This window comes from Amphiura filiformis, chromosome 3, assembly GCF_039555335.1.
Source record: "Amphiura filiformis chromosome 3, Afil_fr2py, whole genome shotgun sequence".
Taxonomy (NCBI): domain Eukaryota; kingdom Metazoa; phylum Echinodermata; class Ophiuroidea; order Amphilepidida; family Amphiuridae; genus Amphiura; species Amphiura filiformis.
Window position 1 is genome coordinate 48,347,405 of NC_092630.1, and position 121,896 is coordinate 48,469,300.

At 34.1% G+C, this 121,896-nt stretch overlaps 1 protein-coding gene across 4 annotated transcripts; it reads right to left on the reverse strand.

Annotated features, from left to right (window-relative positions):
- Positions 1-21,629: 21,629 nt before the first annotated feature.
- LOC140148646 (ninjurin-2-like) lies at positions 21,630-116,738 on the reverse strand. 4 transcript variants are annotated; one of them, XM_072170676.1, is made up of 2 exons: positions 116,607-116,738; positions 21,630-23,119 (listed from the first exon to the last, which is right to left on the reverse strand). In XM_072170676.1, exons 1-2 carry the CDS (start codon positions 116,727-116,729, stop codon positions 22,763-22,765), a joined length of 480 nt encoding a protein of 159 aa, XP_072026777.1. In that variant the 5' UTR covers positions 116,730-116,738; the 3' UTR covers positions 21,630-22,762. The 4 variants fall into 4 exon arrangements, with proteins under 4 accessions (XP_072026777.1, XP_072026779.1, XP_072026780.1 ...); XM_072170678.1 differs by lacking the exon at positions 116,607-116,738 and adding an exon at positions 97,588-97,952; XM_072170679.1 differs by lacking the exon at positions 116,607-116,738 and adding an exon at positions 43,068-43,178.
- Positions 116,739-121,896: the final 5,158 nt, after the last annotated feature.

Consider the following 121,896-nt stretch of genomic DNA (forward strand, 5'->3'; position numbering starts at 1 on the left):
ATACCTAATTGAAATCAGCCAAATTTGTTATGTTTGTAAGAAAACAGCAAATATTTATTATTATCATAATTGCAATAAATAATTCTCTTATCCTGTTAAATGATCAAGATCTAGTAAGTGTTATTTCTTTTATTTACCTCATAATTTTGGCTGTTTATTACTAATATTACTTTATTGTTATTGTGAAAAAGTAACAAAATTGAAATTACAGAAATCATATATTATGACTTTAAAGGTGTTATTGTCTGACTAAGTTGACGAATGTTGAGGGTATGTACTTTCCAGTGGCATAGCGTCATAGGGGCACAGATGACCTACGCTATGCCACTGGTGCTTTCCTAAAACAACAATCTTGATTCTTATCTTACACATTAGAATTTGTATCGAAATACATAATCTTTAAACAAACACGTTTTTGGTAAATGTGCATCACATCAATCCAACCATCACAAAAGGAATATTATTTTATAATCTTTTACATGTAGTTAAAAATCTATCGTTATTCTAAAAAGAAAATTGTCAGTAAAAGATCTTGTATTTCTTTTAGATGATGTGTCCTGTACAAAGCAAAATTCAAGGCATTAGTTCCATCCTGTCATTTCATTTTTACTAATCTGACAGGTTTGACCATCGTAGTCAATTTTGATCTTTGAGTGATAGTGTAAAGGCTCATCAGAAGATGGCTATCTTTGTTTTTGACAAGATAAATCTACGGTATTATCACTTTTGTCATAACTAATGGATCTCTTAATATTGAATTTCCTGTAAAGTGTGAGGTTTGCTAAAATGAAAAATACAACAAAAATCAGAAACTGAACATGTACGAAGAGTTCATATCCATTTTTATCGATTTGAGATATAGGAAATAAAACTCTTTGAATATATAGAACATAATAAGACACTTATGTGCTGTTTCTGATCATAGTTTCAAAAATATACAGTTTTTTTTAAAGGAGACAGATGTTGGTGGCTTTTACGCAAAAATTTAAAAATGGCGTATATTGCCTTTTACATTGGAACTCTTCATATCTTTGTTAAAGATTTATGTTTAGAACCGGCAATTGTGAACAGGATAATAAATCAGCTCTTTTCAGCTGTTGAATATGTATTAGGATCATACTTGGTGATCTGTAACTGTTACGTAAATTCCTGTATCTAGGAATCAAAGTATAGGCGTAGATCTCAGATAGATGGTCCATACATTCACTCGGTTGGACATCCGGGAACATTGTCCCCTTCGTCCCATTTGCACAAGCATAGCAACTAGCTCGAGAAAGGAGAACTGCACATGCGCACACTGGTTTTACAAGGCTATTTCCCCTTTGTGACGTCAGCCCGACCAAGAGAATCACCCCCCATGTTGATGCCTGTATATGGGTTTCTGACCAAATTAACCTCATACTTGGCCATTTTGACCTAAAAAGTGTAATTTTTGCACGTTTTGCATAAATTTATTCCTCTTTTATACTATATTTCGCCAGTTTAGCTTCAATATGTCAAAATCTTCGCATTTGTACCATCAACTTATTTTGTCCCCAAAACTTGCTGGATTCACTATATTTCAAGAAACATTTTCCAACGCCATCCCCCCATGTCAAAAAGAAATCTACCGACACCACTGAATCAAAGTAATTCAAAGAAGTTTGAAATAAGCAGGGAAATATGAGGAGTCTTATACTGCATGTTTGTTTGTTTTTTTGGCTGGGTTTGGTTTGAGTAGGGGGTTGTAATAATGCAGGAACCAATGATTTGTTGAAGAAATATTGGGTTTTAAAGAGTATTTATGGATACTGAACATAATGAACATTGTGATATGATGAAGTCATTGAGTCCTTGATTATCATACAGCCAAATAAAATGTTTGATATCTTTTGTATTCTTTTGTTGCAGCAAGAATTAGCGTATAGAATACCAAGTTAATTTTGACAAGAATTTAAGTCACTGGGTAAGACATAAGGGTCAGTCCATGTCGAAACAGATTGAGTGTACACCCACCCTCTTGGATTTTGCTCTCCATTGGCTCAGGGGTACCTTTCATGGATCCCTAGGAAAAAAAAAAAAAAAAAAATTCAAATTCCATTTCGCTTATGAATGGCGGGCAATCAAAGTTTAGCGACCTCGACCAAAAATGTGAATTTAAGGGGTCCAAATGACAAAGTGCTCTCTTTGAGGAGCACTTTCTTCTTAATTGAATCAGTTGTGATCCTCTTTTTGAATGTGGTCACTCACTGGCTGTGTCTGAAATACCTAATGCCAAAAAGATAGATTTCGAATTTCGTTGGGATTTCAGAGGGGGTCAAAATCAGCACTTTGTACTGTTCAATCAAATTATCTTGATTTTGAAGGACCCATGATAATGTCACAGTGCACTTATAGGTCCTAATTATGTTCAGAATGGATTAACCATATGCCAATGTCTATGAGCAATTCAAAAAAAAGAGAAATTTCTAGACCCCTACAGAATTTTAGGCCACCCCTAAAGTGGTTCAGCCACAAATGGCACTTAAAGTCGGCAAATTTTGACCCCTAATAACTTTAGGTGTACACCAGATATGAATTTCTAGTCTTTTGCATCTGAAAGAATGTAGTTTAATGTTACTAGGAACATAAGATTTGTTTTGTATTTTTGTGTTTTAGTATTAAGTTGACGCTTTCAAAAATAGTCATTTTTGCCTAACATACCATGCATACAGGATACGGTACAAAATGCCAATTTTAGTATGATATTTTTTTATATTTTTGATCACTTTATAGCTATTTGTATTATTTATCCTGATATTTCAAGTTGCTCTTGAGTCAAGTAATAAGAAAAAACTACTTTCTAATCCTCTGTATGGATTTTTAAGGGGGTCAAAATTGCACTTCCCGGCAACGATGCACATGCAAAGTACAGGTTATGGGGGTCAAATTTTCAGAATGCTCCCAATTATGTCAAGTAATATATCAAATTACTCAGTATGGTCATGAGGATTCCAAAATGTATAGTTTGTTATGTGTCAGACCTTTCAGGAGGGCGCTATGACTAAAAAATGTTCATAGGTCAACGACCTTTTGAAAGTATCAAAACACAAAAAATACAAAACAAATCTTATGTTCCTAGTAACATTAGACTACATTCTTTCAGATGCAAAAGACTAGAAATTCATATCTGGTGTACACCTAAAGTTATTAGGTGTCAAAATTGCAGATTTTAAGCGCCATTTGTGGCTGAACCACTTTAGGGGGGCCTAAAATTCTGTAGGGGTCTAGAAATTTCTCTTTTTTTAATTGCTCATAGACATTGGCACATGGTTAATCCATTCTGAACATAATTAGGACCTATAAGTGCACTGTGGCATTATCATGGGTCCTTCAAAATCAAAGATAATTTGATTGAACAGTATGAAGTGCTGATTTTGACCCCTCTGAAATCCCAACGAAATTCGAAATCAATCTTTTTTGGCATTAGGCATTTCAGACACAGCCAGTGAGTGACCACATTCAAAAAGAGGGTCACAACTGATTTAATTAAGAAGAAAATGCCTCTCAAAGAGAGCGCTTTGTCATTTGGACACCTTAAATTCCCAATTTTGGTCAAGGTCGCCAAACTTAGATGGCCCGCCATTCGAAACGAAATTGAATTTGAATTTTTTCTTGTGACCTCACCTAGGGGTCCATGAAAGGTACCCCTGAGCCAAAGGAGAGCATAATCCAAGAGGGTGGGTGTACACTCAGTCTGTTTCGACATGGACTGACCCATAAGATAACATTTATTTTGCTTTGTATTATACATTTCCTATTTTCTAATTATGTCAAATTTGTGCTTGACTCATTTTAATGAACCAAATCTCAGTTGATAACAGCACATAGAACACATGATATGCATGAATGTTTATCCCAATCAATCAAACAATACATTTGTTGCAGTCTATTCAATGATGATGTCATGTTAGTAGAATCAAAATGGACTTTCCCTTTTCGCCAGCCCATTCGGGCTGGTACCTGTTTCAGGTTTGGGGCAGTTTACTCAAGAGATTATATTTTAGTGGTATTGGAATGATTTTTTTTAATACTTTTTGTGGTTAAATTTTTTTAAAATATTTTAATTCGATTTGTTAGGAAAAGTATGTTTTGCCGCTTCAACGAACAAAAACGAGTGAGTATTACCAAAGTTATGTTTGAACTAATTAATTATGACTTTAAAAGTTTAAAGGCCTAAATGTAACAATAATAGTTAATATATATAGCATCATATGGTCAGCAGAAGAAAATCTGACATCACCTATGATGTCATATCAGTGTCCTTGACCGGGGTCCTTACTCCTTGACCACTGAACAGCGTGATATCATGTTGATAACAGATCTATAGAATCAAAATCTTCATCATATCCTCGGATCATATCACAGATTCTCAACAATCTGTGATCATATGGACCATATTGATGTGAAAGTAGTTATCTATCATATCCTGTGTCGCTTTTATGGATAAAAATGACTCAAAATGTTATTGATGAAATGGTTGCTATCATAAACATCAGTTTTGTCTTTTCAACGGGAAAAATCCGATGCAAAATAAAGTTTTTAGGGCCTAGCTATAATATGGGCATAATTTATGCATATAGTATTGAACAATGTACCCCATTTGACATGCACTTATAGATAAATAAATTGTCTTACTTTATTAATTTAATAACTTCTTTATTATAAATAAAATGACACATAACTATTTGATTCATAAAATTACATTCAACAAAATGATTGAAGAGAAAACACACAAGGCACTAGGCAGACTGTTATAGAATGGAGTATGTAAGATGCCATGTCCATAGCTTCGCAGGAGTTTCCGACTAGCAATCAACATGATCAGCACATTCAGAAAAACACAGTTTAAGAGTGAAGATTGTAGTGAGTAACCAGTCCTTTATAAATGTGCTGGCCACTATCTATTATAATATAGTAGGCTTAAACTATACATTGCTAATTAATTAAGTTATTTTAAAATAAAATGTACATGTTAGTTAACTCAAACCGCAGTGTATATATCGAAAGCAGTGAAATCGGACATTCCTAAGCGAAGATATTGAGTTCGTAAGTTCTGGTATTACAAAATTGGAAATTGAGATATCGTGGGTAAAAAGCTGAAAAGACAAAAAAAACAACGACAACAACAACAACAACAACAACAAAACAAACAGACCAGAACAATTTGGAGTACATGTAATGAATTAAAAGAGTTGACATGAGATTAGGAATTAATGTTTTCTGCTGTTTCAGTGTGCATGTTCTCATCGTTGATGGTTTGGTGGACTGTCATGTAGATGTAAGCGTGATCCTCATGCCTTTCACATTGACCAAAACTAATTACAAGACCTCTTCTACATTGAGGCTGGCTTTCCCTTTTAAAGGGGATTTTTATTAGATTCCATTTTTTTTACTCTACTACATGTATGTTCAACTTGTCAAGTTGGTGTCATTTTGTAACATTCAAGGCATAAAAAGTGGGTAATGGTGAATACAACGGACAAGGACACAAAACACATCAAGGATCAATAAATGATACAAGAGGATACCTTGAATATGAACAACAGGAAAGATAAAAGCAAGGTACACAAACTTGATGTGGGGAAACAAGTAAAAAATGCAGACTAGACAGTATGCAGGGGGACAAAAACAGCCAATGTAGGCATAAGAATTAAGAAGTAGGCAAAGTTCGATAGCCAAAAATTGCCAGTTCCAAGGCCCACAGAAGTGTTAAACCTGCAAACACAACAAGGATCAATGAAATACAAAAGTTCACTAGAACGAGTGCAATATAAACAGACACGCTAAACCAAACAACCAGTGTAGGCACAAAAACAGGCAAAGTTTGATGGCCAAAAATTGCCGATTCCAGAGCCCACAAAAGTGTCCGGAAAACACAAAAGTACACTGGAAGTGATGAAAATCACTGTGCACATAGCAGTCAAACAAAACCAAACAGACAAAAAAACAACCGACGTTTCGAGCAGATAAACTGCTCTTCTTCAGGGACAGACAACAAAATATAAAATCAAACAGCGAAAACTACATGCTGTAGTTTAAAAACAAATTCAAGTCAAAAATTGAAGGCAAGTTCAAATAGAACTCGGTAGCAAACACGACAACAAAGCTCAGAGCAAAATAAGCTGTGTCTTTACTCTATGAAGGCAAGTTTATTTTGGGCATACATTATTTTGCAACAAATATTGCTTGCCATGTTGTACCACTCCATCATATATTCCATCAACACAAGTGCAATAATGCACCAAACTTCATTAACATAATCAACCTTAAAATTTGCATCATTTGTTTTACTTCAGTGACATCAATATTTCACATTTTATACCCAAAACCTGGAATTTCATTTGACATCATTCCATGTGTTGGCAACCATTAGGTATTTTATGTGCCTCCTTCCTATATACCACCTACAGCATGAGAGGAGTTTTACACTGATCTCATCATCATCTTGTGTCTCATCCTAAGCTTACCCATGAATACAAAGTGCTTGCAATCCAACTATCACATTACATGGTGATGATTGACGCTACATGATCTTGCATATTATATCAAAAGTATTGGACTGTTCCATTTTAAATCCATACACCCTATATGGAAGACATGACATTAATCTCCCATATAGGGGATGTAAATTGCAAATGGAGCTACCCATTCAGGTAACCCCATTTGAAATTCACATTCCCTTTGTGGAAGATTAAGGTAATGTAGGGGTGTATGGATTTTAAATAGAATACTGCAGACTGCATATGTAATGGAATTCTATATATGTAGAAATTCAATTTTCATGCCCAATTTGAAATTCTTGGTTGTATGGTTTGAACAATATTCTGTTGTATGTTTGATTACATTACAAGTCTATATTGGTACATTGTTTTATATTATGGAAATAAGCTTTCATCCTGTCTTCCTTTATACATAGGCTTAGGAACCGTGGGGGGGTGGGGGGGCTCAACCCCTCAATAATTTTGGTGCAGGGGCTGGAATACCTTTCAGCCCCCCAATAATCCTAGGTGAACCTAAAAAATTGTGATAAAATAGAGGGAAAATGGGTCTTTGTGACCCCTCCCCCCCAGTGTCGCCAAAAATGTTTTCAAGTTTCAGCCCCCCCCCCCAATGTTGAAAATCTTCCTAAGCCTAATATACGTGCTCGGAATGTATTGGGTGTGTTGGGTACGACCTTGGGTGTGTTGGGTAAGTATTATGGCACAGTCTTTACATGCACAGTTAATTTTGCACAATCCTGAAACCTGCAATCAACGAAATTAATAGTTGGCACACTGTGACAATATGTTGGAATTCTTCATTGCCACTCTGAGAGTTCAGTGAAATTAGTATTAAAAACTTCGGTCGAAGTTTTGCCACAAGTTTAAAAAAATAACGGTTAGTTCATGAAAAAGAAGAAGTGAAATTTAGCAAAACGCGACGAGGTTTATTTGCCCGTAAGAGAGCTCTATTGTTCCGCTATTGTATCCGCTATTCGCTACTTGCACGTTTCCGCCATTATGCACTATGTGCGGGAGAGCCTCGAACTGGCAGCATACATGAATGGGAATTGAACTAGTCATAACGCTCTGTGTAAGGTTACATAATTCTTCCTTTCATGTATGCTGCCAGTTCGAGGCTCTCCCCGCATATAGTGCATAATGGCGGAACTGCAAGTAGCTTAATTGTATCCACTATTGTATTCTATTCATAAAAGCTACTGCAAGAATCGCGGCAATCCCTGATATTGCAGGTGTCTACCGCCACGCCAGATTTATTAACATTCAAAATGATCCCATACTCTTACATTTATAGTCTTATTAGTGCTTTTTATATAATATTCAGAAATTGCAATTCTGAAAACTACTCACTTTTCAAGTGAAAATATATATTCCATCGAAAATATATCATACTTAAATTCTATAGAATCTATAGATAGGCCTACTCAACCCAGAAGTGCCCATTTATTTTCTAAATTTTTGAGTGAACACGATAATGCGATTGATCTTCTTACACGTAAAAATACGGCCAAAAGAATATCTTGTTTCTCGTATAGGGCCTACTATAGACAATTACTTTTTGTTGGCTGGCCGCTGAGCTACATCTTTTTACTAATTATAGATACGTCAAAACGTGTTCCCATGTTGAAAGTGTACAAGCTATTTCTACTTGCTTTATATAGAGAGCACAATTGAATGAAGACGATTTATTTGTGTCAGGATTTCATTTAATATAACTATTTTTTTAAAATTTTAATAATACCCCATACCTAACAAGAACATAAGGAAATATTGTAAAGGCCATAAATATACGCACTCATGCATAGGGAGACAAACATGATAAAGTTAATCTGTTATTTTCATTCTCGTTCATTAACCTTTGGAACATTTCACATGCATGGTGTTTGCATCAATGCCTTCTCGGCAATCTAGGGCCATAGGCCTATGGCAGAGAAGATGTAGTAAGAAAGAAAGAAAGAAATGAGGAAAGAAAGAAAGGAAGGAAAAAGAAATGAGAAGAAAGAAACAAAGAAAGGAAAAAGAAAAGGAAAGGAAAGAATGAAAGTAGGCCTATGAAAGAAACAACAAAAATAAGAAAGAAAGAAAAAAGAAAGAAAGAAAGAAAGAAAGAGAGGAAGAAAGAAAGAAAGTAGGAGAGAAATAAAGGAAGGAAGAATGAAAGAAAGGAAAAAAGAAAGGAAGGAAAAGAGAAGAAAGAAATAAAGAAAAGAAAAAGAACTAAAAAGGAAAGGAATAATGAATGTAGGCCTATGAAAGAAAAAACGAAAGAAAGGAGGAAAGAAAGAGAGAAAGAAAGAAAGAAGGAGAGAAAGAAAGAGAGAGAGAAAGAAAGAAAGAAGGAAAAAAGAAAATTAGAAAACACAGGAAATTAATACAAAAAACTGCTATAATGGAGAGAATGAAGATCTACCAAATGGGCAGGGCGTGACCAAAAGGAAATTAAAGTTTGAATGCAGAAAATTGGACATTAAGTCCGATGCTATCAGGGCCAGCAAGGGTGCCGTAATGGTATATAGTATGTTGTTCCTTCAACCAACGCTATTAATTTTTGTAATAATTCTTTTACCCCATGCAGCTGATTGGGGTGGTTACGGGTCGTTAAAACAACTAACCGCGAAATGAGGATATCGAACTAGTTTACCCCGCAGGGCTTAAAAGAACCACAAACCGCAAAATATGGATATCCAACTAGTTTGCCCCTCGAAGCTTCAAAAAATCACTCATCGCGAAATAGTTGGGTTTATTGAATACACTCTATATATATCGTTTCCAGTCCCTGTCTGAACTATTGGGTTCAGCTATTAATTTTTGTAATAATTCTTTTACCCCATGCAGCTGATTGGGGTGGTTACGGGTCGTTAAAACAACTAACCGCGAAATGAGGATATCGAACTAGTTTGCCCCGCAGGGCTTAAAAGAACCACAAACTGCAAAATATGGATATCCAACTTCAAAAAAATCACTCATCGCGAAATAGTTTACCCCGCAGGGCTACAAAGAACCATTAACCGCGAAATATGGATATCCAACTAGTTCGCCTCGCATGGCTACAAAAGAACCACTTACTGCGCAATATTTTTTAAAAAAAAAAAAAAAGAATTAATATCTACCAAAAAACGTTTCAAAAGCGTAAAAGGGGCCACAGTTTAAAAAAATCTTTCCTGTGTGGCTTTTCACCCTTTTTAAACTTGGTCCCATTCAGTAAAGTAGTAATAACATGAAGAACGAGTCCTAATTTCTACATGCAACAATTAGGTTTAAGACTGTTCGAAAGCGGTACAATATGACGAAGGCTATGTATTATCAAAACATTTGAAGGTTTATATTTTATTATCTTGCATGTTCATAAAGAGTAGTAGAGTATTATATATACTTAGCAAATTGACTGTCTGTCAACCTGCTATATATAGGCCCTACATCTGTACATAGGCGCAGAATCGCACAAGACAATGAAGAATTTAACAAAGTGAGTATTTGCTACTTTTGCTTAAATCAAAATACATTATAACGGCTTTACGGACGAACATTAATTCATTTACTCTAGAAAATGAACACTGACAACTAAGAAAAGAAACAAGTAGCCTAAAGATGACATCGTATGGGTCTTTAGAAACTTTCATAAATGGGACCAAGTTTAAAAAAGGGTGAAAAGCCACACAGGAAAGATTTTTTAAACTGTGGCCCCTTTTTACGTTTTGAAACGTTTTTTGGTAGATAACAATGTTTGATGAGAAGTTCAAACCTTACCCTTTCCATTCCCCAACCAATGTTGGGGAGACTGGAGAGCCCAATGGGAAAAGTACTTTCATCACTAGGGGAGGGGTGGCGATTTACATTTACTATTTCATAGTGTGCCAACAATAATTTCCATGATTGTAGGATTGATTGCACATATCGGAACCACAGATGATAGCTGATGATCCCCCTTCTCTTTTTGAATAGCTCTGACACTTTCGAACATGGGATATATCCTATGTTGAAATTACAGTTGGATGCATTCTTTTATCAATGAAGCCATGTTGCTTTATAATTGACTGCTGAAAGTCACATCAAATAAACTTTCATGCCAGTGGATTTTTTACATTCAAAATTTGACCAGCAAGTCACAGGACAAAGTAGGTGCATACTTTCAATGCATCTTCAGATGCATACTTTCAATGGGCACTTGATATGTTACAAATTTCAGAAATATCAGGGTGTGAAAATAACAGGGGAAAAAGCTTAGAATACATAAATATGTAAAATACCACAAAAGAAAAGTCAGACACACATTTGTATACATTTGTTCCTATTTAACTTTTAATTTCAAATCAAAATGAAGTGTACAAAATCAAACAAATAATAGACAAATTGTATGAAATTATAGGTTCATCTAAAAGACTAACAAGGAAGCTTCAGTATTCATTACCTATCAGAATATATAAGAGTTGCTATTTTCAAGATAAAATATGATCTGATGGGAATAAAACTAGCTACTCATTTTGGTATCAATTTCATCACATCTCAAGTAGGAAGTAAATACTTGCAACATGCTACAGAATATCTATGCTCATAATCGGTTTACTCTAACATACTGGAGTATCATGTTACCACTCTGCAGCACTATGCAATGTAGTTACTCCTAACTTAAAACAATATTGTAACATTTGCAGAGGAGGACACCCTATTTTTATTTTTCAAAAGTCTGATTTTTATTACATAGTTATAATGTACTTTAAAATAAACTAACATACCCTGCAAGAATCAAGGCATGATCAAGGCTTTAGGTGCTGTATTTATGACAAAATTGGAGATTTTAATAAAATGACTGAGCAAGTCATTTAATTCCTATGATCTAGATGTTAATTAAACATATATGCGATGTTCATAACACTGTCAGTACATGGCGTATGGGATGACCTCGGTCACAATTGACAGAGTGACACGTTTTGGTGACATAAGTGCGTACCCCACTAGGGGTGTTGAATTGTATCGAGGAGAAGAAGAATGAAATAGCAATTTTCTTTGTTTTACCCAATTGTTTTCAGCTAAGGGGACAGAATGATAGTGAAAATTAACATTTTATGCAAAAAAGATCTACTTTGATAGAAATGTTACAATATCGCTTTGAAGACAGAGATAAGTGTTGTTACATGATGTCACCATCTTTCAATAATTCAAGTTGTACCATGGATAATTTAAAGGAAGATACAGGTAATTCTAGGAAGTGTAAATTATAACATATCTGGCATTTGTGTTTTTGCAATTGTCTACCAATGTCTTACACACCTGTTGAAATATTACAGTTCTTAAATTTAATACAATTAGCCATTATTTATCTGTGCTTTACAAAATTAGAATATTATATAGTTGAGGTACTTTTTTTTCTACTTTTTTGGTGGGAACCAGACCGAGTTACTTCAACCCCTGATGTAGACTGTATGCATTATACTGTCTATATGCAATTTTAGGTCATGGGATCATGACCTGGGGTCAAGTTTTCATATTCTGATGGTAACCATGGTAATAGCATTGTGACCTCCACATCCACCATACCATTTACATCTTTGACCATTTACATAGTTTTCCCTTTTTACATCTGTATAAACTATACTGTTTTCATTCATTTTTTTGTTTCCAGTACATTTCATGCTTACACTATCACTGTACAATACTCTACCCATCAGAACCAGTCTTCTAATCCACAATATTTTTATACAAACATTGATATAAAAAACAAAAACAGTTGGCACAAACATTGATGTATATAAAAATGTTATATTCACAAAATTGCACATTTACTGAGCAGCAGGTTTGAAGCAAGCCACAAAGCTCAGCTGGTTTTAGGCCGAGACGAATATATTCGTCTCGGGTTATAGGCATCGGGACTGGTTTTATCAAAAAAATTGCACTCTGGGATTTAATTTAATCACATTTTGCCACAATGAGCTCCAATTCTGACTTTAAAATGTTGAGTAACCCAACCTTAGTGTAGAATTTGCAGTTCAGGAGGATTTCAAGTAATGTCTTCAAATGCATTTGTAAGGAGAGGCTCTGAAATTGAAACCATTGGGATTACAGCGCAGGAATTCAACATGGCACAGTCAGCGATGAAGCTGTGATAACCAGATTTGAGAAATAAATGCACACTTACAAGTGATGCATATCAAATCAACCTGGTAATGAAGCCGAGATTTAAGATACTCCAATCATCTGGATGCTACAGAAGAAAGCACAAGTTGATGTCAAACTTCTATAGGTTTTTAGTTCACAGAACCATTTTATTTGTTACATAGTGGAGTTATTTAGCAGTTTATAACATTTATAGAGATAAAAACAAAATTTAATTTTAAAACAAAATTGTAAATTTTAATTTTCAAATCTATCAATGTGAATTATGCCAGAAATTCATTTCAGGATAATATATTTAAATAAATATAGATGTAAATTACATTATAAAGAAGATAAGCGGAGCTTAAAAATTTGGGTATTGATAGATTGGCATATAATTAATAAACAGTGAGTGACTCATTTTATATAAATCCAACACTCTGTAATTTAAAACTTTATACTTTTTCATATTTTTTCATATGTCAATTTGTTTGTGTCTGTATAACAGGATTAAACTTCCAGTGGCATAGTCAGTTTTGAGAGGGGGAAAGGGGAGCAAGGCAACTTACAGGGGTGCAAAATTTAACGAAAATGGCCGAAACTGGGCTAAAAAGTACAAAAAAGGCCTAAAAATCTTAAATATCAGGGTACCTTGCATTCCACTGCAAAAGGGCAAGAGTTCTTACAGCTATGCCACTGCAAACTTCACTCCATCATGGAGTGCCCACCAATTAAGGAAGTTTGTTTTCTTTGAATGAATTTTACTTTATTTACCGTATGTTTTATTTCATTGTAATTTCATTCTGTTACCAAATTAGAATGAAATTTTAGGTATTTGACATAAAATTTGATGATGATGCAACTTTGGAACTGACAAAATGAAAATCAATTTAGAAACACTACTGATTGTGATTGGGGATTGTGAGGTTGCCTGTGATAAGCTTGATTATAGAAAAATTATCAAATTCGTGTACATCGTGGAACATACTCTTTGCGTGGCTGTGCGTAGTAAGCATTTGTACACAGATAGCCTCGCTAATATGGACGCGTAGAGTAGCGTTGTACGCGCGTGTAGTTCGCATGATTAGTAGCGGAGTAACAAGCGTAGTTAAATGTTCCACGATGTACACAAATTTAATATTTTTTCTATAGTAACTGAACACTTATCACCTCTCAATCCCAAGTGTGCAAAACTCAAAAACCTGGATTTGACATTAAATCACATAAAACATGATAAAAATAGCACATTAGTGGCACATATATGCATATTTATAACAGAAGGAATTCAGGAGAGAGCTAATTCCAGGTATTAAGGAAGTCATGTTCTTAAACACTTGCCCCGTAACCATGGTAATGCTATCCATCATTATCCTTCTATGAAATCTTACAACAATGTGCAATGTCATCTGCAAGTCAATATTTCACACTGTGATGCAGTTCTCCAAATAGGGTTGAAATACTTTTGGGAAATACTGCATTACAACTTGACAAACTTGTCTTGGATATGATATTTTGACGCCCACATTGATATCACTTTATTGCAAGACTGTAACTCAAGAAAGCTTTAGTTTGAGTACTGCTTGATATATTTGACATCTTTGGCAGACTATTGTGTGGTACTGTAAAAGGAAATTTTGCATGATTCATTTTTAGCACTTTGCTAATTTTGAGCTGTTTCACTTGATTTTAAATGTGAAATTCTGTGCTTTCTTACAATTTACATACCCGAAAGGGATGTACTTAAGCATTATTATTTCGCTTAAGCTGCTTGGAACATAAAAAAGTGTAAAATAAAAGTTGCAGAAACAATTCCACTTTTATAGTAACATATGTCAGTAAAGTAAATTTTTCAATTCTTCTGTGTCGAGGTACGTACGTGCTGGTGATTATTGATCACGCAGAAGACGAGAGGTCAACGTGCCAATGACCAATGGGTCAAAGGTCTTGTTGTCATGACCGCAGCGTTGACAGCGTAATGATTCACGCTTATGTACGCTCGATGCATAGCACACCACTGAAGAATTGACTTTACTTCAGGACACTCATATATAAATAGCACACAAGTTAGTAAGTATTCTTATGCAGAGAATTGGGGTTGCTGTCAATTTCCAAACTTGATTATTTTTTACTTAAAATTGGATTTAGACAATTTTTTTACTGAAGCATATAGGTTGGTCAAAATTACTTCTGAACCCATAGACATTTGACAAACATGTCACTGTTTAATTTCATAATCTTTATAAGAACATTCGAACATTTCAATTAAATAACGAGTTTTGAATTCATAATTAGAAATTAAAAAATGACCCAAACTTACCAATATCATAATATATTATACATAAATATTAAAGTTATAATATACAACTAATTAAAACTAAATACATAACATTAAAAGCATAATACAAAGCAAAATTAGTTTGAATTTCATTCAGTTTTATACAACACATAACACAGAAATCTACAATGATAATTTAAACATAGGTAGGATAGGAAATCCAGATTCAAAAGACTGAACTATGGTTATCAATGGAAGGAGAAAGTGCTTTTTAAAAGCTACTAAATTAACTTAAGATTACATTTCAGAATACGATGTGGTTGAGTTGTAAATTTATGTACAGAAACAGAATCATTAATGGGCTATTCCAGTTAAATTCCATAAACCCTGTATGGTTGACATAACCTTAATCTCCCACACAGGGGTGAAGATTTTAAATGGAGTCACCATTCAGGTAATCCCATTTGAAATTCACACTCCGTATGTAGACGATTAAGGTCATGTTTTCAATATGGGGTGTATGGATTTTAAGTGGAATAGCCATAGAATACTGGTATGTAAGCTTAAGCACTCAACATGAATTTGTCATGAGATGAAATAAGGGTTCTCACCTGAGCTTTATTGTGGACTATTATATAAATTAAAGGAATTGCCTGATTTAGGGGTTTATCAGAGGAGATGCAACACAATGAATCAACATTTTGAGAGGTTAGTGTGTGAAGATCCCATCTGCAATAGCTGCCCGGTGTCATATTTGTGGATTTGTACAATAGAAGAATGCAGAAATTGTCAAATGTCTATAGGGCAGCTATTGCAAATAGGGTTTTCTTGCACATAAATTTCTCAAGAGCATGATTAGACTTGCTAATGATGTGAGAGTATTCAGGTTGACATTGTACATTTAAAGTCACATTTGTGTAATGGAAAAGGAGCATTAACTTTAAAATACTGTACCTGCAATGAATTATATGAAACAGTATTGGTATCTGCCTACCTGTATCTACATCACTACCCGTTATAGAATAAAGCTGACAAACATTTCTGCCTTGTTTGTGTACGATGCGTTGATTCTAGGCTTATGTATGAAAGCAATTTCCATATTCCCAATGGCATTTCCTTTCTTATCAGAGTAACACCTTTACATGTATACTTTGTTCAGTATGAAATGATGGCAGAACAAAATATGAAAACAACAGCAAACTACATGTCCCAGCACAATTGCACTCTCTAAATGTACACCAAGTGGAAAGAGTGGAAAAAAGAGTGAAAGAAAGAAATGGAGGACAACCCCTCTTTGCGTGGAAAAATTTCACTCTAAAAGGATTGAAAAAAGTAGTCTGTATACTCTCAAAAGAGTGAATATTGCCTAAAGAAAATGTACTTTCTTTCAATTTAGAGTACTTTCCACTCAAAAACAGGTTGTCCTTCGTTCAACTCCTGGAAAGAGTGGAAATTACAGAGCATGTATTGATGTTTTAATTGTGCAAAAAGAGCCTAGTCTTGTGATACTCTTGTAATACATCTCTGCTTGTTCAGCCAATGAAATGCCTACATTATGATTCAATTAGCCAATCAGGAGTCCGCTTTGTATATTTGCCTCCAAAGTCACTGTGGCAGGGTATGTAGTCTGGGCGCGGCAGATTTGACTGTGCTATTTTTTTTTTAAAAGTTGCTCAAGATAAATTTCTTGTAGTTATATCATTATGTTTTGCCAATTTTGTACTGATCAAAGTATAGCATCATAACGGCATACCTGTAAGCTAAAGATGCACATTTGACATTGCAATCCCATAACTACCTGCTAATTTTGTATTGTAAAAGTGGAAATGTTTGTGCGATTAATTTTTCACGCTTTGCCAATTATTAACTGTTTCCTTGTTTTTAAAATCACGATTCTAAGTTTCCTTAACATTGACCTATACACAAAAGGAATATGTTCGCGCGTTGTTATTTTCACAGTAGAAACTTGTAACGCGAAAAGTGCAAAAATAAATGTAGTGCAAAAATGTCCATTTTTACAGTAGTCTACTTCAGGGCTTGTATTCTTAAAGCTTAGAAATCAATACTACAGCATTATCCTGACAACGGTCTTCACTTGGGTAATGTTAAAGTTCACAGGCTCAGTTGCAATAAACTTATAAGATGAACTTCAAGACTCCTTGTTTTGTCAGGACAGTGTCAGAGGAGATGGTGATGCATGTTTGGAATCTTATTTTGTGTTGAATCAGTAGAGCTCTCCCTCAGTATGGCAATTTGATCTATTTGCTATGATAGAATAACATTAACATTGCATTTTTTGTTAAGTATTAAAGCATCAAGCATTCATTAAAGCATTTCTGAAATCCATACATATTTTGAGTAAATTTGTAAAATAAACTGCTCTTGAAAGCTGGGATCAAAAGTAACTTCCTACAAAGTAGGTAAAACATCATCTGTTCATTGGAGGTACAATTTTATATGAATCTTAGCTTGAGTTAAAATAAATAATGCAGTGTGTCAATGCTTTCAGACCTCTTTTGTCAGCCACGACTGTCCCTCAATCAATGTGTTAGTGAAGTCATGCCATAAGCAATGGCTGCCTTGTGCCGTGTATTTCAAATTTCATTTTACAAATACAATGAATGTCAAAACTTACCAGGTGTTTACTTCAGGACTTTAGGAGATGTGGTAGTAATTCTTGAATTGACTCCTTAATTTAAGTAAATTAATCACCTGAAACCTATTTATGCAAGAAATAAGCACCAGTATTGGATGTAAACATTTTTGTGGGGAAGATCAATTGGAATGAATGACATCAAAATGTATCTTGGTGATGATGGATACAAAGGTCCGATTGATTGTTTAATCAATGATTTGTTGAGCATCTTGGATATTATTGGTATTGTAAGATATGGACTGAATCAGTGCCCTCAATTGAATTTCTTTTAGCACCCAAGTAAAAGCGAGGTAGTAAACCTGGGAAGATTTGCTTCCATATTGAGTATGCCAATTAAAACTTCTTGTCCACTGTAGACTGTCAAAGTTTCAATTTGACATAAAAGGGACAAGAGTGTTTATGAAGTGATAGGACCTCATTGTATTATAAATATGATAGCAGGCAGCTATTGCATAGATAATGGTCTTACACTTGTCCACAATCCTAATCAATGGGCTCTTAAATTTCACGCTACATAGAGGTGATTACAAGGCAACCTATGCTTGTACAACCCGAGATGATATCTATAATTCATGGGTATGAGACCGTGAGGGATATCCTGTTTGCAAGGGATGGCCAGCCACTTAGGGGATTGTATCTTTCAAGTTAAAATCTTCCTTGAATGTGCAATTGGTAAGGGATAAAGAAATGCTTTATGTGGTGTAAATTACAACAAAGTTGGATTTATTAGGATTTTTATTTTTAAACTTCACTCAATGTTGAATCATTTTCTGTTTCTGTACATTCCCTTTGACATGTCATTACATTTGAAACAAAAAATTGACATACATTTGAACCATTTTCAAGACACTTCTTCTATGTCTTCAATTATACATCAAAATGAAATCTGTACAAAACTGCATTTGAATACATTGTATTTGGTCCATAATTGCATTAGCCATAGACACAGAATATACATAATTATTCATAGGCTAGCAGCTAAGCTATCATGAAAAAACAAATTCTCTTATAGTTTGTTCCGCTTATAATTGGCAAAAATATAACATTGTGTATTGACATCGAATGGCATGCCTGCAAATAGCCACAGCACTTGCATGTTGCGTGACTGGCGTGCGCAGTAACAAAAACCAAATAATTTTTGCCAATTAGCCAAAGAACGCTATCAAATAATTTTTGCCAATTAGCCGAACAAACTATAGCTTTCAATAGAACCCATAGCTGACAAAAATACCAACATAGAGCTCTTTTTAAGTTTAAATTAAGAAACAGCTGCTTCTTGTCATACAATACCAGAAGCTTCCATATGTTAACCTCAATCCCAAATACATAGTTCACGAAACTGTAAACATTTGAACTGGCCCTAATCATTTTTATTATAAAATCTCATTCAAAACTGGTAAAGTCAACTGTGTTATGTATACTTAGTGAATGAGGCTTTTTGAACCCCACTATGGAAGATGAGGTTTTATCAGCCCATCAGTGTTAACATGAAAACAATTTTCAGCTTAGATTAGTACAACCTAACCAAACTACATTCTATGTACATTTTGTTCATAATTTACAGACATCTTTACCTTGCTTTGATCTATTTGGCAGTGTTTGATAACACATTCCTTACACATACAATTTACCTATTTCATCTGTTGTGAGACCTTTACATTATAATCGCCCAATTTCTATCACATTCAGCCTGAGACACATCAATAACCTTATCTTTAATCCAGCACACAATCTCCTGTGTTTTACTTTGTTAATTAATTATAGCAGCATTAATATTAACTGAAAGCACATACACCTGTCTGCCAACTTAACTATCAATCAAGTACAATAATACCAGTATACTTTCATTACATCATTTATTCTGTGAATTCTGTCAAATAGCACATCCAAATTTAGTGATTTGTTGTGTGTAATCTACTGATATATATACAACCAGGATAGTGAGATGTTTTATCTACTGAAGATAGTATAATCACATTAAATAATGTTATGTCTACTGATGATAGCCTAAAAATAGCACAGCCAGGTTTAGTGATGAGCTATCTACTGAAGATAGCACAACCAAGTTTAGTGAGATGGGCTATCTACTGAAGATAGCACAACCAAGTTTAGTGATGGGCTATCTACTGAAGATAGCATAACCATGTTTAGTGATGGGCTATCTACTGAAGATAGCACAACCAGGTTTAGTGAGATGGGTTATCTACTGAAGATAGCACAACCAGGTTTAGTGAGATGTGCTATCAACTGAAGATAGCACAACCAGGTTTAGTGAGATGTGCTACCTAGTGAAGATAGGAGGATCAAGTTCTGCTATCCAGTGAAGATAGCAGAATCATGTTTATTGAGATGTGCTATCTACTGAAGATAGCATATCTAGGTTTAGCTAGATCTGTTTGTGCTGTCTTCAGTAGATATCAGAACCACATCTTTACTTTAGTAACACGCATTGTGTATTGAAGATAGTACCACCACATATGAATTAAATATATTACATATGGTTGATGTACATTGTGAAGAATTATGCTATCTACTGGAGATAGCATGACTAGAATGCTACTAACATGTAGTATTTATCATTGTTTAATGTAAATAGCACAACTGGTTTATTTTATGTTTTAATGGTGTGAATATAAATGATAGCACAGCTACAGGTTTACTTGATTGTTGATCTACAGGAGATGGCATATCTATGACATTCATGTGCTGTCTACTGAAGATAGCACCACTTATTTCATCCATCACTACCTATTCATGGTATTTTCATTAATTTATAATGAGCCTATGAGGATGACAAAATAATATATAATTTTGCTTGAATGCCAATTTGCCAAAGTCAGCCTCTATATTGTACATGTATCTATATGATAAATGATGAACAAAAGTAGTGAAAGTACAGTAAAGTTTACCCGGTTTCAAAGTCCTAATAAATAGTGCAATCACTGTACTTTTCTTCTTCAAATAATCTTTTTATTCATTAATTTTGTAAGAATGATAAATGTAATATGAAAGAGCATGATTGTATTCCTGTGTTAATACAACAATATTAAATCTGCCCCAATCTAATCCAACCAGTCATATGTCAAAAAATTGGAATTTAAGTAAAATGATTATCAAAAATGTGACTAACTGCAGTCTATCCAGATGCAAATTATGGTGATTTTAGTGGTCTTATTTTACTATTGTTTCTGTAATGTTTTTGATACTTTATCACTGGTGACATTAAACTGGTGACATTACACAGATTGAATCAGGTTGGGTCATAATTTTTCTTCACATAGATGGTGCAGTTCGATAGTGAAAGTATCGAGAGATAAGCTTGAGAGAAAAACAACATGTTTTCAATAATTTATAAATAAGTTATAAGTACTTGATATAGTAGTATATATATTTCAGGCAAGAAAACTGGTCCTTATGTGAAGGATTATACCAAAAATGTTTGATGAATCCAGCCATACTAAGCTGTACCAAATGGTAATTCCATCATTTTGTAATTTGCCAGTGGCTGGATATTCTACAAACATTTCAACCATAACCCTACTAACTGGAATGTTTAAAATATTTGGTCATTTTAACAAAAGTCCTATAAAACAGTTAGTACTTACTACATGATCATCCATTTATTATTCCCATTCAAAATCAGCCTCTTATCTTTAAAGTCACACCTATATTAATGTTACAAAGTATTTACTGTAACTTGACCTTGAACTTATCAATCAGTGTACATATTCTCTAAAAGCTTCTAAATTCACATTGGGCAGTGGAGTATAGCACAATGCTTCAGATATATCTCTGAAAGCACATGAACAATGATATAAAGTGGAATCTACAAAGAAGAGTTACTTCTTCTGATGTTGTAAGTTGATGAATTGGTTGTCAAGTCAAGTTAAGGAAAGTTGAAATGAAATGATAGTGATGTTTTTAGCTCTTGTAGCATCTTGAGCTGCTCTACTTTCCTGCACGATTGTTGCAGCCTTCATTAAGAGTAGATACACTGATAGCATAGATGCTACTAGTACTACTCATATAAAATGTTTTCCAAAAACCTGCATTTCTGAAAAAAAATTTGCATTTGGTGAATTTTGTTTACCATGCATACTATTTTACTGTTGTACATGCTGCTGAGAAGAGATTATAGCATCACTGATAACAATGCTTATTTCCTTAGATCCACTTGACAACCAATTTTAGCACACATTTCTGCAAGTACTGTATGTTTTCAATAACACCCAGATGATCACGTCATCTAGATATTCTATGGAATAGCAGATATAAATATATAGCGATACAAAAATGCAGTTCACAGTAGGCCTACCTATGAATACCAATAGCGCTGAACAAAATGCTTATTGCAAAGCTTTTTTACACACTGCATTGAATTCACACAGATTTTGTTAAGTTTTGAATACTTGTAACTTCTGAATACTTAATAGTTTTGAATACTTGACTTGGGGCAACTTAATACTGGTTAAGAAAGTCACAAAGGCTTGGTTTTACTTATGGTACGCCACCAACGAGCTGTGCTTTATTCTGCGAGTATGCACCGTTCTCAAAATAATCGGGTAAGGGTGCATAACGGGGGCGGCGTACCAAATTCTTAAGTTGCACCATCACAAATTTACAGATTGAAAAAACAAATCCTGTGCTTAACTTTTTTAGGTTGTAACAATGCAAGGTGTAATAAATGTGACTACTAATTTAATATTTTGTTCACCAATAATACTGAGTAAAGAAATATATTATCTCTGGATTATATTTAATCTCTTGTTTCATGGACAGATACAGAAGGAGGTACTTGACTAACACATGGCTGACTAGCACAGCGCTTTCATCATTGCTTGCTTAAGATGTCTTTGGTAAAACACTACCGCTGTATATATCTCAAGACTTGCTGAGTAGAAACAAACGACAAACACACAGCCCCTAGATAGTTCACGTATGTAGAAAATAGTAGGCCTCTGTTGCTCGTGAGGATGGTCCCTTCAGGCACAGCTAGTGTATCGTAGGAAGTCATCGTGTGGCAAGTTGTGTCGTGATGTCAAAAGCTGGTATAATATAAGCAATGGTTGCACGGCAACCAATACAATGACGAGGGTCACATTGCAGTTCTACCCTTTGACCTGAGGTCAGATGGTTAATAAGGTATAAAAATGCAAAGGTGATATGCAATCATGACCCAAATTTGTTCATTGATTGACCTTTAATTGAGAATATCAAAGGTCAAAGGCTAAGAGTTGCTTCCAGCCCAAATGCTGCGATGAAGACATTAACGATAACAATTGAAAAGACTAGGGCTGTTGCCGCATTGTTCAGTTTATCCACCCTTCTTTGTCTGTATGGATCGTTAAAGTTATCTCGACCGATAAGTAACAAAACCACTCCGGTGATTAGTTCTAGAGTTATTGCAATAACCAGCATGGATGTAACAAACCTATAGAATTGGTAGTTTTTGCCTTGAATGATGATAGACCTGAGTTGTGAGGCATTAGCCATTAGAAGTGATACATTCAGTAAGACCTCTGCTACTGTCTTTTTTGTGGCATAGATGTTGAAGTCTATAGGCGGAGGTGGTGGGTTCTGTAATCAAAAGAAAAAGAAAAGACAAAGCAGGTTGTTAGTTATGTATGTATTATAGTAACCTAAACATTTTCAAACTTCCATATAGATGCACTTTTTTACACATATAACAGTCAGTAATCCAATGGGCTATTCCAGTTGAAACCCATACACCCTGTATGTAAGACATGATCTTAATCTCCCTCACAGGAGATGTAGATTTCAAATGGAATCACCCATGCAGGTAATCCCATTTGAAATTCACACTCCCTGTGTAAAAGGTCACATCTTCCATAGGAGGTATGGATTTAAACTGCAATAACCCATTCCTCTTTTACCTTCAAAGAAACAGGACACATTGTGTGTGTTTTTCCTTAAAAAGAGCACTCTAATGAACTGAGACGAAAATTTCGTCTCAGCTAATGAAGGAAGTCAAGTCAATGTTTGTATACACTTCTGGCTTGGTGTTGATGTAAAATGGCAACCAAAACACTATTCCCCTATTGCATTTAGCACAGGTAATCCTATCAATATCTAAATTAACAAACAGGTCTAGTATAGCCACTCTACCGTCTAGACAAGTCCCATGTTGCGACATCACTCCCACACCAACAACATAAATAAGCATATAGTATGCCTTATTATACACCAAACATGGTTAAATGTTATTATGTAAAGGTTAAGTAACTTGTTATTCCACTTAGATGGAATTGTCTGGATCTATAATGTTGTGTTAATGTCAACATACAAATAGAATAATAAACTGTATACTGTTTGTACTACCGGTACCATCAATATCTTTTGAACAAATGTGTAATTTCAAAGTTTAATTTGTATAATTTAAATTATTTGTACGTTAATAAATCTAAAATGATCTTTGATCGGTATTCCTGACAGATTATCATCAAATATGCCGTCTTTATTAAGCATGAATTATAAATGATATAAAAATGATGCGGTTTACGGCAGGAGACAACCAGTTAACCGCACTAAGCCTGGACGGGTCTTATAAAAGGTGAAAGTGAGAAAACTGACTAGCGATGCATGGCCAGTTCAAATGACATATTAAAGGAGTATTTCGTGATCCTAGCATCCTCTCTTTATGTCATATTTCAGTAGATATCCACGAAAAAAGCTTATTCCCAAAATTTCAATTGATTCCGATTTTATGCGTTTGCGAGTTATGCATGATTATGTGTATTACACTGCTCCATAGACAATGCGTTGTAATTTCGTTCTGGTGCACCAGAACGAAATTCAAATTTCACGATATCTTTGCTAAACGAATTAATCTGCAAGAAATTGTTTGTACATAAACATTATGTAGCCAGAGGTTTCCAGTGATATAAAAATCTCAACTTTTTTGAGAAAAGTGGGGGGGGGGGGATGAGGCTGTGGATCACGAAATGCCCTTTTAAAGGTATACAACATAACAGTCCACAACATAGACTGAACAAATAACTACATGGTTTCTATGTTTTACGTAAATGTCAAAAAAGCAAGGTCTCTTTATATATGATGATGAGGATGACATTTTAAAATGGTATTCAAGTCAACAGATATTGACTTGACAAACAGAGGCCACAAATGAATATAGACGCAAAGCTTTCTTACAAAAATAAGTTTTTGTCATGAAGCTAGAATACCCTTGGCGAGGCAAAACACTATGGCCTCACTATGCATTGGAAATGAAGATGAAAATAAAAGCTGGATATGGTAGTATCACCTAAAACAACCCCGTAGTCTCTATGGTCCTCCCTCCCACATGGATCCATGCATAATGGGTTATATTTCCCTTAGAAATTAAAAGCAGCAGACTCTTTTGTAAGTGGGTTTGTAAGCTACTTGCTGATGCAATCTACTATAATACAGGATGTATAAGACACTTGTAGATGTGAGGCACGTAAGCCATGTTTGTCTGTATTGTATAGGTATATACCGATTTGTCTCATTTCCGGGCCCTATCCACATGACACCCACTAATTGCCTATCAGAATTGGGGTAATGACAAATATTTAAGGCATGAAGATATATTATTTGAGGCATGCAATTTTTGCAAATCTATCAACTCCCTATACTTGTTATTATCATTAAATTAGTTTAACAGACAATTTTTTTAAAATCCTTACAGATTGTGAAAGAGACCATTTTATGCTCTAGAGTAAATTTGTAAGAAATGTATCCAAACCAAATTACTTCCACCCACAACTAATTTATGGAATATATCATTTTCTTCTATTTTGCTGTGGAATTACTTATTTATACCCTGGGCTTACCTCACTCCCACCACATTTTAATATTAACTGTATTATATAGAATCCTTAATGATGGGAATGGGTTTGGAGATGAGTTAAATGCAACTGCTATAATACCAACGTATGAACCCACGCCTTACATGGTGTTTAATTATGAGTGGTTCCAGAGTACATTGTACATGCTTTACATTGTCTCATTGCCTTCAGAACTTTCCCTATAGCCAAAAATTTTATACAGTAATGTAAAACTATTTTTGCACTACTTTTTGTATTTTTCATGCTCTAATAAAGTAACACAAATGAGAGACCTAAATTTATAGGAATGACAATTGCTTATGTAACAAAATAAAAACACAATTCTGGGTTTTCTTGTTTTTGTATGTATGTTGTGGATATATGTACATAAATACAACAATTTGTGGTTTCATGTTCAAGTTAATTTGCTTTATTACAAGTGCAAAAAAACCCAAAAAAAAACATTCCCGAAATATGGAAATAAACTGAAATGGGAACCTGATCAACAGGTGAAAGTAACACCAGAATGGTAACATATAGCCTATGGTTATCCAAGGTATCATTCAAACATGATATACACTACTGTTTGTTATATCATAACTCAACACACATTGTTAGAAACTCAGGAAATATGTGGGTATTCAGGCCTCAACTTGTCAACTATGCTTTATAGTTATCTATGACAAAACCTATATAGGAACCATATCTTATGCATATTTAAATATGCTAAAATTTCTTTTCAGGATTCAAAGTCTGTTATGGATATGTGATATGTCAGGAAGGTGGGTTTTGTAAAGCTTGTCACCTGTGAATTATGCTTGATTTCCAGGTTTTGTAAAAATGAGATTAAGCAACATTCTTGCATAATTTTCCACCAAATAATATGGACTGATTTCATTTCTGAAGATGCTTGCACCAAGAAAGCAAAATTTGAACATTTTATCAAAATGGAAAAATAATAATGATAAAACAAAGTGATCATTTGTTAATTTCTAACATGATTTCACTTTTCTGTGACATTTAAATGGATTGTTTATATGGATGCAATGCCATTACCAGTCACATGGTTTCAAATGATTTAAGTGCTAATTTAAACTTGAATTGATTCAATCATTCAAATAACCCATTTTTTATGACGGACTGCAGTAAATGTATCCCATGTGATGGAAAATTACTTCACTATGGTATTTTGACTGTCAAATCACAAAATTCACCATGCATTAATACCAGGAATCAGGTGCCAGTTAACATTAAATGATAAAGCATTTTAAAATGATTCTCACAACATATTACATTCGTCATCCAATCACTCAAGCATATTGAAATTATATTTGTTGTTCCTACATTTTCACAATTGTGAATGAAAGCTTATTTTTAGTTGCAGAAATGTTTGCAAAAACATAAAATCATGCTGTATCATCAATATTAAAAACAATGCAGCAAAATTATCTACCATTGGAGATTCTTGCAAATTCACCAAATCAAATTCCAAATGAATTTCAGTCAAATTAGCATAAATTCACAGCTTTACAATATAATAAACTGCAAGATGCTGAGGGATTTTGTGTGGTTTTTGAGGTGTGATTCATCAGAGCCAGTGATAATTGAGGAAAATGGAAAATTATTAAAATTATGGGTCAATGCACCAAAGTCTTATGTGTTTTTGCATAATTATAATTGCTAATGTATGATGACCATGCATGCATGCATTGCATACCCTCATATTGAACATCAGAGTTGCCAAGATGTTTGTTTTGTAGCCCAAATATGCTATAGCCTGAACATTGGAGTTGTCAAAACTGCTTTTTTTGTGGCCCAAATATGTTGTAGCCCGAATTTATCATGTTTTAGTTAATCAAAGTTGAAAGTTGGGGTGTACTCTGTTGTGTACTTAGGTCTAATTCAATATGCGTCAAATGTTTTGATTTCTCTCAAAATGGTTGCCATAATTTTGTGAGAAATAGATCACCTGTCAGCGACTTCTGACTTCTCAAAGTGATGATTTCACCCAATCTGTTGCAAGTGGAATTTATTTACTATCCAGCCCATTAAATAAATAAAACACAAACTGATGAGATAACATGACTTGATCACCATTTTAAGGACTATATTTGACAAGGTGTTGTTGCATCAACTTACAGGATTCAAATATTACAGCAATCTTGCTACCATTTTAGTATGCACATGGCACCGGTTCCCAGATTAGCAACTTAATCTGTGGATGGTGCCATCTTGAGTTCATTCACTTATGAATATTGTATGACTGGTGAGCAGACACATCATGTGCATGGTTAAATAATGAAACATTTGTGCATTTTAACAACCATCTGAGAGTAAAATATCAGGGGGAAAATGGATTTATTCAAAAGCAATTCTCTCCATATGTATAACTGTTTTCACGAGTCTCTGAGGTCATTTTTGTTCTATGAAACATTAATGTGCATTTTAACAACCAATAGACAGTTAAATATCATTATGTGCATGGTTAAATATTGAAATATTTGTGCATTTTAACAACCATCCAAGAGTAAAATATCAAGGAGAAATGGATTTATGCAAAAGTAATTCTCTCTATATGTATTTTTAGTGATTTTGAAATGTAAGGTCATTTATTTTTTCATTGAAATATGTGTGCATTTTAACAACCAACAGACAGTAAAATATCATACAAAAATGGATTTATGCATCAGCAATTATACTTTCCATATGTATATTTACTGGTTTAAAAGAAATTCACCATGCTAACATTGTACTCACTCATGTGCAATATGTTCTTGAAAATGAAAAGAAAACTAAACAGAAAACATGTTATTGTAGTTTGCAGATATTACCAGTGTGCAAAGGATAATAACTCATTCCCACGCAATACCAAACCCAAGAGATTGCAAAGATGAATTCCATGAGAAAAAAAGCACTGCAGCAGGCAGATGATGTTAATGTTATACCAAGGTAAATCTTTAGAAAATATTTTTTTCTTGGTATTTCAATGAATACATTAATGATAAAATTTGGCAATGAAATCTTGTGAATATTTTATGAATTCCCATGTGTAGTGTGTTTGCATTGGGCCATGTCCAGTTATCTTCAGTAGATAGCAAAGAGGGGGATATGCATCATAGCTGACCTAACATCATGTACTCTTCTTACTGATATGGTCTAATCTATATAGGAGTAAATTACACCTAAAGATAGATTTTAAGTATCTATGTTGCAATAGCAATTTGACAAGGCAGGAACTCTTTGCTATGATTTTATAGGGTACATTCTTTTGAGTTGTAAAGGATGAAGAAAATTGGTGCAACATTTGAGGCAAGGATTAGTAAGAAAGTTGGTATTTAGGCCTACACAGATTTACTATGATAGACTAAAATAAATTGCACTTAACATATAGCCTATAGAGCTATAGTCATGGATCATGGAATGGTGAATAAGCATGTTTGTTAATGTTAATAAAAATGTGCTGTTGTAGAGCATTCATCGTGCACTTTTGAGGTTTGTGTGCTTTATAGCATTATTTGCTTATTAATTTTCTGAATAGAATGTGATAGATATGAATTGCTCACACATGTCAGCTGTAAGTGACAGCACAATATGATTACATCATCTGGAGTATAAGTGACATTAATTAATTATTAAAGGAACATAAAAGGGAATATTATAAATGTTTTATAAATATCGAATATGTGGTGCTAGACTTTACACAATTTACAAAATAAACAGACCAGACTGTTTTAAGGTCAGACAACAAAATAATGCCTGCCCTTTACAAGTTAACTTGTAATAAAGTTGTTTGCCATAAAAAGCAATTACAATATATAAAACCCACTTCAATCCAACTTGTAGATGATGTTTACACTGAGTCTGTATGTCACAATTCTAGCAAGAAAATTGTCTTTTTAATGACACAAAATGGACATTTTGCCAAATTTGTCCTTTTCATTCATTTGCCGTTGTGTTCTCTAAATCTTTAACACTAACCCTGCAATCTAAACCCTAACACTTGCTTTTACCTTAACCTTCAATAAAAAAATAAAAATAAATGTAGATATTTATATAGCGCTTTATGCCGTAAACAGCCTCAAAGCGCTTTACATTTATTCTGCCGTTATTAGAATATGTCGGAACCACGTTTGCTGCCTACAAATGGCACAGGGTTCATCAGTACAATGACTGTGACTACCCCTAACAGCTTCCCATTGCACCTGGGTGGGGTGAAGCAAGCGAGACAAAGCGCCTTGCCCAAGGACGCAACACAGTGGTGGGACGGGGACTAGAACCCACGCACGTAAAGCAAGCTCTCAGATTATGAGTTCAAGGCCGTAACCACTGAGCCACCATTTTTAGGCCGTAACCACTGAGCCACCGTAACCCTTACTGTAATCTTTGAAAGGAGAAACAAACAGTACAAAATAACAGAATGAAATAACAAACTATAGTTAATGCAAATAAGAGAAAGAAGAAAAATGGACTGAGCACGTAATGCTAACTATAATATACATGTCAAGTTGCCGAGTACATTCCAAATTGCGTACATCCAAAAATACAAGGCGTGTGCATGTATGCAAACTACTGCAGTGCGACTTTATTCTGTTGAATCTGAATTTATATAAAAAAAATGCATTGCTGATAGACAGCTCATGACATTTTTGGAGCATATCAATTATTCATCATCTAGATAGATATATTCAGTACTGTAACTTAAAGAGAACCATTCGCAATATTCATTCCCTTTTAAAATAATGAAAAACAGGTTGTATTTTATAGCGGTCATTTTAATATTTTTAATGGACCCCTAATAATAACCAGTGTCACATTTTACTACATATATTGCAGATTTTTGTTATTTTATTAATTGCTATACGATAAGCCATGCAAGTTATGACACAGTAAAAGGGGTCCCCTAATGGATCATTTCATTATTTCAAAAATTTGACAGGAAAGAAATACTGAAGGTATCACCATATAATTTATTGTTGGATATTTTTTTTGCATACAGGCTGGTTATTATAAAGATTAACATGGAAAAACATTGTCATGATCGATGGGAATTAAATATAAATTATAATAAACATAATATTTCACCAGCTTATCAGAAGATGTATTAGACAAATTATGAAGATGTATTCGACAAGTACGTATCATATTGTTTATTCTAAGCGGTCATTTTAATATTTTTGTTTGTTCATTCATTCATCCATTCACCTGTTCATCCATCCATTCACTCACATATTTATATACCATTTATCTATTTATTCAGAATAGAATGAATAAGTAAATACACACAAAACCAAAGATAAACACTATATATTGCAAGAAAATACACAAGACATGATTTTTTGTGCATTTTCTCAAATGCACAATATATATTTCTTTCTGTTTGTTTCCATGCATATATTAGACTTGAGGCTACGGTTATCCCAAGTGTGCCAATCTACAAGATTGAAGCAATCGTATCGCTTCCAGCACTTCAATTGGAGCTGTTAAAACAAAATTGCATGAGTGAATGAATGACTGGATTGCATGCACGCTTGCATCAATATTTCCCAGTGCCGTCACATACCCTCTGGACATAATTAATAATCATTAGCAATCTGCATACATTAAACAATTCTCGGTACTTTTTTAAGAAAACATTCGTAAATGAGTATTTTACAAATCAATAAAATATATTTTCTTTTATTTAATAACAATTTCAGAGATATATTCTATTATTATTGACTGTTTCCTAAAGCATAAGCAAAAGTTATAGAAGTGGGACCAGTTTTACTGTTGGGGGTTGCAGAATTATTATTTGTTATCAATTTCAAGATTATTTACACTGTCTTTCAAACTCCTTACTCCTCAAGAATCAAATAAATTTGTGATATTATGCATCTTGAATCCAAAACTATTATTCCTAAGTTTATAATTGAATAAAACTTTTGCTGTTATTTACAACTTTATATAAATGATAATCCAACACTTTATAAATGATCATTGCTTTTGCAAACATTTAAAAAACAAAACAAAAAAACCCTTCAGATATGCCTTTAAATACATTGAATATTAAATAAATAAGATGTTCATCAGGAAAACAATATATAATCAAAGTAGGTTTTATAGTTGGCATTGTGGTATTCCCTTAGCATTACATTCTATACATTTTAATTGAATTGCTATTTTGCTCACAAAGCATGCATTTATTTTTCTCTTTTCATTACATCTTTCAAGCAGCAATTACATGGGAGTAGTAATCAATTGAATGAAATCCACATAGGATTCGTCTAATGTCACTATTTTGCTAAAGGAATGCAAGAAGGTTGTAAGTGCATAATAATAATAAAAAACTTACATTTTTATTAAATTCAACCATCAATTTGTTATTGTAAGTAAACATGAAATTAAAAAAAACCCAGAAGTTAAGATTTTTTAATGCTTATAGAATTTTTTCAAAAATTTTTTGAGTATGGTACTTTTCTAATAAAAATCAAAACAAGGTAATTTTTTGGTAAATCAAGTATACAATATCCATACTAAATGTTTAACATTTCAGCAGTTTCCTTTTTAATAAGAAAAACATAAAAGATAAGTTTTAACATGAACACTTTCCTCAACCATCAGCATCAATTTTCTATATCCAATTTGAATATCAAGAAATGTCTTTCATTCCCCTGTGTTTTGATTTTCATGCGAACCAAAGAGTGGAGTGGGGTGAATGTCTTCTCCGTAAATCAATGAACATCTTCATTATTTGGCCCACAGTATATTTTAGCCTATGGATTTTATTTTGCTTGGATTCTGACAAGATTTGTCCAGTCCTTACCAATTAAAAGCTGACAATATAAACAGAATCACTGTTTCTCCCCTCCAAGGCATCTTAGTCCAGCACTCACAACTAAAAACACCCTCAAATTTATGCTTATTTAGGCATTTTTGGACCCAAATGTCCATTTGCTTAATTTAATTTATGCATCGTCAATTTGATGAGTAAGTACATGTCTTGGCAACATTCCAAGTTCTTGAGATGATATTAAGCTACAAATGTAGTTTATTTAAGAATTTTTAGAGACTTTGAATGTCCAGTTGTATTATTTCAATCTATGGATGAGTACTTTTGTTGAGTGAGGTGGGTGAATGTTTAGCCACCTGAGTTCATCCTAAGGAGTCTATGTAAGGTTTATATAATTTATTCATAGTGTGAAAACTAGGTACACTACCTGCCTCAGGAAACAAGTCTCAGATGCTAAAATTACATACTGTAGAGCATACATTTTTTGCGACACAAAATGTTTGAGATTTGAAAAAAAAACCACATAATTTTTGTGGCATGTAATTTGGTGCAAAATTTATATATTTCCTTAAAGGCCTATTATGGAATAAGAAATTGGTAACTATAAGTTTTGATAATCTATGTCACTTGTGAAATTTTCAAGCACATGAACATTTTATGTTTTACAGTAGTAATATGGGAGGATGTAGGCTGAATAGTAAAATTGTGTTGTTCCATGTGCTCAGTCCTATATGTGTGAATATGAAATAGCAACTTATTTTTGTCCAGAATTATCAGAATGATGTTAGAGATTATTATGTATCAAGTCAGTAAATTAATTTATAGGGCTAAAGGACAATTTTTTCCTGATATCCTTCAATTGCCAAAAGTTATCTTTTTGTCAGGAATGTTCTTCAAAGACAATAAACTTAAAAAAATAAATTAAGTTACATAATTAAAGCCTTAATGTACGATCTTTTTTTAGAATATACCTTTATATTTTTCAAAACCGATTTTTTGGCATATTTGTAATACTTACACATGTTCCAACTTAAATCTATGAGCAAACTGTAAAATTCGTCCTATTTGTAGTAAAATGGGATGATTTTCTGTTGGTCCAACATATTATCATAATTTGTCAGATTATGACAATATGTTGGAACGATCGATAAATTGTAGTCTCCCTCATTAAAGTTTGAGTTACGCTCCTCCACACATGTGGAGGAGCGTAACCAAACTGGCTGCATAGGAGACTAACTCTGAGGCCGCACTCGCCGTCCTAATTAAAAAAGTGCGAAATATTTCGAGTGATAGAGGTGAAGTTTATGATGTTGTTTCTTTTCAAATTTCCAATGTTTTTTGCATCCAAATGTATTGGGAACTTTCATAATGATTGCATATTAACTATTTTATCATTTTGGAAGAAAAAAAGAACAATCTAAAAATTTAAAAAGATCGTACATTAAGGCTTTAATTAATTCTTGCACTAAATAGCGCAAGGCAATTGAATCAACTATATACTTGGGGAAAAAAAATGAAAAAACAAACAAACAAAAAACCTGGTTGTGCAATTGACAAACAAAGTAATATTTACATGAGCCGTAATTCACCTCGTCATTTTTTTCATCCCATGTCCACTTTAATCTATTGTTGCCATGGTGATATTTGACATCTTTTCAACTTCACACTAAGTGTGTCTAAAATTCAAGCTTCAAACCATTTGAACTTTGATGTACTATAACATCAATTGTATAATCCTCTGTTGTCATCTTGTGCACTTTTTTAATCAAAATTTAGAAATTGATTTCTCCTTTCATCTTGTGTACAGTGCTATCTCAAATATCATAACTGGGTCTTAGCATATATGATTCCCAATGCAAATTGTCGCCCTGTACCCTGACATGTGCCATCCAAACCACCCTTAAGGAGGAGAAAGTAAATCCCTCAAGTTTAATCAAGAAATGACTAATGAAAAATTGTGATTCTTAAAAAATTTCTTTAAAATTCTAATCGTTTTCTTCCACTTTTGGTCATTGATATGCAAATGATGTGGTTTTGTCAGATATTATATAGCTGTGTGCTTATCGCAGGCTAGCCTGCCCGAGGTGAATGCTCGACTTACAAAGATCAAAAAGCTGAACTGATGATGAACACGATGCTGCTATAGCAAGCAACAAGGACATTGACTTTTTTTTTGCTCATCGATATTGTCTTGATGGATTGGCAATGTTGGGTTTGATTGAATTTGTTGCATAGCTGGCCACAAAAGTGAAGATGCTGTACCATTAATGACTTCAATCAATGTGTGAATTATATGGGACACACCTGACACGGTGTACAATTTTAGTGTCATATCACTAAAAAATTTAAAAGATTCTGCTCAAAAATTAATAAAATGAGCATTATATCTCACAAAAAAAACCATTCCAACCCTCATATATCACTTGTTTCTTACTTTCCTCCTTGATTTTTTTTCCATTTGGTTTGGTTTAAAATGTTTAATTTTTAAATTTAAAATTCAGAATGAAATAAAATTCAGTCTGAATTTTAAATATAAAAACTATCCAACAGCCAAATATTTTTAAAAGACTATAATATTTACTCTTTCCTTTCACTCCAGAGGACAAATACCATTCTGTGGAATTGTTATCCCAAACAAAACAAACCTAATCCAATATATGTCCTAAATGAATTCATCTATAGGTCAGTGCTAATACTGATGAATTACATTAGGGTAAAAATGGATATACTAAGTAGGATTGCTACCAAAACACAAAAGATCCAGCAAAATCTTAGTGTAAAGGGTCAATCACCTCCAAATATAAGCTACCACAGGCATTGTTTCTACCAAAACACTCTTATTTAGTTTGCCGGAAGGCAAAAGAACCCAATGTCCATCACGTTTTAACCAAATTTACATAGATCATATTCTTATACAATATATTTCCAAAATATTAATTTATGTTTATTCAGAAACCCAAGACACGAAATATTACCAGTTAGAATATAGACATTTGCATTTCAAGTAATGATGATATATATTTCAGCCTATGTCATATTTTTGTGTCAAATTACATCTGTTAGTTTTTGGGTGATTTCATCATGTATCAATTCAATGTATGTATACACTAGAATCCACAACATCCTCATATATCAGGGCACAGTTCTTTAACCCCAATACATTTGTACATTCATTGAATGACCTTTGAAAATTTGGGTACAAAAACTCATACTCTGCAACTTGAGGTACAATTTTGCACTACCAGTGTTTAATTGAGGTTATTGAACTATGCCATTGGGATGAGGCCATTGTGGTCCATAGTGATATGTGTCGGTGTTAATGTCAGCCATTATCAACTGTATTTCATCATGGCTGCAATGGTGCTAGACTGTGCCTCGCTGACGTAACATCTGAATAACGTTGACTTCATTATATATCACGCACCTGTGTATTATGACGTGATGTCATAAGTTCCGCAATGAACCATTCAGATAGACACAGCAAACAAATAGGTCACGCTACTCAGAATTACTTGTCAAAATGCGACTGGTGTCATTCCCCGTACTCATGCTGAATCTGTACCCTAAATATAGTAAGTTGCGTACTCCCCTGCGGTACCGGGAAACTTGTATGATGTAAACAAATAGCTGTCAAATTTATGTGGAACTAGCATAATGTTACTATGACATAGTGGTGAGTGGGTAAGTGATGGTAGTCGAGATTCCCTGTAATGCAGTCATACATATCATGTGATGATTAAATGTTCTACTTGCTCATGTTTTCTGGACTAAAATGATGAAATCTTTTTAAAGATGTTATCATGCATAGATGATTGGGAACAAGCCTGTAGATCAGGTTGCTAGACGGGTGAGATTTAATTTGCGATCCATCACACCGCATGCTGTAGCAGACGTGGAGAGAATTTTGTACTTTCTAAAAAGGTCAATTTATTCGCAAAATTCAGCACTTGCTTTTGTGTATCGATGAAAACTGATAGCGTCTGTCAAAATGTCAGAGTCTATTTTCAAACCTTATGGCTCGAAGCGATCATTGTTTTTTCCAAAAATGCTGCAGAATGTTAGAGAAAGGCAAATTGTTTACTGCTTAAAAGATATAGTACCTATCCTACTAATTTAAAGCGCTGATAAAGTGCTGACTAAAAATGAAGGATAAAATCATTTATTTACACTAAAGTTTTACCTCCAAATTATAACAATATGAATTTAAGGTTGTCTAGAATAGTACATGAGTAAATTCTTTAATTTTCCATTTTTGGCAGTAATGTTTAAAGAGGAAAAAAATGAGGAAAAATGAGGAAAATTGAAATCACAGTTCCCACTGACATGTAACACTCACAGCTTGAAATACTTTCATATCAAACTGCTTATAAACAATGATGGATAAAGAAAAAAATAATAAATCCTAAAGTATCTTACTATTCCTGTCATTTATGCATCCATCTCATCTTAGCCATCTAAGAATAACAACAACCTAATTGTTACAGACTTCCTCAATTACTTCCTGTTTTGATTTTGATTTTCAATTATGAAAAAGGTTTTGTTACTTAAAAACATCAATTTGACTGAAACTGTCAACCATGTAGCTAATAATAATAAATTTCAGTGTTGATTACCCTGTAAGTAATATCTAAATAATATCTATCTATTTTCTTTAAAAAAAACATAACAACATACAGTTTTTCTACTTTCATACCAGTCTTTATATTGAAAATTATTATTTTTCTTAAAGCATATATGATTTCTTATAAAGGCCTTGTACATTTATATATTGTTGTATTTTAAAGGTAAAGTAGCTTTTCTTAGCTATGAAAGAAATACAATTTGAAACCAATTCTTTTAACACCATGGGTTCAACTCCTTTCTTACAGAGCCCCTGATTGGTTAATTACATAATATAATCATCTGAGTAACCAATCAAAAGAGAGCTTTTAGATAATTTAACAATTTTAAGCTTAATCCTCTTCAGCCCAAATTTAGCATTCGACCTTACCACATCTCTGATTGGCTCAATACATGATTTAGGTCTCTTTGTAACAAACCAAAATAGTTCTTAGAGGTACACCCATGGGCTAAGCAGTAAAAACAGTAACTGTCCATTTTCCAATCTATTATGATGAATTATCATTGTAATAGCTATTGTCAGAATTAGCAAGTCTCTTTATATTACACTGGTTCATTGCCATTGGCATAAGAACTATTATTGTGTTTAACCTGTTTGGATTTTTGTATTCAATTTAAAGGCTAATTTTATGTCAGAAATATTTAAGGTCAATTTAACCAGCAAACTTTGAAGACATTGGTCATCTGATATAGTTGTAGCCAATACTGAACATCTCTTGTTTATATTTTCGTAAAGGAGAGAGAAACTTACTTTGTACAGGTGTAGGAGATGGTGAGAAGGACAGGTGAGATGGGAGATATTGAGATGGGAAAGAGGGAGTAGGGAATGAGGGAGGGAGAGATTCATAAATAAGGGTGACAACTCTTGTAAATGTGAAATGGTAGCATAGTCGGTATAACACAAAAATGTGTGGAAATAAAAACCACCTGTCAAAAATGAAGACTGATAAAAAATAACAAATAAAATACTTTGAAACAAAAATAATCAAAATCAAGATGACATTGAAATCTAAGAGGGATACAGATATGTTCATAACTAACAAAACACAAAAACATACAAAGACAATATAACCAACTCACCGAACTGACAGGGTCCAATGATACTATAGTATCTTGTGAGGAGGTAGTTGAGGTACTTATCATATTATCACGTGTCATCTTATCTGATCAGTGATGAATGAAAATATAGTTTACCCTAAGCTTGACCAGAGAGACTCTATATGCCTCTGGTCTAATATAGAAGCCTGATTCTGCCAATAATTTAAAAATCAACCATTCAAATCCAGCTGAACTCTAAATTTTACAAAATACCTCCAAGACGTCTTGTGTACTACTGCCGAAAATTGGGATATACTACGTATTTAAGCGCTTCACTGGCACACACTTCTTAGTACCCATGCATATTGTTCTAAAAATAGAACACTGACAACACATATTCCAGTAGCTTCCATTGCGCTATACCGGGTAGTAGATGAGATCACAACCTGTTATTTGCGATGAAAAGCCACTGGGGATCAGCCAAATGGATTCCTAGTATCGTATACGTCAGTGGGTAATGATTATGTAGAAGTGATACGTACCGAGCGATCAACGACACAGGGTAATCTCAGTGCCACAGTGACACCTATAACCCACTGTAGATGGATGGAATGGTATTTGCTATATTATATTGGTTTGATCAACACCACTCCGAAAATTATTTGTGATTATTTATTTGGACTATTATGCCTTATTATGTGATATACAGGGATTTCTTGGATATGGACAAATCAGGCCTGAGCTGTGATAACATATCTTGTGATGATATATGAAGGACAAAGATTTATTTTGAAAGACTTAGAACTTGTTTGTTTGTTATTTTGATGTATTTATATAGAAACAAATACCGAATTATTTATGGTAACGAGCATGGTTTGTTGTATAGTCTGTGTATTCAAAGACAACAGAGAAAACTATGATTTATATAGATTCAAACATTTAACATACTGTTATTTCACTTTTATTAAGAACAGGTGTTCCCAGGAAGTGATCCAGTACGTAGTCTTGATGTTTGAATCCATCTAGGATTTATTGTGTGCATATTATACGTTGAGTAATTTACCTGCAATGGTACACACCACTTTTTTTTCAACAAGAATTTTGTTGTTGTTATCTATTTAATAATTTAGTTTGATCAGGACTTGCATCTTAGACATGATAGATGACTTTTTATATAAAATGGATGGACACACTAAAAACTATTCTTTTTACAAGTTCTGCTCATAATGCACATTGCATGGCCTTTGTTTATATGGATGACATCTAACAGCTTGCTTCAAGGAAATATTGATCAATATTGAATATCAATAGCAATGATATAAATAGCTTGCATTCTGGGTGACAGAACTACTTTTAGCAATCACAGGAAACAGGACAGTCTGACGCAATGCTCAAAAGTTTAACATATCAATAGAAAAGACATCCTCAAAATATGACTAAACTTTGTAAATTTGACAATGTCAGAAATCAAATTATAGAGTATTTGAGTTTTTTTAAAGTGATTTATGAACTATCTTTACTTTAATTCCAATATAATATTGGAAATTCAACCAACCTTGATAAAAAAAAAATGGTGCAGCCATCACAACATTGGGCACTATCTGATGAAGACAGGTGCCATACATAAAACATTCCAAAGTAATTTGAAATTTTGTAGTAGTTTTTGTAGTAAGAGTATGTGTAAATACAGAGAAGAAATCTTACCCTTCGCAGAATCCTTTGCAACATGATGCATCACCTCATTATATCAAATGACACTCCTAGTCCTATTACTTTGTACATGTTCCATTTGTTTTCATGTTGAGAAAAGACTGACTAAACCTGGGTCAATAGTCAAGAAATAAACATATTTGGCAAGATCTGGATGTGCTCTGTTCATTGAGATACTTTTTGTCACAATCGACCCATGTTGCACCAGATAGCAAATCAGTACAAAAATTGAAATGGATTCAATGTATTATGGGAAGTGTGAGATATCTTCTCTGGGTTATATAAGTACATGGTCGTGTAGGATTTTTTGTTACCAGCATATCAGTTTTGATGGCACTGTGAATTCAAAGACTCCTCTGAATTCACAGATCGTCTATGAATTAAAATGCTCTTGCTAACTTCTTATGCATTTTTAGCTAGTTTTGTTTCAAGGTGCTTACATGTTGTTGTTTATATTGTTTGGGTTCTTAAACATTTCATATGTTACAACAATATAATATCTTTAAAAACAGTGAACAAAGTTATTTGGCAATTGTTTTGGATATTTCTGCTTTATTGCACCATTTTGCTCTGCTTAAAAAAATTGTATGATAGAATTTTAACAGATGAATTTGAAGCAAAAAAGCTCATTAACTATCTAATGTACCAAACAGACTGCCTAAGTGTTTTATTTGCTGTCAAAATTGAAACAAGTGAAAAGTATTTCACAGGCCGGGTCTCTGAATTCAGAGGAGTCTGTGAATTCACAGCACCCCGAACTAAACTTTAAATATCAAGCTCTTCTCAATTACAGTAACATTTCAACCTGTCACCAAAGGTTAAAGACCACCAATAGGCCTGGGCGATACATTGAAATCTGACGAGGAACTATTTGTTTTCATGGCATTCAAAAGACTGCATTAAAATCGCTGAAATTGATCAAGTTATATAGCCAAAAAGTACTTTTTAGAGTTTGATGCTTCAAAATGGTACATTTTCTCTCATTATATGACATTTTTGATGTAATAGTACCAAAATTCATACGCACGGCTTCGGTTTTTAGTAAATAGTCGCCCTATCATATTGTAACTTTCAGCTTCGAGGCGCACTGTCATTTTAAGGTGTTTACGGTTCAGTGCGTTAAAACAAGAAAAGTCTCAGGTCAACCTATGTTGAATTTTTGATCATTTGGCATCTAAATCATATAGTTTCACCTGATATTGGTGACATTGAACTGTGAGAGTTCTGAATATGAGAAAATTCCACCCGAAATTAGGCATTTTCCCATTGAAACACGTGTAATACATAATTAGTGGTATTTAACCCAAAGTGACAACCATTCTTAATTTCAAGGTTTTATTCCTCAATATTTTTCTTTATAATTTTAGAAAAACTAGTGATGCATATCGCTTTCAAAAACAGCTCAATTTTCAATATTTGATGTACTCTTGACTACTACTTTTCCAATTACGAAAATGAAATACGCCACTTTTCCTTAAATTTCATTTCAAATGTCACATAAATTACTTTTCCATCAGATGAAGGGATTTACATGTTGTTAAAATTGGTATAAGACCCAATTACATTTATGGCACCAAATCCAAAAATAGCAGCAAAACATCTGCACATACACAAATGTTATTAGTACATTGTGATCAGAAAGATGGTACATGAATGTATATGGTAGAAAGCTGCAAGTGAAATATGGCTGTCTGTCTCTATGGTAGATTTGGTTTATCAAATGTCTGAAGTGCTATAGTTAGTAGGCTATATGTTTGTTATTTATGATATCATACCAATATAATCATTGCTTGTACTTATAACTGTAGAAGGAGTGCATATCATAGGGTGAGAAGAGTTCTTCATCTTTTTTTAAACTGTTTGCTATGCAGATATATATGCTCCCAAAATCTAGCTTATATTGTAATATTATAATAGACATTTAGTATGAAAGAGAAGCACCAACAATGAATATTGGTATGGTGTTCAAAATCACCACCATAAGCAGCTTTAAGCAGGTGGATTTGCTATCTTCAGAAGATAACACCGCTCTCTGATGAGGAGTTGACTATGATATCTACAGTACTAGCTAATACTGCTGTCCGATGAGAAGTTTACTATATGCTGTCTACAGTAGATAGCACTTTTGCGTGATATGCATTATGACTTTGCCATCTTCAGTAGATATTACTGATGAGTAGAATATTGTGTTATCTCTCATATCTTCAATATATAACACTTGTCATAACGAGCAGCTGCTGTTGCTATCTTCAGTAGATAGCAGTTTTATCAGATAAGCAGATGACTTTGTTGTTATTTTGTATGTAAATGATAGCAACTGTCTGATAAGGCCAAAAAAAAAAAGGTTTGTCTCAAAGCTCGCGCACGCATTTGTAAATTCATGAGATTTGGAAAAAAGAAATGAGGAATTTTTTTTTATTTCAAAATTTTTTTAGTTTTTCCGGAAAAATTTGGCGAAAATCAAGATTTTTTTCTCCAAATACCATGAAAAAAGTCGGGAATAAAAAAAAACAAACGCATTTCGCATTTGTTTTCAAACCACTCGTGAGCTTTGAGACAAACCATTATTTTTTTTGGCCTAAGCACATAATATTTGCTATCATCAGTAGATAGCAACTGTCTGATAGCAAATAGATTTGCTATCTTTAGTAGATAGCAATATTGTCTGATAAGCAAGAACTATGCTATATTCAGTAGATAGCACTTGTCTGATACTGCTAAGCATATGACATTGCTAGTACTTTGCACTACTCTCTGATAAGTATACAAAATGTTAACATGTGTGTAAACAGCACATTTCTCCAATGTGTAATGTATAAATATGCATTGGGTACATATACACTCTCAGAAAAAAAGGTGCTACTTAAACCTTTTTTTGTCCTCTATGTAGAACCCTAAGCAGTAATAAGGTTCTAAAAAGAACCTTAAAAGGTTCTATAAAGAACCTTAAAAGATTTAAAAGTAGCCTGGGGACATTCTAATTCATTCATTCATAGGACTCATCACAAAGTTAAGAAAAGTAAAAGCGTAGTATTAACCCATTTTGGTACTAAAAATCATTTTCTTGGATAAAAACCTTTTTTTGGCTGTTCTACTAAGAACCCTTTGAGGTTCTTTCTTTAAGAACCAAAAAGGTTCTTCAAGCTTAAAAGGTTCTACAAAGACCCTTTTTCTTGGCTAAGAACCTTTTTGGTTCTAAAGAAAGAACCCCATTGGGTTTCAAAGGGTTCTTTGTAGAACCAAAAAAGGTGTTTTTTTATCCAAGAAAATGATTTTTAGTACCAAAAGGGTTAACACTACGCTTTACCTTTCTTAACTTTGTGATGAGTCCCTGAATGAATGAATTAGAATGTTCCCAGGCCTATTTTAAATCTTTAAGGTTCTTTATAGAACCTTTTAAGGTTCTTTTTAGAACCTTATTACTGCTTAGGGTTCTAAATACAGGACAAAAAAAGGTTCTAAGTAGCACCTTTTTTTCTGAGAGTGTAGCATAAGACAGCTTATTGTACATGGTCAAGTAGATTTAAACTATCATTCAACACGAGTATATGGAGATATTTACCTCAATATTGTACATGATCTCTCAATGTACAGTTACCACTCTCCCACTCTCTCTCTCTCCTAATCATGATAGCCAGCACATCTATTCCATATGAATAACACAGCAATATCCGATGCTGAAGTGTCATTGAATCAACACTCAATGTACCAGTCACCAATTCCCGACACTTACTAATGTAATGCGTGAGTAGACATATGGTACAATGACTCTCTTTGTTTTGACTCATCCACCAAACACCTGACTTTTACATAATTAGTAGAAATTATGAAAAACTGTGTTTCTTAAAACGGAAGGAAGCAATTGGGTTTTGAGGGTAATGATTAATCTTTCCTGGATTATTTATTTGATTTGTCATTGCTCAAGTGCTGTTATTGCATTTCTTCAATTTCAATTTTCATGTTGATTTACTATCAGTGTAGCACTTATTGATATAGAATTCTCTGTCAATGACCGAGGAGAATAGATATTGTATCATACATTTTCTGAGATTCAATATTGTGTAAGAAACATCATATAATCAAGCATCCAGTTATTCGTTTTTAATATAAGAAGCAGTGAATGTGAATCATACTCTTTCTGGGGATACAAACTGTATTGCTTTCTATAATCATGGGGTTTGTTATATAAGAAACTTGTTTATTGAAATTAATTTGAATTAGAATTTGTCCATAACTTTTATTTCTTTCAAATCAAGAAGAGTGGTCCATGTTAAGAATTAGTGAATCACAGTGGTGTGCGCAAAGGGGAGAGCACAGCCTACTTTTGTCAGACAGGGGAAGTGACCTAGTCGGGAAAATAATGGGGCTACCAATTATGGGAAGTGAAACATGCTAAACACTTTGAGCAGTTGGGGGAATTGAGATCCATGGCCCCCACTTCTGATAGTACAGTTGTCTGGTGGGCAGACACTTTTGTTATCTTCAGTAGATAGCACTGTTAACTGGTGGGTAATGACATTGCTATCTTCAGTAGATAGCAATGTTGTCAGATGGGCAAATGACCAAATGATTTTGTTATCTTCAGTAGATAGCAGTTGTCTGATGGGTAGATGACATTGTTATCTTCAGTAGATAGGACTGTTGTCTGACAGGCAGATTATATTGTTATCCTCATAAGATAGTACTGTTGTCTAATAATAAAATGGTTGCTAGTTTCAGTAGATGTAGGTTAGATTAAAAATATCCAATGGCCTGGGGGAATCACCTTTACATACAACTTACATTGCACCCAAAATCAGGAGATATTAATGAGCAAGATAATCATTACATACAAGATAACATCAGAATACTACTGGCTGATAAGAAGTTGACTTAGAAGCTATCAAAAGGGAAACCAAAAGGGAAACCAAATGACTTCATTACAGGATAGAAGAAAAGAAAGAGAATTATTTTCTCATTTTATAGCACTGGGCTGCGGTTTTCAGTGAAGTAATTTTTGCATTCTAATTATGTTTGTTTTTCATTGAGAAGTAACCATTATATAAACCTCCCCTTCTTTACTCCTACACTTCTTCAAATCTTAAGAGTCTTAAGAAAGTGAAGTACTTAATAAATTATAGCAAAATAAGTCCCTGTATAAAGGATGGTATAATATATGTATATAGCTTAGAAGTGTGTTTTAGCATAGAAGCTAGAAGTGGCAGAATAGAAGTGGTGGAATTTTTAACCATGCTCTGAACACTACCAAAAGCATAAAATTGGAACAAACTTTTATAATTTTATATATTGTCATTAACTTGAAATTCTACTTCTACACCACACTCAAAATTCACTTCCGCCACTTGAAAGCATTTTATACTACAAATCAGGCCTTCCAAGTAGTTAAAACTCCGTACCGTAAAATTCTTGACCGTATATAATCCAAGAAACAAGGATCTTAAATCAAACATTCGTCCTCTTATGTTGCAATCCAAAACTACTTTTATACCAATGTTATTTTTCTATTCTCCAATTATCATTCATGCAGAGTGCACATTCAGTCGGGATAAACAATCCTCACTTCATCCATATTTTGACAGGCACCTGCACTTCCTGTCTCCCTTAAAAACTTTCCACTTTTCTTTCCTCCTTCTCTCTCATTGTAAAAATATTTGTATAACCATGAGAGCAAAATGCACTTTCAATTCAAAACATTATGTGCTAAATGTTACTGATTTTATGTTATAGAGTATCACAGTGAAGTATAGGCAGCTAGACATCACATAGCGCCTAAGGGGATATATATATACCACTAAATGACAAAAGACTGCCCCGTTGCACGTTTTTCCCTTTAACAACACAATATGCCGCAACACGCCCTGCGCCCACTCATGGGAGCCCCACATTACCCCTTGATGTTCGGATTAGAGAGCGCAATCAGATTGTCATTAACCAGGGGGCAGGATTTGGGAATAGAAATCACCCAAATACTAAATAATACAATGCTATGACTCATCTATCCATTCAGGCACATTTAATTGACACATTTTTGTTCATTTTATTAGTAGAACTAATATTAAATATTTTTGCAGGCTTTTGGGGTATTGTTTGTATTTTGTTGGGGTTATATTATTATGGAGAACCAGGGTCAGCTGAGTTGGGATATGGGTGTGGTTTTAATTAAACGGTTCCTTGGTATACAAGTACCGCATGAGCAAAGTTTGATCTGACTATAGATATCTGGTGATGATGTTGATCTATTGTGGGCATCATGTGATGCAGTAGCTTGTGTGTGGAAATGCATAATGTATGCCTTCAATTAAATGTTCAAGAAATGACTTGCTTTTATATTGATTTTGACACTAGCTTTCTTTGAAGGATGCATTGAATACTATTAATATATATATTTTCTACTAACTTGAAGTCATGAAACCCATAGGACTACGGATCATTCTGCATGATTGAACACAATTCTGTCAGAAAAAATGCTATCTTTAGTAGATAACGCACATTTACTTGAAAAGAAGGAGCATTGCGGTTTGCATATTAATTTATACTTGTAAGATATTTAAAGAATACATTTTGCCATCTTCATTAAAACTAATAATGTGTATTATATGAAAGTCAAGTATAGATAGTGCATTAGAAACCAAGGAATTATGCAAATTTATGCACATATTTAATTTCATTACTCTCAACTATTGGGAAATATTAGCAAGTTCAAGCACTTACTATATTTCATGCATTAATATGCATATTGCATATGCATATTTCTAAATCGATGAGAAATGCTAAATTGAATTCATCATTCTATTATTTATTCTGTAAAGACCAATTACCAGAATGCAAAGTGACTCTAACACTAATACAAAGTGCACTTGTATATACACCAACTTGAGCTGTATTGTTTATGGAGCCCAATTTTTACCATTTCTTAACTCTGCTCTGCAATTACCGGGTAAAAAAAAATCAGTAATAACCATGTGTAATGATCATCACCATACCTGAGCTAAATCTACAGCTACATATTTTACCACCATCTTTTACATCTTTTATATCTTTGCATTCATATGCTCTTAAAGGTTTATTCCCCAAACGTGCACCACCATAAACACCTATTCAACTACGGTGTATAAGAATATTTGTCATAACTGGTCTACAAAATACAACTTCCTATTCGTACCATCTCCACATCTGATTCTATATATTCCACATCTGTATCAAATTTCCAGCCTCCATTTTTCTTACTTATATCAATTACTGCCTAGAGTCCAACTAGCCAGATAACAAAACAAACGAGAATGCGTTACAGGAAGCAAGTAACGCTATGACTAAGCCAACTCCAACAAGGCATGCTATACCAGCAGAGACAGGACCACAGAACCAAGTAATAACCTCATAACTTCACTGGTAGACCATGGTTTAAAACTGCATTTAATGATATACATCGTCTCAGATAAATCAATCAATCAGCCCAATGACAGGTGCTATTTTGTCAAATAGGTTTAATATTTGTAAAAAAATGGACTAATTATGGAATAGAATGCACACTGTCATATATAAACCCAAACACTAATCTACCACACTGAGTGCACATGGTAACTAGAAAAATGATGCAAACATCTTTTTGAAGTAGTACTACACCCCCTGATAATTTTGCATTTTACTCAATAAATAACTACATACTGGTAACAAAAGTTATGTATATTATAGGGGCAAGGAATCAAATTGCTTCACTGAAATTTCAGTAATTCAAGAAAAGTGGTTCATTATATATGTTAAGAAATGAGGTACATTCTAGTGGTACCTCTTTTCTTATCATAAATAACGTACTGCTTGTCTTGAGTCACTGAAATTCCTGTGTAGTAACTGGATTCCTTGCCCCTATAATATACATAACTTTTGTTACCAGTGTGTATTATCTTTTGAGAAAAATGCAAAAATAGTCACAAATTTATCAAGGGGTGTAGTACCACCTTAAACAAGGCAAATGTTAACCCAAAATGATCTAGATTTAGGTTTTATTCCTCTTAATCAAATCTTGGTTGTACTATTCATTGGGTTGACTCTCTCATACCAAATTTAAGATGGTGTGTGTCATTTAAGATTATAATCTCAGCTTGATTTGGCAGAAGCAATCTGGACAAAAGTGAGAAAGAAATGGGCTTATATCAAGACAAACATTGAATGCAAAATTCAACAACTTGAACTCTTTTTGAACTCAGTATATGTACTTTCATCAATGTAATTTAACAAGCAAAAAACTAATCATTTTTGTCATGCATATTCTAAAAAAGACCCAAATAATGTATGCACCAGTTGGCAACAGCAGGGATTTGAAAACAGTAATACACTTTGTGTGTTTGGGAAATACCACAAGTGCAATTGCATTCAAATGTGATTACAGCAATCAGAACACCAACTAAATTTCCTAGACTTTCCAGTATTTGCAAACATATGTCTAGTCTATTGTGTATTTGCATACATATGTTGCTTATAATCCTCAACATTTTCTACAAAAATACCCTAGGTATAAAAGTTTGAAAGCTAATGCCGGATTTTGCTTCAAGACATAATGTGATATGCTACAAGAGTGCATAGTCATTATATTCCAGCCTATGCCACTGCTGCATCCAGAGATAGGGCTCATGTGTTTTAGGGAGATCATTAGTTTGACTAAGGGCATCATTAGTCTGTCTTTTGTTTTAGTAATCTATACTTGATGACAGATGAGACTGGGTGTAAGCTTATTCACAGATTTGAGTTGTACCGTATGTAGAAAAATAATCTTCCAAGATGCGGTGTGCCGGTGTTGCAAGTGCTGTCAAGTTTAGCATGACAAATGTTGGAATCAAATCCTTTGTACCATGTCAGATGCAGTCATTATGATTATCTGGTAAAAAAGTATTGTTTACATGTAATTATTTGTCACCCTACCACTATATTTTTCAAAAAAAAAATTAGAATAGTCTTATAAATCTTATTTAGCAATAGGATACTCAAAGAACTTCCAATTTTTTAATGAAAATCTGAGCATCTTGAATAACTTGATTTCCACCTGTACATGTATAGAGCAAAACATTGATCTTTAAATTGATCCTTTCCCATTCTCGAGAATGTACATTATAGGTTGGTCAAACTCAGTGGCGGCGTCAGGATTTTTTTTGCGGGGGGGCATTAGGGAGGCAAAGTGAATTTCAGGGGGGCAAAATCAAAAGATTTTGCGCAAAATTACCGCAAAAAGTGGAAATTTTTTGTCATTTTGGGTTTTCTTCTGGGGGGCAACAGGGGGGCTAAGAGTTCTGACTGGGGGGCATTTGCCCCCATGCCGCCACTGGTCAAACTATACTGTTTTCTGAAATGTGACAACTAGAAGAATACTTCTCATGAAATTATAAATACAGAAATCTGTCTCCAAAAAAAACCCATCTTCGGAACTAGACTTATGAAATAAACATCACTAACAAAATTATATTATAAATATTTTAGAATCTGTAGTACAATTTTAGACTGACATGGTTTGTATGTTCGAAAAAATGATAAAGACAGATTGGAGACAAACAAATTTATTAAAGCCTGATTGCCCTTTAGGATTATAAACTGTTCAAATCAGTGCTCTAAATTTTGAGTAAATTGTCACATGCAAATAAAATGGCTGGCTGAAGATGTGTATAATAAAAGCTAGATTAATAATTGAGTGAGTTTACTTTGATGTCGATGTGGAATGCCGAGAGGATTACAACCTGATCTTAACATCTCGGTTGATTTGGTCATTGGTGGATAGGCATAGCATGTGCACAAATAAAGATGACTTCATAAAGCAAGACATCCACTAACTTTTATGTCTAATCAATACTAACGCATCATTAGATTGAGTTTACATTTCAAGTCAATGTCAATACTGGCTAGGCAAAAAAAAAAAAAATTGTTTGCTTGCCCTCGAATGGATTTTAAAAATTGGGTCGGTTGGTCGGGAAAAGTTTTTTTTTTTTTTTTTTTTCCGTTTCCCAGAAACAGACATGGCGAATACCGAATGCAATTAATGGTTCAAGCATTTCCGTAGCAGCAACATCACGCCATGGTCCAGCATCTGTGCTCGCCACTTGCACCTTAAACAATTGTAGCTCTTCTACATGTAGGCCTACGTTTAATGAACTGTACAATTCTCCTACATGTAGTGTTTTCTGCTTTTCAAAAGTATCATATTAATCAGCGTGTTCGGTCCCTTGCTTCACCTGTACAGGTAGCGCTACTCGTGGTGTGTCCTCCATGTTTAAAGTGAAATCATATTTATACCGAGCGATTTGTGCTCTAATAAAAGTAGCCTCAACAAACATGTTGAAAAAAATAGTGCAATGTTACTTCCTAGTCGATACGAACAAATATCATGAATCTAAATAGTTATAAACAAGAAATGAATATCTGGTACAACTTTCTTCATATTATATCTACTTTTACCATATTTTAACATCTGCTATATTGTATCCATTCTTGCACGATATGCACGGTTATATTTTGCCTGTAGGTGGAAAAAATGCAAAGTTTCCGGAATATAAACTTGTTGTTAAATATTTCCCGTGATAGGTGGCTCTTGAAGCAGTCACATGCGCCAGCGTAAGCGCGCAGAAGATGTCTGAGGGGATGTGCCCAGAAGTTGAAGAATTTTCAAAATGGACCTTAATTTGGCGCCATTTGGTGCCATATTTTCACAAATTTGAGAGATAAAAACTGACGTTTAAGCTTATAAAAATTGTCATTTCTAAGAACTTTTTTTTTTTTACGCCCAATTGACCAACAACGCCTCTACATTCCATTGTCCATTGTATAATAAAACCACAAAATATTATCCACTCAGTGACAACACTCCCCGACTCCCGACTGTACAGTGCGTCCCTGGGAAAAATTTGTAAACACTTACACTCGACACGTGATGACAAGTCCCTCGCCCTTCAATGTCGGGTTTCCCAAGGTGAATTTGAGGGCATGTTGGAATCGCGCACATTCGCGCTATTCCTCCTCACACGGACGATTTCATCTCTTAATCTCCGAACACGTGAATTCTTTCTGTAAACAACTCTGCACAACCAATCAGGATGGGAATCCCGCGGTATTCCCCAATACGTCATATGCATAAATTATTATAATATCGATGGAGCTGATTTAGCTGCAGGGTCATCGAATCAATTCGCAGTGATTCGCTAACTTGGTACACACGCAAATCAAAGTTGATTCGCGGAGAAGAAAGAAGAATAAAACAATCAAGAGAAATGCAAGAAACATAAAAGAAAGAAAGGAAAAAGAAAAAAAAACATAAAAGAAAGAAACCAAGAGAAAGGAAATAAATAAATTACATCTGTGGATAATAAACAAACCATCACGGGAAATCACCTATTATTACAAGAGTGCCTGACGAGTACAGTGAATCCCCCTCGATCGTGCATTTATAATTAGCTGTTTGCAAATTTAGGGAGCCTCCCTCCGGTTTCCGCATTTCCGTATTCGAAGTAGGAGCCGACAGCGGAGTAACGATACACATGTAAGGGACTGTCAACAACCGAAGCGCTGTCATCACCGGAAGACGCTTACGAAACATCATTACATTCAGTGATCAGAATGAGCGATAATGACAATCTTTCCCGAGGTAAATAAATGTGAGAAATACATGTTTTTCAATTTGTTTTTTGTGCCACTTGCTCAAAATTTCCCGTGAGCAATACACATTTCCAGGGAATGAGATTACCGAATTACCCACTTTTTATTCCCTAGATGCGCCGTCCGAAATGTGCAGGTGGATAGCAAATTGTATTAGAGCTTAGATGCTGAGGTGGTATACGAAATTGTGGAACCCGACAGTCAGGTACAGCCGGACACGTAAACATGCAGGATATGGTATTTTACAACGTTTCTTTTAAATCATCGGTTTTCAGACGAAAAATACATGCCATTTTGTGAAAATCGCAAAAAAAAACTTTTTCAAAAAAAAAAGTTCTACGGTCGGGACTGCCGAGACGGTCGGTCGGACGAGGGCAAGCAAACAACTTTTTTTTTTTTGCCCTATCTGTGCCATAATATTAACTTTATCCAGATAGAAAAATATCTGGTTAAAGCTGTACTATATACTTTTTTTCAACATTATTTTTTTATTGGTTTTTTTCATGTATTTTATATTGTTTTATGACTAAGGCCAAAAAGACACAAGTCATTGAATTCTTCAGCTGTGATGTAGCTCAGAGTCCCAGTAAAACAACAGCGGCCATTTGGATATGGACATATCATGCATATTGACTCATCATATTTTTAATGATGAATAGTATTTGCTTGTTTGTTTTTGTGAGTTTTTGTTTCAGTCCAAGAAAAATAATTTGATACTTTGTATTTAAAACTATAAGTACTTGCTGATTCTTTTTAAAATTATATATTTTTACACTCTACAGTTTAATATTTGTACAGTCCACAGTTGCAAGTCATATCAGTGTAACAATTCAGTTGTATTGACCACTGCATTTAGCATGTTCAGCAATTGGCAGCAAGTGTCTTAAGAGTTGTCTACGGTCAGTGGTTTTGTAACTGACCACTGTCAATTACGGTGTGATGTCCAAATGCTGTATCTTGTGTAATTGGGATTAAAATATACTCATGTGTACAAAAAGTGACCCCCATGACCCAATTACCTGAAATTGAATTAAAAAGCTAAATACCATATATATCATGAGTATTTACTTATTTCAAAGCCCAGTTATGAAAATATATGCGCATAAAGCCTATCTCAAGTAGTCAACTTTTGGTACAAATAAAATTTGTACTCGCATCAGTCTTCATAAATCCTTGATAAGCATAGCATCAGGGATAAGTTGGAATCTGAACATGTTTAAGTAAATCCCTACCACTTTATTATTTCTTCATGATGTTAAATAATTCAAAAGGTTAGCAAGAAAGAGTACAGCTGGTATATCCCCCTTTTCATTATTTTCCTTCTAGATAGATGAACACCATAAAGGATATACGTTATCCAAGCTTTTCATATGCCGTGGTCGTCTTATCTTTGAAGCCTACTTAACCTTTCTCAAATCTACACATACACTACAACTACATACACTATGGACCACAAAAGCCTCATCCCAATGGCATAGTCCAATAACCTCAATTACATAATCATAGAGCAAAATTTGACCTCAAGTTGCAGAGTATGAGTTTTTGTACCCAAATCTTCAAAGGTCATTCAATGAATGTACAAATGTATTGGGGTTTAAGAACTGTTCCGCTGATAGATGAGCATGCTGTGGATCCTAGTGATATCGCCCCTGGTTGGTTTAGGCAGACAGTATTAGTGATCAGAACACATATAACAACTACTCCAAGGCTTCTCAATTGCAAATGTGCTATGGTAATTGTAATTAATTTACTTACCAATTTCCTAACCAGACAGATTGTATGCAATTTATTTGTGTCTCAAGCAATCCACTGCTATTTGTGTCTCAAGTAGACCGATTTAAATATATATCAACTACAAGTAAACAAAAAATTCAACTCAAAATTTTATCATATTAATATTGAACTTTGTTAGCAGTTTGCCAAAACATAGATAGTGAAGGAGACACCGAATCATGTTTGAAGTTTTTGAACAAAATATCTTACTCTTAACCATAGTCAAAATGTTCATATTGCGTATTCATTAACTTTGTAGTAATATATTCATAATACACATTCATTAACTTTGCAGTAATATATGCATAATGCATATTCATTAAGTTTGCAGTAATATATGCATAATGCATATTCATTAACTTTGCACTAATGGCTGTTAATTCCTTCACACACCATTATTAATACTGATTAGCATACTTGTGAAATAGTATTGATAAATAGTCACAAGATTACAAACTGTTATCCACAATTACCACATCACACATTTCACACTCTTCTGCATCCCTTTAAAGCATCCCTTTAAATCTGCCTCTAATCCTCCTGCTGTACTCCTAATCAATTTTCCTCATCAGTCAAGTTCACTTCCTACATCCTTGTTCCTGACCTATACTTAGACTTCTATATCTTCTTCTTCTCCTTCACTACATCTTGTGGCACATACAGGCAGCTCCTTGACCTGGACAACTTCACTCATCAGACCAAGTAACTAATCTATTCTTTGTATAGACTGTATATTGGGCTATTCCAGAAATTAAAGGCACCCCCCCTAAAGAAGACATGGGATTCCCAAAAATTTTCACCAAATTTTGCTCTGGGAATTCCCAAAAAAAATGGCCTTTATGCTCGCAACCCTAAAGAAGACATGGGAATTCCCAAGAAAAAGACGACTTTTTAGGCTTGGGAATTCCCAAAATTTTTGGCATGTGCCTGTCTTCTTTAGGCACACTGGGAATTCCCATTTTTTAAGCATTTTTTTTTTTTTTTTTTCAAAATGGGAATTCCCATTTGTTTTCGATAAAATTTTGGTTTGGGAATTCCCAAAAATTGATGGTAAAAAATGTACATGTCTTCTTTAGTCCCATTTTCCCCATTTTAGGAGTGCAAATTTTGCTCCCAAAGGGGTTGTCATTATTCTGGAAACCCTAAAGAAGAGATGGGAATTCCCAAGAAAAGGACACCTTTTTAGGAGTGAAAATTTCACCACACCGACCATTGTTTTATTATTTTCAAAACCCTAAAGAAGACATGGAAATTCCCAAGATAAATGTCCCCTTTTTTTAGGAGTGGGAATTACCCCCGGTAATTATTCTTAAAATCATAAAGAACTAAAAAGAAGACACATGAATTCACAAGAAAAAAGACCCTTGTTTCTTTTTTTAGGAGTGGACATTCGAAAAGGGATTCTCTAGAATTCCCGAGAAAAAGACCTTTTTCAGGAGTGGGAAGTCCCAAGAAACTATTCTTGTACATATCATAATTCATATAGGGTGGAAAAGTTTGGTTCAAAAAGTACACAATTTTGTTCTTCTCTAATTTACCACCATCAAAACTTCTTGTGTTAAAACCAATGTGCTAAGAACATTGTAGGCTTAAAAAAAAATCAAACTTGTAATAATGAGTTATGTTGCCTTGCTGCTGAGATACAGCACAGATCCTAGAAATCAGGATCTGTGGATACAGTGTGTTTAAAATATTTTATGACTTTCTCAATCAAAACTATGAGCCATTTCCTAATCAAACCATCTTCATACAAATGTCCATTAAAAGGTATGTAAGATTTGGAATTCCAACCAAATTTAACATGATGTGAGCTGGGCGGGGGGACACTTCAATTTGAAATGGATATAGGTGTAGGGCTGGCACTTTCGCACTAAGGGGCATTCGGTGAGAGCAAAATGTAAAAATATGGGGTCAATGGGTGAGAGCATGATTTTGGGCATTCGGTGAAAGCAAAATGTAAAAAATACGGAGTCATTGGGTGAGAACATGACCTTTTTTTAAATGGATCTTTGGGTGAGAGCGAAACAGCGCCACAAAAACCTCAAAATCAAATTTCTAGTTCTAAATGGCTTCAAATCAGTGATAAATGAAAGTTGCTGTTAAAATTGAACTTGTAAGGGTCTTTGGGTGACAGATCAAATGAAAAAGGGTCTTCGGTGACAGAACATGTGTTCTTAAAAAATATGGGTCTTTGGGTGACAGCGACGCTGAAAAAGGGGGTCTTAACATTAACAGCTCTACATACGCGTCACCTCCAAAGTTGGAGTGCCCCCTCCCCCCGGGACGTGACTGGGAGCACATGCCCAACTAGACAGATATCCACATTGACATCAAAATTGCTGATGTAGACATGATTAGCCTACGCAAAATTATCTCATACTATGCAGCAAAAATAGTAATGTGTACAGGGTTGGCCGGTTAAAACCGCCCCGGTTTAAACCCCGTGGTTAAAACCGGTTAAAACCAGGTTTAAACCGCCTAGTTTTGACCGCTAAAAAGTGGTCAAAACTGGTCAAAACCATTTTGATGCTACAAAATCATTATAAAATAAAGGAAAAAGACTGAAAATTTACCTCATTTGCCATTTATTTTAATACAAACACTTAAAAATGTTGCCAGTATCATACAAGTGCAACAAACCAGCAAATTGATATCACTGTTAGGCTGTAACATTACTTTTTGTTTACTCCATGTAGTGGCTATGCTAGAGTTTAAATCCATTAGCCTAATTATCAAAACTTTAAAAGCAATGTTCCCCCCATTGGTTTTACTTTTCTTATTAACATGTCCATGTTGAGACTACGTTATTTGGCATAAATCTTCCTAAGGACTACAGAACAGATTTCAATTTTTACAGTTCCCAAAATATTTCATGTAAAATATACCCCACTGCTCACAGCCCTCATTAATTTTTCAAATCATTCATTAACATTTTCTGTTAAGTACTTGGCATTTGAAGGGACATTTTGTAGAAATATTTTCTTAATTAATGATTTATTTATTAATTAATTGATAAATAAATCATACTATTCTATTATTACCCAAGTAGTGATTATAGATTTATAGTTATGTTATAATAGGTATACATGTTACATGTATATCAACTTCATTTAACTCTAGAATACAAATTAGGTTTTGACCAGTTTTGACCGGTTTTGACCGGTTTAAACCTGGTTTTAACCGCTTTGTGGACAAAACAGGTTTTGACCGGTCAAAAGTCCAACCCTGAATGTGTAGCGTAAGTCATCTCGGGACAATTCTATGTATTATGTAGGCCTAATCCAAAAACAGCCTAATATTTCATGACCATGATGACTAGTTATATTAAATTGCTGGTGAAATCTTACAACGAGCCTGTTCCCTCGCTCCCTTTCCAGTCATTTTTCCTGCATGCGTAACAACTGGACTTTTTGGCCACCTATAGATATTCCTGAATTGTTCAACACATGGTCTTTCTGTCTTGTTGGTGGTCGTCCTAATTGTCTCAAGACATTGAAGTCATTCTACATGGTCTATAGGCTTGGAATGGGAGTTGTTCTACGAAGTAGGGGCATTCTAACAATCAAACCATATCAATTGCCACGGAGAAACTTTTTCAACAACAGATTTTTAAACATGTTAAAGGTAAATCACAACAACAAAATGGGATGTTTTATTTCAGGCTGATATTTTTATAATATAAGTGAATAAAAAATCTTCACCATCTCATCTTGACACATGTGCTGGGAATTTAATAGAAATCATCTTTATTCAAACAAATATCATATGGGGTAGGCCTACTGATCATGCGCAAATCGTAAAAACGTGCAGAATAGAAACTCTGTGGCAGGCTCTGTGGTATCTCATATCGTGTAAATGGTATGCTTAAATCTCGAACAAAATCGTGAGTCATATGTTCACATCATTCTGATTGGAACTTGAAAGATCTATAATGGTACAGGGTGTCCCAAAAATAAACAGAACCCTCATTGCGCCCTCTTTTTCCGGGCTTTTTCCTCCTATTTCTGAAAAGTTGATCACAATGATCAAATATATTTTGGTATGTAAAGAAACCTTTAATCGTTAGCTTTAATAAACCAAAAGAATTATGAAGATATGCTCTTTTAAAGAAATGTACCCGGTTTTCACTTTCGGTACACAGATGAGGTTTGGCTTTGGAGTGGTCTGCAAGATCACCAGACCTCACATATGGAAAGGTTTATCTACAAAAACAATTTTCTTATAGACCATCATGCGCACACTTTCCACCCTGAGCACACATTTTCATCCAAAAGCTCTCAAGCAAGCAGTGATTGTCTCCACTGCAGTCTTTGATTACACTGCACGGTTGAGTGCATAGCATCGAAGAGCTGTGGAGCTTCTAGCTGAAAAATAGGCCTCTTTGATTTGTTTTTGTCGAAACCTTCAAGTATTCCCTTCATCCAATCAGAATTTTTTTTATATCAAACGAAAGCTAACACTTCCCTTCCCCCTAAAAACACTTTTCGTCACTAGGTCAACAGATAGCAAGGCGAATGTGGTAAATCTGTTGAAAACTCCCTATCCAAGCACATTTTTTTACCAAAATGTAGGTTTTAAAAGTCAAAACCTCAAGTGTTTCTTACAATATTTTTCAAATTTTGTGTGTCATTAAATGAAAAAACACACTTATATTGTCCATATACTATAGCGTCACTAGAATGAGCAATGGCCAATTCTCTTTAAATTGCAAATCTTGTGCAAAAAGTCACAATTTTTGCCTGGTTTGTCATACGGTTGTAAATTCAATGAACTGTGAATTTGCTAAAAGAGCGCTTACAAATTGATATGCACCGCTTGATTTCTTCCATCATTGTCCATTGGGGCAACATCCAAAGCGAGGATCAGTTTAGCCTCCAACTCCAAGATCTTCGCAACCATATTACTGCTGCATTCACAAGTATTGCTATGCAATGCAATTGATGTAATGAGGACCAGGGCTGAAACAGGTATTTGTCAAGGAGGCAACCAGGTAGAAGGCCGAGTAGACTACTCCGTAGTCCACTTGCCCATTGTGCATACTCTGGATATTGTATTTAAGCTTAAAACTCTGATTTAATTAATGTGTGCTGAATTGAAGCAGCTAATCCTCCTGAGCATTTTGATACCTTTTAAAAAAAAATCGGTTGAAAAATGAGACAGTGCCGGCCAAAAAACTACGCATAAGGGGGATTTCTTGGGACCCCCCTATTTTTCACTATTTTGACAATTATGGACATTTTCTTTGCCTGTTTGTTAGAATCTAATGATTATTTACATGATTTTGGGTCCCCTGGATATATTTATGCAATTTTTACACAAATCGTATGTTTTAATGCAAGTTTAAGAGCCAATTTAGGATGTGAGGGCGCTGTTCAGCCTAATAGCTGTTACCGTACGTATCCCCCCTACTAAAATTTTATCATTTCTTATTATCAAATCAAAGTTACTGATAAATAACAGCATCTGTCCAAATTTGAACTCTCAAAATTATTTCACTTGTGCGTGGTACCCATTTGAAAATGTGTAGAGACGCTTCCATTGACTTACATGTGATACAAAGTTCGTTGACCCCTGTATATTGCTATGGGCAGGTTACCCATTAAAAATTAGCGCCACGGCCACACCAAATGTGATAAATGGTTGCAAATTTCAGAATATGGATGATGGATGATTATCTCTAGTATGATTAACTTAAAAATAAAAAATGGTTGCGAAAGGTGTCGCTAAAAGGTAAAGCGCCCTCACAGCCTTTACAACCATATTACTGCTGCATTCACAAGTATTGCTATGCAATGCAATTGATGTAATGAGGACCAGGGCTGAAACAGGTATTTGTCAAGGAGGCAACCAGGTAGAAGGCCGAGTAGACTACTCCGTAGTCCACTTGCCCATTGTGCATACTCTGGATATTGTATTTAAGCTTAAAACTCTGATTTAATTAATGTGTGCACAATTGATAGATTTTCACAACTGCTCTTTTCAGTCACCGTACTCCCTCTGTCTGCTTCCCAAGTGGACTACTGACTTTGGATTACGGTTTACATGCTTAACACGGCTGTCTATGGATGAGATTGTCGGATTTCTGGCCTACTAAAATTGGCCATGATGTAATGCATCTTTAAATCGATCTGGCTTGTGATTGGTCGCCCAGATCTTGTTATGGTTTAAATCCTCCGGACACCACCAACATAAAGGGTGGTATAGTTGTGTACCATGTAGTTATTAAAATAACTATGGTACACAACTATACCGCCCTTTGTGTTGGCGGGAACATTAAACTCTCAGTAGGTGCATGAGCGCGTCTTGTAATTGCTTGCGGTTTAATTGGATTGATAAACAAGTATGATTGACAGTGTGTGGGTTAGGGACTTTGCCCGTTCAAAGTCCCGTTTAAAATTCAAAGTATAGTCGATTTTTAACTCGGACTTTCGCGATTAATAAACTGGTAGATTCTAAAATCAGAATTGTTCAGTATTGAAGTGCCAATATAATTATGACATTATGATATGTTAAACTTTACTTTTACTGTCACTAATAAATTTATATAAACTTTTTCATAACAATTTTATACTAGTATTTGATGTAATAAATATCAGTATAATTTCGGGTTCAGCTGAATGCTTTCATCATGATTAATAATGTGCTTTTATTTATCAAAAATCGACTGTGGCATAGTCTAAGGGCAGAGCAGCACAGTAAACTCACTTCAGAAGAACCAAAGACAACCCAAACAGCCCTTTTCAGAGCTACCTTTTAATCCCAAAAAGAGAAATGACTTATGTTGTAAATAAAAAGAAAGCAATAAACAACAAAGTAAGAAACATAATAAACAAAAGGCAGTGGCGGATTTAGAGGGGGGCGCACGCGGCGTGCGCCCTCTATTTTGTGCAGATCGGCGCCTGACTCTGTGTATTTTTGCAGAGTGGCGCCTTACTTTGTGTGGGCGCCGAGCCGCGTTGGCGGTGGCGGTGGCTCGGCGCCCCCTCTATTGAAAATTCCTGGATCCGCCCCTGAAAGGCATAATAAATAAACAAAAAAAATAAGTAACTGCAAGTATAGCAAAAGAAGTGCTACTCCACATCCATTTTGCCCACAATTCCATAGTACATAAGCCCACCGGTAAAGCCCATTCACCAAATAAAGTTGTTCTTTTATAAAGTTATCATTGAGTAATGTTTGATATTCATGCATGATATGTGTGCTTCTTTTTAATCTTTGAAGTAGCCAAACCTCCTCCGTGGACAGAGGGGTACATTTCTAAAAAACAGCATATCTTCAAAAGTTGTGAGCTGATTGATTTTTTTTCAATCTATTAAAGCTAATGATTAAAGGTTTCTTTACAAAAAAATTATTTTTGGGACACCCTGTGCTATAGGTCTTTATTAAAGTGACACCAATTTTTTCACCCCAAAACAATCTCCTTTACTGTGTAAAATGGCTTCGATAAATGACATTTTCTCAGCTCGACTACATGACTGAGATGTAGGTGTAGTCATAGAATATGAGATAAAGTGTGCCTATGCATGGACAATATTAACATTTTGAGGTACAATAAATTGACATTTGTTCTAAATTCGTAGAATTTATATTAATTATATTATTGACCAATTTGGTATTTCTACAAAGCCTTATAATTGTTTTCAAAGTGACTCAAAGAAGGCATTTTCACTCTAAGTGTCCACCTAATTACCCATGAATTATGCTATGATGAGAACAAAATATTTTAGAATTTTCAGGCAGGTACATTTTTTCAATTATTTTCTTCAATTCGAAGAACTGAAAAAGGCCACTGCTGTCATTTCAACAGGACTTGCATCATCAGCCATATTCCTTTATTTTACGCGTGGTATGGCTCTTAAGGGCCAAGACAACTATTTGAAACTTGAAAAACTAATTTTCCATGATCTTTAGCATCCGCAGCACTGGGACAGGCATCTGCTATCTACTGAAGATAGCAAAATTGCAACATTCACATATTAGTCAATTCTGATTGGTTTGTCTGCTTATGTGCACAAACAGTGATTTTCTTCACTTATTTCACTGTTCCATTGTACTTTTTTATTGTTTACCTGGCACTGTTGTGGGTTCTGGAATTGGCCATATTTGGCCATTGAACTTTACCTATTTTTTTTTTTTTGCTCAGTTTAGCGTGTCTGCATGCTTATGTACACGCAAGGCGCATTTTGATACCCAATTTGTCCAATTTTGTTCAATATTAACAATACAGCAGTGTTTTGAAAGAAAAATATTTGAATTTAAAAATTGCAGCTATTTGTATTGATTTGAAGTAAGCGTGAAGATAATGGCGAGCTTTACGTGCTACAGAGCTGGCATAATAACCATTGATCGCTCTAAACGGCAACTTTTAAATTCGGATATTTTTCTTTTTAAACACAACTGTGTTGTTAATATTGAACGACATTTGACAAATGGGGCATCAAAATGTGCGTAAATAATTCATCCTTTCCTCAGTGTTAAAATATTTTGAAAACAGTTATTGGTTCTAAAGCTATAGACGTATTTGTAACAGCTGTGTTACTTTTTGTGCAGACTTTATTTTGTTTCTTTTTGTTAGGTAAGAGGAAATAATAATGGCATTATGCGGAATCTCTAACCTCATAATACTAATGTACATTATCTATGCCATGCAAATGTTAACTGCGGAAAAAATATTGTGGATGGGGAGCATGACCTAGTGTTTCCATTCAAATACTCAGCTCAGACAAATAAAGATTACACTCAAGCAAGAGAAAATGTATAGATTCTATAAAAGATATCCCAAGACTTTTTATAAGGAAACCGCATAAACTTCACAACAATTAAGAAAAATGAATAAATTAAATTAAAATACTAATAGTCGCATGAGTTAGTATTTACAAAAGGGATGGGGAAAGTTCTCGATTTTGGTTTGGGTTGGGGTATGCGGCTGGGATTTTAAAAAAAACATACACAAAAAATAAACCAAATTTGATGAGGTGACCAACATTTTTTTGATTATTTCTGTTTAAAATTATGGTAAATTTGCCCAACTATTTAGAGTAGTATGGACAAAATTGCGCAAAAATTTGCTAAAACATATAAAAGAATTTTGTAGATTTTAGGAAAAAAATTGGAAACACCACATATACCTCAAAATACAAATTAAATTTTGGCCCAGAGTAAGGTAATAGAAACAAATTAGTTCGATCTTTCGATCGACCATCGATGCTTGATCGATCCTTGTTATTTATGAAATCAGTTAATAAAGTTAATGTTGTTAATTGTGACAAAATAGTAATTTGTACCTGTGACATTGGCCAATGAATATTTAGCTATAATTCTGATTAATTAGTTGATAATTCATTAATAACAAGCATCGAAGCAGCATCGACGGTCGATCCAAAGATCGAACAAATTTGTTCCTGGTGCCTAATTCCGAAAAACCTGAAATTCACCCTAAATCGTAATTCCGAAAAACCTGAAATTCACCCTAAATCGGGGGGGGGGGGCACTCACTAAAATTGGGTGACGGAGATGTATACGTGTGGCCACATTGACCCTATATAGTTCCAGTGAAACTGTAACTCAGTATCTGAATTCAGAGTATTTATCATTAGGACGTTATTAGATACTAAGTTACAGGTCCGTATAAATGTCAGTGTGTTTATGATAAAGACTGAAGTCTTGCTTGCATGACTACATTGACCCCCATTTTTCAACTCCCTCTCACCCAAATGACCCCCTTATTTGTTTAACTGAACTCATTCTCACCAAATTACCCCCTTTTTGAGCTTTTTTGTTTGCTAGATTCCTTTTTTTTCATGAATTTTGTACAAATTTTTGATAATCTCTCACCGAATGCCAGACCCCTGCGGTGTTTTTTTTTGGTATGATTTTCCCCAGTCTCATGGAATGATCCTTTTTTTTGGACCTTCTCTCTGAATTAAGACCCCTAGTGGAAAGGTGGGTATCGAGATGTGCAGCAGATTTGCATTTCAGCTATTTATAACTTTGGGTATGTTTCAGTAGATATTCACAAAAAAACAATTCCCCAAATTCTAGTTGATTCCAATTTTTCGTTAGTGATATGCATGATTTATATTTATTATAGGCTCAGTTTTGAAAACAAATACAAATTTGACATGTCATAGCGGGGAAAATGTTGACACATTTTGACAAAATTTGTAAAATTTTGCAAAGTATTGGTAAAAACTTGTACAAATTATAAAATTCAGTGAAATCACTCAAAATCTCATAAACTATTTTTGAAATTTAACAGTCCTGGATGTAATTGGTATAAATTTAATGATATGTACTCAAAGTGTATGTAGCTGTGATGAAAAGCCGTCCATCATATGAACATTTTGCCCTTTCATACTAAAATAATTGATTTTTTCCCCCCAAAGCACCTAAATAAATATTGGCAAAAAATAATCACAAGAAAAAATTTAAAACACATGAAAAAATATAAAATCACAAGAAAAAATATATAATCGCAGGATATAATGTGAAATAATAGGAAAAATCATTGTAAAAATTAGCCAAAATTTCTAAATCACTGAAAAGTATATGAAAAATAATGTAAAATCGCATGAAAAAAAATGTAAAAAATTTGTAAACGCCTTTAATAATATCGTTTTCCTTGGGACAATGACATGTGGTTCAAAATAAAAAATCCCAAAATATAATAGACTTCTGGTCAATTTTAGTGACCATTTTATGTAGGCCTACATGTATTCACCTGAATGTAATCTTGAATTAAATTTGATTGGAAATAAATGATTACATTTCGTAATTTTGAGAAAAAGCCCACAAATTATTTCACCATGATATAGGCCCTTGTGTGGAATTTTTAAATGTTCAATTTTTTTTTCATATTTCAACAATTGATTTACATTTGAGTCTTAGATTGAGGCTTTTGCTTTAGGTAGAACTCAATTCAAAAGTATAATTATTTTAATATTCAGCTCGGATCTTCAATTTGTCCATCAAGTGTTCTTGACATTTCACCTATATGTGATAGGGTAAGAAAACACATTTTGATGAATTTTAGCTCTTATTGTACTCATTTCGAGATGTTCGAGTCATATTTTGATTCATTCCGACCCATTTTCATCCTTTTCGATCCGTTCCTATCCTTTTCCCATCCATTTCCACCCATTTCCATCCTTTTCCATCCATTTCCATACGTTTCGATACATTACTAAATTTACAACTACCCATATCGGATATAGCCAAACCATCTCCATAAAAATGTTACAAAGTTACCAAGTAGACTAACACTTCAATTAATTATCAATATGAAGAGAAATAAAACCAGCAAAGCACCGTGACTATTTTTCAAATTCAAATGGGGTTGGTACAATTTGTGACCCTACTTTTCATACCCGACTTTTCATACCCCACCTGACCCGACTTATTTTTAAAGTTTTGTTAGATATTCGCAGTTTATTCCGTTGGTAATCAAATATTAAGCAAATACCATACACATTTCCTTAATATTATTGATAAAGAACAGCGTTTTCAAGCATTTTCTCATCTCAAATTTCAAAGCCTCGTTCAGCCATATTTAGATACAAAATTGTGATTAGTATTGATGAGTTTTGAGCCCTGTGCAATTCTAACCGCCTGGACTAAGGGATTGTTCAGAAATACTTTGGGGGTGGCAAAATGGAGGGGTCAAAAAAGTTTTAGTCTCTAAAAAGGGGAGTCAAAAAGTTTTATGTCTTCAAAAAGGGGAGTCAAAAAAGTTTTATGTCTTCAAAAAGGGGAGTCAAAAAAGTTTTTGCTCCTGATAGGGTGCGGGGGTCAAAAAAGTTTTAACAAGAAAATACCAAAAGAACAAGAACATACATTTCTTTTTGGAAGCTCGAAGACTTTACATTTATCCAGTCTCTATAAGAAAAGAGTATAATGTATATATTCCACTGATAATACCGGGTCAAAATGATGCAACCGACATTTTTTTCGCCTTTGCCCCGAAATTTATATTTTCGTTCCACTGACCAAGAAAAATTACGCCCCTGATAACAAGTCTAAAGCACTAAAACTCTTGATATGTGCCCAGATGTTTCTCTCAATTTGTTATTTTTATTTAATTATTGGTTCTAAGAATGAAACATGAAAAAATTAGAATGCATACAATGAAATTAAACTTCATACACGTCACCCTATAAAACTTGCATGTTTCAGTGCCGGGTTTCAGTGTAGGAAATAGGCTTAAAGGCCTATAAATTTAAAAAATGTATAACCATTAAAACTTAGTGCATACTTGTTATATGTAAATTGGGATTGAGTTTGTTACTGCACAAATCACAAGTTGTTTTTTAAATTCTTGGAAAGGGTTGATCTAAAAGGTTTTGTATGTCCAAAGATGGGGGTCAAAAAGTTTCAGGTTCTCTGGAAAACTGTGCACGATACGTAAAGCCCGTGCGTTGATACTCAAACTGTTGAGGTAAGCACGTATATGGAAGGAAGGAAGGAAGGAAGGAAGGAAGAGGGGGCGTCAAAACTTTTTGACTCCAATTTCCAAGTGCCCAGCCCCCCCCCCCATGTTCTGAACACTCCCTAAACCTGGTTATAAAGTTTGCTCAAGCCAATCAATAAGTGTTTGCTTATATCACGATGCATTGACCAATTAAGCCTTGATATGCTAACTTGATTGAACTTGCTTGGAGCAACTGAGCGGTACACTGAAGTCAATACTCAATTTATCTCAAATGTTGGTAGCAGTGAAAGGGTTGAATAACATGCAATGACAATATTGATGTTTATAATGTCACCATGCGTAGATCTTAATGTGACAGACAGATATACTTCCTCATGAAAAGGTAACTTATGAACGACTGGTTTGGAGATTATGGCTGCATGCGAGGAAGGCGATGTTTATAAATAATAATTTCTAAATCATAATTTTTCACCAATTACACTGATTTAGCCTTTTCAATTCGGTAGACTTCATTTACACTTTATTTAGTATTCATTGAAATATCTAAAATGATTTATCATAACGATAAAAAGTTGGGTCAAGTGGGGTATGAAAAGTCGGGTATGAGAAGTAGGGTCACAAATTGTACCAACCCATTCAAATGCTCAAGAAAGTATCCATGCAAAGCTGCACTGAATGTTTTGGTTTTATCAAACTTTGAAACTAGTAAATGCTGCAGGCATCGGGCATATGATAGACCACAGATACTGGAACATGGACTATGCATTGAGTCTTATAGCTGCAGGTCAAGGCCATATTATGTAATAGTTTCTAGCAAGGGTTTCTGGTTTCTACAGTCTAGCACAGTGTTTTGAACATGTTGACTGCTATTATCAGAATACCAGTACTTATGGTTAAATTTATGTAGCATTTATATTTTTGCAAAAGTCTGTTTTTGCAGACAAATATAACTTCCTTGTCCCTTGAAGTCTTTTTAAATGTCGGGCAATGGACACAAAGTCATACTTGATATTTTAATATCACAAAATAAAGAGTTGAAGTTTCAGGAACTATAAACTAAACATTTATATTTTGGTGCAAAAATTTAAGTTGCTGAAAAAAGAATCTAAAATACATTGTGTTTTGTTGGGTAAATTTGTAAGTGATTGAGTTTAGGGACGCACCATTAGACTTCAAGGGGGGGTGGAGGAAGTTGGGGTCGGGGCAAGATTTAAGTATGACTTTGTGATGGGTTTTTTTTTCGCCGCCAAAGGCGACAAGTTGGTTTTTTTAATTTTCATGCATTTATACAGTTTGGTGAGGAAAGGTTTTTTTTTTTTTTTTTTAAGTGTTGGTAGGAAAGTTTTTTTTGCTCATGTAGTGGGGGAAGTTTTTTTTCTTCAAAAACTTCCTCCCCACCCCCTTGAAGTCTAATGGTGCGTCCCTTACACAACATGTTTATATTAAAGAGCAGGCAATAATTGAAACTGCCCCCAAAATCAAACAATTGTAAGATTTTTTTTAATCCAAAAAAAGGTGTGGTTAAATCGCATGAGGTATTTATAAAAATGGTAAAATACCAAGGAATATTTTAAAACTTCCCAAATAGCTATACAATACAAAGAAATTTACAAAAAAAATGCCAAAAAAGTTGTTATATCGCATGAAATATTACAAAAATTGCAAACAATTGCAAAATCACAGGAAATAATATAATAATATCCCCAAACATTTGTAGAATTTTTAAAATGTCCCAAAAATTGTGAAAACACAAAGTTAGTAAAATCACAGGAAATCTTCAAAATCGCTTCAACAATTTTTTTTTTTTTAAAGAGTGACATCGCAGGAAATATTCAAAAATCGCCTAAACAATATTTACAGTAAAATCACTGGAAAAAATCTAAAATCGCAACACATTTAGAAAAATAAAAGTGGAAATATGTCAAATATGTGATACGATCTGGTCCATGGGGACCAAAGGAGGCATTTTGAAAATAGAGTTACTGTAATTATTATTACATTACACATACATTAAGGGGTGGGGTATGAACCTTTGGACAGTATTTATTTTGGGACATTAGAGCACATCAGACCTATCGAATTGCATTCTGAATACGAAGAATGTCCTTCTGATATCAAATAATTTTGATTTTTGAAATTGCAATGTAATACACATTTTATGGCAAATGATTAAAATTGATATTTTTGATATTTAACAGTACTCAAGTAAACTTTATACATCTGATAATATGTATTAAAGTGTATGTAGGTGGGATGAAAGGTGACGAATCAATTGAAAATTTGACCTTTCGTATTGAAGATATGGATTTTTTCCCAAAACATTTAAAAAAAAGGTCTTTTGGGGAAAAAAATCCATATCTTCAATATGAAAGGTCAAAATTTTCAATTGATCGTCGGCTTTTCCTCCCAGCTACATACACTTTAAGAACATGTCATTAGATTTATAAAATTTACTTTGAGGACTGTTATATATCAAAAATGTGAAAAATATCAACTTTTAATAATTTGTCATAAAATTTGTATTATATCGTGAATATCAAAAAATGAAAATTATTATTTGATATCAGAAAGACATTCTTCGTATTCAGAATGCAATTCGATATGTCTGATGTGCTCTCATGTCCCACAAAAATACTGTCGAAATGCTCAAAACGCTCATTCCAGATCCCTTAATACGCTATCAAAACACCAAAGCTCTAGTATACTTGGTTATATAAAGTTATGAAGTTTTTTGATGTCTATTTCTTATGTATTCTCTTGTTTTTTACTCCATATTTTTGCCGTTATCTCAGTTTCAAATTTGCCGCCTTTAGCCACCATGGACCAGATCATGTCACATATGTTAACAAAATGATTTCCCATTTCCCCCCATTAAACACTGCCCGGTCGTTACATCTCTGAATAAGGGCAAGGCAGAACAAATTTTTGTCTAAATTTTTAGACTTGGGAATTCCCAAAAATATTGGCAAAAATGTGCCTGTCTTCTTTAGGGACACTGGGAATCCTCAATATTTTTAAGCATTTTTTTCTGGCTGTGGGAATTCCCAAAAACAAGGGCAGCATATTGATGAAACCCTAAAGAAGACATGGGAATTCCCAAGAAAAATACCCTTTTTTAGGCTTGGGAATTCCCAAAAATTTTGACAAAAATGTGCTTGTCTTCTTTAGGGTCACTGGGAATTCCCAAGTTTTTAAAGCATTTTTTTATCAAAATGGGAATTCCCAATTTTTTTGGATACAATTTTGGTATGGGAATTCCCAAAAATTTTGGCAAAAATTTGCATGTCTACTAGGGTCACTGGGAATTCCCAATATTTTTAAGCATTTTTTTATCAAAATGGGAATTCCCAATTTTTTGGGATAAAATTTTGGTCTGGGAATTCCCAAAAACTTATGGTACAAATTCACTTGTCTTCTTTAGGGGGGGTGCCATTAATTTCTGGAATAGCCCATTCTGTGTACATCATTGAGGGAACAGTCAATATTGTGCAATAAAACACCTGCATGGCCCAGATTATATTCATTAGATTATATTTATTTATTTAGTTTTGTCTGCAATACATAATAGAATGAATATAATTTATATTTTGCCTGCTTTACTTGTTCCAAAATGTGATCTCTAGCATTAGTTACATAAAATACCACAACTGCTATCTACTGAAGATAGCAATTATGTATACAAACTATATGAAGTTATCTGTATCTTTGGAAGGAAAATTTTCTTTCATTACATTATAAATTACCAATAGGACATGTCAGCTATTGAAGGAAGACAGCTCTACTTGTTACGAACTCTACAGAAAATCATTGAGCAAAGTGCTGTCTACTGAAGATAGCAGAATTTTTAGATTTCATTGTGCATTTAAGAACTCAGAACTTTTAAAATATAAACTATAAAAAGAAATGCTTTCTACTGAAGATAGCAACACACTTTTTGAAAATTGGCTAGATAAAAACTCCAAGAGATTGTATTGAAAGCAACACACTTCTTTTGCAAAATACCAGGAGAGGTTGGCTACTGAAAATAGTATTGCTTGTATCAGTGCCTACTACAGACACAATATCTGAAGGATGTTGTGCTACCAATATGAATCAAAACTCCACTCAAATTTTACAAGATATTTAATAAAACTCAAAGTGAAATACAACAACCACTCTAATCTGTCATATCTGTCGTCATATTGTAAAGTATTGATGTGAAAAGTCAATAATCTCTGACTTTTTCAGACATGAGATACATGTATACTGCACAAGCATTCGGATACCGAGGCCATTGAAAACATGGTTGACTGAGGCAAGAGGGATCATGCAGTCAAATATTCTTGGTATAGTTAATGTCATATCTAGAAATATATTTGAGATATTGTTAAGAATAAATTCAAAATAGCAAACATCTCACTACCAACAAACATTTGTTGAAAAGACTACTTTTATGGTTATCATGATGAAAATATATTTGATTTATTGCATATACTTACAATTCACCCTGTACATTTCAACTAACTACAAAGAGAATTTATCACAGAGTTTTTTTCATAAATATTTTTTGATCAAAATATCATCTAGAATCACCTTTTGCCAAAGATATCACATTTTTCCAGACATAGGCTCACAGCTACACAAAATGTATTACACCAATGTATTAACCTATCATACGAGATACAACCAGTCTAGGCCACCAGGTCTTAAACGACAAAGTGCTGCATAATATCACTATTTTAATAGTAACATTATTCACAAATTGAATAAGTAGGCCTACATAAATATTGGCAAGATGCAAGATTTCCCCCCAATTTTAACTGTCATTCATAGTGCCAAACTATTGACTATTAATTTATTTGAATTTGAGGATGTCTACTTTTGAAATAAACCCTGCATGGCTTGGATCAGGTGGTTGAGCTGATGCCATCATATAGGATTTGCACATCATTGCGATCTCTCATACACATTTTCAAAAATTCAAATTCTCATCATGTACATAAAGCAAAATAAACTTGGGTATTTGGAGTTAGCAAAACTCATAGTTCACAATATAAGGTTATGTTACTCAAGACTGTAAAATGAATGTAGGTTTTTGAATCCTGCCATTGTGTATGAGAGTATCTCAGCTCATAGTGCATGTCTAATCCCATGTCTGGTTTTAATATCAACATCATATCTATACTGAATTGCATCCTCTAATATACTTTATACTTGCAAGCGATAGCATAATATTATGTTTGAAGGTGTCAGCAGTATCAGATGTATCTCCAATGATACATCACATAGAAATACACTAATGAAAAGGTGTCATTGTATATATGCCCCATTTTCGAAATTCAAGTGAAAAAATATAAATAATTCAACCAAAATTGTCAAAAAATAGACAGTGCTCCTTCAATCAGTCTTGGTGCTCCCAACTGGATGCCCTCCCAGCTCCCCAGCACCTCTGAAACACATTAATACTATGGTAAAAAGTCAACATGCTGTTCAGGTTCTTTAAAGCCAAGTAGGTCAACACCTACATTATTTTACATTTCTATAACAATATCACATGAGAATATCTTTAAACTGAATCAAATGTGATCGTCTCTCACGCAGTGCTAATGTTGTTAATGCCGCTGTTGGTGGAAGAAGGATTGAACAAGTTCGCAGTGATATTGTTAGTGGTAAGTGTACAGACGCCGACTCTGTAATTGTACATGTTGGCACAAATAACTTGAAACAGGACAACATCGATACTATAAAGACAAAACTGTCACAGATGTGCAATACACTGAAAACCAACATCCCCAGTCACTGCTCTGTCGCGGTATCATCAATACTTCCACGTGATAAACCTCCTGTTCAAAATATTGATGAATGCAATGAATTCTTAAGAGATCTGTGTAAAGAACACAAATGGACTTACATCAACAACTCTGCTGTTACCACGGATCTACTCTATGATGGCCTTCACCCAGACACTAGGGGTATGAGCTTCTTGGCTAAAAATTACCAGAATTTTTTACGTAGTGCTCATCCTTCCCTTTTTCGACAGGGTCGTCAAAAATCCTTCCAGCGCAAACCCCAATTCATCGCATTGCCCCAGGGGCTCCAGACTGGCTGAAGTTTCTCCTGTCCCCAGGTGGATCCAACACAGCGAATCCTTATCGCAGAAGGTGAACTTTCAAAGTGAACTTTACAAAGACTCAATTCCTTGTAATCACATGAATGGAACTAATACATGTACCACATGCAATTTTTGTAAATCAAATGTTCATCAAAAGCCCCATTTGTTGTACATGCATAATACTAATGAATATTTTTCTAATGTTGGAAATGACTTGTCAGATGATGTTATTTTTGATAACTCCACTAATTGTGATATTGATAAGAGTTCAATTTATGATCATGATGATATACATGTACATGCATTTAGTGAGCCTATTAAGCTACTTGCAGTTCCGCCATTATGCACTATGTGCGGGAGAGCCTCGAACTGGCAGCATACATGAATGGGAATTGAACTAGTCATAACGTTCTGTGTAAGGTTACATAATTCTTCCTTTCATGTATGCTGCCAGTTCGAGGCTCTCCCCGCACATAGTGCATAATGGCGGAACCGTGCAAGTAGCGAATACAGAAATCTTCTGAATCTGATATATATTATGTTGAAAGTGTTGTTAATCATAATTGTTCTGGTGGTACTATTAATAATTTTGTTTGTAAAGGTTCTGCTGCATGTGATGATGATAATGGTCATTATACAGATACATGTATAGGCTCTCAAAATAATGAAGGGTCTAAAGACTCTGATAAAGATGTTTCTAATTCTAATGATATAACTTTATATACAAGTGTCAATTCTTCTCGTAATGTTTCTAAAAATGAATGTATAAATGTCAAAAATTCTCAGATAACCTCCACCTGTGGAGAATGTTTTAAGAAGGTATTTGTAAACAACTCAGTTTCTTGTTCTCAATGAGCGTGTTTATAGTGGGAGCAGATGTGCGGTACATTGCGGTACAATTTCTACCCGGTTAGAGATTATCCGGATACTTGCCCACTATAAACACTAGCAGTATATGTATGTATCGGTACATCGATATCCTTCTAAACCGAAGGATATTGTGGCGAGATATTCCACTATAAACACACCAGTATAAATTGTGTGCGGTATTACGAAGTGGGAGCTTCTTCATGATGCGTAGGATGCGCGCAGGACATTCGAACGATTCTCACCCCAAGAGTTATCAAAACAGAAGCTACATGTTCACCGCCATGATCATATTGTTGAATGGGCTCTTTATAGCTCGCGCCACAATATTTATACATTCCCCGTGTGACCTCGGGGTCATTGCAAATGTACGATAATGTTAGTTGGTATATAATTTGTCGTAACTGTGTCTCACTATAAACAGCAAGGGTATCGGTATATATACAAGGATTATCGTATACGGTATACTCAATATGCGGTATATTCACTATAAACACGCTCATCGTTCTCTTGATTTTCATTATGATTGTACTGATATTGACAAAGTTAATTCTATTCATCACCACTCAAATTGGCTTTGTAATTCTTGCTTCACCAGAATTTGTTTAGATGAACTTCCTTTCAGTGAGGGCCAATTTATTGATCTTAAGTGTCATTTGAATAGAGGTTTAAAAATGTGTCACATTAATATTCAGAGTCTCAGATACAAAACAGATCATCTCCAAATTTTTCTTTTCTCAAATAATATTGATATCTTATGTGTCACTGAGACATGGTTAACACCTAACATTGATGATAATGAAATTGTTATTGATGGATACAATTTATATAGAAAAGACCGTGTTGGTATGGAACATGGTGGTATTGTTGTGTATATAAGAGAAGGTATTGATTACAATGAAGAGGTTAATATAAGTATTGATAATGATGTTGAAGTTCTATTCACTGAAATCAATTTACCTTGTACTAAACCAATTTTGCTTGGTACTGTTTATAGACAGCCTAATTCAAATGCTGAGTATTTAACTAAAATTGATCTTGTGTTACAGAATGCTGTGGCTAATTATAATGAGGTTATAGTTGTTGGTGATTTTAACCTTGATTTATTTAAAAGTAACTTCTCTAAAAAGGTTAAAAACTTGGCTAAAAACTCAAACTTTACTCAATTGATCACTGAAGCTACAAGAATTACTCCTGAAACAAGATCTTGTTTAGATCTTGCTTTTGTAACACATCCTGACATGATCACTGCTCATGGAGTACATCATCTTGGCTTGAGTGATCATTCCTTAATTTTTGTTGTACGTAAAAGTAAGAAAATTAAAAACCCTCCTAAATTAATTAAATCTCGCTCATATAAAAATTTCAATGATATTGATTTTATTAACTCACTTAAAACTAAAGACTGGGATATAGTTACTAGTTACTCAGATGTTGACTCTGCCTGGGCAGTCTGGTTTGATATGTTCAACGAGGTATGTAATAATCATGCCCCAATTAGGGAAAAGAAGATTAGAGGATATCTCCCTGAATGGGTAACTACTGACTTCCTGAAACTTACTAAAGATAAAGAATTCTATTATGATAAAGCTCATAAAACTAATGACCCACTTGATTGGGATAAAGCCAAAACTCTTCGCAATAAAGTCAATAACTTACGTAAAACTCTTAAGAAAAATTACTACAACACAGAGATTGAAAATAACTTGCACAATTCTAAGAAATTATGGAAAACAATTAGAAAGGTTATTCCTGGTAAAATAAGAGTTCAGTAGCTAACATTAAAGTTGATGATAAAGTAACTACTAATGACAAAGATACTGCAGATGTTTTTAATGATTACTTTACTACTATTGGCTCTAACCTAGCTAGTAAATTTAACTCTCACGATGAAGATAATATTCAAGTTAATAATTTGGGTTATGATTATAATGCTGTGAATGATGCTTGTAAATTTAATTTCTATTGTATATCTGCTGATTATGTTTTTGATCAAATTTGGAATTTCTCAAATAACAAATCTCCTGGACTTGATGATATTGATGTCAAATTATTCAAAACTGCTGCTCCTATTGTTTGTAAATCACTTGCATATATATGTAATCTTTCCTTAGCTACTGGTGTTTTTCCTTCTGTTTGGAAAAATGCAAAAGTTGTTCCTATTTACAAAGCTGGTTGTAAATCTAATGTTGAAAATTATCGTCCAATTTCTGTGCTAAGTATTGTTTCTAAAATAATTGAGCGTGCAGTTCATGATCAAATGTATTCTTATTTGTCTGTAAATAATTTTCTAAACCCATCTCAATCTGGTTTTCGTTCACAATATTCTACTGCAACAACAGTTATTGATGTTGAAGATTTTATTCTTATGAACATGGACGAGGGAAAGGTAACTGGTGCCATATTTCTTGACCTTAAGAAAGCCTTTGACACTGTCAATCACAGTCTTCTTCTTAATAAGCTCAAGAAGTTTGGCATCAGGGACAATGAACTCAACTGGTTCAAATCGTATCTCATAAGTAGAATGCAGTCAGTAAAAGTAGGCAGTTCTTTATCAGATTTAAAACCAATTAACATTGGAATTCCACAAGGGTCTATATTAGGTCCTTTATTATTTATTATTTTTGTAAATGATCTGCCTGATAGTGTTATATGTAAAACAGTAATGTATGCTGATGATACTTCATTGCTTGTTAGCTCATCAGATCCTTTATGTCTTCAAAACAGTCTAAATTTTAACATATGTAAAATTGCCAGCTGGTTTAAAAGAACCACCTTACTTTGAATATCAGCAAAACTAAATTGATGCTTTTTGGTACCCCTCAAAATCTTAGTAAGTACCAAAATATTTCTTTTAATTTATGAGGGTGAGACTATTGAGAGAGTTGACAACTTCAAATATCTTGGAATTATTTTTGATAGTCACATGACTTGGTCACATCATATAGATTTAATTGCTTCCAACATCTCTAAACGTTGTGGTGTTATTCGTCGCGTGAAATATTATCTTCCAAATTATATTCTCAAAAAACTTGCTGATTCTCTTGTCATGCCACATTTTGATTATTGCAGTCATGTTTGGTCCAACTGTTCACTTACTCTGTCAAGTAAGTTACAAATTCTCTTAAACAACCTTGCCAGAATTATTCTTTCTGCTGATATCAGAACTAATATTGATTCAATGATGTCTTCTCTCAAGTGGCTTAAACTAGATAAAAGGTGGAATAATCATATTCTTATTATGTTATTTAAATGCCTTACTGGCAGAGCTCCTGATTATCTTTGTTCCAAATTTTCATTTACCAAATCCACTCATGATCATGTCACAAGAGGTACTTCCTCCAATTCACTTGTTGTTCCTCAATTTAACAATAACTCTGGTAAGAGATTGTTTCAGGCGAGAGCAAAAATCTGTGGAATAGTTCTGTTGATGTTGACACTCGCACTAATTATATTTCCTTGAGCCTAAGTGAATTTAAATCAAGAGCTCTCACAATCCACACTGTTCATTGATTTTCATATTTTCATGATTCTTGTAATTTCTTTATAATATGGTATTGCATATTTTTCTTGTAATATTTGTGTAATAAATGTATTTAAGTGAATTACACCTGTACATGTATGTCACAGGGCCTCCAAGAATAGCAGTGCTTTTACACTGAAGGAGCTACCCTGTATAAAGAAAGTTGAAATAAAATAAATGTTCTCAATTTAGTAGGTACCCACATAGATGCTTGAATGTTAGTGGCCTAGTTAGCACACACAATCAATTGAATAGTCTCCGGAGGTAGCTATTTTTGTAAACGTGATGCAATTAGGCAAAATAAGTTTCTTGTCAGGTGAAATCAATTATTGGTCATCTGTGTCATCAAATGACCCATTTATGTAGATTTAATAAGTCAGAAATCTAAGTAAAATTAAGCCTTTAGTTCTCAAAATAAGACTCCTTTTAACATTAAAATATTGGATATATCTTAATTTTTTTCTTTTTCAAAATCAATTCAACCATCATCTGACTCATATTACTTCATAAAAAGGTAAATAAACTAATGTAGGACAGGTCTAAGCTAAAATGGATCAAGTCAACCCACCCATCCCTGCACCCAGTCATCCCACATTTGTGTAGTGTTGATATCAAAAGTGTGCTCTTTGATTAGTGACTAGAATTGGACCATAAAATTTTATTGCATGTTGAAACACAATATATTGCCTGATGTTTAGCTTGATGTTATTGGGTTTCCCTGTACTTCAACTACAAAATTCTTACATACATTACCTATAAAAAGAGAATGTAAGGATTTTGTAGTAAGGGTTATTTTAGAGCATGGAGCAATGCTTAAATTCGACAGATATAGGTCTAAATTTGAAAGGATTTAATTTCTAGTTGTTTTATATCATCATTCAGGCTCGCCAACCTCTGCACCACCGGACATTTATGTTCTTTTGGTATTATAGGCCTAAAAGCATGATGGGCGTTTGATGAGGTTTCAGCTAACATTTCCATGTGTTTATTTTTATAAAATGTATATGCATGTTGTTGTTTTTAAAAAACCGTGACTATATTTATATGTATTTAATATTATGTACTATTTATATGTATTATTTATGTGCTATATTTTTATATTGTATATTATTGTTTTGTCACTCATAAGCCAGAATTGGCTGGTCTCTATGTGAGAGTGATGTTAATAAAGATTAAACTAACTAACTAACTATAAGAAAAGAGCTACTGTAAAGCACAACATTTTAACGACAAATTTTTAAAATTTTTGTAGCATATATTTTATGTGAAATTTATGTTCTAATAAGACCTATAGTATGAAAAATATTTGCGAGCATGAAAATATTGCTAATCCCTGTTACTTTTTTTGCAAATTTTTATACACATATAGGCCTGGTTTTATAGCAGGTAATTCAAGAGAAAAATTCAATTTTTATTTGCCCCACATTTCTTGATTGGAAGATTACCTGGACATAAGAATAACATCAATTGTTTTTGACTGCATTGAATATTTTCAGTGTACTTGTGTTTGAACCACCAGTATTTTGTCTGAAAATACAAATAACTCAGCAAACACAATTTGTTTTGTATTTTCAAAAGAGCACTCAGGGGTTGCCAGAAGTTGTTTAAATGCTGGGTTATATAAAGGTTATGAAAATGTTTTAACAACATATTCAATTTGTTCAAAAGGTTTTCATAAATCATTTACAACAACTATTAGTTATGTTATTGAAATGTTGATAAAACTTAATATTTCTAAATGTTTTGGTACAAATATTTTACAGTAATGAATTTCAGTAGAACTTTTCGATACAAAATGTTTCAACACAAATTTGTTATCTTTACATAATATAACACCCCAGCAAACACAAAAATGTTTTTTAAATGTTTTAAACATAGGCCCTATTATATTGTGGGCTTTGGTTTAGATAAAACGTTTTAATAATATTAAATGTCGGGTTATATCAAGATCATGGAAACGTTTTAAATGGAAACGCACTACAACAATATTTTTAAAATGTATCAAAATGTTATTGCAAAATATTTTTTGCAAACATTTTTTGCCAAATATTTTGTCAACACTTGAATAACATTATGTTAGAATATTTGCAGTAGGTTATCAACAAATGTTTTTGAATGTTATGAAAATGTTTTACACCCATTATATGTCCTTTATATAACCCGACATTTAAACATTTTCTGGCAACCTTTTTTAACCTTTTGCGAATGATGTCAAAAACGTTTTGTGTTTGCTAGGACATTAATGTTATTAAAACAATTTGAATCTTTAAAAAAATATTTTTTAAGTGTTTAAAAACAGACTTGTGTTCGTTGGGAATCCATATCTTTTGTATCCTGCTATGAATTTACAGGCTTGATATGCAAAAAATATTATAAAAAGACAAACTAATTGGCACCTACCCTCACTCTAATTCACAAATTAAAGTGGGCTGGTCTGTCTCCCTATATTCATTTTAAAATCAAAATCTGCACATTTTCCCACATTTTTATCCTGTATGCCAACTCAATATTGTCTCTCATTTACAACATAATTCAATTTGTTCATATCATAGAAATTCACACAAAAGTCAGGGCCAATTTTCAATCCAATAAAAGCTACTCTTATTGAAATTAGTATCAATGAAATTATCAGCCCATGGCCATGAACCATCTGGTCACAGAACACATTGACAGATAAACTAAATGATGGATGGATTCACTCTGTATTATTAGCTTTACACACTACCAATGTTCTTTTGAATTTGTATAAATTTTACTTTCTGATTTACAGATATCATGATTGTAGCCTTTTGCAGTTGCCGACTTCAATTAATTGATTTCAATGAAATATTTGAAGTTACTGTAATGGTATGATATCCTGTACAGAGTGCATACAAAAGGTCCCTGGTTTCTTACAAGATTATATTGTTATGAGTAATCATCCAGAAGTAATAGTAATTTAATTACTAAAGGTAACCATCAAATGAAATACAATTGCATCATGGGTAAAAGCTCATATGAATGACTCGCTGGGATATATACTATGATCAGCTCTTAATAGGCGGGAATTATTCGGTTTTTGTTACTGCGCGAGTCAATAAAGTTCCAACTAACGCACACGTAAATCCACAAAAGCATGCGTCTTCACGCAAAACGCAAAGCGCTGTTCGCGTAACTGCTGCGCCCAGCTGTGTATACGCCGTTCTATATCAATCCACGATGTTATGAGTCCCCGCCTATTAAGAGCTGATCAAAGTATAGCTATAATGTATTCGTCCAGGGCTCGAATAGACTCTTGCCCATTAGCAAATTAGTGGGTATGTTGTAGCATAGCCAAAACTTTAAATCATGGCTAGTTGTAAATTTGAATCTTAAGTGAAAATTTCACTGAATTGCTAATTGTAACAAAACTTGAGAGATCGCCATATGCTCAGCAAAATATTAAACTCAGGTAGTAGAAATGCCCACAGTGACATTAATATAGATTAACCACAGCAACTGGGCTAATGAGCAAGTTGACAATAACATTAAGTGTGAGCCCTGTTGGAAAGTGGGGCTCATATGTTTCATTTTGTTCTGGATAGATGACCTATATTGATTTCCAATAGCATCTTTTTGTAGTCCGACGAGTAGGACCTTTTTTTTCTAAGTTACCAGACTATACACATTTCACACTATGATCACTATCTCACATGGCACAAGAAAGACGAATTGCAAAAGTCCAGTAACTGCGCCGCCCAACCGGGAGGGGCGGTTTGTGGATTTTTGTGGTTAATCTTTCTTGAGCGATCATAGTTAGAGTATAGTTGGTAACTAAGAAAAAAACAGGTCCTACTCGTCGGACTATCTTTTTGAGACAACCTAGCTTGATGCAGACTGGGGACAGGGTAGCAAGACGCCCTGCGGCATTAATGAAATGGACCAAGATTTGTGTTGTGTATCTCCCTTCCCTTTACACCTGTTTCAGACCAAACTTAACCAAATTTGGAGCAATTTTAGCATTACAATGTACAAAGTTTACAAAACAAAATATATCCATGTTTTCTTCACTTCTGCAATCTGTTACAGCTGATGATCATTGATGACGCAAAGAAGCATTGGCTTTCAATGGAATGTGTTGGTATACTTTAACCCTAACCCAACTAGGACTCACTAAAGCTCACTATTAAAACCACTCTGCGTGCATGCATTCCACGGGACTTGATGACGCAATCAGACCAAGTCATATGTACCCAGGGAATCGTTGGCCGGGCCAACGTCACCTGTGTAGCTACATGCTGGGGACCTTCTGCGTGGCATGCGATGGGTCCGCGGCTCGTATCCCGTGGGTGCCAAGTGACTTCCTCCACCATCATCTCCCCTCTTTCCCTCCTCCTCGCCCTTCCGATAGCACAAAAACCACGGGTAGGGTTAGGGTTAGTGACCATGCTTGTTTTTCCTATATGCCTCCTTAACCCTAACCCAACTAGGACTCACTAAAGCTCACTATTAAAACCACTCTGCGTGCATGATGTATTCCATGGGACTTGATGACGCAATCAGACCAAGTCATATGTACCCAGGGAATCGTTGGCCGGGCCAACGTCACCTGTGTAGCTACATGCTGGGGATCTTCTGCGTGTCATGCAAGGGGTCCGAGGTTCGAATCCCGGGGGTGCCAAGTGACTTTCTTCTTCATCTTCTCTCCTTTTTCGTTCCTTCTTTCCCTTCCGATAGCCAAAAAACCACGGGTAGGGTTAGGGTTAATGTGTATTTTTTAATTACCATTACATGGCTGGTATGTTTCCTGGGGTACATTTCATAGGAATGCCAAAGAAACATGATCACTTGAGCAATGTGAGTGAAGTAGCTTTAATAGGTTCCTTGATGTATGACCAAATATCTGACAACCAAAGCATGAAACCAGTGGCTGGCTTGCTAGCTAGTCCAAACTTGCTTTGGATTCGGAATTTCAACTCCATTCTCAATTCTCATCCATTACCACAGCCATTAGGCCTTCCACTGATAATGTCATGAATAGGGATGAAGTTTAATGTCATGTTTGGTGTTAGAAGCATACATAGCTATATAGAAAACATGAAAGTAAGCAGCATTAATGCTGCATGTGTTATACACTGTACTGGGAACGAATGTTGTATTTCAAAGTTTTTTGTTTGTTAAATTGATATTCAGAAGTTACATCCTAGACAGTGCTTTTAAATCTGGACTTTGATATCAGTTAAATGTTAACACCTGCAGTAAAATTCATTATTATAATTAATTCATGAAATGGGCAAAGCACTCTGTGAATTTCTAATGTTTGTAATATTACATGGGATATTATATAGTATTTCAAAAAGTAAATGTCTGACATTTGACCACCTTTGGCTTTTTTAATCATAACATTTAATCTGTACACTTAAGGAAAGCCACTGGGTGTATAGATCAATTTGAAATAAAACACTTGATAATTCCATGCACTTTTCTCTCTGTAGCTTCCTTTAAATCTAATGCCATTTCCATGTTGTCATGATTACCGTTCATCAATCATCTGCCCTGTACTAATGTATTGTGCCTGTGTCTATTTCCTCTTTTGGACATTAGCAATGTCCAGTTTATCCCTTTTATGATCAAAACTCAGTACTGTCATAGATGGTATGTGCACTATTCAAGGGGTAATTGCCAACAGCTCACCTCCTGGTTGTACTTAGGGACCGATCGTTATTTACGGCAGGGGGGGGAATGGGTGTTTTGGCAAAAATGTCGACAAAAAATTTCGCGTTCCCCCCTCGCCTCCGCTCAAAATTTTCGCGTTCCCCTTGTTTTCCCAATTTTCTCCATTTAAAATTTAACAATCCCCCTCCTGGTTCAACTAAAATTTCAGGTTCCCCCTCAAGACCATAAAAAATTTCATGTTCCCCCTAAATTTACCCATCCCCCCCTGCCATAAATAACGATCGCTCCCTTAGGAGGGTCATATCCTTGGTATAAATGCAGAGCTCCTAAAAACGGATGTATTGCCAATGCAGGTAATTCTTGGGAGATGCTCAAATTTTACCTGATCAAATCAATCTCAAGCCTTAAAATAAGCAGGTGCTGGGAGCAAATTTGCCCTCATATAGCCACCAATTGCTCCTGGTCCGTGTAAAATTCACATGAACCAAGAGCAATTTCCTAAAACAAATTGCTCCTGGTTCCAGTTTTTCACTTGATGCAGTAGGTTAAATACCACTAATAGGCCTGGGCGATACATTGAAATACGATGAGGAACTATTTGTTTTCATGGCATTCAAAAAGACTGCATTAAAATCGCTGAAATTGATCAAGTTATATAGCCAAAAAAGTACTTTTCAGAGTTTGATGCTTCAAAATGGTACATTTTCTCTCATTATATGACATTTTTGATGTAATAGTACCAAAATTCTTACGCACGGCTTCGGTTTTTAGTAAATAGTCGCCTTATCATATTGTAACTTTCAGCTTCGAGGGCGCACTGTCATTTTAAGGTGTTTACGGTTCAGTGCGTTAAAACAAGAAAAGTCTCAGGTCAACCTATGTTGAATTTTTTGATCATTTGGCATCTAAATCATATAGTTTCACCTGATATTGGTGGCATTGAACTGTGAGAGTTCTGAATATGAGAAAATTCCACCTGAAATTAGGCATTTTCCCATTGAAACACGTGTAATACATAATTAGTGGTATTTAACCAGTAGTGTTGGTATGCTGTATATTGTATTGCATAAAAGGATTTACTATTTGAAAATTGCTAGCTATTGCTCCTATTTCTTCAGAAATTGCTCCTGGTTCTTGTAAAATCCCAGTGAACCAGGAGAAATATTCAAAAACAAATTGCTCCTGGTTCCAGTCTGCTTATTTTAATTAAGCCTTGATCAATCACCTGTTATGGAATCAACATTGACCAGAACTGAAAGCATATTCACAGGGAAGGTCTCTATACAAGCAAACATGGCATACACTCCCCTAAAATTTCCCAAAAAGAAGGGAAAATACCAAAATGTGGAGAAAAATGAAACAAAAGAATAAATAGAAAGAGAAGAATTGCTTTGCACCTAACTTCAAATCCTAGACCCGCCCCTGATATCTATTGTTGGTGATTATTGGTAGCTTGCTTTTATGTGCTCCATTATGGCTTAGGCTTACCCGTCACATACCTTATCAAACTGTTTCTTTGGTAAATAAAAGAAGTACAGGAACCGAAAACCAATTATCTTGGTTTAAATAATTAAACAGCCTCAAACTGAACCATCTATTACCCTATTTCATGATGTTTAAAACATCCTTTATAATTACCTACTATGCTTCTGCTACTGAGATCATAATTGACGCTATGCACTTTTTGGATGTTTTTATTTCCAATTCCAACAGCTGCTTCATTTTTTGGTGTTGAGTAGTTTCCCATATTAGTTCATGAAATTGGTTTCTTTGTTGCTTTGTTTTGCAACAAAAATACTTGTGTAACCCACGGCCATTGAAATCAAATGCCATTTCTAGAATCATTAAACATTGTTTCATTATTTGTATTACTTACATTTGATCCTTGTGCACTTCAGTTGACATGAGGTAGCTTTATTTACAGACCCAGTAAAAATATAGGGTTAATTAAAAATAATTTAAAGATACATTTCATATCTTGCAAGAAGTTACGAACATTGTAGTTTAATATTTTATCAAGAAATGACCTTTTTTTAAAGTTTTCTTTCCAGTCAAAATTAAAAATCAAATATTCTTACTGTCATCAGCGCCATTTTCTATATTCCATATACTAATTTAAGCATCTGTCAAAACCATAAATGACCAATTCCAAGCCTTTTGCTAATACACATTACCAAAGTTGTTTTAGCATATGATTACCAAAGATGGAGATGGGATGGGAATCAGAGGATGGAAGAGGTCAGGGATGCTATAGGGTGTCCCTGAAAGAACTGTATCATTGTATTAATTTGTTTGGGTATTTTAACACCACAACTAAACATGACTAAATAGCTGGTGTGGTTGAGGAATAAATAGGCTATCACATGATACTTTTTTAATTTTACGAAACTTTCTCATTTTCAAGCTTTTCCATGAATTCAAATATCAATGGATGATCTGTATTCGAAGAGACTGCACATCATCAGCGCATGAGACGTCTATTGTCATCATTGATATAATATTTGACTACGTGGCACGGATTGAAAATGAGGTAGTTTCGTAAAATTCTTTTATTCAAAAATGGAGCAGTCAATTGTTCAAAAAGTATGTGATAGCTTATATATTCTTCAACCACATCGGTTAATAGTTATGTTTGGTTCATGCGTTAAAATACCCATTAAAATCAGTTCCTGACGATACAGTTGCTTCAGGGACACCCTGTATGTAGATCTGTACACACATCTGAACAAGTGCCAATGTGTGAATTAAATCCCACCTTTAGAGCCTCCTCTGGAATAGTAATGACCAAACACTATTGTTAACATATGGTACCTGCTTCAAGGCATTTTCACCTTTGCTTTTTTTCGTATTATTTCGAAAGGTGTTGCAAGACACCAATATCAAGCATTTAGTGTCTTGGGTAGTAATAAGAATGTCATATCCTTATCATTTTAGCGTAGGTTTAAAATGTCAAACCTATATTTTCATCAGATCAATATTTTAGAAATGACCGACCGAGTTGGCTTGAAAATACCTTGATGTGATTCTGTTTTCCATGTCTCTCCGGACATCACTTGATATGGATGTCCGTATCTTGACCGTCACTTACAGTGCCCGTTAGGATTTTCTAACATTTCACAATTCAAATAAAATGCAATTAGAACAGGGACACTAACAGGGGAGGATGAGAAGTTAGCCTCCAATTACAGTCACTTTGATTCTACAGAACACATTGTACAAAAATGTATTCTTGGTGGCTGGAACAGGAGACTAACTTAATGCACATACTGTAAAGCAGAATATTTTCACAGCATTAAAATTGTGCGTTTTAGAGAAAACACATGTTTCTACGACATGAAATTTTCACATATTTGTACATTTTCACAAATTTGGCCTATAGGAAGAAAAAAACATTTGCATGTAGGTAAATTTTATGAATCACCTACATTCGCGAAATTCAGAAAATTTTCTTGCGTGTAAACATTTTGCACATTTTGCACTTTAGGGTAGTCAATACAATAGAAATAAGGACAAAACGAAATCCCATGAACCAAGTTTGATGAAAGCCATTGGAGGTGTCGTGTGATAACAACAATGTCCCTAGGCTCATGAAATGAATGCAGCAGATTGCGTTCTTGTGGCAAAGGTTTAATTGCTAAGTTTGTTATGAATAGAAAAAATGTGGAATATTTGTCTGATTAGATTCAAATGGCGCTTGTTATGTTAGGGCCTTGCAAAAAAGGAAGCTTATTTGGTTGATAATCCCTAGATAAAATGCCACATTGCAAATCTATTTGAAAACATGGAAAAGGCTGACATTAAGCATGTTCAGTTATTTTTTTCTGTTACCAAAGTAAACAAAACCCACATTTTAGCTTAACCAAATGGGTCATATATTGATTTTGGCCTGCTGCAAGACACTCATATTCGCAAGATGGTCAAAAGATTTATTAATTTAGAAAAACAACTTTAAAAGGGAGGGAGTGCTACTTGAATTTGTCTTCAAAACATCCCACGAGCAAATTACATGTTTTCTGTTTGTTTTCCTTCACCATTTCCTCCTTTGAGGACTTCTCAGCTGTAGGTTCTCACTAATTAAGAATTCAACAGTAACACTGACCCTGTGAAAGTTGCCATTAGCCACAACGACCCAATTCCAATTTTAATGTTGTTGCTCTATTTTCACTGTGAATGTAGCTCAAGCCCTCAACTTTCACAGGAACCACAACATGCTCATCTATCAGGGCACAGATCTTTAACCCCAATATAGTATAATCATTGAATTACCTTTGAAAATTTGAGTACAAAAACTCATACTCTGCAAATTGAGGTTAAATTTTGCACTACGGTTGTTTAATTGAGGTTATTGAACTATGCCATTGAGATGAGGCCATTGTGGTCCACAGTGTTTTTCGTTACAGGTTGTGCAATGTGCATGGTTAGAACTGGTCAATCAATCACTTTCATCATGTTCATTTTCAATTGGAAATTTAATCAGTGTTATTCTAGGTGTGATCAAATTAACCTTAAGACTTGATGAAGTGTTTGTTGCATCTCTGGTTGGTTGGCTGTGTCAGGTTTGCCTACCCAGACAGATCTTTACGGTATATGGACAAACCAACCAAGACATTTAATATTAAGGTTCTGGATACAAGTGGAAGGTGGGATTATAAGGTGAAACTAAGGCTACTCTAGCTGGACCTCTCTGCTAACACATCAAGAAGCACAAACCCTAGGGACAGGCTTACCCCTCATTTGAACTGACATTGTCCCTTTTTATTCATTCCTCTTTTGCTATTTAACCTATCTCTTTTGTTCTATGTTATAGGTACCACCTGATGAAAGATCAGATGAAGGATCTGGACTAAAGCAACCTGTTGCCTGCAAGAAGAAAACATGCAACTGATCCTCTAACTATCTTAAAACAAACTATCAATATCAGTATACCATTGCTTAATAATAGTTCCATCATGGCTCAAACATGTTGCAAAAAAAACTTGAGATGTCCTAACGTTTAAGGCACAATTTATCAGCTATAATACAGATGCTGTTATGTTCACCCCTGTATATCCTCTAAACAAAGATAAATGTCAGATAAATATGTCAAAATTAAAGCAAGCAGTCAGCACCTGCACCCTTCAGCTCTTATTTAAGACCTCTTTTGTTGAAATTGTAAAATTGGTTGTGAATTAAAGAAATGGTGATCTAAAACCCAAGGAAGGAACAAACTCAGAAGTTGCACTTTTATGCTCTAATCAATGAAAGCTCGGTTCTAGTCTTAATGTGCTAATCAATGGAAAGCATGACGCTAGTTCTCTTGTTCGACACTCAATAGGGCATGCAATGGAGCAAACTGCAACTTTTGAATTTGTATCTTCCTTGGTTTTTGGATCATCATGTCTTTATTTCTTGAACGATTTCAACAAATGAGGTCTTAAATCAGAGCTAAAAGATGCAGCCATTGGCTGCTGGTTTTAATTATGACATATCTGGCTATGTTTAGGATATACAGGGGTAAAAATAACTGGTGCTACCTTAATTGTTTTGCGGTCTGTATACTCTTATTAGTTCTGTTTCATTGATCAGTAGTGAAGCCAAACTTGAGGTAAGGGATGGGGGCTTGTTCCCAGTTACTTATTGTCTTTTGCTATACTTGGGCACTTTGGTGCATCTTGCAACAGTGTCTGTAAAAGAATATTGTGAGGAATGGATGGAAATTTTGACAGAGTCAAGTTGCCTGAAATTATTGCAAAATAGTAGAAAAGTAAATATTTTTGGTTGAAAGCCATTTTTGTTTTGCTTATCATCTTTTTAAACCTATTGAAATCAACTGGAAGGCAATCTGTTTGTCAGCCAGTTTAGGCCATTGCAATTTTTATTTATCACACACCTCCAAAAACTGGCTGCTACACCATAGTTGATTACTGATGATTGTAAAGTTACCTGTAACCTGTCAGCAAAGGACCAAAATGGAACTCTGAGGTTTGTTTAAGGTTATTAATTATTTTAAACTGTTGTGATTTGGTAGTTCATAGCATCTTACGAATGGTAGTGAGCTTTGGCAAAAACTGACTTGCTCAATTCATAGCGAGTGTGTAGAAGAATTAAAATATCACAGATATACTTTTATAGGTGCTGCGGTTCTCGAGTTACGTTGTAAAGAGGGCTGAAACAACAACACTTTTGTAAAACGTACATAACTCATTAACAACAATAAATTAAGCAAGTTTGCAAAGTATATGATTTGCAGAATGAACTTTTGCAAAACATCAAGGTGTTATTTTTCAATAATATATTGATCTAGATAATGAAAATCGATTTTTAGGTTGCTTCGACCAACAATACCTCGTCTACCCTTAAGAGTTGATTTAGACAAGTATGCAGTCTTTGATTACATACATGTAATCACCTGGCCAACAGGTCCATACGTACAGCCTTTTACTGATATTAGAGTGTTTTCTCTACCTGCTGCATTTACCTGTTGGACATACATGCATGGCTGCGAATAAATTAAATTGCATTTTAGAGCCTTGGGAGGGGACGGATGGTTGCTTGTGTTCATTATTATGTGCCTGCACTGACACCTCTTTTGTTTTCTAGGGGAAAAAAATCTGAATTGATTACTTAACCCAAAAATTAGGAGCACATGCATAGCATAGCATTGCAATTCGAGGTATCATCAACTGAATGAGTTAAATCAGTTTTGAATGTTTGTGGATGAACTGGAATTATTTAAATAAATAAACATATGGTGTAAATGACAGCAAAAAATAAATTTCTGTGAAAAATGGAAATGACAGGTTAAATTTGATTCCAAGATAAAGATCTAGATAGTTATTTTTTCGCACTTTTTCACACTACATTACTTTTACCTTCCTATTAATTTTGGATATGAAGTCACATATTTTCTATTGAATGTAATGCATACATATTCAAGTAAAAGCCGACCTGCATAGTCATGGTATACATTTCATACACTCCTATCAAAGCAGCCAATCAGAAAAGCTGTTAGAAAAGTACGAAACATGCATTGATTGTGTATATTGTGCATTCCGCGTACTACGCGCAGTGTTTCGAGCGTGTTCGCGTCGCATAGGATTGATTCATTTTTCGGGCGGGTTGATGCATTTATATTTGGTTCTTTTTTCCAACAATTTTAGTGATAATTTTTTATATAAAAAAAGTAAAAATCACATGTTTTTTTCTTCTCGTGTATGAAATAGATTAATAAACTTGTATTACTTATTGGGACAGAAATTAGACAAAATAATGCACTTGCGCTTATGTTGATGCGTCTAATGCACTCCCCTTTGGGGCTTGTGCATTAGACGATCAACATCAGCACTTTATGCATGCATTATTTTGTCTAATTCTCTCCCAATATTAGTAATACGCGTTCATTAACCTATAATTCAAATTGTTCAGTATAATACAGACTGTATCAAAATTATTGGTACCCATCAATGTTGATGTTTATTGAAAAGCCTGCCTCTTCCAAATGCAACATTGGATACTATTGAAATGTACAGATGTACAGTTTATGACTTGCTACACAATTAATCTACAAATTATTTGGATCTTATGTTTTGACTCATCAGAATCATCCATTAGTGATTAAAACTGATGGGTACCAGTCATTTTGATACAGCTTATACAGTTAATCTATGCATTTTTACGGATTGCGAGTTCTGTTAAAGTGGAAATTTATGTTGAACATTAATTTTTGCACTTGTCATGTTCAAAACAGTTACTGCAAAAATAAAAACATGCAAATATATTCTTTAATGCAAAGTTCTATATATGGAAACACATAATCACAAATTTAAGAATAAGCAAAGTAGTTCAAAGAGGGCAAAGTGTGAAAAATTACACATGCGAACATTACCACTTTCATAGTACCTTTAGAACCTGTTCTATTATACCTGTTTGCACTATAGGATGAAAATGTAACAGATACATGTTCACATTATGACAATTTCAATACAACATCTCATCTCACTACTACGCAACAGTCAACATGAACAAGTGCTCATTTGACAAGCAAGACTAAAAGCACCTGGACTGGAGATGAGAAACTGCCAAATACAATCTCCGATAAAATACAAAGATTGAACAAGAAGTTTGCTGAATTAGATGAAATGAAAACACACCTGATGCTTTTTTATGCATCAGCTTTGAATTCCACGGTATAAATAGTGCATTTATTGACCTAGTCTATAAGCAATTCAGATCAGTCAATTCTTCTTGCTACCTGCTATCAGATATATCAATATAAGTGTCAGATGATGAACCAAAACCACTTCATGATTTCCAAAATTCTAAAATTAGAATTAACAGTGCTGTATGGAAGCACTCAAAAACCAAATTTAGCAAACATAGATTAAGCGTATTATGGTATGTTCAAAAATAGGTTTCTTGCCATTCTGGCATTGCATTTTACACTGAAAATTCTAACATGATTGTGAATCTTATTTAATAATTTTGACACATCTGCTTTACAGCATAGTGAACACACACTTGTTAAGATTCAGTTAATTGTTTCATTTTTGCTGTAATAACCACTAACCCTTAACCCTTTCTATTTTTTTAATTTACTTATGTATTTTTGGGAGTTGGTCTCACAAAATACTAAATAAATGTTTTTATTTTTATTTGCAGATTGAATTCAACAAGTACTTTAAAATGTTACCACTTTCATAGTGTCATTAAGTGCATTTTTGCAGTTTTCATTTGTCCTCCGTAAAAGAGGGTTAAAAAGTATGTCCATACTTTATATATTGTTTCATCCCGATATAGGTCAGTTAGTCCTGTACTACTTAAGTATCTGATTAACTGTTTCAGGCCCATTGAGAATTACACTACTGCTGCTTCATACTTCAGGCTGGTTACTTGGCTATTCCAGTTGAAATCCATACACCCCATGTGGAAGACATGACCTGGATTGTCCACACAGGGAATTTCAAATGGGGTTTACCTGACTCCATTTGATATCTACACCCCCTATGTGGGAGATTAAGGTCATATCTTCCATCGGGGTGTATGGATTTCAACAGCCCATTTCTGATCGGGGATTTGTATGCTATAGCAAATATTGGTTTGTCCATATGCACCTATACTAGTTAGCCCACAGTGAAGCAAAAAAAAAGAAAAAAAAAAGACAAAATCATCAGCAAACATTCAAACCAAGTCACATCCCCGGTGTGTCCTATAAGCAATGAATATCTAAGACACTATTTACAGAAACCCATTTTGACTATCAATGGACTCATATCAAAAGCAGGAGCAATTAAACCTAGGAATAAATACAAATGAAACTAATTTAAAATACATAATAAAATGTTGATTGGAGGAGAATTAATGTCACACATGAAGATAAGTGCAAAAGTTCTCAGCGCCATTAAAAGTTAATTGTAATTAATGGTTCCAGGCTTTTTCCTAAACAAGTTTCCCCTGATACTTATATTTTTAGCTTTAATTTGTTGTTGACAGCAACTATCAATCAATTAAAAACAATTACCAGTCTGGTTCATATATATCCAAGCAAATACAAAACGTTTTGGAAACGATATGCAAAAGTTGCTAGGAAACTGCCGGTTGTATAAAGGGTACAAAAAGTTTGAAAAACGTTTTTGACATTTTTGTGTTGACTAGGATGTAGATTGTAGCAACTATTTATAGCCTAGAAGTGGTACTCTTAGAAAAAATGGTTCCAAGTAGTACCTAAAATGGTTCTTGAGCTGTCCTGTGTGTGGAACCTTAAATGGTTCTACAAAGAACAGAAAATGTTTCTGGAAAGGCTAGGAAGAACAATTTTAGACTTGAAAAGGGTTCTGGAAAGGTCAACCATTCTGAGGTCATTTCAATTTTCAAGAACCCATTTCTTTTGAGGATTCTTTATACAGGATAGCCAATAACCTTTTATCTGTGAGTGTAGCTTTTTTTCCCTGATGGCGATGATAGTGACCCATATTTTTGAGAATAACGCTAAATAGCAAATACTAGCTAGCATCCATTAGTTATACTTTAACTTGTATCCTGGAGAAAGTTGCCACAGTTTGAACAGAAAGCAAATAAGCACCTCTGGTGAGCATAGTGAAAAATCTGTATTGATTTGTGATTCCAATCAAGCTTTTCATGGCTATGCACAAAACTTATTTCGATGCAACAAAGACAGGCAATTAGAGAAGAGTTGTTGCCTAAAACTAGATATGGACATGTTCTTTAAGGTTGCTGTGACTGCTATGTCCTTCTTTGTGAACAATTTTACAATATATATCCAAATCAGAAAATATATCTAGCAGGAAATGTGCTAGACCTTGATAATTGTTCACAATTAAAGCCATATTATAACATTTCTGTAAAAATAGATTAGTATTTATTTTCCATAAAATGTTAGCTTTTACTGTCAGATATGTCCCCTTTTAATTATGAGCCGAACAAGTGAGGTAAAGCAAAGAAAATTGGAATTTACTACTAGCGCCAATGCATGTTACTCCAGCGATTGTAATACGGTATGACCTTCTGATGTGTGTGTGTCCCGCACGCCGTGTACGTACTCTGTTATCGCATTGGCCTACATGTTGTCGTGTTCAACTAATATTTCCATCGTAATAATAAAACGACGGTTCCTGCGTTTTATTCAAAATCTCGGATTTTGACAAAACTGCATCACCTAAAGTCTTGATTTTTGCAGAGTATCTTTGTTTACTAAAGTACATTACAATCGTGTAAAAACCAGAATTTAAAATTTTTTTGAGGGTGTTGTCCTCAGCAAATGTTATAATATGGCTTTAAGTATGCATTTCATTTGTGGTTTCAGACATATTGATATTCTCAGAAGATGGCCAAATTATATTTGCTATCTTTGATAGATAGTAGAATTAATTGTACATTTGTAATCTTCAGTTGCCATCTGAAAAAGTATTTGCTATCTTCAGTAGGTATAGTTGGAAGTTTATATATTTTAATTGACATTCACTTTTTTCAGTAGATAACTGAATTGACATTTTACTATCTTCAGTAGATGACTGAATTGACATTTTACTATCTTCAGTAGAAAGCTGAATTAACATTTCACCATCTTCAGTAGATGACTGAATTGACATTTTACTATCTTCAGTAGATAACTGAATTGACATTTTACTATCTTCAGTAGATAGCTGAATTAACATTTTACTATCTTCAGTAGATAGCTGAATTTACATTTTACTATCTTCAGTAGATAGCTGAATTGACATTTTACTATCTTCAGTAGATAGCTGAATTAACATTTTACTATCTTCAGTAGATGACTGAATTGACATTTTACTATCTTCAGTAGATAGCTGAATTGACATTTTACTATCTTCAGTAGATAGCTGAATTGACATTTTACTATCTTCAGTAGATCGGTGACTCAGAATTTTGCTATCATCAGTAGATAGCTGATAGCTATCTACTGAATTGACATTTTACTATCTTCAGTAGACAGCCGAATTAAAATTTTGCACTAAAAGTGCAACCCAAAAAAAAAACCTCACAAAAATGTCCTGTTGTAATATTTACCACTTACGGTTTTTAAAAGGAACATGTTAATTTCAACCATTACTATTCTGAATGGTAATGAAAACACCTGAAATGGCTCATTCCAACCACAAAATGTTTCATCCATACCTTAATCCTCCCCATCTCATTACCTGTTAGTGAATCTTGTCCGTCATTTTCCCCTAGTTCCATTACAGGTTCATTACTGATGCATACAACCTCCAGGCATCTTACATCTTCACATCCTTCAGTTTGGATACACTAATGTATACAGCAACCAGACCTTCAGGGTGCCAATGCACCTTGTATTATGGTGATGAAATTTGCACACTTTTCAAGAAAGTACTATAGCTTGTTCACTGAAAAATGTTATTGCTTTAGGTATGCATAATGCTGGGTATTGCATATTGTATGTCCTATGGTATCTATGAATTTCAAGTGAACATACATTTTTTTTTTTCCTCTTTTAAGCATTCACATGTTAAATAGGACAGCATTATGCTTCTAATGTCCTATTACAAAATGAAATAGGACAATCATATGAGTAATGTTGCTATTGGCAACTTTTAGATATTTTTGCTTATGTTATTTTCAAATGACCGAATGTTACCAATATAATAATACAAGTACCGGGTAGCAACTCACTCAAAACTCTATTAAACTTGACTCATTTAACACATAAATCCCCAATGGGGCAAAGGTACAAACTGACATAGACAAGTGTATTTAATTCAGGAGGTTAATTCAATATTCAAAGCACACATGTACATAGGGTCTTCACAGGGGAAATGAATAGGGGGAAATGTATGCTGACTTCAAATCTTGTATCTTTACTAGGTCGACATTGCCTTAATCTAATTCAGGAAGGGGCACTATAGATTTCAAGAGGCATATTGAGAACTATTATGAGTTGAAGCAGAATTCGGCACACAGGTGAATTTTGACACCATCTATGTGGAATTGAACTTCAGAAAGACTAATAATTTATCTTTAGAATTATATTCTTGTTTATACTTTATAAAGTTTATATTTTAAAATTATCAAATTCGTTTTTGGAAATGATAAGCTTTAATAACAGAATTTATTTACAACTTCAACTGGCTCATTTTAAAAGGTACAGATAATTTGTCAAATTAACAAAATTCATTTTCTGACCTTTACCAGAGCACGAAAATCAAATTTTTACCTTGGGGTGTTTTCATCAGCAAATTAAAAATCCTCACCCTCAATTTCCTCTCCCATTTAATATGAAATTGGCCATGGCAATGAAAATGAATTGAACCATTACAAATTAATTGACTAAAATGTCAAATGACCTTGAAAACAAAACCACATTTTCAACAGATGCCACATTGACATTTCATCATTCTTGTCATCTATTTATATATAAGCCCAGATATATATTTAATAAAACTTGTCTTGCAATAGATTTTTTGGCATCAAAGGCGAGATTGAATTTCAATTTACAAAAATAGCCTTTAATAAATATAGATTCTGTGCATAGTGGAATGATCTTGGCATATATCTGCAAGCTATGGCCAATATCTTATTGACATAGGTGATATTTTTATACCCACAGATGTGATGTGATCACATAAAATGCTAACTGAGTCACTTGTTCTGCGATATCAATTTTATGCTTTTTCATTTAATATTCTTGTTGATTTAATAGGCTATGATACACTTAAGCTCCGTTTAAATTAAACTTATAGTTTTTGAGATATGATTATTTTTATGGTGTAGAAAACAATCAAATACAAAAGAAGATCAATGCTTCTTTTGCTTATTTCTCAAAATTGATTTGACTATACACGACTTATTTAGTTTATTCACACCATGCACAAATGCCTCACAAACACACTACTGGCTATAAAACTTCATATTCTTGGATAAAAATTGCAGTGAAGCATAACATAATCTGCCATAGGTTAGATTCAAGAGCATCTCCTTATGCTTTATAGTCATATTATGTGCCCCAATAATTTGCCTGCGCTAGTAATCCTTTTGTTTTAAGGTTGGCTTATCCACAAACCAGTCTCATATTACAAGGCCTTAGTTATATCCTCACAAAAGAAAACCAACATCCAAATTACATGAAACACCATTGGTAAATATTTGCCAATAATATAACAGGAAATGGTATTTATTGCCTTTTTCAATTTATAATTTTATACAAATTGTAGATAACCATATAGATTATATAAAACTTGTGCTATCAAAAGGCATCTGAACACCAACATAGAAATCATTGAATCCATAAAATTAGATTTCTTTTGCTCTCCAATTCCCAAAATTGAATTTCTATGTCATGGAAGATATTCATGCCACAGGCCATGGAGTCAAATTGAATGCACAAAAGTCTGTAATATCTATGAACATATATATCCACATATCATTTATTCTATTCTAAAATCGATATGTAAAATAAAATAGAACTTCAAAATGTGTTTCTTACATTTCTTAAAACAAAGAATAATCCCTGAGAACATAGACATGTTTTTGACATTTTGTTTTTGACATTTCTGTCAACACAACATGTGACAGTGGAAATTGAAATTGAAATCCTTCATCTATAGGGACGTTCAATTGCCTGTGTCAAAGTTCCACCTTATTTATAGAGAATTAAATAATCCATCTGCACCTGTACTCATGTACAAAAGTCCACAAACTAGATATCACCATCAGTTACTAGTAGTAGTTGTTCTCAATATTTTTTGTCATTTCTTTTAATTTGTCTAGACCACAAATTTTTAATTAAATTTAAAACTAAAAATGAATTCATAAATTAGATTTGATGTAATTAGAGTAATTAGAGGTTGGATTCATTTGACCGTGAAAATCAAAATAAAACCTGTTTTGCTAACAGATTGAGAATCCATTCTCAAAACAAAAAATTTTACCATGACAATATGATAATGATAAGACCATCTTGAATTTATAAAGCTCACAGATTTATGCCTATGAATGTTTTTCTGGTGCCTGTCTGACCCTTAAGATGAAAGGATAGAATATCATTGCATATTGAGGAGCTTTTCAATTTCACAAACACACTTGATATGATCGTTATCAATTGAATTACATGAGGAAGAACCAAGAAAGTGCTGTTACATCTGTGATTAAGATGAAGATAAAACACTCAGGAGGATACACTATGGGTCACAATAACCTCATCTCAATTGCATAGTTAAACAACCTCAATTAAATAATCATAGTGCAAAATTTGACCTCAACTTGCAGAGTATGAGTTTTTGTTCCCAAATTTTCAAAGGTCATTTAATGAATGCACAAATATATTGGGGTTAAAGAACTTTGTCCTGATAGATGAGCATGTTGTGGATCCTAGAGATAAGAAACAAAATGGCTATGTTCTTAACAATATAGAATGAATCAATGTTGTATTTGTTGTTTGATATGGAATTGATGCAAACTGGAAAACTGATTAGTTTTAAAATAACTTTTGTATATCATCAATACCGACCTGAAACTTATCCTCTTTTCAGCTGATTTCCTCCTTTTTTATTCCTGAAATTTATTTTCAGCCCAATTTGTGCCATCTTACCTCAATTTTATATTGTTTTTCAGCTTTTTTGACCATTTTCAGTTTTTTTCCTCTTTTTTATAAAGACCCTGTTTCAAGTCTGCAATACAATTAGACCTCTTCATTACATTATCAATTATTTTGAAAAATAATTGAACCTTTTTTTGAAGTTATCTGTCAGTGACATATGTGAAATAACTCTAAATGCATTTGAATCCTAAGAACAAACATTTTAAGAGTATTTTATCTGTAGTTGGTGTCTGCTCTTCAAAGACTCACCCGACAATAAACAAATATACAAACAAACATTTGGAAAGAACAAGACTAACAATAATTAAAATAAAAACACAATATAAAAAGCCCATAGCTCCTATTACCAGGCAAACAAAGACATATGAAAAGAGCATATAAATTAAAACAGAAGAAATGAAATACAATAAATTTTATTTGACCAGGCCCCTGGATATCTTGCAGTATCGACTTATTAAATAATACAATAGACACTAGACAGCTGATATTAACAGTGGTGGAAGTGACAACACGAACCTGCAATCACTGCCAAGGGGGATAATGGGGAATATTATGGGGTACCTTGGAACCAGGTGGGTCAGCAAATTGTCCTCAAATATGAGGCAAAATTACCATAAAACAATAGTTTTAGATAATTTTGAGAAGAAAAATGTGATATTGTACCTTTAAGTGAATAATTGGATCTTATAAGTGTTATTATTAGCTGTAATTAATTTGATATATTTAGTAGTGTGTGATTAAATAGCAGGTGCGAATGGTAAGATGTGTATGAGTTACATCTACTGAAGACGACTAAATGCAATGACCCAAATTTTAACACTTCAATACACATAAAAATCCACACTACAAGAAACCGCATTGATGCCTACGTAAACCACAACAACATGCCGGCTTGTCTATAAGACTTTACTCTATATATTCAAATATATCCATTTCTATGGCGCAGTAATGGAATTAGCGGTATTACTTAATAACTACCGGAGGTACTACATACCGGCATGGCTACACATGACAGCGATGTGTTAAGATGCAAATTAATACACACACATAATAAATGTCTCCTTACCTCTAGTACCATGAGCTCCATAAGGAGATGGGTTGTAACAGTTCTCCCTAACTCAAAAAATTCCCAGCCCATGCGAACTGTGTTGAGTGAAAAATTTCACATACGGTGGGTCAACTTGCCCTTGTGTCCAAGCTTTTAACTAGCATAGCTATGTGATAATCCTGCGGTTGGTCACTAATGCTATCTCCAGTCTGCATCTAGGGTATGGTGATGTTTTTGGTGGCAGTCGTGGATGGGAAACCCCTCAGGTGGACTTATTTTGGTTAGGACGAGCGCGTGTGTGCATGCATTCATCCTTGCCGCACACACATGCATAGGTAGCTTGGTACGGCTGGTTGACCTGATATTGCATATTAAAAGTCCAATACTACCGGGACCTTATGAATGGGAGTTGTAGTAGTGTATTTAGTGAGGCTTTGTTAATGGGCCGATTCCATTCTGTGTTTGGGGATGATTGGTAGAACATACGTTTTGGTATTTGCATGACAATGGGGCTTTTTAATGCCCAATTGGCTTCATGAAATTGAATCCTTACTAAATTAGCTTTAAATTTGTATCCAGGGTATATGTGAGGGTAATTTGTATGTTTAGCTCACAACATGTGCAATGAAATTTAACCTTTTCATGAGTAGAATTTTAATGAACATTTGAAAAAAAACTTACTTTCATGAGTCAAGCAAATATCTCATTTACATCTCAAAGCAGTGGGGAATAAGGCTTTCAGCTATGAAAAAATAGCACAATTTGATTATAAATAGCATTTTTGTAAAAACTTTTTACAAGAATGATGGAGGAATTCATATAATTTTGGAATGTTTATAATTATGGTGACAGTAATATGGTAATTTTGTGTCTCACATCCTATAAAACTTTTAAAGTATATATTATTTTGTCGGATTTTTGTCTTTTCCATAAAAGGCAGAAACCATTTAGCAATGTTAAAAAATATGCAAATGTAAGAAATTTGAATAATATACGGAACTCATTTTGTAATGTTAAGCAGCAATCTTTAACTCTTATAATAATTAACTCTTATAAAAATATAAATAAACAAAAATAAATATAGGGATATATTGAAAATAAATAAAAATGTTGACCAATACTTCATCTGCATAACCCATTTGGTGATGCATTTGCATCTCATTTACAAAAAGCCGTAATTACAGTATGACGATTATCTACAACTATGCAACGCATCCTATACCAGTAAAGCATCCTTCCCCATGAGAGCAGCTCCAGTGGGACAACCCCACCATATGCCTGCACTATGTATTTCCAATTAACATAAATCCTGGTAAATTATTCTCTGTGTATATATCATAAAACACTTTTAATTTTTGCTACCATTTTAATTTTGTGAAACCTTGACTAATTATTCAATTTGTAAAACAAAATTGGCATGGATTTTATGGACTTAGTCTTTAGGACAAAAAGCTTTAAATTTTTTGAAAATTTCCTAATGCCAAATTTTCTTTTTAAAGTTGTGAAAAAAAAGTCACTGCAAAAAAAAAATTAGGCATTTTATAAACGCTCTTGGTTCAACAAATCTTACTATCACTATGAGTTGTCTGCTTGATTGCAACACCAGGTCATTAATTTCAGCGTCCTTAAGTTTGTGACTGATTGGACACGAAGGGACGCTACATCAAACACAGACAGCCACGCTTACTACTGAAGAACAGAATCATGATAAGGATACTTTGGATTGTTGAATTTCAAAGTATTATTTACACCTAAAGCTGGAACCAGAATAATTCATAGTGATGAAGGTTGATTTAAGGAAACTTGAAGTATGTGTATTTTAGGTTTTATCAATATTTTTATTCCTCAAATGGCAAATCACACAAGTTTAAATCATAAGTAATGATTTCTGGTTTGAAATGAGTCATAATTATGTTATTACAAAAGCCTGTTTTTGTTCGATGTTAATATGCTGCTTATATTTAAAGAGTGTGAAATTGTGAATTATTACTGAAGTGATTTTTAAGCTTGATAAAACATCATTAATTCAAATTCTTTTGAAATGTGATAATAATCAAAACTACAATTTTATTTGGCAACTAAAAAATAATATAAATATTCTCAAAGAATTGATTAGTGATTAAACTCAACAGCATCAATCACTGATGTGCTTTTCAACCTTGGTGTAATTATTTTCATTTAAAAATAAATCTCTTGTTATTGAATTTGGTTGCTGCATTCTACAAGGGTCAGCTTTTCATAACAGGATTTATCATTTCAAGTAGAAAATGCAATCCTCTAGAAGTGCTATTACACCTTACAGCCTAGGAGTAGACTTCCATGCAGGCAATGAATCGATCTACAAAGTATCGCATTCATTTTAAAAGTGTTGTAAGAGACTACTTGACTTTAAGGATACAAATTCAATGGGATGCCTCACAATTCATTTCTATTTTTGATTAATGAGAAATAAAAGCAAGGTAAATGTAAAAATATCTATCTATCACTTAAGCTTTTACACAAGGTGTTCATGTGGTAAAATTTATATCACTCCTAGTGACCAAATTGTCAAATTACAACATTTTTTCTATACATTTTTACAATTTCCTTGAATAAGCCTCAACCAATATTTTAATTGTACATGTGCTCATTTGCATATGGTCAAATATGATAACTGCATGAAAAGTAACTAACAGCAAAACTCTAAGACTTATGCAGAGCCATTTTCAATTATTCATTGGTGAATACAATGGGTAAAGCAAATAACTAAAAGCTGTTGAAGAGTTTGAAAGTATTATTTATGAAACCTGTTAAAGAATCACTTTGAATGTTAAACTGTATCTTGTATCTAATTTAAATAATTAAAGCTTGAAGATCATGGAGAAGTGACAATTATAATTCAGTTATATTGCTTTAATTATTGATCTTCCATCATTGACTGAGACATAAATATTTTGCTATCTACTGCTGATAGCTGACTGTGTAATTGTGTGAAGAGCTTGGAGGCCTTGCCACTGCTAAGTGCTACATTCTGACTCTGGATATTTGAATAAGAAAATTTTATAACAGTCCAAAACCATGGGAAAAATTTATCAGTATCGAAAATAATTGAAATTCAATCAATGCTTCTATACAAAGACTGCTTGAAAGTAAAATAAATACAATTGTACACATCATTTTATTGAGGTTGAAGTTATTACTTGACAGAGCTGCATTTTTTCATTCTTTTAGTATTTTTTTGTTGTTGGTATTTTTGGTATTTATACTATATAATGCTTCAGTGATAACACATTTGCTGGATTGGGAGATGGTAAATAGTCAGGCCCGTAGCCAGAGGGTGTGGTGGGGTGATGCACCCCCATATATCTGCAAAAGGTCTGCTTTGTCTGTTAAAAATAGCAAAATTGGGCCAAAAATGTCAAACAATTTGATAAATATACCCAAAATCATGAACTTTCTGTGAAATTTGTTAAAAAAGAGGATCCAAAAATGATATTGCAGAGGGGATAAAGTACTTTTGGCTCGGATGAAGATTTCTCTTGAAAAGGTCTGCATTTGGAAAATCAGTACTCCCACAAAAAAAATTCTGGTGACAGGCCTGTAAATGGTGTAGGTCTATTAATATACACAACCATGACAGCTGAAATTGACTTCTATGATGGCGCTTTACCTGATATTGTGACTGTTGTAAAATACAGGGAATAGTGATTGGATGAAATACCATACATCATGACAAAAATGTCAATTTTTCCTGACCTCTGTTATACCTTTGAACCACATGGTTATGCGCATATTACTACCATGATTACTGGAACTTCTCTTGCATGTAGTAATATTTCCGTTTTGAAAATTTTCCAATATCCTCCCCTACAGAAGTCATATCCTAAACAAGCGCTCTGGTAATAAAGAAGTCATACGCCCTCTACTCAAATTCTTTATTGAAAAATAATTATGATCTTCGTAGAGTCATAAAATTGACATTGACACAATCTATAGCATCTGCTGCTAGTGCTATAATGATAAATGATATTAAATGATATTACTCATCACTAAAATGGTAACTTTCACACCCCTATACCAAAAAATGGAATATTCCCTACCAGCCCCCATCCTCCAGGATTAGTCATAATGGAAGATTATGCCAGATAGCTTCATCTTCCACGCCACAATTGGTAGACGCATCACCGTAAGATGCTACCTCAACGAGCAACCACAAGACACCATCCGACCCATCGGCAGAGTGCGAATAAATTATTGATTTACATATTTTTTATCTAAATTTAGTCAAATTGGAGAATAAAATATGTATGATTAAATTTTCAGAAGTCTTACGGTTGATTATAATGGATTTATTATCTTAACATGGATCATGAATGCACTTTTTGATGATTAAATTAGCATGTGTGATTTTAGCCTAAATTTGCAGGGAATGTACTTCCGTTTCCGGGAAGCATGAAGATATTTTTAAAAGAAGGTAGTGCGCCAACCCGGAAGAACATACCGATCAAATTATAAATAATGAGAATATCAGGTTTCTGATGTTCAGATGAGTTTTACCTTGAAGCGTATCACCAGATGCAGAATCTTCCTCTCCTACCCTTGCTTTCTAAGTTTTTCTCTGATTTCTTTATTCGTTCCCCAAAAACAATGAGACAAAAAAGCCTCATTTACCTGAATGTACCTCACAGCCTGAATAGAGCCTCTTATTTATTTTCTGTGCATGAAGGAGTGTGCCGATTCAGTGAAAGAATCTTAGTAGTTTCCAAAGGCTGCAAATAGCATTACATATACATTGAGACTTCCACATACAATTTTTGTCTGAATTCTACTCTTTTTACCCCTCTTTCTCAATTGTAGGATAATTAGACCATGCATTGTTTACACCTATATGTATAGCCACATGCAACAATACCATCTGGAAAAGTGTCTTTGTACTCCAATATCAAAATTGAAGAGGCAAACCAAGGATCATCCTTAATCAACACAAGACTGTACACCAATAAATGATCAAGGCATAAATGGGCAGAAGAAAGGCATTAAGAGGATGAAACTGGGCGGGTAATTGAAATGGACACTTTTTATTTGAAAGCAAAACCAATAGCTTAAATCTCATACCTAGAGTACAAATGTCATTATGAATGTAAAATACAAACCATGGTGTCCACGATGAGAATTCAAATCTATACCCAGGTATTACGGAAGTGAATCTTACTGTAGATTTGGCATGCTTGGCAAAAGCAGTAAACAGAACTTTGGCAAGTGGATGAGTTTATTAAAGGTGCAGTAAATCCGTTGAACTCATCATCAGCATCACACATGCTGCTGCCATGCTTACACTGCATAATGATTTGTCAAGGTTTGTTAGTCTAGTGCTCCAAGTAACACACCGATTCTTGATGTTCACTGGGGCTAAAATGTGCAAATTTGGGTCATTTTATATGCCGCACACTACTAGCTCATATAGTGTTTATCCTAGCTGGATTCTGTGCTAAGCTTTGCCTCCTGCACTAAGCAGACAGGTGAATTAGGGGTGAAATCTTAAGATTGCTTTGATGCACTTGAAATTCAAAATGGTTTGGAGTTGAATATATAAATTATTCAAAGAGTGATGGAAGGCAAGTGGACTGTTCAGTAAACCAAAATGGTCAGAATTGGTCATGATGGCCGGCGAACACTATCTACTATACCATGACCGCTACAAGCAAACATGTATGAACCCGTGTAGGTCAGGAAATGAAAGATGGGAATAGCCTTTGGCACTATTTTCCTCCTTATAATATGTCAGCTCATCTCATTTATGTTGTAATATTACACTTCAGAAAATTGTGTTACCACAAAATCTGAAAATATACTATTATAGGTTAGGCAAAAAAAATAATGGTTTGTCTCAAAGCTCACGAGTGGTTTGAAAACAAATGCGAAATGCAATTTTTTTATTTTTTATTCCTGACTTTTTTCATGGTATTTGGAGAAAAAAATCTGATTTTCGCCAAATTTTTCTGGAAAAAAAAAAAAAAAAAAATTTTGAAATAAAAAAAATTCTGCATTTCTTTTTTTCCAAGTCTCACGATTTTACAAATGCGTGCGCGAGCTTTGAGACAAACCTTTTTTTTTTTGGCCTTGTATGTTATTTTTTTAAAGATACAAGTACATGAAATAAGGTTCACCTAAATAAAATATATACTACTTGTGCCATGATGAGACACAGCCCCGGACACAGCTTACGAAAGCAATTCAGTTTCTATTTCATTCTAATCCTTGCAATTTTATATGAACATCACAAGATAAAAAGTGTCACAAAATCTGGACCATTTTGGCATTGGTGGTCATCATGTCAGAGAAATGCCACTACACTGATAACACAGCATCAACCAATCTATAATAGCTTTTACATACTGGTCATATTTCCAATCCTTTAATTCTCCTGTAAACTTATTCGCAGAAAAACAAAATCACACAGTTCTTAGAATGACTAAATGGAAATATATTATGATGAGTTCAAAGCTTCAGTCAGTGCCGACAAAAACACATTTTAAAGATTTTTGTGCTCATTTGCATGTGAAGTATCATTGTTGTGTAAAATCTTTTAATGTTGCCTTTGTTTGACTAAATATAGTAACTTAATTGATTACTGGTACCTCTTTTGATATGGGTTCAGACAAAAAAAAGATACTTCACTGTACATTTGCAGCATCTGTAGCCTAGTGTAGGTAACAAAGGTAATTCCTTGAATCACAGTGTAAAAATAGTCCTGTGGTTTCCTTTACATTATAAATCTTATGTTGAAAAGCATTTGGATGGCAAAGTGTTTTTCCACTCCTTTGAGAACAATGACTATTATTATAAAGTAATATTTATACTTTTATTGCAATACTAGCAGAAGACTTAACAGCAAAATGCTTTATTATGCCTCCACCAGAGGTATTTAGTTTCCTGGTTGTCCATCGGTCATTCTGTCACTCCGTCCGATTTCGGGAGTTCAATTTCTCGGAACTGGTAAGGCATATATTGATGTGACTTGGTGTGGGGATTATTCACATTCCACTAGGTTTTTGTTGCAAAATATGCTAACTTGGTAGCCATTTATTATATTTATTTTTTGGAATTGCATTACAAATTTTCCCTCAGCTCCAAGTGAAATCGCCCCAGTTAAAATGTGTGTAATTGCGGTCTAATGCTTTACGTCAAGAACTGTGCAACCCAAGAACCGCGCAACCCAAGAACCGCAAAATTCTATTTTTTTAGCTATTTGCATTTTGTTATTACATTTCAATAAGTTTTTTTTATCGCAACTGGATATTAAAGTTATAAAGATCACATACTAAACAGCTTTATAGGTCTATAGCAATATCAATTTCCCCATTATTAGGAAAGATTTTCATACTTGTTTTATCAAGTAAATTTCAATAAATTATTCCAAACTGCAGAGCAAAACAAAATGACAAAATCTGTTCCAAAATGAGCTGTTTAAATGCTAATGTATAGCTCCATAGTAAAGCCCTCCCTGGAGAAACAATCCAATAACTGACCATCTCTACCTTGCTGCTGTTGTCCAAAATCCACACCATACTGACCTGTTGCAATGACCAGTATAATTACTCCAAAATTTTGGTTTGCAAGTCATTTCATTTTCTACTGATATTTGAAAATAACATCAAAATTAAACTCATCAATCACTTTTTACTAAGACAGTGTTCATTTTTGTCAATGTCTGTGAATTGGATGGACTGATTAACACTTACTGCCTTAAAAATGTCTCATTTTTCATTCTTGAAAGTAAACTACTGCAAAATATTCAATTTGATAATATTTTGACTAGCCTCAATCTATAATACTGGATGAAAGTGTATAAACAGTCAGCAAGCTTTACCAGGCTGATGCTGAAATTGTAAATTTTGCTAATGACCTAAAATACTGAAAACTATGATTGCAAAAGGTTGCACAAAATAAGGTAAAATGATTTTGTTGTACTATTTTGCAGGTAGCACCATACCAGACACAGTTTATTAATAATTTAATGTAAATGGATTTGCTGTGTATTCAAAGCCGTAGCAGGGGGATGGGCATATGAGGTGCGACTCCATCCCCAAATGCCATTTAAAAAGTCCATTTTTTTTCTGTTAAAAAAACATTGGAAATCAGCCCTTTTTTTAAGGTAAAAATCACAAAAGGTCCACTTTTTTCAGGAAAAACATTGAAAGTAGCTGTTTTTGAAGGTAAAATTCACAACAGGTTCACTATATTTGTAGCTCCCTGCACCCCTCAAATAAATCCTGGCAATGGACCTGTATTATCAAGAGGGGGATCAGCCACTGCTCTGGCTGTATATTTTCAAATGGTATTTTACAATAAGACACTTGCAATATGTACTAACCTTGAAGTCACTTCTGATCAACAAAGCCATTTTATATATCTCCCAGCCAGTCATAATTTAACACATTTTTATATCAAATTTAATTCAACTTAAGTGGCTGACTAACTTTATGCCTACAGCTTTTGCTCAGTCTTAGCTTCAAAATATACTAATGGTAACTTTCGCTTTATTTCTGTGCAAAATTCACCCACTAAATAGTGCCTCAGTCTAAGATAATTAATAAAATTAGTGGCCAAATTAATTTAGCGAAGCTTTTGACTCGTCATTGAGCTCTGTCCGCCGTAATAATCAGATAAGCAGATCTGAGAAAGGATAAGCATTATTCATAGGGTTATTCCGCTGCGCCATTTATATTGTGTGTTTTCTAGTCTAATGCTATTGACCCATTCACAAAAAAAATTGGCTTCTTGTACCGCACTTTCACACTGTATCTTCAACAGTGCCTGTAGTTCAAATTAGTGCAATGAGCATCTTGAGCATCTACTGGTACAGCAAATAATTGATGTAAACCTATAAAAATTTACTACACTACACAATGTATACCATTTGCAAAGTCAATGAGTGTATCATCAGCTATGCATGAGTTCAATGTTTTAGGCACATGGATCTTAATTGGAGGGAAAATTAGACACCATTATGTAGTTATCATGTTCATTGGATATCTTGAGCCTGTGATCTTAAGTCTGGTTTCTTTTGCTGTTTCAGTTTCATGAATAAGCTTAGGTATGAAGTTTGGATCACCTTATTCCCAATATCAGGCTTACAAATTATTTTTTACATTTCTGTTCAATTTTGAATCAGACCTGTAGCTGGAATTTATTTTGGGGTGCAGGAGTGGACCTCTTGTGACTTTTCCCTTCAAATAAAAGATCTAATTTCAATGTCCCCAAAAAGCAGACATTTTGTGAACTTTTCCCTATACAAATGGGTGGATTATCAACATTTTTTACAGAAAAAATAGACATGGGCTATGGCTTTGCTTTTAAAGGATGCATCACAATTTTATACTACAGTTACACATCATAACTAGGCAATTTGAGAGGGAGTGCAAAATGAAACTAATTTTGAGGTTTTGTTTTTGGACACATCTTAAATGCCCAAGATACAGCTTTCTTCTTCATTATACATGTAAAGTCATTGAAATGTGCTAGTTGAAATACCATAAAAATGGTTAGTTAGCCTACCATGTACACAGGTAACATTTTAAAGCTACTTGGGACTATTATTTTCCAATTAGATTATACTGATTGAATCCTCAAATTAAGGTTAAACTTCTCACATTCTTACTTGTCAAATGGTAAGTATTGGGAATTGATAGGGCTCAACTTGCTTTAGTATATATTTTTGTATGTTGGGGATAGTGCCTTTAAAAACTTACTTGACTAAGCATCTTTAATTCTGATGCATAAACATCTTAAGTTGCAGGGTATAGGCAGATCAGAGGATGAGGTTATGAATTACAAGTACATGTAGTGCAAAACAACCTATATTTTGAAGACCTTTAAGTTTAATACCTTGGTTTTTTTTTAATAGTTTGTTTGTGAAATTCAATTACTGTGCATGTGATTCATTTGAATGATATCATCTGGCAAGCCTTCATAGTTGTGAAAATTACTTGGCACTATTATGTAGTTTTTTTCATATTTGGTAATTGGTGATCAAATTTGCCACAAATATATTGGAATTCGTACAATATAGGTTGCCAGAGTGAAGTACGAAACAGGGTATGATGAAATCCTATAAATTTGAAGCCTGGTGCCTCGGGTCAATGCAACACATTTTTTAAGCAGAAATATTTTCAAGCAAATCACAATATCTGTATCAAAACATGATCTAAACTGAATTTTGCCGGAACGGATACATCCTGCAAAATTTATCTACATTCAAATTTCTTCAGATTACTTCCTTAAATAACTTAATTGTTTCCATTTCAGTATAGCTTTCCGATCATCTTCTCATAGTAGGGTGAGATGGCGCATGTTTTTACAATAAATCAATGTTAATGGAATCAGAAGCCCTATATCTCATGCACAAATAACATATCCACCTTGCCTCCATTATGATATCTATATTACTGGGTGTTATCAAAATAGAAACAGCATTTACTGTGTTTAAAATTGCCAAATGGGTATTTTGATAATATGAAATGGCTTCAGTCATGGTTTTTAACTGTTTCAATCCATTTACAAAATAGATCCTAATACATTTCTGCACTGCTCTCTTTCCACTCACCATGTGAGATATCATGATGATTAGTGTGCAAAGGGTCATTATGGCTACAAGTTCCAATCAAACCCCTTTTGCTCCACTCATTTTCTCACCCTCTGTCTTTCGCTATACACCAGGCTCCCTTTATCCTTTTCTCCCCTCTGTCTGTCTATCGATCCATCTGTCTTTTTCTCTCCCTCTTCGTCTGACTCCCCATGTGTGAGATACATGTTCACATCACTTCAAAGTTTATCCTTACAAAAAGAGTCCTTACGTCTGTCTGTCCGTCTGTCTGTTTTCTCAATCTTCCTGTGAGATAGCTATTACAGAAATTCATATGACTGCAAAGTTTCCTTTAATAACTCCCGTCTCTCTCACTCTTGTTAGCCTCATTCTGCTCTACATAATATCAAATTCAAAATCGATGCTACCATTAAATTGCATAAGAGACTGCATAACTGCAAAGCTTCACTGTGATTTTATATTCAAGAAATTGAAAAACAAAATTACTGTTCTTTTAAAGATAGATTCTTGTAAAAACTCTGAGCCTTACAGTAAATGTGTAAATCCTTGCTTTGATTAATCTCTTATTTTATATATTATAGGACAAAAAGGATCATAATATATTTTCCTTTCATTCCATTTTACTTTGAATACAATTTAATTTTTAGTTACATCTGGTAGATATTGTAATGACAATATATATAGACCACTTGACATCACTGTTTATCAACAAAGGCGAGGGACTCGTCTATCGATATGCTCGAACGAGCCGCTACACTGTTCAATGGCTTTCCTGTACTATATGAAAGATGGCGGGCGATTTAAAATGCATGTGCCCTTAGCAGACTACGATGCGTACGCACACTGCAGGGCAAAGAACAATGGAAATTGCCATGATTCGCGCGCATACTGCCGGGCAATGACGTCAGATGCCAAGTGGTCTATTCGGACGGCGTAGTTTAAAATAAAATAAGAATTAACAAAATATTCCTTGAATGTTTATAATTGCAATATGAAACGTTAAAATTTAATCAGGTAATATTTTGCTTGACCACAGATGAAGCTGTTCATTTAATTTGTCCATGCCAGGCACGGGTAAATTTGATTTCCTCGCAGATGACCATACACGTTGGATAAAAATAATTTGAAAGCCTTACCAATTTACTCCTTTTATGCAAGACAGTAGGATGTGAGATGGCTTCCTTGTGTTGCAATAGAAATTGCATTTAATTGCGGATGTAACAAGCCTTTTTGCTGTCATAGGTACTGGATGCAGCAAAGAGGCAAACACTCTTTACTCTTATAGGCTAGAAAGAACCTGGATGGGGAAGAAAGAACCTGGGTGGGGAATCTGGACAAAGGTAATTAGACTCCTGCATAAACTGTCGACTCAATGGGGAGGGGAATGCAGGGAGGGGGAAAAGGGTACTGACTGAGGGAGAAATGTACCCTTTCCCCTCTGGCTACACCAACAGAGAATCCACACAAACTCAGTCAAGCCCTCCCCTCCACCCCCCCAAGGGAATATCACTGAAAATGACCATATTTTGGATGAAAATGACCATATTTCGTGCTCAAATTGTCATATTTTGAGCAAAAATCACCCCATTTTGGACAAAAATCACTCATTTTTGGGCCAAATTTTTCCATTTTTATGAATTTTGTCCTGATATTTTCCCCAGTATTTGCCCCCCCAAATGTCACCCCAGCAAATTCCTGATGCTGCCACTGCAAAAACTTGAGTTTACTCCAAGAAGTGCATTTTTATAATTTTATCACACATTTTGAGAATCACTCTTGAATTCTGCATATTGCAGTAATCTATTGTGATGAATTTGACAATTTGAGAGAACCTTTGATTCACAGAAGTTTGTTTACAAGGATCTTTGATTTGTTTATAAGGATTTTTGAGAGAATTCATTCTTAGATGCTCAGTGAAATTCTCCCCCTGGTAACATAGGAGCCACTACATCCAAACAACATTGATCTGTGCTGTAAAGTTAAAATGATAAAAAGCAGCTCTAATACTTCTTGTACTTAAATGGTATAATGCACGATACAAAAACCATTATGCTTACAAAATATAATAACCACTGGGTTTTTGACGGTATAAACAGAAACAAAAACATGAAAAGCTGTATTGTAGCCTTTTTGTCTCAGGTTTGCATCAGAGAGGTAGAATCTATAGTCTTTAAAACAAATGCTCTTCGCTTGTTTATCTTAAATGCTTTTTCACACTGAGGCAATTGGAACCAGACAATTTTGTAAACACTATAAAATTATATGCATATGGCAGTGCTGGCATTGGTGAATACAGGATTTGAAAAGTTACTTTTGAAATGGGGGTGGGGCGGGGGTGGGGTGGCAGTAGCATAGCTAGAGAGGGCATCTTCCCCTAACCCTATCCCCAAGAGAGGTTTTCCCCCTCTCTTGCCCCCTGTGGGATATGCTGGCTGCCCTGATATTTAAGATTTGTAGGGTTTTTTTTTGTACTTTTAGCCATTTTTGACAGTTTTCGTCAATTTTGACCCCTTGAAAGTTATCCTGCCCCCCTTTGCCCCTTCAGAAAAATGCCCTGGGCATGCCACTGACTGGGTGGTGGAGAGGCTAAAATTTGCTAGACAGAAAATGGGCTGATTTTGAATGATTTTACAGATTTAACTTTCAACGTAGTAGTTGTAAAATATAATATAATAATTATTATTGTCTCCCCATAAAAGAAGAAGTATTTGAATTGGGTTGATAAACAGTAAAGCACAATGTTTTCAAATAAAATAATAATGTTTTTGCCCTGAACGTGTCTACATTAAATAATTTTACTTTTTAGCTGATTATTGCATGCAGGTACAATATGACATTTCATCTGAACTCACACAGCTTGGAATAAACTGCCATTGAATACAAATATACATCCTCTAATATAAAGATGGAAGGAAATGAGGAGGAGTAGGCATTGTGTTATCAATGCAAAATAGCCAGCCTTTTGCAATAATTGTATTAATCAAAATTGCACGTAACTGGTACAAGATATGTATACACATGAACTCAGGAATCATGAAGGATGGTTCTTCTCTTTGTAAAAAAGATGTCTGCTATGCTTGAAGACAATCAGTATACACCAGGCACAAAAAGAAACTCGTCACTTATATTCATCCTTGCTGTTCAATAACTTGATAATTTTGGATTATTCTGAAATATACATTTTGTTAATTGGACTTTGCTTTCTCATTTGACACCATGTTCGTGAAAAACGAACAAGAATGGACCAAGATATTCGCCTCCAAAGCCTCAAACCCCAAAATCAAAAGTTGCATTTTCAATGATTTTCAATGGGAACGCATCGTTGTATTGCACACAAGCACCACGGGCCAATCAATAAAGCACACAGTGTAACAGGCACAATTGAATCGTTAAAATTGCAACTTTTCATTTTGGGGTTTGAAAGTTTGGAGGCGCATATCTTGGTCAATTATTGCTCAATGTTCACGAACAAAGTGTCAAATGAGAAAGAAAAGAACAATTAACAAAATCATTAAATGTATATTTCAGAATAATCCAAATCAAGTTATTGAACAGTAAGGATGAATATAACTGATGAGTTTCTTTTTGTGCCTGGTTTATATTGAACATGTTGAAGATGATATTAAAATGCTGATGGTGTATCAGGATCTAAATGTTATCTTATCGGCAGATAGGCAGTGCAGGGACCGATGAGAATGATTGAGAGTTTTGACATCAAAATATGATATTAAGTACACAATCAAGTGTTATTGTTTGATGACAGGCATAAACATGGTAGATAGTTGATATGATCTGCAGGCAATATATGACAATATTGGGATGTTATATAAGAACAGGGACAGGAAGGCTCAGGATGTTTTAATAGCCATTTAAAGGCAGAATATACGATCTTATTATGAAATTGGTTAATTTTCATCAAACCTGGCATGTTTGTAATGTTTGCACATGTCCCAATTACACCTAGATGGAATCAGCCAAATTTGTTGTATGTGTCAGGTCAACACATCTGTGGTCATATTAAGACCCTCTAAGAACTCGATGTTAAACAGCCAGAATATGCAGTGGGGTTGCTTTCCCCTTACCTTGTTATTTTGTTTTAAATGGACCCTAACAATTATTTCTAATATTATTTCAGCATTTTGAGTAAAGAATAACAAAATTAAAATCATGGAAATCATACATTATGGCTTTTAAAACAACAAATGAAATTATGATGAAAAATAAAATACATCTTGCAGTAAGGTACTTGATACATGATAACAATTCAGTTGATGAATGATGAAGATGATGACTGATGATAGCTGATGATGATGATGATGACAAAGATGATAATGAAGACAATGATGACAATGGTGATGACGATAGCAATGACGATGATAATGATGGCAGTGGTGATGAAGATGACAATGCTGTGAATATCTGTATAGTCTAACATACATTATACACCTAATACATTTTTTCATATAAAGTACATTCCTACACACGGTTACATTAGGCCAAATTAAAAAAGGTTTGTCTCAAAGCTCCTGTGCGCATTAGCTTATTCACCCGCATTAGTAAAAAAACATTTTTCTTCTTTTTTTTTTCTTCAGAAAGTGTAAAAAATATGATCGAAATGCCATTTTGACAATTTTAGACCCCTGCTCTTAGATTACTTCACTATACAATAGCAGCAACACTTTATTGCTCAATACAAGAACTTTTTTTTTCTTTCGACAGCCATAGTGTTACTGTCTATGTTCAATACAAAAACTTCATACAGTCTTAGAGGTTTTTTCACCTTTGAAAAAAATCTTTGGAAACAAATATTAAAAATAAAATAAAACACATTTCGCATTAGTTTTTCAGAGTTGGAGAGCTTTGAGAAAAACCTCTTTTTTGTAATTTGGCCTTAAGATTATATTAACATTCAATTCATTTTCAAAGGTGGGCTCAAACTATGTCACAAACTTCCTTAGGATCATGTGTCTACAACCAATCAATATGCCCTAAATTTGTTCATATTCCTTGCTAGAAAACCATATTTTGTTAATCTTTGTCGCCAGAAAGCCTCACATTTATTTTGACACTCTGCTATTCCATCTTGTCTGCAGCGTTGTTACCTCTCATAATGCATATTTTTCATTGATTTCCATCGCACATCATTGATCCATTGGGTTCCCTATCCCATAGCTCCAACTAGCACTAGGCTGAGGCAGGTCAAACTAGGACAAAATTAGCCTTTTATCTGCTAGAAAAATAACCTTTATGATGACCAGCCAAATGTAGTCGGGGAAAGTCTTTGGAGGGTTTAAAATTTGATGTTTTTCCTCATATAATCAATGAATGAGATTTTATTATCAATATTGTGTTACATGAACTGACAATTTTGAATTGGATTTGTTAGCATTGGGTACCATGTAGCAATTTATGTAACATCATATCAAAACAATTCAGTGCCTCAATGCCAGTTTGCAATAATGCAGTTGGCTGAATACTCAGAATGAAACAAAGTTCAATACTGAATACAAAACATGGGGAAATATATAATATTATTTTCTGTCTAAACCTTTTCTGTATTTTTATTGATAACATCACTGAATATATTTTGACAGTGTTGTTATGGTGCAATATATTATTTTATTATGATGTTCCATAACTCGAAAATTGCATGATCTGTGATTGTATTACTAGTATATTAAATAATTTCTTACAAATCTTGGAGCACATTCTGTGTGTCATCAGAAAACTCAAAAGATAAATACATATGAATTGTACTTGTTTATAGTATATCAAAATTATCATATAAAATGTTTTTGTTTTTGAGCCCAGCACCTTTAACTTTTAATGGCCTGATTTGTTATCATTACAATGAAATAAATTAAAAAAAACATTTTTGCAATATTTTCACAATAATATTTGGAAATTTTGAGCAAATACAGATGATTGAAAGCTTATTGAAAGCATTGATTCATACCATGGGCATCAATCCCGGGGGACATGCCCCCACCTTTCGGCAAAATGACCAATTTTTTGTTCTTTTCAGCCACTTTTTGACATTTCAGGCCGTTTGTGCCCCCCACATTTAAAGCCGGATTGGCGATAATGATTCATACATCGTCGGCATAACAAGATCTCAATGATGTACTGAAACTGTGAAGAACACATCACATGCATTTAGTACTTTTGATATTTTCCACATGATTTAACCTGTTAACGGGCACCTGTCAGCTTGTAATCATTATAGCAATTAATTATGCAGTTTTAAAACAAATCTGAATGAAACAAAGCTATTATGAACAGAATTGTGGGCTTTATTCTGGTCATTGTGGTTTTGCAAATTTTAAAAATAGTGACCTTTTTTTTATAGGGAACCCACATTTTTATTTTGGATACAATTTTACCTAATTTATTTATTCTTTTATTTGAATAATTTGGGCTAAAATTAATATATAATTTTATGCATAAAAATATTTTCAAACTACCTTTCTCATACAATTCATGCATATTTAGAAAAAATTTTTACAATAATTTGCAACTGATTTGACCATAAATGCTGACCTACCTTGATACTTTAAAAAATCACACATTTTAGTTTATGGAAAACTTAATAGTAATTTAGCATCTTGATTTGTACTTTACAGTCTTTACCTCTTCAAAATGAATACATTTCAACTGTTCTTTAGTAAATTTTTTTGCCAACATCCACTTGCCAAACAAAATATGTGATTTAATTGGCATGTAAACATGTGTTAATTAATTGTGGACATAATGTACATCGGCACGTTCATTCATGGATAATATTGATCATATCTATTATAGTGAATTAAACATATGACTGATCAATAATATTAGTAGTATATTACTACTAATCAATACAAGTGAGCAGTAATATTTTTTTCAATCATTGTGTATATTTTAGACATTTTCAGGAAATGTACTGTATTTGTAAGAATAGAATACACTTTTAAGTATTTAAAAATATTTGAAAGTTAAATTAATAATGAAAAATGTATGGGAGAGAAGGGGACAATTGACAGAGAAAAAAGAGAAGGCAATATAAAATAGGGATAGAATGATAGAGAAAAATAAAAGAAGATAAAGAAAGGGAAAGGGGAGACAAAAGAGGAAAGACAAATAAGGAGAGAGAAAAAGATCAGAAAAAAGGGAAAAGGAAAGAGAAAGGGAAGAGTAAAGTTTATTTGCCATAAAATTTGTGTTATATCGCGAATTTCAACAAATCTAAATTATTTGATATCAGACGGACATTTTTCATATTGGAATGCAATTTTATGTGCCTGATGTGCTCCCATGTCCCACAAAAAAAAAATACTGTGCAAATGTTGCTATCTGATCTCTCAAGTGCTTTTAGTAACAATTTGGCAGGCAATTTTGGTTGATTGTCAGTTTTTGCCTCCAAGAAACTAATTAAACCAAATAAAAACCCAAACATTTACCATAATTATCCACTATTCACTGCATGAAATACTAACTGGTGCTACTTTCCCTTATTTGCTAACATGTAACATATAATCAATAACCTAATTTGATCACATTCAACACTAAATGTTCATCTTTTTTTCAGTAACTGCAATATCAATTAAGATAGATGTTCAACGCTGCTCTTTTTTGACTAGTTATAAGCCTTTTTGCAACTGTAAAACGACTTAAATTGCACACATAGTATGCCTGTATTCTAGTGGCAGCATACTGCAGGAAGCCATCTTTATTCATCCCTTCTGGCATATTTTCACATTAAGTTCAATCCTGAGCAAACTGACGCTTTTTCTACTCCTAAAAATGATAATCACATTTTGCAGAAAGGTCATCTCCAAGGTGGCAATTTGAACTTCTTATTGGCAAATTAGTTTGAAATTAAATGTCTTCACTTGGTTTGTTGTTGACAGGGAAATGTGATGAAAAATAATTGTTGCGAATCAAAATATCAAAGGGGGAACAGGTGTGTGAGAGGTTGCAGCAAAACAAAATATCTAGATATGAAAATTGGTGAAAGTCATAGCCACCATTACAATAACCCTGAGTATTGAGTAAGCACATCTGATCCACAATATTTTTCAAATGTATTTTTGGAAATTGTATGCAAATTTCAATTAAAGATCAATACAAGAAGGTTTTGATTTAATTTTCAAGCTAATATTTTGTCCCTACATCCTCCATTTAAACCACTTCAAATGTTAAATTTCTCTGAATTTCATAACTTTTTCAATTATATCCTCTTTTACCTTGCATGTTTTCATATGTCATAAAATGTATTCCATAGCATTCCCCCACAAATGCCCTGTACGCATTCAAGAATTATCATTTTAAGTTTGAACATAATGAGCTTGAATAGTACAGTCATGATGTTAAGAGTGAATCACCACAAACAAACAAACAAACAAACAAACAAACAAACAAACAAACAAACAAACAAACAAACAAACAAACAAACAGACAAAACAATCAAACTTACAGCAGCAATAGGTGTAGATGGCAAAGCTAACGTCATAATATCATGATCCCCATCCCCACAATCACTATGATGGCCATTCATGGTTCCTCCAGGTCGCCTTACACTTCCAGGATGAACTATCATAGACAAGGACCTCTTTTTCTCTTCCGCGTATCCGGTACGTAGCCGACCGTGACGACTGTGTTGTCTGGAAGGTGGTCTACTTGAAGATGCAGAACCCCCTCCGATTTCAGGTAAAATCCGGGAAGTGCCGGTGGTGGATGCAGGTGTACCACTGCCTTCCAGGAGGGTTTTCCCTCAGCTGGTGCCCCCTCACCAGGTTCCTCCCCATCCACTTTACCGGGCTCAACACGCTCCGAGGTCGATGGTTCCTGTCAGGGAGGAAAAAGAATAAATGAAATCATATACCAGTGTTTTCTGACATGATATTGTTTTAAAGACATCTGTGCTCTAATTAACCCAGCTGTTGATTAATAAAAGCATAGAATCTTATCTTTATAAATGAATCTTGCAAAATTTGATACATTGCCCAGTTATTTGATACTTTCCAGGGTGGGGGCGGCCAAGATTGACTGAATTTTGACGTCGTCATTGGTTTTACACGTAAACATGAAAATGTCTCAAATAATTCCAAAAGTGTATACATGTTATTAAGCACTATTTTTATCAGTCTAAATCCGTTGAGGTTCGACAGTGAACCTCATTGTAAGTACTGTTTTTTGAATGTTTTGTATGAATAACGCACGATATGTTTATGATATATGTTAAAATTTCTCCCATTGTGTATCAATGTTTGCGTGGTCTAGCGGTAAGGTTTTCGCCTCCCACGCAGAGGGTCCCGAGATCGATTCCCACTCCCGGCTATAATAATTTTTTTTTCTTCACATTCATTTTGAATCCGAAAATATTTATTTTCATGTGAAAATGTATACATTGCACTGAGAAATATATTTTGTGCATTTTTTTTCTGTAACGGGGCCAATAGAGCTAAAAACGCACCTCGGCACGGGGCCTCCAACGTCCAGGCAGTGTTGCCGTCATATTGTCTGTTTGTTTACGCTATTGCCTGTTGCCACATGAATAATGTCGGCCACCGTCGTCTGATACTTTCCTACAATTTTTATTCAAATAAATAATTAAACTTGTACATTTCTTCAATTTATGTTTTTTTATAATGATTGAATAATGGGTTAAATGTACAAAAATTATTATTATTATTATTTAAACTAATTTGAAAAACATTTTCAATACATTTTAAGCTGTTTGATGGATAAGCATTGAAATTAAGAAAAATTCAGAAAAATAAAAACATTTGGAATTTGTATTACTAATGGCAGTAATGGCATCATTCTTTTTAATAAAACTACAGTGCATGATCTAAATATAAAGCTAAATTATGTCAAATTGTATTACATCAGAAAGGTTTGGGTTGAAATCTACTTCTCATGTTACCAACCCTTATTAGCATAATATGCAGAGATAGTAGAATGAGAATGGGTTATTCCAGATGAAATCCATACACCCCTTGTGGAAGGCATGGCCTTAATCTCATACACAAGGGGTGTAGATTTCAAATGGAGCTACCCCATTCAGGTAACTCCATTTGAAATGGTATGGAAGATTAAGGTTGTGTCTTCTACATGGGTGTATGGTTTTAATCTGGAATAGCGCAATCTAATAGACTTGTGAGGGAATGAAATGTAACTCAAGAGTTCCAATGAGAGCCTTGATAATTGGTTATATTTCTGATGCCATTTCCTTGGAGGTTTCATCTTCTTTTGCAACTGCATATTCCTGGATATAATGGAGTGTTGTAAAAACTTAATCAAATGTGCATTGTATAGGCTATAAACACTCTGTCTACACCCTAACACTATGTGTGTGTATTACTACATTTTAGTGCTTATAATAAATTCAACTATGCCTGATACATTTAATAAAATTAACAACATTTAGGTTTCTGGTCACTGATCAGTATGGTCAGAGGCACAAAATATCATAAAATTATGGTAAGAAAAAATGTTGTCTCAAATGTAAAGTGTTTGGCAGTTTCAAAAACAAATGCAGAATCATTTTTCCTTTCCTTTTTTTTTTTTTTAAAGATTTTTTTAAAACTTAATTTTGAATTATAAGATGTCATTTGCAAGTGAGTGTTCAAAAGTACACAGCATAAAACTGCGGTTCATGCAAACACATTTCAAGTACAAATATCAATTCCTTTTAACCTAAAATCGAATCAAGTAAATTTTCTTCAAAATATATCTCAAAATTTCATGATTTTAAGGCAAAAAAATTAACAAAAAATAAAAAATGAATTTGCTTTTTCTACTGAAATTTAAGAGATACAAATGCGTGTGGGATCCTGGAGTCATAAATTTCTTTGTTTAGCTTTAGCCTATACATGGAATTGTAAAATCATTATATGACCTGGAGAAAATTAAAGAAATACACCCAGCTTCTTAAAAAATCTGTGTACGGTAACACATGTATGTTTCTCTTATTCCATACGTAAATAACAAACTAATCAATCATCATAATATTAATTTTTATTCAAAAAGACTTAAAATGTATACCCTATTTTACTTTATCTGTGTTATGTTGGTATTGTCTATAAAATGTTCAATTACAGAAATGTCCGGGGGAGGGGGCACTCAACTTTGGAAGTGACGGGGATGTGTGGACAGCAGTTTGAAACTAGGGGTCTTTCAGTGAGATCCTAGACACCGAAATGAGGCCCCCCAAAAGGGGGTCTTTCTGTGTGACTGGCGAAAATCTTACCAAAAAAGGGGGTTATTCAAATTTGGGTCAAAACAATTATAAAAGTTGATACAAATTTTCAAAAATTTCTAAAAATTTAAAACAATTTTGATAAATTTGATAAATTTTGAAAATGTTGAAAAAAAAAATTAAAAACAGGGTCATTCAGTGAGAGATTATCAGAAATTTTTGAAAAAGGGGTCTTTTGGTGACAGGAAAAAAGGGGATTATTAGGTGAGAGGGAGTTCAGTAAACAAAACAGGGGGTCATTGGATGAGAGGGGGTTCAGTAAAACAAAAAAGGGGGTCATTGGGTGAGAGGGAGTTGAAAAATGGGGGTCAATGTGGCCGATCATCCCCATCACCCGCCCCCCCAAAAAAAAACCACCCAAAACCAAACAAACTGAAGACTAGATTTAGTGTCCTACGGTGTGCAAAATAATTTGTTAGGAAAAACCAAACAACAAGATACTGAAAACAACAAGAAATGAGATGTATTTCAATTTAAAAGTTAAGGGGGTACTACACCCCTGCCCAATTTTTTTGCCTGTTTTTGCATTTTTCTCAACAATTATAGCACATTGGTGACAAGTAAGATATGTATATTGTAGGGGCAAGGACTACAACTACTACACTGAAAATTCAGCAACTCAAGAAAAGTAGTTATTGATTTATTGATCAAATATTGGTTTTCCCTCATTTTTGACTGTGTAACTCCACAACTGTTGTCTGTGCTGAAATAAAATTTCCAGTGCAGTAGTTGTAGTCCTTGCCCCTATATTATACATATAATACTTGTCACCAATGCGCTATATTTTTTGAGAAAAATGCAAAAGAGGCACAAAATTGGGCAGGGGTGTAGTACCCCTTAAAGGCATCATCAGTGAGGTATGCACGTATATAGGAAGAAGAAGAAGAGTTGCATGCATATTTTATAAACAATTGATTTATAAAATTCAGTTTGTATGTACATTGTTATTCCAAACTACTGAATTGGTGACAGTTCCCCTAATTTTGTTCTTTCCTCTTTATCAGCAAACTTTTATGAGTATGTCACCAGAACGTCTTAAATGAAAAACCTCACACACTAGTGAGCTCACAGGTACACGTACACGAGGGTTCCGTGTTATACTGGTTACGCACACTTACCTGCATATCATCAGAATGAAAAAAAAAATGCATGCATATTTACAAATTATTTCAATATAGAGCTAAATACCACCTACAAGCATATGTATTGTCCAAGCTGCACACTTCCAAATTAAAGGTTGCAAATTCGGAACATCAGAAGTCTGTACTGCTACTGACATGTACTTCACACGAAAACACAACACATAGAAAATATTATGAATGGTGTGTAAATTGAACTACGCTAGCTTACTGGAAATAGCGCCAGCTAAATAGATTTCAGGAAAGTAAAAATCCGGTGTGCATCTCATCAACTCCTGGCAAGTAATGCTGCCCTCGGTTGAAAATCTTGTCAATTTATGAACGATTTCTAATCTAGAATATGATAATGAACCCAACAGCAGCCGCCGTAGTGTATTTTTCACTATGCTCGTTACGGGGCGAAATGACCTCATTACACGTTGAAATAACTTAACCTTTGCACTTTGACCTGTAATTGATAGGGTTGAGCGTTATACGATATATTTATATTGAATTTCGATAGAGGACATTTTTTATCGTCATCAGGGTCACAGTCGGGTTTCACATTAAGGGATGGGGTATGAACGTTCGGACAGTATTTATTGCGGGACATAAGAGCACATCAGACATATCGAATTGCATTCTGAATACGAAGAATGTCCTTCTGATATCAAATAATTTTGATTTTTTGAAATTCGCAATGTAGGTACACATTTTGTCAAATGATTAAAAATTAATATTTTTGATATTTTACAGTACTCGAAGTAAACATTATAAATCTGATGATTTATACTTAAAGTGTATGTAGGTGGGATGAAAAGCCGACGATCAATTGAAAATTTTGACCTTTCGAATTGAAGAGATGGATTTTTTTCCTAAAATACCAAAAAAAAATAGGTCTTTTTGGGAAAAAAATCCATAACTTCAATATGAAAGGTCAAAGTTTTCAATTGATCGTCGGCTTTTCCTCCCAGCTACATACACTTTAAGAATATATCATTAGATTTATAAAATTTACTTCGAGGACTGTTATATATCAAACTTATGTGAAAAATATCAAATTTTATTTGATTTTATTTAATTAACAAAGTTTAGGAAATATCACCTCAAACCCCTATAAATTTGATAATTACAGAACAATGCTGCATAAAGTCCGAAATTGTGTCCCCCATAAAGCTCAAATTCAGCCTCCCTAAATCCGCCATTTTGGGCACATTCGCTACATTATGAGCACCGTAATGTAAACTCAAAGCATATTTTCTATTAAACAATTATCTTACACCATCTCCGGACACACCCCAATTAATATTTAACCCGTGCAGTTTATGCAGACCCCTTCCAGACCAGTCTTGGAATTTTGCGAAAAAATATGATTCCATACTAAA

Coding starts and splice junctions, on each gene's coding strand:
- LOC140148646 (XM_072170676.1), bottom strand. CDS start 116,729: ATGATAGTTCATCCTGGAAGTGTAAGGCGACCTGGAGGAACCATGAAT. Junction 23,120..116,606: donor CATCTACACCTATTGCTGCT/GTAAGTTTGATT, acceptor TTTTGATTACAG/AACCCACCACCTCCGCCTAT.